The 122274-nt window shown below is 38.5% G+C and overlaps 2 protein-coding genes and 1 long non-coding RNA gene across 4 annotated transcripts; 2 read left to right on the top strand and 1 right to left on the bottom strand.

Annotated features, from left to right (window-relative positions):
• The first annotated feature begins 24135 nt into the window (after positions 1 to 24135).
• Positions 24136 to 41962, top strand: Dusp19 (dual specificity phosphatase 19). Its single transcript, XM_070019572.1, has 4 exons — positions 24136 to 24499; positions 28806 to 28852; positions 35053 to 35205; positions 41399 to 41962. Exons 1-4 carry the CDS (start codon positions 24274 to 24276, stop codon positions 41636 to 41638), a joined length of 666 nt encoding a protein of 221 aa, XP_069875673.1. The 5' UTR covers positions 24136 to 24273; the 3' UTR covers positions 41639 to 41962.
• LOC138825175 (uncharacterized) lies at positions 41368 to 43339 on the bottom strand. Its single transcript, XR_011371365.1, has 2 exons — positions 43170 to 43339; positions 41368 to 41568 (listed from the first exon to the last, which is right to left on the bottom strand). It is a non-coding gene; the product is annotated as an uncharacterized lncRNA (long non-coding RNA).
• A 3796-nt stretch (positions 43340 to 47135) lies between these two features.
• On the top strand, positions 47136 to 80267 carry Nup35 (nucleoporin 35). 2 transcript variants are annotated; one of them, XM_070019567.1, is made up of 9 exons: positions 47136 to 47244; positions 55504 to 55674; positions 57908 to 58035; positions 59509 to 59566; positions 69521 to 69662; positions 74182 to 74251; positions 75707 to 75835; positions 77451 to 77615; positions 79273 to 80267. In XM_070019567.1, the coding sequence occupies exons 2-9, from the start codon at positions 55515 to 55517 to the stop codon at positions 79348 to 79350; spliced, it is 930 nt and encodes a 309-aa protein (XP_069875668.1). In that variant the 5' UTR covers positions 47136 to 47244; positions 55504 to 55514; the 3' UTR covers positions 79351 to 80267. The 2 variants fall into 2 exon arrangements, with proteins under 2 accessions (XP_069875668.1, XP_069875664.1); XM_070019563.1 differs by lacking the exon at positions 47136 to 47244 and adding an exon at positions 50130 to 50233 and having other exon boundaries at positions 79273 to 80266.
• Positions 80268 to 122274: the final 42007 nt, after the last annotated feature.

Genomic DNA, 122274 nt, shown 5'->3' with positions numbered 1-122274 from the left:
TAAGACAAGGGGGCTGGGAAAATGAATTAGTGGTAGAGTGCTTGCCTAGTATTCATAAAGCCCTGAGTTTTTGGTTCTTCAGTACCACATAAGCAGGAAAAGCCAGAAGGGGCATTGTGGCTCAAGTGGTAGAAGGCTAGCCTTGAGCAAAAGAAGCTCAAGGACAGCACCCAGGCCCTGAAGTCAAGCCCCAGGACTGGCAAAAAAAAAAAAAAAAAAAGACAAAGGGTACAACCTTGACAATAAAATTTAAAAAAAAAAGTGAGTCACAAATAAACAAGAGCTGAGGAAATAAAAGAGACAAAGGGTACAGAAACCCAAAACAGTAACAATTAGGGAATAAACCAAAGGGGGGTGGGAGAGGAACTGCAAACAGTATACTAAAAACAAAAAGAAAGCATTTTGTTTCTATTTCTTGGAGTTCATTTTGATAAGCATCATTTTGTATAGCCATATGCACATAGCTATTAAGTAATTGTGATCCTTTGCTAAGAATATCCTGGACATATTCTAATTATTAAAAATGAGGACAACCATGCAGCCTATGTTTGTTGGGTCTGGCTTGCTTCTCTTAATATATTTTTTTTCCAAGCCTTTCTATTTCCTTAAGAATGGGGCAATGGGACTGGGGAGGTGGCTCAGTGGTAGAGCGCTTGTCTTGCATACAAGAGGCCCTGGGTTTGATTCCTCAGCACCACATAAGCAAAAAGAAAAAAGCTGGAAGTGGCGCTGTGGCTCAGGTGGTAGAGCGCTAGCCTTGAGCTGAAGAGCTGAGGGACAGCGTCCCAGGCCCAGAGTTCAGGCCCCATAACTGGACCCCCCCCAAAAAAAGAATGGGGCAATGTCTGATGGAAGCATAGAATTCCATTGTGTATATATAGCACATTTTCTTGATCCATTCATCTTCTGAGAGGAATCTGGGTTGACTCCATATCTTAGCTATGGTAAATAATGCTGCAGTGAACACAGTTGTCCTGCTAGCTTTAGAGTGGCCTTGTTTGTGGTCTTTGTGTAAATGTGCAGAAGTGCGATTGTTGGGTCATATGGAAGCTCTATGTATGGTCTTTTGAGGAACCTTCATACTGCTTTCCAGAGTGGTTGAAGAAGCTTACATAGTTTTCTTGATAATAACTATTCTAACTAGGGTGAGGTGGAATCTCAATGTTGCTTTGATTTGTATTTCTTTTTTGTCCACAGATGTTAAGCATTCATTCATGTGTCTATTGGCTATTCTTATTTTTTCTTCAGAGAAATCTCTAAGTCTTCAACCCACTTATTAATGGGGTTGCTGTTTCTTTAAGTATTTGGTTTTTGCGGGGAATAGGGTTTTAATTTTTTGAGCTCTGAGTATATTTTTGGTATGTTTCTTGTCTGTTGTATAGCTAGTAAAGATCTTTTCCCAATCTGTAGCCTTTCTGTTTATTTTGCTAGCTATGTCCTGTGCCATGCTGAAACTCTGCAGTTTAATGCAATCCCATTTATCCAGCCTTTTATTTGTGTTTTTGGATCTCTTGACTCTTTTTTTGTGTGTGTTCTAGTCCTGGAAATTGAATTCAGGGCCTGGGCACTGTCCCTGAGCTTCTTTTGCTCAAGGATAGAGCCCAATCACTTTCAGCCGTACCTATACTTCCAGATTTTTGGTGGTTAATTGGAGATAAGAGTCTCAGAGACTTTTCTGCTCAGGCTTTGAATGGCAATCCTTAGATCTCAGTCTCCTGAGTAGCTAGGATTACAACTTACGCAACCAGCACCTGGCCCCAGGCATGACTCTTAATGACATTTTCCCCAAAGTTGCATATAAAGACTTGTAATTTGTCTATAAGCCTGAATTCTCTGATTTATGCTATGATTTAAAAAATGGAATAGAAAAAATAGAAATTCTCAGAAGTAACTGAAATTATTCAAAGACAACTACTTTTAGTTTCCTCAGAAAGGTATTATTTTCACAGTTCTCAGTTGTAGTTTTAGCGATCTTTTTGAAAGAGGACACTGTAAGCATAAATATTAAAGTGACACTCCAGGCAGTAGCCAAATTAAGGAGGAAAATTTGATACCATCAGTTAATGACATATCTCTTTATGAAATGGAACTTTAACTAACATGGTCATGGGTCCATGACTCTAAGTAGTGCTTCCTAAATCTGATGCTTGAGAGAAGGCTATCAAGAATGCACTTTGTGCTTTTATGGCTGTGTTACAAGGTACAAAGAGAGGAAGATAAACTGCCTTTTTCTTTTGGGTAATTCCCTCCTCTTTAAGAACTCACTGGTATAAAAACACCAGGCCTTATACAATCTGTCCTGTCTTCAATAATTCTCATCCCTTGTTTGTTCAATACACTTTAATGTCAGACAAAGCCGCATGATAAACTAGAAATTTGATTATATGAAAAACTTTCTGGATGATCTAGAAGTGTGAACAAATAGTATCCAATAATATAATCAAATTATTTCCCTCTTAAGAATAATAAAGGCAATTATTTGTTGCTACTCATACCTATAGCTTTGGAAAAGTTAACTTATTTTATGATAAGCCTACTCCATCTAATTTTCATTTAGTAAATTTTAAGTTAAACCTAAAATTGGGGCTGGGAAGGTGGCTCAGTGGTAGAATGCTTGCCTTGCATGTATGAGGCCCTGGATTCGATTCCTCAGCACCACATAAGCAAAAAGAAAAGAGCCGGAAGTGGCACTGTGGCTCAAGTGGTAGAGCTCTAGCCTTGAGCTGAAGATCTGAGGGACAGCGCCCAGGCCCAGAGTTCAGGCCCTATGACCGGACCCCCCCCCCAAAAAAAACAACACTAAAATCATTGTAAAATGCTACGATAAATAAATATTAACCTTTATAAATTTGTATTGTTTATAAAATCAAATATCTTCTCCTTTCTATAGCACACACATAAAATATCCACATTTTATTTATTTATTTATTTATTTTACAGCATGCAAAGAAAAAGAGGTCCTTAAAATTTAGAATAGCAAGAAATTTTAGAAAACAAGAAATATTAAGATTAGGGCTGGGATACAGCTCAGTGGTAAAACACTTGTCTAACAAGTGCAACGTCCTTGATCGATCCACAACCAAAAAGAAAAGACAAAAAAAGAATACAGTTAAAACAAAACAAAACAGAAATCTTAAATTTAGAAACAATTTGTTCTCTTTGTACAACTATTTAAAGATAATTCTTTAAAGTTTAAGGTACAAATGAATAGAAAAAAACGCTTTGCATAAAAGAGTACTTTGATACGTTGCTGTAACTTGCAGACAGCTATTTAAACATATTCATCAAGAACACTGAAATTATTCTTGCCTTGTAAAAAACAATGCGCACTTATACATTTGAAATTTCACTCCTAGAAATAGTAGGAGGACTTGTCAGCATAAATGAACAGCTATGAGTATGATACTCACAAGTCAAAAAATCATTTGAAAGCAATTTACTAGAACTAGATGAAAGGACTATCTCATCCCTATCTCTGTAAACCCTGGAGCAGAGAGAAGTTCATGACATTGAGAGCTCTGATGTCACTGGCAGCTACCAAAACCAACAAACTAGCTTTATACTTTTCTGGAAAGTGCTGAGTAGAATCAGTAGTGCTTTCCCCATGATACTTTTTTTTTTTTTTCCTGGCCACTCCTAAGGTCACAGTGGCTTTCCTGCTTTATTAGAACCTAAGTAGAGAGATGGAGAGAGTATGTCAGAATGAACAGTTTAAAACCAACAGAAGGGAGTTTTCTACCAGTATGAAAATTCTTCAATCTGTCCTCAATTAGAAAAATTAGGTATTTTAAACTTCATGGAAATGTAATCAACTGTAAGAGAAAAGAATAACAATAGTAAAATATTTGGAATTGACAGGACCACTATTCAGTTGTAATAGTTTTAAAACTCCTTTGTGTCACCTAGAAAGAGTAATGTGTGTATTTTCCTTGACTATTTTCTCATAATAATTAAAGTGAATCGCAAAATCATAAAATATAATTTCAAAGCTAAATAGGGTCTGGAGGATTGTTTTTTCTCTTCATTTTATGGACAGGAAATCCCAGAAAGGATCATGAAATACAAGAAGTTAAAAAGTTGCAAAAATCTAAATAACCATAAAATAAAAATCAGGGCCCACGAAATAAATACTCAGCTTATTGCAGAAATTTTCAATACACTTAGCCTTATTTTCTCTGTAGGGTTGAATATGTTGTTGTTGTCTCTCTCTTGGTTAAGGAATGGATGAAGGTGGTTGTTTTTTTTCCAAAATTGTTCTTTGCTGCCACAATGGAAATCTACCAAAAAAAAAAAAAGGGGGGGGGTAATCAACTATTCTGGGACCATTGTTCTGGAGTGAATTTATCTTAGAACTGGTTACCATGGAGATGAGCACATGTTGTATGACTCTACAGCTGGCAGATTGGAATCTTCTATGCTGCTGAGACACAAATAGCTGTATATACACCCAGATTCACAGGAACCCAGCCATATATGCATGCTGAAGTTATGCCTTTCTCATTTTGTAAAGTAATAATAATAACATTTCATGAAGCACTGACTCCTGCTGGTGGAAGAATCAGCAAAAGGACTGGAAGTTTCAAACAGTAATATTGTACAATGATATCAAAACCACTTGTAAAAACCATCATCAAGTAGTCTGAATCCAGTTAAAAGGTTAATACACTTAACATGTAAAATAAATATTGAGGACACACTTTTAGCTTTCACTTCTCTTTAAAGTGTAAGTATAAAAATAAGAAGATAGGGGCTGGGAACTTAGTTCAGTAATAGAGTGCTTACCTTGCATGCATGAGGCCCTGGGTTTGATTCCTCAGCACCACATAAGCAGAAAGAGCTGGAAGTGGCGTTGTGGCTCAAGTGGGTAGGGTGCTAGCCTTGAGCTGAAGAGCTGAGGGACAGTGGATAGTCCCAGAGTTCAGGCCCCTTGGGTGACAAAAAAATAAATAAACGAATAAATAAATAAGAAGGTAAAGCTACTCAAAATATATTACAAAAAGTTATTTTATTTTCCCCAAAACATTCAATAATGTTACTCATAGCTATTTGCCTATGCCTTCTCACCTATCTCTTTTTCTCCCTCTTTATGTGTAGCTAGCTATGTTTTTGGTTGTTTGTTTGCTTTTAAGATATTTTCTTTTTCTGTTGAGCACTGGTACCTAACACCTGTAATCCTAGGTACATAAGAGGATGAGAATATGAGGATCACAGTTGGAAGCCAGCCTGGGCAGTAAAGTCTGTGAGACTCTTATCTCCAATAAACTACCCTTCCTCCAAAATAAAGCCAGAAGTAGAGCTCTGGCTCAAGTGATAGGATGCTAGCCTTGTGCAAAAGAAGTTCAAGGACAGTGCCTATGCCCTGAATTCACACCCCAGGACTGACAGGGGAAAAAAAATTCCTTTCCTGGAATTGTCTTTTCCTTCAAAAAGTGAAGATTTTTAGTATGTTTAAAATTCCAAGTCATTTTTAGGAGCTCACAGAGGCACGACTGTTTATTATTTTGCCTTTACATTTTCTTTACATAATGATATTTTCAAACAAAAAGAGAAGAAATAGTAAAACTAAACACCTGTTTGTCCATCATCCAATTTCAATATTTGTCAACAGATGATTAATTCTATTTGTCTTTTAAAGATTATTTTTATTTTTTGGCCAGTTCTGGGGCTTGAAGTCTGGGCCTGGACACTGTCCCTTAGCTTCTTTGCCCAAGGACAGCACTCTACCACTTGAGCCACAGCACCACTTCTGTCTTTTTCTGCTTATGTGGTACTGAGGAATTGAACCCAGGGCATTTTGCATGCTAAGCAAGCACTCTACCACTAAGCCACATTCCCATAATTATTTTTATTTTAAGTAGTTGTACAAACAGGTTTCAATTCAACAAGTCTGATTATAGTACAATGAATCTTAAATAATGTTTGTTTGTTTTGTAACTCTCTTTCCCCCCATCATTTTAAGCCAAATGGAAAGCATCATGACAAATATGCATTTGAAAAATTACAGGTAATGAGAAAATGTTTATTTCTTTAAGTTGGAGTTTTTCTTCTTTTCTTGGAATCTTCAAATGTTTTATTAGATACAAAAACTAATTTTATTATATATAAAGTACTAATTTCAGTAGTATAATAATGACTAGAATTCAAAAACTAGTAACTACTTCTTTTTTTTTGCCAGTTGTGGGGCCTGAACTCTGGGCCTGGGCACTGTCCCTCAGCTCTTCAGCTCAAGGCTGGTGCTCTACCACTTGAGCCACAGCACCACTTCTGGCGTTTTCTGCTTATGTGGTGCTGAGGAATTGAACCCAGGGCCTCATGCATGCAAGGCAAGCGCTCTACCACTGACCACCTTCCCAGCCCTACTAGTAACTACTTCTAATGTAGCAATTTAATATTTATTTTTCAAGACTAAAATTTAAAAGAAGACATTCATTTTGAGTTGCTTTATATGAAAATAAGAATTGTACCCATGGAATGTTTTATTTTTGTTGGGTGTGGTGGTCCTTGTACTAGGGCTTCAACTCAGGACCTGGTAATGTCACTTCAGTTTTTTGCTCAAGGCTGGGACTCTTCCACTTGAGCTACCTCACTACTTCTGCCTTTTTAGTGTTAACTGGAAATAAGACTGGGTAGGTTATGGAGGGGGTATGACTGTGATACATTGTATCCATGTATGGGAACTTCACAACCTCCTTCTTGTACAACCAATACTTGCTAATAAAAAGAAAGTTAATTAGAAAAAAAAAAAGAAAATAAGAATTGTACAAGTTTTCACTTTATCTTAACATATTTAGCCAGTAATGAAACACTGTATCTGCTAACGAGTGCACTAACAGTATAACTATAAAAACTATAAAACAGCATATCATTTTTCACAATCTTTTCAGAGAAAAAAATCCTTGGTGTTAGAACTCAGAAGTAAGGGTACTTGCTTAAATATGTGAGGTCTTAGTTTCAATCCCTAGCACTGAACAACAACAATAATGGTATTTAATATTTGTTGCCATTTTCCAACTGAAGCATTTAGAGGTAGAATAAATTCTTCAGTTGAAAATCAACATAATACAAAGGTGAGGAGCTGGGAAGGTGGCTCAACAGTAGAGTGCTTGCCTTGCATTCACGAGGCTGTGGGTTTGATTCCTCAGCACCACATAAACACTGTGGCTCCAAGTGGTAGAGTGCTAGCCTTAACCTAAAGAGCTCAGGGACAGTGCCCAGGCCCAGAGTTCAAGCCCCATGACCAGAAAAAACAAACAAAAAATACACAGGTGATATCAGCACAATGTTGATAACATTTGTTCTTTTTTACTTCAATACTATTGCTATGGTGTTTTCTAGAGTTTTAGATCTGAAAATTTTGTGAAACTTCTATTTTTCTATCCAAACACATTGATCTAATATTCTTTATTCTATGTTATGTATTTTTGTATCAATGCCTTAACAATTTGATCAAAATCTTTAAAAATCCAGTTTTAAATCTTTTGTCAGGAAGTGAAAGATTTTTTTTTCATAGAATTCAAGAAAGACTCCTCAGAGATCGGGAAAAATTTCTTTCATTCTAACTTCTTCACAAAGTAATTAGTAAGAAGTTAAATAGCCATTTTTTGAAAAATGATTTCTCCTCTGTGTTTCACTCTAGTGATGCTAGTTTTTACTACTAATCATCAGACAATTATATCGATAGTGATATTTCCAAAGAAATATACAGTGCTTTCAGAGTATTTCCAAAGGAAAAAAGTTAATAAAACTTAATGGAAAAGGAGAGTATTGAAGATAAAAATAGAATACATGTATATTGCGTTGTACCAACTAGAATGTTAATATGAAAACAGATTTGAAAGTGACATATAGTAATTGTTGAATTTGTCCATCAGAAATGCAAAAATATGGATGGTTTCCTTATTGAACTGGATCAGTTCATGAGTGACCCAAACATCTGCTAAGCTTCTTGATCACTATTCTGCTTTGTGAATACCTGATATGACACCATAGTCAGTTTACTGCCCATATGTCATTTCAATCGACATAAAAATACTTTTAAGTTTCAAGATTGTTTTTAATATCATTTTATTCCTAGATTTTATTTAGTTCACATTATCCATTTCATTCCTCTTGAGCTCTTCAGCTCAAGGCTAGCACTCTACCACTTGAGCCACAGCCACTTCCAATTTCCTGGTGGTTTATTGGAGATAAGAGTTTCTCGGACTTTCTTACCCAAGCTGGCTTTGAACTGTGATCCTCAGAGCTCAGCCTTTTAAGTGTGTAGGATTACATGCATGAGCCACCAGCACCTGGCTCATACCTGATTTTTTTTTTAAAGACTATATTTCTTCTCATCATAATCATTATTTTTTTGTTATTTGAGATGCAATCTTGTTATATAGCCAAAGCTGTGCTCAAATTTGTGATCTTCTTACTTCATCCTCTCAAGTAGCTAAGATTACAGGTGTATTCCACTGTGCTGAGTATTGGTCCTAGTATTTGAAATCTCATATATAGGCTGGGTTCCAGTGGCTCACACCTGTAATCCTAGCTACTCAGGAAGCTGAGATCTGAGGAGAGCAATTCAAAGCTAGCTTAGGCTGGAAAATCTGTGAGACTATCTCCAATTCACTACCTACCAAAAAAAATCTGGAAGTAGAACTGTGGCTCAAGTGGTAGAGGCTACAGCTGAGGGACAGTGACTAGGCCCTGAATTAAAGCAATAGTCTGGCACATAAACACACAAAAAAGTCACATATGCCAGGCACTGGTGGCTCACCCCTGTAATCCTAGCTACTCTTTTTTTTTTGGGTCTGGTCGTGGGGCCTGAACTCTGGGTCTGGGCGCTGTCCCTCAGCTCTTCAGCTCAAGTCTAGTGCTCTACCACTTGAGCCACAGCGCCACTTCCGGCTTTTTTTTCCTGCTTATGTGGTGCTGAGGAATCAAACCCAGGGCCTCATGCATGCAAGGCAAGCACTCTACCACTGAGCCAACTTCCCAGCACAATCGTAGCTACTCTTGAGGATGAGATCTGAGAGTCACAGTTAAAGCCAGTCCAGGCAAGAATATCCTTGAGACTCTTATCTCCAATAAACCACTAGAAAATCGGAAGTTGCTCTGTGGCTCAAGTAGTAGAGGGCTTGCCTTGAGCTGAAGAGTGCAGGGACAGAGCCCAGGCACAGAGTTAAAAAAAAAAAAAAGGCCACATATATATTAAAAAAAAATAGACTTAAAGATGTTAGAAAAGATAAATTCTCCGAAGACTATGAGCATATCATCATCTCTTGAGTATGACACTATGGCAGTGAATTTTCTTTTTCTTTCTTTCTTTCTTTTTTTTTGGGGGGGGGTCCGGTCGTGGGGCCTGAACTCTGGGCCTGGGAGCTGTCCCTCAGCTCTTCAGCTCAAGGCTAGCGCTCTACCACTTGAGCCACAGTGCCACTTCCGGCTTTTTTCTTTTTTCTTTTTTTGCTTATGTGGTGCTGAGGAATCGAACCCAGGGCCTCAGGCATGCAAGGCAAGTGCTCTACCACTGAGTCACCTTCCCAGCCTCTGGCAGTGAATTTTCTATCTTGATAATCGAATGTTTTCTGAACAAGACCTACATCTATCTCTACTTCCAACTGATCAAACCCCTTTAACCTCTCTAATTTCACAGTTATTTGTTCCTACCACACTACTAAAGCTATCCTACTAAAAGTGGTCAATAGAACTCATCATTTCAAGTTATCTTTTCTTAGTATCAGTGGCCTCTCTGAAGCTTTTCACACTATTGGCCAAGTCAGTTAAGAAAAAATTCTAAAGCTGGAAGTGGAGCTGTAGCTCAAGTGGTAGACCACTAGCCTTGAGCAAAAAAAGCTCAGGGGCAGTGTCCAGGCCTTGAGTTCAAACCCAGGACTGGCATGCCTTGTGCGCGCGCACACACACACACACACACACACACACACACACACACACACACACACACACACACACACACACACACACACACACACACACACACACACACACACACACACACACACACACACACACACACACACACACATATACCAAATACTTTGGATTACATGGTCCAGGGTGTCTACTGATTTCTGTAACTTCTTTTCTTTTCTTTTTTTTTGGGTCCGGTCGTGGGGCCTGACTCTGGGCCTGGGTGGTGTCCCTCAACTCTTCAGCTCAAGGCTAGCACTCTACCACTTGAGCCACAGCGCCACTTCCGGCTTTTTTCTTTTTGCTTATGTGGTGCTGAGGAATCGAACCCAGGGCCTCAGGCGTGCAAGGCAAGCGCTCTACCACTGAGCCACCTTCCCAGCCAGATTTCTGTAACTTCTTATCTGGTAAGTATTCATGTTTCAATGTTTTTAGATCTTCTAATTTTGTCACTGTTCTTTGTGAGCTTTGTCCAGACCAGCTCTTTTGAAAAGTTCATGCCATCTAACTCAACTATCACCTTGATAAGAATGGTTTCAACTCAGATGCCCTGGGTTTACTTGTTCATTCATGCACTGATGAAATATTTACTGAATGCTTATTATGGGGTAGCCACTAAATAAATTAGTTGAGCTGCTTCCTAGAACAATACAGCTAATAGCAATTGTAATACTAGTGTCCAAGTTTCCCTAACTAGAAACTGTCATCTTTAATGACTCTCTTTCTCTGACCCCTATATTCATTGTTTTAGTAAGCTTCGTTAATTATTTCAAAAGCACTTTTTGAGTCATCAGTTCTCTTATGGGGTTCAATATAATCCAGTTTACGAAGTCCCTTATACCTAGATTACTATTTAGCTTTCTAGTTGGTCCTCAGATTCATTTCTTCAACTTTCATGATAGTACTTGATCATATCATTGCTAGTGTTTGTAAATGCTATATGTCCAAAATCTCTACCTAGTTTCTTAAAGCTTATATAATTTAGATACACGATATCATGTAATTATTATTCAGTCTATTTATAATTAGGAAGTATCCCCACAAACTTGTGCTCTTTTTGCTTCTTGCATTTGATGTCTTTCTTTATACTGTGATTTCTTTTCTCATTTCTGTATTAATTTTTATGACTCCCAAGCAAAATTATAGGCTCTCAGAGAACAGAATCTATTTTTAATCTAACTTCATCAACTCTGAGATATTTGTACTTTGTATGATTTATTTTAAAATCAGAATGCATTTTAAAATCAGTGTCAAAAATTAATATCTTAAATATTTAACATTATTGGAAATATTTATTTTAGTGTTACTCAAAATAGCAATCAATGCTATTTTTAATTAAATAAAATATCTTTTTATACACTTTCACATCCCTTGGTGAAGTATTAAGCCCATTGCAAATAATCCAGAATTACTTATAGTTGATTGATTTCCTGGCCATACAGTTAAGAAGCATTGTATCTAATCACTATCTAATATATCACTAATTTCAAACGCAAATTTTAAAATGGTTTGTTTTTTGACAGAAATTAGAAAAGATAAAAAGGAATCTGACAGGTATAGAAAACTATTTTTAAAGTATATATAGAATATATATCACAAAGTCTGGAATTCTAATATTCTGAATTATATCTTGGTTTTATGTCTCTAAGCTTTGAAAATGTTATTTATAAGCAATGAAAGCTTTTTAAAAATCACGAGACTTGAAAATAATTAATGCTGCGAAGGAAATCCAGAAGGGTTTGACTTCTGTTCTTGCTGCTTTAGATGGTATCATTATAACATAAGCAAAATCATGCTTGTATAACAAAAACCTGTTGTGTAACCAAAATGCTCAATTAAATTTATATATGAAGCATTGTGTTCATAAAGAAAATTTGTATTCAAATTATGTTTTAATTGAACTATATCTTATGAAAATGTCTTTAAAGAATCACAGGGGAGCAGATGCAACAATAACAAAAGGAATTTTTCCTTTATTTTCGTTTCAAGCTGTGTCTAAATGTTCCTAGTGAATTACATAATTAAGGTTACTAATTCATACCAGAGACTGTAATGCAAAGTAGAAGGTTGTAGGATACAGTATCTATCATCCTTTTTACCCATATTAGTTATATCTAAATTAATAAAGGTTATATATTTCTGTTGCAGATTTTATTATGTAATATGTCAAAGTATGGAATGTTACATAGGTCTCAGAATGTTAAATAGGTCTCAGAATCCAATATACCTGAGATTGAACACACAATCTGCTGCTTACTAGTGCTTTGGATTCTAGTAACAATCTGAAAGTGGTATTTTTTTTAAATGAAGATTAGAAGCAATACTTGGAAAATGTCTAACCTTTTCATTTCTGGCTTGATATTTCATGTGTGTGTACTTGGCACAGACACTCTAAATCTGTTAGGAGGGTGCAAGAACATATTCTCGAGTATATTCATTACATTTTCACCTTCTCCTTAGATGTAGGCCTCTTAGCCTTTTTTTTTTTTTTTTGGGTCCGGTCATGGGGCCTGAAGTCTGGGCCTAGGCGCTGTCCCTCAGCTCTTCAGCTCAAGGCTAGCGCTCTACCACTGAGCCACCTTCCCAGCCCCCCTTAGCCTTTTGAAACAAGTGTCCCTCTTCCTTACCAATCCCTTGCTGATCATGTTTCAGCACAGCCAATGCCTCCCTCATGGGTGCAATGTGAGCCTTGTGCTCTGGTTTGGGTCTCATGATACTTTGCATCTTCTTTCTCTTCTGGCAGCACTCAAGCCTGAGAGAGATTCTTCTAGACTATCTTTTTGAAAAATATTTTTTCCCTTAAAAGTCTTTTCAGTAAGACATATAGTGCAGTAAGCATTGTATACTGAGTCAAAAGACCTGGAATCACAGTGCTGATTCTTGAGGCAGATCAGACTATTTTTCTGGAAGATTCATCTTCTATAAAATGCTGCATTCAATTGAATAGTTTACAAATCAGTGTATTCACACTGAGGGCTACCACAGTCATGTTATTATCATAGCCTTATCATCAGGATCTGTGAGCAAAAATTTCTACACATATTCTGTCGAATGATTGCAAAGACTCTTGAATAAGATACGTGTTCCATCAACCTTATTACTGTGCAATCAAGGGCAAAGTCCTTTTTCTTTCTTTCTCTCTTTCTCTTTTTCTCTCTTCCTTCCTTCCTTCTTTCTTTCTTCCTTCCTTTCTTTCCTTCTTTCTTTCTTTTGTCTTCTTTTTTTTGTCAATCCCATGGCTTGAACTTAGGGCCTGGGCTCTGTCCCTGAGCCTCTTTGTGCTCAAGGATAGTGCTCTACCAGGATCCTCAGACCTCAGCCTCCTGAGTAGATAGGATTACAGGCATGAGCCACTGGCACCCATCTTCCTTCCACTTTTCTGACCATTCCATCCAAATCTCCTTGGCTGAATTGTCCTCATCCTTCCATTCCTGAATAGAACAAACATGGGGCTTCCCTATCAACTCTCACCATCTGATCATCTCATTATTTCATTCAGTTCCACAACTTTAATGACATTTTTAAGCTGATTATTCAAAAATTTACATTTCCAAAAGATACCTTCTTAGGAGTCCAGATAAATACATATTGCTGGTCACTTCATATATGCATTTCATTGAATGTATATTAATATATCTGAAACCACTTTTCTTATATACATTGTTCCTTTCTTGGCAAATGACTAATCTATTCTTTGGCTTCTCAGGCCAATTTTTACAAGTTATTCTAAAAGTCCTTACCCTGATAAATCCTCTTGGCTTGATTTTCATATGAAAGCATATTTTACAACTTTTTTCCCTTTAGGATGGTGAAAAAGTGATTTTCATTAAGTGGAAATACACTATGAATTCCGATCTTCTCCTGGGCTAGTACATGAGTTGCTACATTTTCTAGCAATGCTGGGAAGCAGCAATGAGAGCTGAAAGCTCCCAGTCAGTCACAGCATCATGAGGACAACCAACTCATGCTCTACAGGTGTGTTGCTAAGCTATGATATCTGGTAGGTTAGGTGTATTAAATATTTATTTTCAACTCACAACATTTCATAATGTGATGAACTTATTGGGATAAAATTCTATCCTAAGTTGAGGACCATATGTATCTAGAATATGCCACCATCTCTGCTGCCCAAGTGACTGTCATCTTCCATCCAAAACATGACAATAGTCTCCCTACTTTAATCTGTCCCCTCCCACTCCTTACAAAAGCCAGAAAAATCTTTGTACAGTATAAGCAATACCATATCACTTGTCGCAGATTGGGTTTCCTTGGAAGCAGACTGAGGCAGAGTTTAGCATGCAGTTATTTTTAAAGGAGTGTCTTGGGAAAACCACTTGTGGAAGGGAAGAATGAAGCAGGACTTGGAAGAGAAGAAAAGTCATTAGTTACGGAAAACTGATGACAGATTTAGCCAGTCAGAGCTAGAATTTCCCTTTAGAGTTGTTCCAAATTGGTCTGTGAATGGCCAGGCCTCTATATTTCCTCATCAATCGTTCATGGATGTGGTCTCTACATTGAGGAGCACAACCTCTACAAGTAGCCTTCTGTTGCTGAGGCGATCTTTGATAGGACTGTCAACACTCAGCCATATACCCAGGAGTGGAGAGAACAGGTTTCACCCAAGAGGGACCTGGTTAACACAGGTCTCTATGATATCACAGTGCCTCCAAGTTTTCTCCATTGGCTTTCCATCTCATTCAGAATGCAATCTAAAGTTCTTTTCCATTTCTGTCTTCATCTCCTTCAAGTCTTCTACTACCTCATTTTTCTAAAGCCATATTAGCTACCTCACTATTTCTTGAAGCTTTCTCACTGTCTGCATGCTAACTACCAACAGGTATACCTGTCTCACTTCCCAGTAAAGCATGTAGGCATTAAGTATATCAAATTTAGATACTTCCTTCTTTCCTACTTTCCTACATATATCCACAAGGCTGGCTTCTGCATGTGACTAAAGTCTCTTATCATTATCAGAGAGGATTTCTCTCACAAACCTACAGCAAAGAGCACACTACCTTTTATTCTCTTCCCTTATTTGTTTGACATTTCTTTTTCATTTAAATGATGTTTCAGCATGTTTACACACACACACACACACACACACACACACACACACTCACTCACACACACATTCACCTAAGATTCAAAGTGAGAGCTGGGAATTAATCTGGCATGTAATGCTAGCTGCTCAGGAGGCTGAGATCTGAGGATCACAGTTCTAAGCCAGCCCAGGCATAAAAGTCTGTAAGACTCTCATTTCCAATAAACTACTTAGAAAAAGCCAGATGTGGCTGTATGGATCAAGTGGTAGAGTGCTAGCCTTGAACACAAAGAGGCTCAGGGACAGAGCCCAAGCCCTGAGTTCAAGCCCCGCAACTGGCAAAACAACAACAATAACAATAAGAGATTCTAACTATGAAACTGTGTAGAGATGAAAGAGGGGAGGGGGAAGAGGGAGAGTTAATTTTTGAAATACACTGCAGATGAAATACATTGAGATTCCTTATGCCATCTTCGCATAGTGAAGACGGCATAGGGAGTCTCAAGGAAAACTGCTGATTAGTAGGGAGTTGCAGGGGTGGGAAAACAGCAACAGAGAAGATTTTTCTGAGTAAAATACAAAATATTCATGTCAGGGCTGGGAAGTTGGCTCAGTGGTAGAGTGCTTGCCTCGCATGCCCTGAGTTCAATTCCTCAGCACCACATAAGCAGAGAAAAACCAGAAGTGGTAGGGTGGTAGCCTTGAGCTGAAGAGCTGAGGGACAGTGCCCAGGTGCAGAGTTCAGCCCCCATAACTGAAAAAAAAAATCATGTCAGTAATGCTGTGGTAAAACTCTTGGTATAATATACACTACAAAATAAAATAATAAAACAGGAAAGTTAGACTAGGGACTGGGTACCATACAGGTAGGTGTGGATGAATATAATTGAAATGGTCTATTTACATATTTGGAAATAGAATGATGACGTCTGTTGAAATTGTTTGATGAAGCCATCATAAACCTCATCCCAAAACCAGGCTGGGACTTATCAAAGAAAGAGAACTACAGACCCATTTCTTTGATGAGCATAGATGCAAAACTTCTCAACAAAATTTTGGCCAATCAACTTCAACAATTCATCCAAAGAATCATATACCACGATCAAACAGGATTCATTTCAGGGATGCAAAGCTGGTTCAATATACGCAAATAAATTAATATAATTCATCACATCAACAGGAGCAAGGATAAGAACCACATGGTTATCTCAATAGATGCATAAAAAGCATTTGACAAGATCCAACACCCCTTTATGATGAAGATTCTGGAAAAATTAGGAATCCATGGAACATCCCTCAATATAATAAAGGCTGTATATGACAAACCTACAGCCATCCTTGTACTTACTGGTGACAAACTAAAGCCATTTCCTCTTAACTCAGGAATGAGACAAGGTTTTCCACTGTCTCCACTGCTCTTCAATCTGGTATTAGAATGCGTAGCTACAGCAAAAAGACAAGATGCAGACATAAAGGGGATCCAAATAGGGAAAGAAGAAGTAAAAATCTCCTCTTTGCAAATTACATGATCTTGTATTCCCACAGAATCCCACAGACTCCACTCCCAAATCACTCAAACTGATTCAAAACTTTGGCAAAGTAGCAGGGTATAAAATTAAACCTCAAAAATCAATGGCTGTTCTGTATGCCAACAATGAGAAAAGTGTGGCTGAAATTAGAAAAGCAACTCCATTCATAATAGCCCCACAAAAAATAAAATACCTAGGAATTAACTTAACCAAAGAAGTGAAGGATCTCTATGATGAAAACTTTAAAAACTTGAAAAAGGAAATCAAAACAGAACTTAGAAAGTGGCAAAAACTCCCATAGTCCTGTATTGGAAAGATCAACATCGTGAAAATGGCAATACTTCCCAAGGCTATCTACAAATTTAATGTGATACCTAACAGTATTCTATCCTCATTTTTCAAGGAAATAGAAGAGGCAATCCAAAAATTCATATGGAATAATAAAAGACCCCGAATAGCTAAAACAATCAATCCTTAACAGAAAGAACACTGCTGGGGGCTGGGAAGGTGGCTCAGTGGTAGAGCGCTTGCCCTGCATGCCTGAGGCCCTGGGTTTGATTCCTCAGCACCACATAAGCAAAGAGAAAAAAGCCGGAAGTGGCGCTGTGGCTCAAGTGGTAGAGCGCTAGCCTTGATCTGAAGAGCTGAGGGACAGCACCCAGGCCCAGAGTTCAGGCTCCACGATCGGACCACCCCCCCAAAAAAAAAGAACACTGCTGGAGGAATATAAATACCAAATTTCAAACTCTACTACAAAGTCATAGTAATCAAAACAGCTTGGTACTGGCACAAGAATAGACCTCAGGACCAATGGAATAGAATTGAAAACCCAGAAATGAACCTACAGACCTATAGCCATCTAATCTTCGATAAGGGAGCTAAAACAATAGAATGGAAGAAAGACAGCCTCTTCAGTAAATGGTGCTGGCAAAATTGGCTAACTACTTGCAGACAACTAAAGCTAGATCCTTATATATCACCCTGCACCAGAATCACCTCCAAATGGATCAAAGACCTCGAAGTCAAAGCAGACACCCTGAAAACATTACAGGATGGAACAGGAGAAACCCTAGGACTCCTTGGCACAGCCTGAAATTTTCTTAATAGAGACCCAGAAACACAACAAATCAAAGAAAGGTTGGACAAATGGGATTACATGAAGCTGCAGAGCTTCTGCATGGCAAAGGACATAGCTAGCAAGATCAATAGAAAGCCCACTGATTGGGAGAAGATCTTCACTAGCTATACAACAGACAGGGTCTCATATCTAAAATATACTTGGAACTCAAAAAACTAAATTCCCCCAACAACAAATCTTCAAAGAAACAACTGCCCAATGAATAAGTGGGCTAAAGACTTAAAGAGAAACTTCTCTGAAGAGAAATAAGAATGGCCAATAGACACATAAAGAAATGTTCAACCTCCCTAGCCATAAAAGAAATGCAAATCAAAACAACATTGAGATACCACCTCACTCCAGTTAGAATGGCTATAATCAAGAACTCTAATAACAACAGATGCTGGAGGGGATGTGAACAGAAGGGAACCTTACTGCATTGTTGGTGGGAGTGTAAACTTGTTCAACCACTCTAGAAAGCAGTATGGAGGTTCCTCAAAAGACTCCACATAGAGCTCCCTTATACCCAGCAATCCCACTTTTAGGCATTTACCCAAATGATCACAAACAAGGCCACACTAAAGCTACCAGCACAACTATGTTTATTGCAGCATTATTTACCATAGCTAAGATATGGAACCAATACAGATGCCCCTCAGTAGATGAATGGATCAAGAAAATGTGGTATATATACAGAATGGAATTCTATGCCTCCATCAGAAAGAATGACATTGCCCCATTTGTTAGGAAATGGAAAGACTTGGAGAAAATTATAATAAGTGAAGTAAGCCAGGCCCAAAGAAACTTAGGTCCCATGGTTTCCCTTATTTGCAATAACTAGTATATGTCTGAGTCAAACAGAAATTGTCAGATAAATTGATGTTAGGGAAATGAACCATAAGATATGTATTCAAGTGTTTTTTTCTTTCATGCGATTGTTTCTAACATATTTATAAGATTATTTTTTGGGGGCTGGGAAGGTGGCTCAGTGTGAAAGGTTAAAGTTTGAAGCAGTGACCACCACGTGTTGCTTGTTTCTGTCTTGCAAAGCAACACGTGGTGATAATCAAAACACCTGGTTGATTGTGTGCCTTTATAAGACCTGCAAATTCTTAGCTCGGGGTTCTCCTCCTGGGCTCCGCTGTGTCGGAGTGTAGGACGAGGCCCGAGCTGCAGCCCGTCTAAATAAAACAGCTGTAGAGTCTGACTCTCGTTGGTCTTCTTGTGTGGGGTCCTGCGACCTTGGCATTACATATTAGTGGGGGCTCGTCCGGGATACCCCCCAAAAACCCCGAGATTTCAGACTCCAAAGGTAAAACAGCACTGTCTTTGTTAATTTGTCTTGTCCTGTCCTTTGTCTGTTTTACTTTCATTTTCCCTTGTGAGGATGGAAACTCCGATTCATAAAGGGTTGTCGAAGCAGACGCGCTTGCACGACAACCCTGGAGGAACTGGGAGACATCCCAGATCCTCTTGTAGGGCAGGGGTAACCCTGCTGTGTGGGTCGGGGGTCCTTGGAACCCCGCCGTGTGGGTTGGAGGTCCTTGGAAACCTGCCATGTGGGTCAGGGTCTAGCCCCCTAGGCTTACAAAAAGAAACCGAGAAAGAGGAAAAGAAAAGGTTCCCCCTGCTTTTTCAGGGAGATAACTTGGAAGAAGAAATGTTTCCTCCCCCATACTCCCCTTCCCAGGTTCCTTTTGCAGAACCTGAGAATGATCAAGAGGAGGAGGGAGCTATAGAACCCTTGCACCTGCCCTTAAAGTTTTTGAAGGGCTGTTTTTCCTTTACGCGCTGTAGGTCCTGTGGATGCGAATGGTCAACAACAACTCCAATATCGGCCATTTTCTACCAGTGATCTATACAATTGGTGCACCCAAAATGCCCCCTTTTCTGAGAAACTCCAGGATTTAATTCGTTTGCTTGAAACTATTCTCTTTACTCATCAGCCCACTTGGGATGATTGCAGTCAGCTTTTGCAGGTGCTTTTTATCACCGAAGAGAGAGACCGTATCCGAGAAGTGGCCTGGAAACATATCCCTGGCCCCACAGGAGTGCCCTTCACGGATCCTGCCCTGATCGCTGCCTATTTTCCTGAGATCCGACCAACATGGGACTACCATATGGTTGAAGGTAGGGAGTGACTCCTTGTCTACCGCTAGGCTCTGTTGGCAGGTCTCAAGGCGGCGGCTCGCCGACCTACTAATATGGCCAAAGTTTATGATGTTAGACAGGGAGGAAGTGAAAGTCTGGCAGCATATCTTGAGCGGCTCATGGAAGCTTTTAGTCAATATACCCCATATGATCTTGAGCCCCAGGAGTTGGCTCAGATGTTGCCCATATAAATCAAGCTGCACCAGACATAGAGAAAGTTCCAGGCTCTAGACAGACTTGGTGAAAAGTCTATTAGGGATCTAGTAGCCATGGTGGAAAAGGTTTACAATAAAACAGACAGAGGAGCAAAGACAGGAAAGGAAGGACAGAGAACATGAAATTGAGCGTGAAAAGAGAGACCGGGCCAAGGGAAAGAGGCCAGACTTGTTGGACTCGCCACTATCGCATGCTGAGTATACCTGGTTCACAGATGGCAGCAGTTTCATTCGAGATGGAAAAAGGTATGCAGGTGCAGCAGTCACCACAGACACTGAGATAGTGTGGGCAGAAGCACTCCCCCAGGGAGCATCTGCACAAAGAGCAGAACTAGTGGTACTAACAAAAGCCCTAAAAATGGGAAAAGGAAAGAGACTAAACATTCACACGGACAGTCAGTATGCTTTTGCCACTGTGCATGGAGCCATTTACCAAGAGAGGGGGCTGCTGACAGCTGAGGGAAAGGCTATTAAAAACAAACAAAAAATTTTAAGCCTCATCCGGGCCTTATGGGAACCAGCAAATATTGCCATTATGCACTGCCCTGGCCATCAAAAGGGAACTGATTCTATAACCAAAGGAAATAACTTGGCCCATCAGGCAGCTAAGGAGGCAGCCCTCCAGCCCAGAGCAGAAGTACTGACTCTAGTAGACCCAGGGCCACAAGCTTTGCCTCCTGAGCTTCAGTACTCCCAAGAAGACTTGGAGTGAATAAAGAAAATTCCCATGGCCTATAAACTCCCGGATAGAGAAGGAAACAAAAACTGGTGGAAAACTGATGAGGGAACCCGAAGAATGCAGGACTTGCTCCGACACTCAGAAGTAAAAATTAGGCAAGGAAATCAACTCATTGAGAACATTGTTAAAAATTGTAAAGCATGTCTGCTCACCAGTGCCCCCAATCAACTGGTTACAAAAGGAGCTCGCCTCCGTGGATATAGGCCAAGTGAATATTGGGAAGTAGACTTCACAGAAATTAAAACTGGAAAATTTGGATATAAGTATTTGCTAGTTTTTTTCAGGATGGGTTGAAGCCTACCCAAAAAAGTGTGAGACTGCAAATGTCGTGGCTAAGAAGATCTTGGAAGAAATTCTACCCAGGTATGGCTTCCCATCCACTATTGGGTCGGACAATGGACCAGCCTTCATTTCAAAAGTAAGTCAGGGAATAGCCGTGGCACTGGGGATGGATTGGAAATTGCAATGTGCTTATAGATCCCAGAGTTCAGGGCAGGTAGAAAGAATGAATCGGACTCTAAAAGAGACCTTAACTAAATTGGCCTTGGAGACTGGCGCAGACTGGGTATCGCTCCTTCCTTTTGCCTTGTTTAGAATAAGAAATTCACCCTATTGGCTTGGCTTTACTCCTTTTGAAATAATGTATGGACACCCTCCACCCATTATCCCTAGCCTTCAGACTGAATTGCTTGCTGATTTGGATGATACTGAATTTCTGTGTAAGCTTGACTATTTACAGCTGGTGCATAAGAGTATGTGGCCCCAGCTTAGAGCATTATATGATTCTGCTTCTATTCCTACCCCCCATTTGTTTAAACCAGGGGACTGGGTGTTTGTTTGAAGGAACAACTTGAGATCTCTGGAACCACGGTGGAAGGGACCTTACATGGTGCTACTGGCTACACCCTTAAGGTAGACGGCATTGCTGCTTGGATCCACTGCTCCACGCCAGACCAGCTGACCCCTTTGCCTTGGATGACCGTGGGGAAACATGGGAAGTCTCCAAGCATCCTACCCAACCACTCTGCATATGCCTCAAGAAAAGAAAAATGGACTGATTGTTATTGGTATACCCGTTCAAGATCAAGAACTGTTGGAGTTTAGTTTTGGGCCAGAGCCACAAGATTGTGGCTCAGGACCATAAGTCAAGGGGGGGAATGAAAGGTTAAAGTTTGAGGCAGTGACCACCACGTGCTGCTTGTTTCTGTCTAGCAAAACAACATGTGGTGATAATCAAAACACTTGGTTGATTGTGTGCCTTTATAAGACCTGCAAATCTAAGGATTTGCTCGGGGCTCTCCTCCTGGGCTCCGCTGTGTCGGAGTGTAGGACGAGGCCCGAGCTGCAGCCCGTCTAAATAAAACAGCTGTAGAGTCTGACTCTCGTTGGTCTTCTTGTGGGGGGTCCTGCGACCTTGGCATTACAAGTGGTAGAGTGCTTGCCTGAGGCCCTGGGTTCGATTCCTCAGCACCACATAAGCAAAAAGAAAAAGCTGGAAGTGGCACTGTGGCTCAAGTGGTAGAGCGCTAGCCTTGAGGTGAACAGCTGAGGGACAGTGCTCAGGCCCAGAGTTCAGGCCCCACTACTGGACGCCCCCCCCAAAAAAAGATTATTTCTTTGTTGCTTTGTATGTCCCTCCCCCACGGTATAACTCCTGCTTTCACTGTATTTGAGGTTGGTATAATTTGTGGAGGGGAAGGGAAAAAACAAATCGTTTAAATAGGGATACAGGTGGAACCATTGCAACAATGAGATGTACAAGTCGTTATGTGGAAAAATGAATTTTACAACTTGGGGGGGGGAGGCTGAGAAGTGGAAACAAAGAAGGAGGCTAAAATGCTAGATAAGAAATATACTCATTATCTTGCCCATGTAATTGTAACCCCTCTGTATTTTCACAATTAAAAAAAATTGAGAAGGAAGAGGAAGAGAGTAATAGAGGAGAAGAGTGTGATTAGGGAAATATGTGGAAATGTCACAAGAAACTTCCCTTGTACAACTAATGTAATAAGAGGGCTGGAAATGTGACTCAGTGTAGAGTGCTTGCCTAGAGTGCATGAAGCCCTGGGTTCAATTCCTAAGTACCACATAAAAAAGTACCAGAAAAATCCAGAAGTGGTGCTTTGGCTCAAATGGTAGAGTGCTAGCCTTGTGCAAAAAGAATCTCAGGGACAGTGCTGAGGCCCTGATTTCACAAGCCCCAGGACTGGCAAAACAACAACAATAACAACAAAAATTAATATACTAAGAGTTTTTGTTAACTGCAACTTTTCCACTTTATGCATGTGTTTGCTTAAATTGTGATTTATTTAACAAAGGTTAGGACAATTCCTATTGAAGAAATATGTCTTTTGCAAAGAAAATTCTTTTTTTTTGTAATTAGAATCTGAATTCTATTATATTTATGCTTTGTAAATTTGGCTGTTTGCACACTTAACTTTTCCCCACTCAGTATAGAAAGACTTGCTGTGATATATATATATATATATATATATATATATATATATATGACACTTCCTTAATAATTTATTTCATTAGCTCTACAGTAGTACTTCAGCAGGTAAAAACTCAGAAAATACAAAAACAAAATTAAGACTTGATAATAATCCTTCTATATGTATACAAGCATACTTTTTTTTTTTGTCGGTCATGGGGCTTGAACTCTGTTCCTCAGCTCATCAGCTCAAGGCCAGCGCTCTATCACTGAGCCACAGCAACATGTGCGGTTTCCTGGTGGCTTATTGGTTAAAAGTCTCACAGACTTTTATGCCAGGCTGGCTATGAACCTGGATCTTCAGATTTCAAACTCCTGAGTAGCTAGGGTTACAGGCATGAGTCACTGGCACCTGGCGGCATACATGATTTTTAAAGTTAGTGTATCTTTTTCAGGCTTTATTTAAATTGCTGCCTCACAAAAGTTCTGTCAGTTTGAGCTAGTAAGCGTTGCTCTTGGTGGTAACAGTAGAGGGAAAGCCAAACTTTTCCCACGTTAGACCTAGGGCAGGCCGGCAGGAAGGCAGGACTGGTCGGGAGGCCTCTGGTGGCTCCACTGGCCTCATTCGATCAGGATAACATGGAATCAGGAAGGATAACCAATTATCATTAGCGGTCACTACCATAAAGTGATACCAGTCGAACTTTCCAGAAAACCACTGCCTTTATTAACCTAGGAAAGATCAATCCTCTCGCCAAATTAAATCTTGCATTTTACCGTCCTGTCTGTATAATTAAGGTAGATTGAAACCAGAACATCACTAAACCAAGCAGATTACTGCTGGGCTGGTGTGTAAATGTGTGTTTGTGTGTGTGTGTGTGTGTGTGTGTGTGTGTAAACAGGTTTTACGTCAGAAGGAAGAAGCATCACCCAATCGGCGCTGGCTTCTCAGTGACCAATCAAAGCTCGCCTTACACAGTCGCCCTGGGAAAGACGGAGTTAGGCGTCTGGCTCCCGGCGCAGCGCGGCGGCTGCGGTCACCCGCCGGGTTGTGCGTCCCCGCGGCCGTGCTAATTGCGGGCTCGTTGCCGCACGAGCCGTTCCACCCCTCGCTGTGCTCGCCACCGTTCATGTGATGCACTCTCTTAACCAGGAAATTAAAGCGTTCTCCCGGAATAACCTCAGGAAGCAATGCACCAGGGTGACGACGCTAACTGGAAAGAAAATTATAGAAACGTGGAAAGATGCCCGAATGCAGGTGGTGGAGGAAGTGGAGCCGAGCGGAGGGGGTGGTTGTGGTTACGTGCAGGACCACAGCTTGGACCTGCAGGTTGGCGTTGTTAAGCCTTGGTTGCTTCTAGGTGAGTAAGCCAACTTGCAGCGGTGGTTGAGCTTTTAGCTCGATGGCTGTCTCTCCCCCCTCCGCACACCTCCCCGAAGCGTAACTGCCTGAACCACCAGCCCTCCTGCCGAGAAGTGAAAGGTTTCCTTCTTTGTATGTGAAACCTACAGTAACCAGCTGGAAACTCCCAGTGTACCTCTTAAGATAGGCCTGGAGCCTGAATAGCACCTAGGACTTGAATTTTTCGAATAACTTTTCCCCTACTTTTCTAATGCTGATCTTCTATTTCGTTGCATTAAAAAAAGCTACAGCCTTTTAAAAATTAAAAACTGGTTTTCTCAGGCAAGACAAGTGAAAGTGTTACAAGTGATTGACACACCGATCTAGTGGGTGCCTGCTTGGCTGTTTATTACAAACCACGTGCAGCGCAGGCTCCTATGGTCACTTCTCTGGGTGAGAGTTTCTGGAGTTTTAAGGAGATTTTTCTTTTCCTTTCTGTTGGCTTTAAGGCTTCTATTTTGTAGTTGTGTGTCTGATCGGCTAATCGCGAGTGTGCTTGCGTGTGTGTGTGTGTGTGTGTGTGTGTGTGTGTGTGTGTGTGTGTGTGTGTACTGGGGCTTGGGCTCAGGACCTGGGCCCTGTTCCTTAGCTTTTTTCGCTCAAGGCTAGTGCTCTTTCACTTGAACCACAGCTTCACTTCCTGCTTTTTGGTGGTTAATTGGAGATAAGAGTCTCATGAACTTTCTGCCTGGGCTGACTTCGAACCAAGATCCTTAGGCCTCAGCCTCCTAAGTAGCTAGAATTAAAGGTGTGAGCCACCAGCTCCTTGCTTCCCCTTTAAAATCTTAACATCTTGACTGGGCGCCGGTGGCTCACGCCTGTAATCCTAGCTACTCTGGAGGCTGAGATGGGGATCGCGGTTCAAAACTAGCCCCTGGCAGGAAAGTCTGTGAGACCCTTTATTTCCAATAAACTACTAGAAAACCGGAAATGGTGCTGTGGCTCAAGCGGTAGAGCACTCGTCTTGAGCTGAAGAGCGCAGGGACAGCGCCCAAGCCCAGAGTTCAAGCCCCACGACCGACCAAAAAAAAAAAAAATCTTAACACATAGCTGCAACATACAGCATCCATATAAAATTGCAAATAAGTTTATGTGTGTATCTGGAGCTTAGAACTGACTTGAACTGAATATTTCTAAGTATTATATTTTAACAAGCTGATTTTCTGAGGTCTGTTTTTATTCACCTTTCACTTATTTCCCTATACTGTTAATAGTTATTTAATTTCACTTTGTTCAGAAAAGCAGTAAATACATGTTATATTTTTCTTGACTCAAGAATATTAATTTTATCCACATAATCATATTTTGAAAGTCACTTTGAAAATGTGGTCGCCAGCTCTAATGTATCACTTTTTCTGTTAGGGATTTGTATCTGTGTGTGTGTTTAGTAAAAATTATCAAAGCATCTGATGTTGGTAAATATTTATCATAATGAAAGGGTTGGGTTAAAAAAAGAAAAATGAGGGCTGGGAAGGTGGCTCAGTGGTAGAGTGCTTGCCTTGCATGCTTGAGGCCTGGGTTTGATTCCTCAGCACCACATAAGCCAAAAGAAAAAAGCTGGAAGTGGCGCTGTGGCTCAAGTGGTAGAGCGCTAGCCTTGAGCTGAAGAGCTGAGGGACAGCACCCAGGCCCAGAGTTCAGGCCCCACGACCTGACCCCCCCCAAAAAAGAAAAATTATTCATTTAAGTCATGACTTTGGTTTTTGCTGCTTAAGGAAAGGGAAGAGATCAATCACTTAAGAGATGATGTGTGTGTTAAACTACTGAATTTAAATTAATTTTTTTGATTGAAGAGATTGAAGATTGTATTTATCATTTAAAATTTACAAAAATCACAGAAAACAGTATCACAAACAATTATGTATGCATGATCCAACTTTTAAAAATGAAGTATTTTAATAGGCCCACTTTTAAGTAAAGCTGAATTTAGTCTTAGTTAGCAACCTGCAAACATGGTGTTATTAAGATAATATTGGCTAAACTGCCCTTCCTGGCCTTTAGCTACAATATCATGAAATAAAACTAATGGCTGGGGGCTGGGAATGTAGCTTAGTAGTAGAGTGCTTACCTAGCATTCATGAAGCCATGGGTTTGATTCTTCAGTATCACATACACAGAAAAAGCCAGAAATGATTCTGTGGCTCAGTGGTAGACTGCTAGCCTTGAGCAAAAGAAGCTCAAGGAAAGTGCCCAGGCACTGAATTCAAGCCCCAGGACTGGCAAAACAAAACAAAAAACAAACAAAAAACCCAAAACCGAAAACTAATGGGTGACGTGGCTTACACCTGTAATCTTAGCTATTGAGAAGGCTGCGACCTGAGGACTATAATTTGACTCTAGCCTGGGTAGAAAGTAATAAGTAAATAAGTAAATAAAGCTGGCTCATTTTCTTAGATAAGAAAATGAGAAAAACATTAGGTGAGAAAAATATTATGAGACTGTCACCTAAATTAGGAAAGTAGAATGTTTAAAATCTTGAAATATATTGTCCTATTTTTTGAGTTGTGAACCTTGTGTTATTTAAGCTATTCTCTGAGGTGAGAATATGCTTATTAACTAGAGTTAGTTTTCAAGTGTAGGAGATCTGGAAAGGCAACTTCTACAGAAAAACACTGTAAAAATGGTACATGCAGCGTGGGTAGAATCATCCTGCAGATCTCAAAGCTACTGAGTGTTCCCAAACCAGTTGGTGCTGTCAGATTGTGGGTGTCTGACTTTCTCATTACTCTCTTTTCAGTTATAAAATAAAGAAGTGTCCATTATTAAAAATACAAATGAGAGCCAGGCACCCATGGCTCATGCCATAATCCTAGCTGTAGAGGTTGAGAGCTGAGGATCCCAGTTCAAAGCTATCCAGGTAGGAAAGTCTGTGATCCTTTTTTTTTTTTTTTTTTTGCCAATCCTGGGTCTTGTGAACTCAGGGCCAGGGCACTGTCCCTGAGCTTCTTTTGCACAAAGCTAGTACTCTACCACTTGAGCCACAGCCCACTTGTGGCTTTTTCTGTATATATGGTACTGAGAAATCAAACCCAGGGCTTCATGAATGCTAAGCAAGCATTTTACCACTAAATCACGTTCCTGTGATACTTTTATCTAATTAATCTTGAGGGGAAAAAAGCCCAGTAGTGGAGTTGTGGCTCCAGAGGCAGAGCATTAGACTTGAGCAAACAAACAAATAGTGCCCTAGCCCTAAGTTCAAAGTTATAGACAGACATAGAAACAACAGCAACAACCAGAAAAAAGTAAATTTAAGAAGAAAAAAATTACCTGAGACTCTACACCTTGTGTTCTGTATTCTTCCTGGCCATTCTTGAGGATATACATACTTTGGGCTTTTATAAAAATATAGAATGATGTTTTATAACTGACTTATGACTTAAAATATTAAGAACAAATATCTATACCATAAATATTTTTCTTATTTTTAATGGTTCTGAAGGCTGTATATATTTCATTATGTAATTTTACTGCTTTAAAAAATAACCTTTATTTAACATGTGAATTACAGAAAAATATATAAGCAAAAAGCAAAGTATTAAGCAGTTCAGTTGGACATGACTGTCTAGATCCTCCAGGTACACATACCAATATGTACTGCTTTTTATTTAATTCAGCTTCTACAGTAGGATTTGTGTGTGTGTGTGTGTGTGTGTGTGTGTGAGTGTGTGTGTGTGTGTGTGTGTGTGTGTGTGTGTGTGTGTGTGTGTGTGTGTATCAATCCTGGGACTTGAACTCAGAGCCTGGGTGCTGTCCCTGAGCATCTTTTGCTCAAGGCTAGTACTCTACCACTTGAGGCACAGCTCCACTTCTGGCTTATTTGGTTGTTTAATGCAGAAAAGAGTCTCATAGACTTTCCTGCCTTGGCTGCCTTCAAATCACAGTCCTCAGATCTCAGTCTCCTGAGTAGCTAGAATTAAAGGTATGACCCACTGCCACCCAGCTCTATTGGGGTTTTTAATTCCTTTTTGTTTGTTTTATTTCTGTTTGTTGTGATTCAAACAATAGTATGATGAAATCCCTATAGGTAATTATTACAACATCTCTAAGTTTTAAGATACATTCTTAGATGTGGAAAATCTAAAGCATGTCTGAAGAATATTACTAATACTTTATGAAGAATACTGCCAATCACTACGATGAAATATTCACAAGTTGTTGGATATACATACACACACATATTCAACAGAATTGTTGAATACATTAAATAAAAAGTGAGGTAATGAGATTTATTGATTTGATTTATTGATATGATTTATTTCTTTTAGGGTCACAAGATGCTGCTCATGATCTGGATATACTGAGAAAGTACAAGGTAAAAATCCTTTAAGTCTGGCCCTACCTTTAAGAACTATTTTAATTTTTATATTTACTTAGGGAAGTTCCTTTATATATATAATTATTTTTTTAAAAAAAGCGAGCTGGGCACCGGTGGCTCACACCTGTAATCCTAGTTTCTCAGAGGCTGAGATATGAGGATCGAGGTTTGAAGCCAGCCTGGGCAGAAAAGTCCCCTTGAGACTATTTTCTCCAATTAACCACTCAAAAATTGGAAGTGATGCTGTGGCTCAACTGGTAGAGCACTAGCCTTAAGCAAGCACAAAAAGGCTCAGAGACAGTACCCAGGCCCTGAGTTCAAGCCTCACAACCGACACACACACACACACACACACACACACACAAAGAGAGGAAAATAAAACAAAGAAAAAAAAAGCCATGGTCCATCTTTTAAAATCTGTTACTCTTTTGACTATTAAAAAGTAATTATATCTAATAAACATATGTGGATCTACATTCTTCCCAATCTGTTTGTGTAATCTCATAAATTTACTTGGAAGTGCATTTTTTTGACTCCACTTAAGTAATTCTTCTATGTAAGAGAGACTTTCATCTCTGCTTGCCAAAGATGTATCATGCCTTGAGTACCAATTCATATACCATTTCTTTTCTGATACTATTTCCTCCCATCCTTCTGCACACAGCTGATATGACTTATTCCTTATTTTCAGTATTTACACAAAAAGAAATTTTTGCTATCATTGTGTCAAGAAATATGTCAGGTTATGGAATTGCTATGGCTCGAATAGCATAAGAGAATCTTGTGCTCATAAAGTTTAGCTTCAAATTCAGATTTCTCCTGCCTTAGCCTCCTGTGCGCTAGAATAATAGATGTGGGCCACCACTTGGCTGGTGTTGCTCATTTTAATTTCAGATGCTGTAGACCATCAAAGTAGAGTTTAATGGACTATACTTGCATATAGAGACAGTGCAGGAAGAAGATATTTGTAGTAGTAAATTATAAACAGCAATTGAAATCATTTGGCCAGTGAAATCACTTTCAGAACTGTTTAATGCAAATAGAGAAGGCCTTTGTGGAAGACTATTAGAACTGGTAAATGGTGTGATACTGATCTATAAGGTATGATCAAGGAAGAAGAATCTAAAGGGTAAAAGAAAAGTTATGAAAGGTAATAGAAATGTCAAAACAGATCATGAATGCCAAAAGAGAAAATTTTATTTATTTTTATTTTTTATTTTTTAATTTTACTTTATTTGTGAACATACTGTACAGAGGGGTTACAAGATAATGCATACATGAGAAAATTTTAAGGGAAAGAGTTGTCAGTGTCACATGCTGGGAAGTTTAAGTATAAATAAAATTAAGTTATGTTAGCTTAAGGTTTCAAAAAATTAAGAACTAGAGAGATAACCTTTTGGATGTCTGAATAGCACCATGATGATTGGCAAGAACATTTTACCAAAGTTGACAAAAAGGGAGCTAAGAGGAAAGTAGTTGATCTGTTGTCTGAGAAAGGTTAGTATGATACGAAAACAACAGCATGTTCAATAAAAGGAATCAAGAAACCAGAATTGAATCTGATGCTTCAGGGGTTGACTAAGGTGCAGAATAGAATTTTATGTAGAAATTCAAGCTAATTCCTGAGCACGGCCAGGAAAAAACCTGACTGACTAATGTTCATGGAATAGACCATAACATGACCATGTGTACCACGATCAAAAAATATATGGCAGACTATGATTTAGGCTGAAAAAGAATGAGCTGATAGACATGAATCACCAATCCAAGAAACTATTTAAAATTTAGATCTTTCATCATGTCAAATAAAAGAGTCTTGCTTGTGAAGGAAAAAAAAAAACCTGAGAGAAGCTATAATTGTGGAATATGGGAGCATTTTGAGCATATTTTAAGGTTCATGTACAGGAAAGAATGGAACATAAAAAAGCAAGAATTAAGCTGGGAGCTGGTGGTTCACTCCTATAATCCTAGTTACTCAGGAGGCTGAGATCTGAGGATCTCTGTTCAAAGCCAGCCTGGGCAGGAAAGTTCATGAGACGCTTTAATTAACCACCAGAAAACCGGAAGTGCTGCTGTAGCTCTAGTGGTAAAGCACTCACCTTGAGCTGAAGAGCTTGGGACTTGAGTCCCATGACCGACCAAAAAAAAAAAAAAGCAAGAATTATAAATAGATGGAGATGCCAAGAAAGTAGGACTCAGTGTTATGCAAGCATAGGTACTAGAATGAGTATTTAAAAGGCTGCAGGAGCAGATGATTTCTTGTAATAAGAAGATAAAAAGAAGGAGTGTAGGTGTAGGTAAGTGTAGATTTGATGGGGAGAGGTATAGATTCTTATGTGATGGCTTCTCTTTTTACTATAAAGAAGTCAATTATGAAGAGATGGTAGAGTTGAAAGATTTTAGAAGACTGGGAAAGTTCGAAGGAACTGGCACAGAATGAAGGCCAGAGCCCGCTAGGAAAGATAGAGTTGCTAAGCCCTGATGCAAGTCCAGAGGGGTTTCTCTTATAATTTTTGGTAAGCATGAAATGCAGAACTGTATTGCTTTTCTCTAGCAATGCTTTGTATTCTGGGAATAAAATGAAATTTTGCTAGACAGGTGTAGGGGAAGTGGACTTTGGACTGAAAGAAAAAAAAACTTTAGTTTGTATTGAAGGTAAAATTTTATATAATAAAGAATTATTTTTCTAAGGAAAATAAATAGCCTGTAACCAATGAATTTACTAGTCTGATATATGTTATATATATATATATATATATATATATAACATATATCAGACTATATATATATATATATATGTGTACTTAATTTGTACTAGTCTGATATTTTTACTTGTCAGTTTTCTGATTTGTGTTTAAACTGATTTTGCTACCAACAATTACCACCTGACAATGAGAAATAATGGCCTAAATTAAATAAAGAATAGGAGGGTCACTGATTGCATTTTTTTCTATTGATACTATGATTTGAATTCTGGGTCTCAAGCTCTTGCTTGCTATTTTAGTTCAAGGCTGACAACCACTTGAGCCTCTCTTCCACTTCTGGTTTTTTGGTAGTTAGTTGGAGACAAGAGTCTTATGGACCTACCTGACAAGGCTGGCTTTGAACCTCCATCTTCAGACCTCAGCCTCCTGAACAGCTAGGATAATGGGTATAAGCCATTAACAACCTGCTTACAGTGGATTTCTTAAGAGGGTTCTCAAATACCAATATTTTAACAAAGGTAAAATAAATTTCAAAGTCTTGCTTCTACTAACAAATTAGTATTCCATAGGGTAAAATAACAAATAGAAGTTTTGTATTATCAAGTGGTTTATTTTTGTTTGTTTTTGTTTTTTAATTATCTCACCCTGCAAGGCACTGGTAGCTTACTTCTGTAATCCTAGCTACTTAGGAGACTGAGAGCTAGAGATTTGGCTCCAAGCTAGTCCAGGCAGGAAAACCCAAGAGACTCCTATCTCCAATTAACCACCAGGAAACAGGAAGTGGAGATGTGGATTAAAGTGGTAGAGTTCTAGTCTTAAGCAAAAAAGCTCAGGGACAGTGCCCAGAGCCAAGCTCCACAACCTAAAAAAAAAAAAAAAAAAATCACCTTTTAATGATCCAGTAGTTCAAACTCAGTTCTACCTAGTGATGTGAAACGAGAATGTGCTGTAAGCTCTTGTACACACAACCTTGTTAATCAAAGCTTGAGGAAACAAAACTAAACTGAGTTGCTGAGCAGAGGTTTCTAGAATAATTTAAGGATTCTGCAGAAATGCTGGGGCACATTTTAAAGCAATGCTTTAGAATTTTGATTAAGTATTGTAACTAGTAGGACTTCTCTTGTGGTGGTCTATTTCAGGAATTTAATTTTAACGTTTATAAATGGTAGTAATAGTTGGATTAGAATGAGGTGCTCCATGAGCACCTGGTGTCCACCTAATAAAGCACTTTGGAAAATAGAATACTAAATGTAACATAAAATGTTCAATAGTTGGAGCTGGGAAGGTGACTCAGTGGTAGAGCGCTTGCCTTACATGCATGAGGCCCTGGGTTCGATTCCTCAGCACCACATAAGCAAAAAGAAAAAAGCCGAAAGTGGCGCTGTGGCTCAAGTGGTAGAGCACTAGCCTTGAGCTGAAGAGCTGAGGGACAGCGCCCAGGCCCAGAGTTCAGGCCCCATGACTGGACCCAAAAAAATAAAATTAAAAAAAAATTTCAATATTATACAAAATAGCAAATTATTGAAAATACTCACCTGCCCTTCCATAAAGAACTTACTAAAGAGACAATAGTAAACCCATACTATGGAATACAGGGGGCAGGGTAGCCATGCCAGGGCCTGGGACTAGGGAATAGGAAGGCCATCCAGGAGAGCCCTTCTCTCCCATGTCCCTCACTATTCATCGACTCCATTCATCTCTTTGTGTATCAGGAATTGTTCACTTTCCCTGAGCACTTAATAGAAAAGGACTGTTTCAGAGTCCAAGTTTGTCATCTTAACTTTGACTCCTCTCTCTCTCTCTCTCTCTCTCTCTCTCTCTCTCTCTCTCTCTCTCTCTCTCTCTCTCGTCAGTTATGGGGCTTGAACTCAGCCTGGGCGCTGTCCCTCAGCTCTTCAGCTCAAACTGATAAGAGTTTCACGGTCTTTCCTGCCTTGGCTGGCTTTGAACCGCGATCCTCAGATCTCAGCCTCCTGAGTAGCTAGGATTACAGGCGTGAGCCACCGGTGTCCCGCTTGGCTCTTCTCTTAAATCTCCCAAGTCTAGTCAGCAGTGTAGCAAGGGTGAGAAGTAGATACTTTCAGAGCCTAAATGTGAGGGTAGTGAAGGGAAGAGAGGCAGGGCTAGACAGATATTGTAATATATGAAAATAATGAGAAGTATATGAAATATGGAGACTAGGTTATACCTCAGACTTATGCTAAGAAACAAATAGAATAAATACATTGAGTAATATTTTTATACCTATATTTATGATTTTCTGAACCATTTAGCTTTTGGCACCCTCTTCTCTCCTTTCTTTTCCTTTCCCTCCCTTCTCCCCTTCCTTTCCTTCCTTTTCTCTTCCTTCCCTTCCCCTCCATTCCTCTTTTTTTCCCCTCTCTCTTCCTCTTGAACTTTCAGGGCTTCATTAATGCTAGGTAATCACTGACCACTAAGCTATGCACATAGCACTGATTCTTCTTAATGATTTTGTTTGTTTGCTTTTGAGACAGAGTCTTGCTGTGTAGTCCACAGTCTAGAATGCCTGGGTTCAATTGTCATAACTGTCTCAACCACCCAAGTACCTGGGGCTACAGGTATCTATCTGTCACCCTGCCAGGTTACTTAATAGACTTCCCGTAAGTAACCTTTACAAGATAGGAAAGGAGCTCAAAACAGAGATGAAGTAAAATCTTCTTACCCTCTGCCAACCTCCCTGCTCAGCCAGATAAATTTATCAGAATCTTTGGAGCTGTGGCTCTGTGGCATTAATAGTTTCTAAAAGCTCATCAGATGATTCTTTGTTCAGCCACACTCAAGAACCATTTTACTAGTAAAGAATATGAAGGAGGGCTGGGAAGGTGGCTCAGTGGTAGAGCGCTTGCCTTGCATGCTCGAGGCCCTGGGTTCGATTCCTCAGCACCACATAAGCAAAAAGAAAAAAGCCGGAAGTGGCGCTGTGGCTCATAGTGGTAGAGCGCTAGCCTTGAGCTGAAGAGCTGAGGGACAGCGCCCAGGCCCAGAGTTCAGGCCCCACGACCGGACCCAAAAAAAAAAAAAAAAAAAAAAAAAAAAAAAAAGAATATGAAGGAAAATAGCAGAATAATCATTGTATCTGTCGTATACCACAGATACAAGTTTTTATATGGATATAATGCATAAGTTTTTATATGGATATTCACTGATTTATGTAACATGTATGTAAAGTGCTTTCTGCTTATAAAGTGCTTATAATTGTAACTTCCTGGAGTACCTAGTGAGGGAGACAATGTAAGTGGGAGAAGACTCTGTAAGTTGGGGGAGCAAGCATAGGGGCTATGAATGTACAGAGGGAAGACTGCTGGTAGGCGGCATTGTAGCCTGAGAAAGCTTCCAGGAGAAAATTTCAATCAAGGGAGTCATGTTGGAAATTTCTCCTTCTTTTTACAGATGCCAATATCACAGCTTCTTTTTATATAACCTAACTTAAGGGACTTTGAAAAAAATCATCTTTTTTTTCTTCTCTTTAAGGTGACTCATATTCTCAATGTTGCATATGGAATTGAAAATGCTTTCCTCAGTGAGTTTACATACAAGAACATTTCTATATTGGATTTGCCTGAGACCAATATCCTGTCTTATTTTCCAGAATGCTTTGAATTTATTGAACAAGCAAAAATGAAGGTAAGCTTCATTTTGATCCACAGTTCTTCAAAGGATTTTCTTTTGAAAGGATTGGTCAGCTAGCAATTTTTATTCTTAGTGATGAATTTAAGAAGAACCATTATGAAAATTTTCCTTCAAAAGTGTTCATAACTCCATCAATTCTTTCAGTTCTGTAATTGCTCTTTACTTACTGAGAAATTTACTTTTTTACATTAATTCAGCCTCTATTCTTATGCTTTACTGAAATAGATTAGGAGATAAGATTTCCAACTTGCTGAATTTCCCTATATAAATATGTATTTAGATTTCCTTTGAGGGCATGTAATCATTTTCCCTCTGAATAATTTGTAACATAACTATGGACCAGAGGGTAGAGACTGCTTTTTGTCTTGTCAATACTTTTATGATGATAGGGATTATTTATTAAGGAATTTGAAAATAATTTTTAAATTTGTAAGTCTCTCTGGGGACTAAACATCCATTGCTTTATTTTGATTGTATGAAAATGTTAACCAGAAGCTGTTCATTGGATTTTGTGTTTTAAGAAGACAAACAAAATATTTCAGGCTTGGTGTTGAAGCTATGTCAACACTGATGGGGCTTTTAAGCAGGCTGTTATCAATAATTAGGCTTTGAAATGGCATCATATTTACTTAGTAAATCTTACAAAATGTACATAAAATAGGTGGATGAGGGATGTAAAATCAGTAATAAAGAGAAATAATTCCCCTGGAACACCTAGCAAAGACAGGTTTTGAATCCAGTTTGAATTCTGATTTCATGGGTTAACTTCAACTTCCTTTCTTTCCCTTTTTTTCCTCTTTCTCCCTTTGGCCTAATATTAACCATTCTGTTATTTAATGAAAAATGTGATATGCTATAGTCAGATGTGATGGTGCACACCTCTAAGTCTCTCTCTCTCTATATATATATGTTTATATATCTATATGTTTATATAGATGGCAACATTGCAATGCACCAGAAAGTAGAGTTAGGCTTCTGAGTTAGTTTTTCCTCAAAGGAGATATACAGTATGCCTTAGGTGGTAAATATCATCTATATTCATACTAAAATTAGAAGGGATATACATGCTGCAAGTAAAATTGTATCTAAAAAAGAAGAGTGGGAAATTGAATAATTAATAAGTTTTGGAATTTAAAAATATTATAAATACAAAATTTTCCTTAGTTTGGAGCACTAGAGTAGTTATTAGCTTGGATTTCTTAGAGTGTCAAGGATTATGAACTGATGTTTAATTCAAAAGATCACCATCCCTAGGCAGTGACAGTAGTTAAGACAGCAAACTAAAGTAGGAGTCTCATAGCATTCTGTACATGACTACATCTACATCTACATTACTATATGTCTATGTGTTCATATGTGTTACTATATGCCTGCATATACATATACATCACTATATGTCTTCAGTGAAATGGAAATGGTGATTTGAAGTTTTGAGGCATCATATTTCATCACAGAAATGAACAACAGATTAATTTATTCTCTCATCAAATATTTTTGGAATACTTAATATGTGCCAAGAATTTGACTCAAAGATAGATAAGATACACTTTCTGCCCTCATCTCATTTGGAAAGAATCTTAGTACCAAAGCCAAAGTTAGTGGTACCAGGTTTTTTTTTTTTTTTTTTGATCGGTCGGTCGTGGGGCTTGAACTCTGGGCTTGGGCGCTGTCCTTGGGCTCTTCAGCTCAAGGCAAGCACTCTACGGCTTGAGCCACAGCGCCGTTTCCTGGTACCAGTAAACTCAAAGGTCTTCCAGGCAGAAGACACCAGCAAGCACAAAGGAAAAAGTTGCTTTATAAACTTTTTAAAATCACAATTTTGAGTTTGAGAAAGGGAATATAATGACAATTATTTTCTGGAAATATTTTCCAGAAATATTTTCTAGGAATAATAACATAAAAAATAGGTAAGTCAAAAGTCATAGAAGCCAGGTATAATGATGAATACCTGCAATCTCTCTCTCTCTCTCTCTCTCTTTCTCTTTTTCTCTCTCACCCACACACATGTAGAAACCAGTTGTTATACAAAGCAAGTAGCAAAGGAAAAGAAAATAATATTACAAGTTTCTCTGGAATATATGATTAACTTGTTTTGAGCTAATTGAAGTACATTTATAATTTCTAAGTTTCTATAATAAAAATTTTTCCCTTAAAAAAATTGTTATTATGGGCAGATGTTGGTGGCTCATACCTGTAATCCTAGCTACTCAGGATGCTGAGATCTGAGGATCATGGTTCAAAGCCAGCCTGGGCAGAAAACTCCCTGAGACTCTTATCTCAAATAAATCACTCAGAAAACTGGAAGTGGCACTGTGGCTCAAGTGATAGAGCACTCACCTTGAGCTGAAGAGCTGAGGGACAGTGCTCGAGCCCAGAGTTCAAACCCTACGACCAACAACAACAAAAATAAAAACAAAAAAAATGTTATTATGGGCCAGGTGCTAGTGCTCACACCTGTAATCCTAGCTACTCAGGAGGCTGAGATCTGAGGATCATGGTTCAAAGCCAGCCTGGGCAGGAAAGTCTGTGAGACTCTTATCTCCAATTAACTACCAGAAAACTATAAATGGTGTTGTGGCTCAACTGGTAGAGTGCTCGCCTTGAGCTGAAGAGCTCAGGGATAATGCACAGGCCCAGAATTTAAGCCCAATGTCTGACATAAATAAATAAATGGTTATTCTGAAGGTGAGATACAGAGGAGTTACAGTTACATAAGTCAGGTAATGAGTATATATATATATATATATATATATATATATATATATATATGTATATATATATATATATATTTTTTTTTTTTTTTTTTTGGGTCCGGTCGTGGGGCCTGAACTCTGGGCCTGGGCGCTGCCCCTCAGCTCTTCAGCTCAAGGCTAGCGCTCTACCACTTGAGCCACAGCGCCACTTCTGGCTTTTTTCTTTTTGCTTATGTGGTGCTGAGGAATCAAACCCAGGGCCTCAGGCATGCAAGGCAAGCGCTCTACCACTGAGCCACCTTCCCAGCCCCATGAGTATATTTCTTTTTGGACAATGTCATCCCTTTCATCACTCTCTTCCAATTTTTTCCTTCTGTCTCCACACACAAGTCGTATAGTTCATTTTCAATATAGTGTCTAGTTAGTTCCACTGCTGCATTTGTTCACCCTTTGTCCCTTCCCCCACTCTCCCAAAGACAGAAAAATGAACACATAAAATAAAATAAAAACAGCAACAAAGAAAAATCCCTACTGTTTCAATTTCCTGGATATAATAAAGTTCTTAAACCTCAGGTTTTTAAAATGAGCTGTTGTTGCAAAGTGAGGGAAGTTCAGGATGGATATAGAAACTGCTGTTTTGTTTTCCTTGTGCAGAAAAAGTTTGAAGGTGAATCATAAATATCTATTTGAAATAGTAAGATTTTCTTTTTTGATATAATTTTAATTATTAATTAACTTTGTTGTTAGTCATCTTTGAAAAGAGATACACTTGGCAGTTTGTTACAAGGGATCAAAGAAAAGAATTGTATAAACAGATACATAAATGTGAGAAAACTGCCTTGCAAACAGAAAATAAGCCAATGAATCATTTCAATGATATTGTGTGGTCCCTCCTCTCCTCCTCCTCCTCCTCCTCCTCCTCCTCCTCCTCCTCCTCCTCCTCCTCCTCCTCCTCCTCCTCCTCCTCCTCCTCCTCCTCCTCCCTTCCTCCCTCCCTCCCTCCCTCCCCCCCATTCTTTTCCTTTGTTGTTTGCAAAATGGAGTGAGAGAAATATCTCGTTCTGTGGAGGTGCTCCCAGTTCACCACATTTCATTTAGATCATTAACTTTTCAAAAGCCTGAGGCGGGCCAAGCTGTATCAGTGCCATCCCATCAGATCTGTCACATTCATTATTCATGCAATATTGCCCCATCAGCATTGGTCTGCACTGTGTCCCTTTTCAAGTGGAAAGTATTATTTTCAAGTTACCTGAAACGTTTTTCATTTATTCACCTTGTGCTGGTGTCTGATTACCTTTTCTACTTCATGTTTTCATGAGCTGTTCATGATCTAACCATTTTACTGAGTCATAAACAAATGTTTTTAAGATGCTAGCATCCAGAAAAGTAATCCAATGTGGGGAAAACATTCCTTACTGAGTTGTGTATATATGTATGTGGGTGTGTTGGTGTGGGTATGCCAGTAATAGGGCTTAAACTTGGGGCCTAAGTGCTGTCCCTTTTTCCCTTTTTTTTTTTTTCTCAAGGTCAGCACTACCACTTGAGCCATAGTTCTGCTGTTTTCCTTCCTTCCTTCCTTCCTTCCTTCCTTCCTTCCTTCCTTCCTTCCTTCCTTCCTTCCTTCCTTCCTTCCTTCCTTCCTTCCTTCCTCCCGCCCCTCCCTCTCCTCTCTTTCCTTTCTTCCTTCCTTATTTCTTCCTTCCTTCCTTCCTTCCTCTCTTTCCTTCCTTCCTTCCTTCCTTCCTTCCTTCCTTCCTTCTTTCCTTTTTTCTTTCTTTCTTTCTTTCTTTCTTTCTTTCTTTTCTTCTTTCTTTCTTTCTTTCTTTCTTTCTTTCCTTCCTTCCTTCCTTCCTTCCTTCCTTCCTTCCTTCCTTCCTTCCTTCCTTCCTTCCTTCCTTCCTTCCTTCCTTCCTTCCTTCCTTCCTTCCTTCCTTCCTTCCTTCCTTCCTTCCTTCCTTCCTTCCTTCCTTCCTTCCTTCCTTCCTTCCTTCCTTCCTTCCTTCCTTCCTTCCTTCCTTCCTTTCCTTTCTTTCCTTTCTTTCCTGGTTAATCGGAAAGCAGTCTCACATACTTTACTGCCTGGAATGGTGTTGAACCTTAATCCTCAGATCTCAGGTTTCTGAGTAGGCCAAATTGCAGGTGTTAGTCACCAATACCCAGCTCCTTGCTGATTTTTTTGGGGGGGGGGGCGTAGGGGGGGTTGGTCATTGAGCTCTCCAGCTCAAGGCGAGTGCTCTACTGCTTGAGCCACAGCGCCACTTCCTATTTTCTGGTGGCATATTGGAGATAAGAGTCTCATGGACTTGGGCTGGGAAGGTGGCTCAGTGGTAAAGCCCTTGCCTTGCATGCATGAGGCCCTGGGTTCGATTCTTCAGCACCACATAAGCAAAAAGAAAAAAGCCAGAAGTGGCGCTGTGGCTCAAGTGGTAGAGCGCTAGCCTTGAGCTGAAGAGCTGAGGGACAGTGCCCAGGCCCAGAGTTCAGGCCCCATGACCGGACCCCCGCCCCCCCCCCCCCAAAAAAAGTCTCATGGACTTTCCTGCCTGGGCTGGCTTTGAACCACGATCCTCAGTTCTCAGCCTCCTGAGTAGCTAGGATTACAGGTGTGAGCCACCAGTGCCCGGCTTTGCTGATTTTTATACATAGATGTCCAAGCCAGTGGCATTAATTTCCTCATGAAATTTCTGGCTTTCTGTTGTTTGTGATTATGTCTTATGTTTCCATTTGTATATTCCAGGTGGTTTTTCTCTTACTCATATACATGGGCTGTTGATATGCTTAATAGCAACTACAGTTTTTAAATTTTTTTTTTTTTTTTTTTTTTGGGTCCGGTAGTGGGGCCTGAACTCTGGGCCTGGGCACTGTCCTTCAGCTCTTCAGCTCAATGCTAGCGCTCTACCACTTGAGCCACAGCGCCACTTCCGGCTTTTTTCTTATGTGGTACTGAGGAATCAAACCCAGGGCCTCGACCATGCAAGGCAAGTGCTCTACCACTGAGCCACCTTCCCAGCCCCAGTTTTTATACTTTTATGTACACTTTACTAGATTACTTTTTTAGTTGTTTTGGTTGTGGGTCTTGAACTCTGGACCTGGGCGCTGTCCCTCAGCTCTTCAGCTCAAGGCTATCACTCTACCACTTGAGCCACAGTCACATTCAGCTTTTTCTGTTTATATTGCTGAGGAATCAAACCTAGGGCTTCACGCATGCAAGGCAAGCAATCTACCACCTTCCCAGCCCCATTACTTTTGTTTTATTAATTATACTGTTTTACAATTACAAATACATCGTCATAGCCTTTCAATCCTGAGAGGAAGCAGTGTTGGTTCTATTAATTAAAATTTTAAATTCATTAGTTGCAATTAGTTATATTTTGAAAATAAAGTAAGTCTAGACAAAATACAACATATGCTTCATAATTGTAAGTAGTACAAGATTATGCATAATTGATTTAATAATCTTACATTAATATTTCATAACTTTGCTTTTATTTCAGGATGGTGTGGTTCTTGTTCATTGTAATGCAGGAATTTCCAGGGCTGCCACAATTGTAATAGGCTTTCTGATGCATTCTGAAGAAATGTCCTTTCCTGGTGCATTTTCTTTGGTGAAAAATGCAAGGCCTTCCATCTGTCCAAATTCTGGCTTCATGGAGCAGCTTCGGACCTATCAAGAGGGCAAGGCAAGCAGTTTGTGTGCTGACACACCAGAATTGGGAAAGAGCAATAGCTCATGAGTTTCATTCTAACAGATGATGGACGAATGCAATTTCTGAATTGGTATTGTCAGCCATCTTTCCTCTTTTGGGGAGAGTAAACGAGTAACTTGCTTTTAATAAGTGGAAATGAGGGTCAATTTGTTCTGAATTAGTGTCTGAATACATTTGAAAAATTATACTGCTTTCTTTGTTACTATAATATTTGTGTGTTTCTTTGATGTTTATAGAAGAAAAAGGCTTACATTTCAAGGCTATATTACAGAAAGAATAAATCAGTTAATGAGGCCTTTTATCATTTTCTATCACAGCACCCAACTAAATAAAGCAAAAACCTTAAAGGGCTACTTGACTTCTATTTCTGAAAGAAGTAAATTTTTTGGTAAAGAATTTTAAAGTTAAAATATGAATACCTTCTTACAGGACACTATATTGAAAATGAACTTTACAATGTTGGGGTGGGGGGTCGGGAGGAATTGGGGATGTGGGGAGGAAATATACTTATTACCCTACTCATGTAACCCCTCTGTACAACAATTTTACAATAAAAATAAAAAAAATATGAATATCTTCCAACTCCCAGGAGTGTATCGGAATCTTAAGGTTTATTTAATATGTAGTGGTTACAGTGTTTAGAAAAGTTTTAAATCTTCTTATGAAAACATATGTACATTTTGATTTTTAAAATTGTTTCATTTATTTTTTATTTTGCAATGTTTACATAGAAGCTCTCTCATGTTACTGTGAACTTATTTGTCATATTCCTTTATGTTTTGGGCTTTTGTTCCTTGGGTGCTTAGCATTCTATTGTTGGATTTCATTTTTTTATTTTTTTGGTTTCCATAGGCCTGTGGGAAAATGTTTCATAAGGAAATACCATTTTTTTAGACATAATGATAGGAGTTTGCTATATTTAAAATAAGTCACTGGATGGAATTCAGTTTTTTAAAATTGAGGGCCCTGTGCAAGACAAGGATACAGATACAGTGTGTTTATTGTACTTCCCATGGAGATAACACTGTGGCTTACCTAATCATTTATTTTGTGTGATTTTGTGTGTGTGTGTGTGTGTGTGTGTGTGTGTGTGTGTGTGTGTGTGTGTGTGTGTGTGTGTGTGTGTGTGTGTGTGTGTGTGTGTGTGTGTGTGTGTGTGTGTGTGTGTGTGTGTGTGTGTGTGTGTGTGTGTGTGTGTGTGTGTTACCAGGGACTGAATGAATTCAGTGTCTTACTCTACCTCTTGAGCCATACTTCCAGTCTTTTTTTTTTTTCTCTTTCAGATAGAATCTCTTCCTTTGCCCAGGCTGCCTTTGAACCACTATCTCCTACCTTTTACTTCTGAGTAGCTGAGTTCACAAGTGTGCACCACTATGCCTGCCCTCATTATTTTTAGGAAACAAACATTTTCATTATGATATTTAATTATATATTATAAGTGAAAAACATATATATCACATATGAGTCTGTTCTGAGTGAGGTAAAAATATTTATGTAGTTTTTGTTTTCATCTTTTTGTTTTAAAAATAGATTTTCCATCCAGGCACCACTGACTCACCTCTGTAATCCTAGCTCCTTAGGAATCTTGAAATCTGGACTGTGGTTCAAAGTCATCCTCGGCAGGAAAGTCCATGAGAGTCTTATCTCTAAATAATCAACAAAAAGTTGGAAGTAGAGGTGTGGTGCAAGTGGCAAAGCACTAGCCTTGAGCTAAAAGATAAGGGACAGCTTATAGGCCCTGAGTTCAAGTCCTAGTACTAACACAAAAAGGAATTAAAAATCAATGAATAGATTTTCCTACCAGTTTTTAAAGGAAGAGCACCAGCCTTGAGCAGAAAAACCCAAGCAAAAGTGTGAGTCCCTGAGTTCAAGTAGAAGAACCTGCACACACACACACACACACACACACACACACACACACACACACACGGAAATAAAAAAATTCAACTAATTTTATTGTTATTCTAAAGGTAATGTACGGAGGAGTTACTGTTCCTTAAGGCAGATAATGAGTATATTTGTTTTTGGACAATGTTACCCCTTCCATTGCTGTCTCTGTTTTTTCCCTCCTGTCCCTGCCCACAAGTTGTATAGTTCATTTTCAACTGAGTACCACTGCTGCATTTGTTCATTCTTTGTCCCTCATTTCTGTGCCCTCTTCCCCCTCCCCTTACCAAAGACAGATAAATGAAGAAACAAGGCAAAAAGAGAAAAAGAGAAAAGAAAAACTGTCCCCATTTCCTGGAGTTCATTTCTTTTTTTATTTTTTATTTTTTATTTTTATTTTTGGGTCTGGTCGTGGGGCCTGAACTCTGGGCCTGGGCGCTGTCCCTCAGCTCTTCAGTTCAAGGCTAGCGCTCTACCACTTGAGCCATAGCGCCACTTCCGGCTTTTTTCTTTTTGCTTATGTGGTGCTGAGGAATCGAACCCAGGGCCTCAGGCATGCAAGGCAAGCGCTCTACCACTGAGCCACCTTCCCAGCCCCTGGAGTTCATTTCAATAAATATTATCAGAGGCAACAAGGCATTGTACCTCCTTGAGTATCCTTTAGTCTTTTTTTTTTTTTTTTGGTCAGTTGTGGGGCCTGAACTCTAGGCCTGGGTGCTGTCCCTTAGCTCTTCTGCTCAAGGCTAGCGCTCTACCACTTGAGACACAGTGCCACTTCTGGCATTTTCTGCTTATGTGGTGCTGAGGAATCAAACCAGAGCCTCATGCATGAAAGGCAAGCACTCTACCACTGAGCCACCTTCCCAGCCCCTCCTTTAGTCTTAAAAAGGCTTTCTAATTATGACTTAATATATAGGATTGTAGTTGCATATAATTGGAATTGTAAAACTGAAAACATCTATGTCTTTTGAAAGTATCTAGTTCTAGAAGTTTTTTAAGGACAAAATTTAGATCAGTGTACTAACTCAAGGAAAAGATTTCAGAGGAAATTGTGTTATCAGTATTAAATGCTTTTACTGAAATTATACTTGCCTTCCCTTTCTACAGCCTTGAAGGAGGCATAGAAATGTATGTGCATACACTAAGGAACCTTTGATTCTAATATATAATGTTAATGGTTTAGGGAAACCTGTCACCATGGTTACTAGGAACTTCAGTTGATGAAATGTATATAGAAAGTTCCCCCAAAAATGCCTTTTCTGGAAATATTATTCCATGTCCCATATATAAATAGGATCTTTATATAATGACAACCATTGTGTTAGCTCAGTGAAGAATTGCCTTTATAAAACCACAATACATTTAAACATAAAAATGTAGCATGATGATGCATTTTTACTTTTTCAACATGACTCTCAATTGTTAATTTTCCTGCCTTAGAGATTCTCAAGAGACTTGGACATCCAGTAGTTACATAGCACTGTAAACCAGAAGATTTTGAAGTTTTATGTTCTTGAAGTACATACAATAGCATTTATACTCTGCATGTGTGGTTTGTTTCCATTGCTATGCTTTAAAAAATAACATAGTTAACATTTTCTATTTCAACTATAGCCTTGACCATTGTTTTGTGTATATATTCATAATGTTCTCTTGTTTCTAGGTGTTATATACTTACATATTTCTCCTGTTAATGTATTTTGTTGAGGACAAAATATCTTGTTTATTTGCTATCAAATTCTAAATTAAAAATTAGTTGGGGTGACATTGATTAAGATGTTTTGTACTCATCATCTGACCTGCTGAAATTTTGTACAACTACTTAAAAATGAAATTTAAGTACTTTTAGTAAACAAATTATTGAACTAATGGATTTTCTGTGCATGATTGTTTTAAACTACATGGCACAGTTTGGCACTTAGCACCATACTTGCTTGTTGTTATGTCTTTGACCTGAGGAGGTAGTTTTTTTAATCTGCACTTTTTTTTTTTTGTCAACTGTGAGGCTTGAACTCTGGGCCTTGGTGGTGTCCCTCAGCTCTTCAGCTCAAGATGAGAACTCTACCACTTGAGCCACAGCACCACTTACAGTTTTCTAGTGGTTTATTGGAGATAAGAGTCTTACAGGCTTTCCTGCTCCGGCTGTCTTTGAACCTCAATCTTCAAATCTCAGCCGCCTGAGTAGCTAGGATTATGGGCATGAGCCACCAGCACCTGGCTTTTTTTGTGTGTGTGTGTGAGACAGGGTCTCACTATGTGGCTCGGACTGACCTGGAACTCATAGACTTCTTGCCTCACCTTACCCAGTGCTGGAATTACAGACTTACACAATTATGTACAGCTTGACCACTCCTCAGCTTCACCACATTGGCTTTTTGTTCTATTCCTTGAAAACATAATTGAGACCTCTACTTTACCCCTGCTATACCCTGTGCTTGGATCATTTTCTCCCCAGAAATACTAGATTTGAATCTTATCTACTTAGTAAAGATTTCATGACTATGTTATTTAAAATTGTGTGATCCCTAATACTTTTTATGTCTTATTCCCATTTTTTCTGCAAGAATGAACATAGTTTTTGTATTATGCATACTTTTTTGTTTTTCATCAAAGCTTAGACTTGACATGATTTTTAATATGTTATATAACAGGCATTCAAAAATGTATGAATTCAAAGCAAGCATTCAAAAATTGTGAATATTGACAATGTAACTGGAGGAAGGAGAAACAAGACCCAAGTTAATAAAATTAGACAAGATATTAATGAAATTCATAAGGTCATTAAGGAAAAATTTGAAAACATTCTAATAAACTGGATATCTAGAAAAAAATGGATACATTTCTAGACATACATTACTCAAGAAGACCTCAACCACATAAACATATATAATGAGCAATAAAACTGAAGTAGTAATAATTTCCCAAAAAAGTGTAGCATACACAGGTGCCAATTGCTCACACCTGAAATTTTAGCTACTCAGGTGGCTGAGATCTGAGGATGGAAGTTCAGCCTGAGCACTTATGTCCTTGAGACTCTTATCTTTAATTAACTACTAAAAAAGCCAGAAATGGATCTGTGGCTCAAGTGCTAGAACACCAGCCTTGAGTAAAAGCAGCTCGGAGACAGTGCTCAGGCCTGGATTGCTGCAAAACAAAATACCTTAAAGATACAGCTGAGTGCTGATGACTTACTGGTGTAATCATGGATATTGAGGAGTCTGAGATTTGAAGATCTGGTCTGAAGCCTGCCAGGACAGGAAAGTCAGTGAGACTCATCTCCACCCAAAAATCTGGAAGTAGAGCTGTAGCTTAAGTAGTAAAGCACTAGCCTTGAGTAAAAAAGCTAAGGGACATCACCCAGAATCTCAGTTTAAGCCCCTGTAATGGCACAACAACAACAAAAGGAAAGAAAGGAAAAAAAAAAAAGAAGACATTGGTCCAGTCATTTATAGAGATCAGATAATACAAATAACAAGTAATGGGGCTTGTATTTTCTCAGGATGATCCTTCCATCTCAAACATTATGAAGGCATTTTAGAGATCATTGTGCTTTGGCACTGAGAAGTCAGAGAAGTCAGTTATCTCTAGGGGTTTCAGTATGATGTCACAATCGAAGTGAATAACAGCCCATTCTAAATACTAGCTACCAAATGGAGAGATGAAGACAACATGGATGATAAAAGATTCCCTTTCCTTCATCTTTCTGAAGATGACTGACTCCATCATTTTCTAAAATCTCACTAAAGGTGAATATCTTCTTCCTTCATTTTGATATTTTAAAATTATTGTTTTATAGAACAGATTGAGAAAGGGCTGGGAAGGTGGCTCAGTGATAGAGCCCTTGTCTTGCATGCCTGAGGCCCTGGGTTCGATTCCTCAGCACCACATAAGCAAAAAGAAAAAAGCTGGAAGTGGCGCTGTGGCTCAAGTGGTAGAGCGCTAGCCTTGAACTGAAGAGCTGAGGGACAGCGCCCAGGCCCAGAGTTCAGGCCCCACGACTGGACCCCCCCCCAAAAAAAGAACAGATTGAGAAAGATTTTAAGGGCAACAATTTGATTTTATATTTATAAATACTGCACATTAGAAGACATTTACAAATAAGTCAATGAATATTCACTATATATGACATACACAGGATTGGTTGTGAATGTATCAAAGTTATTCAAATTTTGAGATTATATATTTCTGATTTTTCATAATTTGCTAGAGTTTAGAAGAAATTTGAAATATGTATGCCTAGAATAAAATTTGAGGTTATCCATCTAAGCTTTCTTGTCTTGTTAGAGGACAGATTAGTCAACAGAACCGTGCCTTGATGGGGCTTATCCTGTTCCTATGGGTTTTTTTTTCTTTGTTTTTTTTTTTTTTTTTTTTTTTTGCCAGTCCTGGGGCTTGACCTCAGGGCCTGGGCTCAGTCCCAGGCTTCTTTTGCTCAAGGCTAGCATTTTAACCACTTGAGACACAGTGCTGCTTTTGCCTTTTTCTGTTATGTGGTGCTGAAGAATTGAACCCAGGGCTTCATGCAAGGTAGGCAAGCACTCTCCACTAAGTCACATTCCCAGCCCTGTTCCTAAGTTGTTTTTTTTTTTTTTTTCCTTCAACCAGAGAAGCACTATGCTTTTAAAGGATTTTTCATCTTAAAATCCCAGACTTTCCTTCCCTGGGCTGGTTTTGAACCTTGATCCTCAGATCTCAGCCTTCTGAGTAGCTAGGATTATAAGCATGAGCCATTGGGTACCTGGTTATAACTTGGTTTTGAAGGGAAAGAACCACTTTCTGTTCTCTCAGTTTAGTGGAAATGTTTTCCAATTTTACCTTTTATTTAGAGACCTCTTTATCCCTCCTCCCCAAAATTTACCTATCCTTAATGAACTGATACTATATACACAGATGTTTGTGTTTTTAAGTCACTTAGGTAGGGAATTGTGTTTTTGCCTGCACATTAATCAGATCATAATTTTTTTTTTTTTTTGGTCAGTCTTGGGGCTTGAACTCTGGGCCTGGGCGCTGTCCCTCAGCTCTTCAGCTCAAGGCGAGCGCTCTACCACTTGAGCTACAGCGCCACTTCTGGTTTTCTGGTGGTTTATTGGAGATAGTCTCACGGTCTCTCCTGCCCGGGCTGACTTTGAACCGAGATCCTGAGTAGCTAGGATTACAGGCGTGAGCCACCAGTGCCAGGCTAATCAGATAATAATTATCCTACTATATCTCCTGCATAGCTGAGAACATAGCTGCTCAATAAACAAAGCCTGGCTTATTGGTTGAGATGGGATTTAGTTTAGCTAAATCCCCCTACTACCATTGGCTGGCCTTCAACTGGATTTCTGACTCCAGGTAGCTGAGATTACCAGATTGAGCCACCGTGCCTGGCCTGGATTATTATTTTAATTACTACAACTGGGTACTGAAATAGGGCTGATGTGGCTTATGCCCCTAAGTCTTGTGGTTTATGTTCTTGTTTACAATTAACCTCTAGAAGCTAGAAAAGGCAAGGGTAGATTTTCCCCTCTAATGTCTCTAGAAGACACTAGTGTTAGTGGCATGTAGATTATTAATTCCATAAAACTCACTTCGTTTTTCTGACCTTTAAAGTACATAAAGATAAAAAGTTGTGTTATTTTGCCTTACCAAATTGGTGGTAATCTAGTATGACATTTGAATTTTATTGTATCTACAAGGTCACTATTTCCAAGTAAACTCACATTTGTAGATACAAGAGTAAGCCTTGAACACAACTTTTTGGGTAACAGAATTGGACATACCCAATGAAATTTTTAAAAAGTCAGTTGAAATGGTTTTAAATGATGAATTCTGAGAACCTATTATATAATTCCGGAATTGCTATTGAATTATCTCAGTGACAAAAGTCATTCTAGATTTAGGATTTCTGAAGGCCTCAGAGGAAATAGGACAATTGGCTATTTTTGAAACATGAACTTCATGTTGGGACTACGGAGCATCTCAGAATATGGAATATGCAGCATTTTATAAAGTTTGTAAAAAGTAAAATTAAAAAGTGTAGTTTTTCACACATTACAGATTGTGTGTGACCAATACATGACCAGCCTTAAGGAAAAGCAGCAAAGTGAGAGGAGGAGGAACGTGGCCAGCAAGGCTAGGAGAGCACAGGGGTGCCCTGACTTCTCTTATGAAGGTATACTGTTGTGTGTGTATTAATGTGCACTCCCCTTGAGACTTACACTTTAACGTGAGTGTGCCCAGAGAACACTAACTTTTTTCTTTAAAGAACTAGAATACAGATGAAAATTATGTCTTGACAAGGAAGGGTCCTGTGTTCAGGACAAAATTTGGCCTAGGACATAGCTGACCCATGACAAAGGGAAAGTCAGGTCGATTATGGAAAGTGCAGGATTTGCCTTCATGAAATGAAAGCACCACCACATTGGGAGGCTTGACAGCGTGCCCAAGACATGCCCGGAGGCCGATTCCACACCGGCTCAGCGCTCGGCCTGCCTGCGAAGCCGGACTACTCTCCCTCCCGGACTCCCAGGCAGAGAGGGGATAGAACCGCCCGCTCGACGCCAGGAGTCCCGCCGCCCTCAGGGTGCCTACCACGCACGTCCGGAAGTGACGCAGCAGCGCACGTAGCGCGCCCCCACCCGCGGGCGGGGGTGTTTCCGCCATTTTTGAAAAATTGGAAGGTCCTGGGTTTCACGGTAGTTGCCGCGGTCCAGATGGCATCGTTTGCCGTGGAGCCCCAGGCGCCCGCGCTAGGTGAGTGGCCCGCCGCCTGCCGTCCCGCGCCGGCGCTGTCACCACGCTGCCGGCTGCGAGCGGCTGGGGTGGAAGGGTGCCGCCGCCAGGCAGTGGCCGTTGGCGGGGAGCGTCGTGCTCCGTCCCGGTTCCTCTCGGGCGCCGGCCCCGGCGTGGTCCGCGTGCCCCGGTCGGGCCGGGGCGGGGGAGCGGCCGCGGGGTGCGGGCCGCGCGGGCTCCGCCGGCCCCGCGCCCTCCGGGGTGGCCGCGTCTCCCCTCGCTGCGGGACCTGCCGCGGGGACCGGAGCCCGGGCGAGCGCGCGGGCGAGTGTGCGGAGAGTGGACCTGACCCACGTGGACGGGTGGGCGGGGCCCGCCGCCCCCCACTCCACCCCGGCTCGGTAATGGCCCTGTGCCTCGGTCCCGGTGTCATCCGCCGGGTGCTGGGACCCATCGAGAGGACCGGCCTGTGCAGGAAGTTAGGATTTCGAACGGTGTCGGGGAAGAGGCCTCGCTGGAGGTCTTACCCTCTTGATTATCCTCCATGTGGATTTCTTTTTTGTTGTTGTTTTGTTTTCCATACCTGCTGTGCACTGGAGTCTCACGCCTGGAAGCTTAGCTATTCAGGAGTCTGAGATCTGAGGATCGGGGTTCGAAGCCAGGCCGGGCAAGAAAAAGCTGTGAGACTCATCTCCAGTTAACCACCCAAAAGCCTGAGGTGGAGCTGTGACTCAAGTGGTGGAGTACTACTACCTGGGACAGTGCCCAGGCTCTTGAGTTTAAGCTCCACCCCAGTACAGATAGATATAAACGCACACACACACAAATTCATTCCAGTTATTTCTTTGGGAACTTTGAAGAAAAATAAAACAAAACCAAGTTAATAATTGATCCTCTTGCTCTGGCGGTTTTTTTTTAACTTGTGGGAACCGCTGAAACTTAGGAGAAAAAGCAAAACGAAACATTTATTATCACAGCTTACATTAGTATTAAACTATAATTTTCTGAGTTTGGACAAGAAAGTACAATGTGTATTGAGAATTTTCTTCCCTCCGCCATTCCTCCTTCCCTTCCTTCCTCTTGAACTCAGGGCCCGACCTGCACACTGTTCCTGAACCTCTCAGTGTTCAACACTAGCACTCTACCACTCAAGCGACAGCACCGCTTCCGGCTTTTCCTGTTTATGTGGTACTAAGGAATCGAACCCAGGGCTTCATGCATGCTAGGCAAGCACTCTACCACCAAGCCAAGTTTCTTTAGTTTTGATTTGAAGGGAGTATAATGCTTGCTGTGTTTTGTGTTGCAAACTTTTTTTTGAGGATAAAATAACAGGAATTGTTTTAACATTATAAAAAAACAATAATTTCCATAATGCCAATGAAAACTTGTGTACATATGTTGATCTGGTTATATTTCTTTTAGCTTAGAGACCAAGAAACTTCATTTTTAGTTCTAGTTTTCTCTGTTCCAAACAGATACTGAAGAGTGCATATTGTTGGGGTTACAAATGTGAATAATGCCACTCCTGATGTTGTTCTAGTCCACGTTGCAGATGAACTCTGGTACCTACATTTTTTTCCCCCGAACTTTCTGAGATATTAAGTTAAACGTTTATATCAGCAAGTTTTGCTAAGATAAATTACAATGCTTAATTATTCAAGAGCCCAAACGAAGTTTAAGACAAACAGGGTCCCTTGGTTAAGTTATCTTAAGTAAAATTTAACCCCAAGGAATAATGACATTCTGAAACTGTTGTGCCTTATTCATTCTTAAAAAGAGCAACACTTTCTTAAACTTGCCATTTTATTTTCCTCTTGAGAAGAGTGAGTGAAGGTAGTTTGGATTGTTACCAACAACTTGATATTTTATTGCTATGATTTCCTAATGTTTGTTCAAAATATTTTATTTAGGCTTTTAGTTTCATTTTAGTGTTTAATGTTGTAGTACCAGGTAACATAATAACTAACACTTGTGAAACAATTACAATGTAACTATCATGTGTTACATCCTGTTTTAGTATTAACCTTTTTTTTAAAGAATCGGTTTTCTCCCTCCCTCCCTCCCTCCCTACCTCCCTCCCTCCTTCCCTCCCTCTCTCTCTCCCTCCCCCCTCTCTCTCTCCCTCCCCCCTCTCCTTCCTTCCTTCCTTCCTTCCTTCTTTCTTTCTTTCACTCTTTCTTTCTTTTCTTCCTTTTCCATCATGGGGTTTGAACTCGGCCTGAATGCTGTCCCCCAGCTCTTCAGCTCAAGGCTAGTGCTCTGCCACTTGAGCCACTGTTTTCTGGTGGTTTATTGGAGATTTGAGTCTCACAGAGTTTCCTGCCCGGGCTGGCTTTGAACCACGATCCTTAGATCTCAGCCTCCTGAGTAGCTAGGATTATAGGCGTGAGCCACCGGTGCCCTTTTAACTATAATTTTACTGTTATTAAGGTATGGTACAGAGGGGTTATCATTTCATAAATGAGATAGAGTACAGTTCTTTTTGGGCAGTGTTACCTGTTTGCTTTCCTCCAGTTTCCCACCTCCCATTCCTGCCTACAAGTTGCATAGTTCATTTTCCACATAGTGTATACTGAATACCATAACTGCATTTGTTCACACTTTTCTTTGTTTCTGCCATTCCTTCTTTACCCCTAAAAAGACCCCCCCTCCCCCGGCAAGCAACCTCAAACAAAAATAAGCAGCATCGGGCTGGGAAGGTGGCTTAGTGGTAGAGCACTTGCCTTGCCTGAGGCCCTGGGTTCGATTCTTCAGCACCACAAAACAAAATGGAAAAAAAAAAGCAGGAAGTGGCGCTGTGGCTCAAGCGGTAGAGTGCTAGCCTTGAGTTGAAGTGCTGAGGGACAGCACCCAGGTCCAGAGTTCAGGCCCCACGACTGGACCCCCCCCCCAAAAAAAAAAAAGCAGCACCATCACCACCACCAAAAAATGTTTCTATTTCCTGGAATTCTAAGAAAGAAAATTTTTGTTTTTGGGTCCGGTCGTGGGGCCTGAACTCTGGGCCTGGGCGCTGTCCCTCAGCTCTTCAGCTCAAGACTAGCACTCTACCACTTGAGCCACAGCGCCACTTCCGGCTTTTTTCTTTTTTGCTTATGTGGTGCTGAGGAATCGAACCCAGGGCCTCATGCATGCAAGGCAAGCATTCTACCACTGAGCCACCTTCCCAGCCCTAAGAAATTTTTTAGGCTATTTAGAAGTAAAGAAATAGTTAATAAAAGTCATTTAAATAACATTCTGAACACTTGGCCTTTTTTTTTCCCCTTAATTGTCCATTGTGGGGCTTGAACTTAAGACCTGGGCACTGTCTTTGAGCTTTTGCGCTTAAGGCTGGTGCTTTACCACTTGGAGCCATAGCACTACTTCTGGTTTTCTGGTGGTTAATTGGAGGTAAGAGTCTCTTGGAGTTTTCTGCCTGGGTTGGCTTTCAAACCATGATCCTCAGATCTCAACCTCCTGAGTAGGTAGGATTACAAGTGTGCTATGAATCAAACTCAGGTTTGTCATATAGTGGAAAAATTGAGGTTTCAAATTTACAGTCACACCTTGTTGTAATTCTAATACTGTAAAAGCTATGAGTTTATGGCTACCCTTCTGTTCATTTTTTTTTTTTTTTTTTGGCCATTCCTGGGTCTTGAACTCAGGGCCTGGGCAATGCCCTTGAGCTTCTTTAGCTCAAGACTAGCACTCTACTACTTGAGCCACAGCTTTTTCTGTTCATGTGGTACTGTAGCATCGAACCCAGGGTTTCATGCATGCTAGGCAGGCACTCTTATCATTAAGCCACATTCCCAGCCCTGTTCATTTTGCTTAGAGAACTTGAATCCACATATCTGACTGTTTTGGATCTATTTTACTGTGCTTGTTTATTCTGAATAGCTAGAATAAATTAGTTTCCCATAGGACTAATAACTTACGTAAGTTGTGAAGATTAATTTGAGTTATTAGTCATTATTTGATATTAGGAAATTTCATAATTAATCTAGCAACCTAATAATTATGTAATAGGTAATAGTTATTAATTATATATTTATTTTAATAGGTATATAATAGTATATTAATATTAATTATATAATTGTGTTATATTAATATCGACATTTTATATAATTTGTATATCTGTTACTATAACATGTATATTAATATAATATTGATATAATTATATATAATGATTATAAGTAAATAATTAATAATTAAAGAGATAAAATTTGCAACTCTTTTTAACTATATCTTTTTTTCCCCCAGAGTTGACATCTGAACTTAGGGCCTTATACTTGTTAGACAAGTGCTCTTTCTCTGAGCTAAACCCCCAACTGTACTGTATCTTTTTGCTATAGTTTTTGCTGGATTTTGTTCTGAGGCTTGAACACAGTACCCTTGCATACAACTTGAACCAGACTTATTGTCTAGCTTTTTCCTGGTTAATTGAAGAGAGTCTGTTAGACTTTACTGCCTGGGCTGACATTGTACAGACTTCTTTCAGGTCTCAGCCTCCTGAGTAGTCTGAGCCAGGGTCTGGTCTTCAGTGTACTACACTTCCTGAGTAGCTAGGAATACGAGAGACCTTAAATTTCAGTTTTCTTGTCTTAGTCTCCTGAGTGCTGGGATTACGGGCACCCACCCCTATAACTGGCTAATTATTCTTATTATTTTTAAAATCAGTTACTAGGCACTGGTGGCTCATGCCTCTTATCCTAAGGAAGCTGAGGATCAGAGTTTAAAACAATGGTTATTTCCAATTAACCGCCAAAAAATGAGGTATGCAATAGAGGTATGGCAAAAGTGGTAGAGCGCCAGACTTGAGTGGAAAAAGCCAAGTGAGGCTCTGATTTCAAGCTCCAGTATTGATAGGCACATTCACAGAGAAGCAAGTGTTGATTTTTCCTAAGCCAGTGCAATGTAAACAAAAACAACTGTTGAAGACTAATATTGTGAATAGATGTTTACTTTTGTGTTTCTAGGAATAATATTGGTTTTTTTTTGGGGGGGGGGTCCAGTTGTGGGGCCTGAACTCTGGGCCTGGGCGCTGTCCCTCAGCTCAAGGCTAGCGCTCTACCACTTGAGCCACAGCGCCACTTCTGGCTTTTTTCTTTTTGCTTATGTGGTGCTGAGGAATCGAACCCAGGGCCTCATGCATGCAAGGCAAGTGCTCTTCCACTGAGCCACCTTCCCAGCCCTAATATTGGGTTTTTAATTGTAACTTTTTTTTAAAATAAGAATTTTGGTTAAATTCTCAAACTTATGCTAGATTGCTATATCTTTATGATAGATTTAACTTTATGGTTTCATTGATTTAGGATCTGAACCAATGATGCTGGGTTCACCTACATCTCCAAAGCCAGGAGTTAATGCCCAGTTCTTACCTGGATTTTTAATGGGGGATTTGCCCGCTCCAGTGACTCCACAACCTCGAACAATAAGTGGACCTTCAGTTGGAGTTATGGAAATGAGATCACCTTTACTTGCAGGTAAGTGAATTGCTTAGAGTAGTTTTATTACAGTGTATCAATGCATGTGTAGCCCATATTTATTGTAGGGCTTTTTTTGATTTTTTTTTAGCAAAATTACACTTTAAGAAGTAACTTTCATGTTTTACTTATGTGTAGTAAGAGCTGTTGAAATGGAAGAATTCTGTGAACCTAATACTCTTTTTTTTTTTTTGGTTGGCCCTGGGGCTTGAACTCTGGGCCTGGGCGCTGTCCCTTAGCTCTTCAGCTTAAGGCGGGCCCTCTACCACTTGAGCCACAGTGCCATTTCCGGTTTTCTGGTGGCTAATTGAGATTAGAGTCTCAAGTCATAGACTTGCTTGCCCAGACTGGCTTTGAATTTTACCCTCCTGAGTAGCTAGGATTATAGGCGTGAGCTACTGGTGCCTGGCTTCTTCTTTCTTTAGTTGCTTTTTAAAATACTACTTGGTATAAAGTGGTTTATTACCTTTTTTATTAGCATTGATGAGACAGGCTTTTGTCATATTATATTTGAAATTAATTCATTTTAAAGCATTATATTCAGGACAGATGTTAAAATATCAGAGGTATTATTTTATTGTGGCTTCCATATATTGTTTGTGAGACAGGCTTTATGTTATTTTATAGATTATCTCATGAAAAATACCAATTTTAAAGGGTAGGTGTAAATAGTATCTCTACTTTTCAAAGGGTAGTATCTACTTTCCAAAAGAGAAATATGAGGTTAAATGTATTAAGCAGTTGGCTATGTTCATTTCAGTTGAAGTGGACATAGAAGCCTATATCCATTTTATTCTATAGCCTTTGCTCTAATTAGCTTATGCTGTACTCCAGTCTCTCATCATCTTAAAGAAGGCTGGGCTGCTTCATTATGCAACTTTGTTGGCTCTCTGACTTACAAAAGCATTGTTACGTCACAAAAGTTGATTATTCTATGCATCTTTATTCCTACCTAAATATGCTACTCTGAGAAATATAAATGAAATCTGCTTAATTTTGACAGACAAATTCCACACTTAGAGATAATTCAGGAATACATGGAATGAAGTATTTTTCAGGCGAGGGTGTTTCTGGGACTTGCATTCCTCCTAGCTTGGGCATTGTCCTTAAGCTTCTATGCTCAAGCCTAGGCCACTACACTACCCTTTGAGGCACACCTTCACATCCTGAAGTTGTACTTTCAGATGAGAAACGAACTCATATTTTCTTTTTTTTATTTTGAGATAGTGTCTTTCTTTGTTCTTCACACTTTAACCCATAGGTTCATTATCTTCCCACCTCAACCTCTTTTAAGTGGGCATGTTTCTGCTTCTGAAATTATTTTTGTTGTTGTTCCAGTGCTAGGGCCTGGGCACCAACCCTCAACATTTTTGTTCAAGGCTAGCTAGCTCTTTGCCATTTGAGCCACAACTTGTACTTCTGGCTTTTTGGTGATTAGTTGGATATAAGTTCCATGGACATTTTTGCCTACATTGGCTTTGAATCAGGATCCTTAGATCTCACCCTCCTAAGTAGCCACAAATTACATTTTTTTCCACTGAAGTGTTAAGCACTTAGTAAAGAAAGCAAAAGTTACAAAGTTATGTGTGTGTGTGTGTGTGTGTGTGTGTGTGTGTGTGTGTGTGAGTGTGAGTGTGCGTGTGAAAGAGAAAGAGAATATGCGTGCCACGTAGGTGATCTGGGGGAGACAGGGACTGTCTCTGAGCTCTTTTGATTTAGGCTAGCGCATTACCACTTGAGTCACAGATTCCCTTTGAGAATTTTGTGGTTAATTGGAGATAAGAGTCTCAAGGACATTTCTTGCTTTGGCTGACTTTGAACTGAAATCCTCAGATCTCAGCCTCTTGAACAGTTAGGATTACAGGTACAAGCCATTGGTGCCCAGCAAATCTGAGTTTTAAAAGTTGTAATTTTTATTTACTACTTAACTCAGAAACCTTTTCTTCAAACTACAATCTATGACTCAGCAACAGTGGCATTACGTGGAAGCTTTTTAGCACTTTGTAATTTTAGCCTCCACCCCATACCTTTTGAATCATAATATGAATTTCAACAAGATTCTAATGTTATCTTTCAGGCATATTACAGTATTAAAGTTTGAATAACCCTAGGGGATGAGGGCTATTCTCTGTTTTGTCAATATTTCAAAAACACAAGTTAAAAAAAATAGAAGATAAAAAGATTGTTCTATCACTGGATTGTGGTTTTTTTTTTTTTTTTTGGTATTTTGTAGGTGGATCACCACCACAACCAGTTGTACCAGCTCATAAAGATAAAAGTGGAGCTCCACCTGTTAGAAGTATATATGATGAAATTTCTAGCCCAGGACTTGGATCAACACCTTTAAATTCAAGAAGACAGGTAATGTTCATATCTTCATGGTCCATGATTAATATTCATGTCCTATGATTTATGGTTAATTGATTTATATTTCTAAGTGGCTACACAGTAGGGGTCAGGAGTTAGCTAAATTGTTTCCTAAAGTCTGTTACAGAACAGCTTTGTTGCACAAAATAAGTATTAAATACAATTTATCATAGACTCTACTTAAATTGTGTTTATTATGAAATATACTTAGAAATATAATAGAACTGTAAGTTATCCTTCATGGCACATGCCTTGTAATCATAGTACTCATAAGGCTAAGGGAGAGTTCAAGGCCAACATGCCCACATAATAGGACTCAGTCTCAGAAAAGATAAAAGAAAGTAGATTTTTTTTCTCATGAAGGTGATTCTGCACATTCCTTCCCTCTCCCAGTGCCAGTACTAGGCTAGAAGTCCCATCCTGTACTCTCACTTGGCTATTGTGCTCAAGGCTAGTGCTCCTACGTGAGCCATACCCTCTTCCACTTTCTAGCTTTTTTTCCTGGTTAATTGGAGATAAAAGTCTTATGGACATTTCTGCCTGGGCTGGCATTGAACTGCATTCCTCAGATCTCAGCCACCTGAGTAGTGAGGATTACAGCTGTGAGCTATTGGCACCCAACTCTTGTCAGTTTTTGGTTGGATAGTGTTGTTGTTGTTGTTGTTGTTTTTGGTTTATAGGATGATTTAAAATTACTTTTGATTTTTTTTCATGTTTATAGGACTAGTAATGGTACATTTTCAGCTTTATAACTTTTTTTTTTTGGGGGGGGTTTAGTCGTGGGGCCTGAACTCTGGGCCTGGGCGCTGTCCCTCAGCTCTTCAGCTCAAGGCTAGCACTCTACCACTTGAGCCACAGCGCCACTTCTGGCTTTTTTCTTTTTGCTTATGTGGTGCTGAGGAATCGAACCCAGGGCCTCATGCTTGCAAGGCAAGCGCTCTACCACTGAGCCACCTTCCCAGCCCCCAGCTTTATAACTTTTTGCTGGTAGTTTAGGGTTATGTAGTTTTTCATTGTCCAGGATGATTTTAATTTGTATTTTATAGTTTATATCTGATTAAAATTGTTACTTTTTTTTTTGTATGTGAATTTGGTGATTTGAAGGATCATTATCTTCATTGTTTTAATTATTGTACATTGAGAACTAGATAGCAACTGGGTTAATTATTTCCTGCAGAATACTTTTTACCCAGTGTACATTTTCTTATTTTAAACAACTATGTTATGAATGGTCTAGCGTATGTCTGGTTAATAATGACTGCTAAATAAACATAAACAACAAAAAAGTAAAAAAAGAAGCCTACCCATGGTACTGTGATTTGATTATAGACAACTATAGTACTAATTCTCTCTCATGAATTTTGGATATTTAGTTATTGATTGAAAAATTGTTTTGATAATTACTGTCTTTATCAGTGGTTAGAACTTTGTAGTTTTACCCTAATGCTTTGTTCTGTTTTAATGTAGACAAACATTTCAGTAATGCAGAGTCCTCTTGTTGGAGTTACAACTACTCCTGGAACAGGTAAACAACGCCTTTAACACCAAAGTCTATTCTCTCCTGATCAAAGATAATTAAGACTTTTGTTGCTAACTACTTATGTACTTAGAAATGAAGACTTTTCTCAAATGTCAATAATTTCCTTTAGGAAATACTTTATACATATGGTGATTATTTTGTGAATTTATAGCTATGATATGGTACCCTATTGAAAATATTAATAGTGTTTTAAAAATTATTAATAGTTGAAGTGTCTCCTGGGTTATTAAAAACTAAGATCAGAAGAGCTGTTGCAAATGACATGAAACAAATACTCATACTGAATAATGAATGAGTGTTGAGAATGATTAATGCATAGGTATAATATAAATGACATTGAAGCAGCCACTATATCTAGTTTTTCTTTTAACATTCATCTTTTTTATCACTATAATCATCTGTAGCACACATTTCTTTTTTTGTTGTTGTTGTTGAAACAAGATAGTGAGCTATGTAGCTCAGGCTGCCCAAGAATTTTATTTTCTAAATAACAACCACAGTCCTGGGATTTGAACTTAGGGTTTGGGTACTGTCTTTCGCTTGTTCACTCAAGACTGGCACTCTACCACTTGAGTCACAATTCCATTTCTGGCTTTTCCGTGATTGGTTGGAGATGAGTCTCATGGAATTTTCTGCCCAGGCTGACTTTGAACCATAATCCTCAGAGCTCAGCCTCCTCAGTAACTAGGATAAGCGGCATGAACCACCGGCATGAACCACCGTGCTTGGCTTGTCTCAAATTCTTTTTTTTTTTTTTTTTTGGGTCAGTCAAGGGGCTTGAATTCTAGGCCTGGTCGCTGTCCCTCAGCTCTTCAACTCAAGGCTAGCGCTCTACCACTTGAGCCACAGTGCTACTTCTGGTTTCCTGGTGGTTTATTGGAGATATAAGTGTCTCAGGGACTGTCCTGCCTGGGCTGGCTTTGAACCATGATCCTCAGATCTTAGCCTCCTGAGTAGCTAGGATTACAGGTTTGAGCCACTGACACCTGGCTTTGGTTTCAAATTCTTGATACTGCTGCCTTTGCCTCCTGAATGCTGAGGTTATATATGTGTGTTAGCACACAACTCTTTATATGTTGATATGCTTATGACCACGTTAATCTTAGCAAATGTTTGAGTACCTACCTAGGAAATAGTGAACAAAATATGAAACTACTGACTTTATAGAGTTTAAATTAGTTTATAGGATTTCCATTTTTTCAACAATGTAAGTAAATTAGGTTAGAAGGTAATATATTCTGGAGGGAAAAATTAAAGCAGAATATGTGTATGTTTATATTTATATATGTATATAGGTATATATAATTAATTTTTTTTGCCAGTCCTGGTGCTTGAACTCAGAGCCCAAGCACTGTCCGTGAACTTCTTTTGCTCAAGGCTAGCATTCTACCATGTGAGCTACGGCGCCACTTTGGTTTTTTTCTGTTTATGTGGTACTGAGGAATCAAACTCAGGGCTTCCTATATGTTAGGAAAGCACTCTACTACTAAGCCACATTCCGAACCCCATAATTAAAAAAAATTTAAGCCAGGATCTTGATGTGTAATTGAGTCCTCAAATTTGTGATCCTCTTACTTTAGCTTCTTGAGTGGGAGGGTTAAATTAGGTATATTAAATTTTCTTTTGTGCCTTAATGTTTCTGAAAACTTATAATGGCTTAAGCAATATAAACATATTACTAAACTGTAAAGATTTAGAAATCAGAAGGTTTAAAATAGGTCTGATTGGGCCAAATTAGGGCATTGGAAGGGCTGTATTAATTTATCTGTTTTTCGCTTTTCTATTTTTAGAGGCTACTCACATTTCTTGGCCCATAGTCTCTTTTGTCTTCAAAGCCAACAACTTAGAGTCTCTCTTAACAGTTCTTTTGTGGTCACATCTCTCTTAAGGATGCCTAAGAGGCTGGCTGAGTGGCTCAAGTGGTTAAAGCATTGCCTAGCAAGTGCAAAAGGCCCTGAGTCCAAACCAAAGCAGTAGGAAATAAAATGAGAGGGGTAGTGGGCACAGATTATTTTATCTGTAGGTCATTGTAATACCTGATAATTGCCTAGAAAAGTTGAAAAACAAGTTGAATGAGGATGTTACTGACAATAGTTTGCTGGTGAGTGATTGGGGTGAAAGGAGGCAAATGTGTTTGGAGATGGTAGTAGACAAAAAAGAAGGCAAAGAAGAAGACAGCAAAACAACATAATAGATGGAATGTAACAGCAAGAAAGTGGATTTACAATAAACCAAATGAACAGTTGCACAAAATAAAATATCCTAAACATTCTAGTTAAAATACAGAGCTTGTGAGAATGTTGGATCTTTAACATTCCAGATCCATTCCAGCTTTCTTCAACATGACTTTTGAGCCCTTACTGGCAATATCCTGGAGGGCTAGATTTGCACTGACAGTTTGTTAAAGGCAATATAATCTAATCTCTGTCTGGTTGTTTCTTGCTCTCTCAATCTCTTTCCTGTTAATAAAAATACCTGTTTTGCACTAAATTATGTAGACCTTTTTTTTTGCTGAGAAAACAAAATACCATGAACCTAGTGGCTCTTGTAGCTTATAATAGAAATTTATTTATCTCACAATTTTTGCGGGTAAGACATTGTTGGAGGTTATTTTTTTTTTTCTCTTGGAGCTGAGGTATCAGCATTGTTTTGTGCTTATTTTTGGAGTCTATAGAGATGAATCCAGATGGAAGTTGGTGGAATTCAGTTCCATGTGGTAGTAGCACTTCAGGTTGTCCTTAGGTTTTAGAGGCTTTTCTCATTCCATGGCTTCATCCTCAGTGGCAGCAATGGCAGATCATGTCTTTTTTTTAATATTTCATATTTCTTTTCTTTTTCTTTTTTTTTCCAGGGCTGAGGACCGAACCCAGGGCCTTGCACATGCCAGGCGGGTGCCCTTCCGCTGGGCTAAACCACCAGCCCCATATTTCATATTTCTTTGACTTGACTTTTTTGCTTTTTGTTGTTAGGGCTTAGTGATTTTCTTGGGTAAAATGATATAATCGAGGACAATTTTTTTTTTTTTTTTTTTTTTGTGGTGTTGAGGATCAAACTTTGGGTCTTAGACCTGCTACATCCCTGGTCCAGATAATTCTTCATTTTAAGATCAGCTGATTAGTAATTTTAATTCCATCTACAAAATTCTTTCAAAGAAATACCTAAATTAGTGTTTAACTGAACTAATGGTCAGTCCTACCCAGCGACAGAATATTGGAGAGATCTTTAGTGTGTGTGTGTGTGTGTGTGTGTGTGCGTGTGTGCGTGTGTGTGTGTGTGTGTGTGCGTGTGTGCGTGTGTGTGTCTGTGTGTCTGTGTGTGTGTGTTCCTGAGGATTGAACTCAGGTCTTGAATGGTGTCCCTGAGCTTTTTTTGCTCAATGCTAGTACTCTTGTCATTTGAGCCATAGTTCCAGTGCCACTTTTGGCTTTTTGGTGCTTAATTGGAGATGAGATTCACAGCCTCCGGCTGGGGTTTACTTCAAACCTCAATCCTTAGCTCTCAGCCTCCCCAATAACTAGGGCCTGAGCCACTGACTGACTAGCTCTCTCTCTCTCTCTCTCCCTTTTTAAAGTTTAAATTAAATATTTTTATTATCTTTCAGTGGTAGTTCAGAAGAGTTACCATTCAACAAATCAGTCTAAATACAATGCATCTTGGTCCATGTCACTTCTTTCATCATTCTCCCTCATCCCTCCCAACCCAGGCCCTTCTCTAGAAGTCTTGTTTATTATATGGAGGTGGCCCTGTATATCTGTGTTCACCCAACCACAAGTTGAAAATACAGTATAAGTATTTACATAGCATTTGTTATATTGCATGAAATACAGATGTGATTTGAGAGGGATATCAGAGGGTATGTAGAGACTAATTGTAAATGCTGTACTATTTTATATAAGGGACTTAGGCATTTTGGTATTCTTGGGTATTCTGGAGCTAGTCTCCCATTGGTTCTGAGGGACTCATGGTCAAATGATAATATGCCTTCTCAACTACATAATTGAGGGTCCTAGTAGAATTGGTTCTAGCCTTAACAACCATAACTTGACCAAACTTTTATAACAGGTAATAGCAATGTTACACACACATACTGATTATTTAGTTTTAAGGTCCCAGGGATGTTCAAGATGCAAAAATGTTCTCCGTTTTTCTTTTTTCGGTCATTCGTGGGGCTTGAACTCTGGGCCTGGGTGCTGTCCCTCAGCTCTTCAGCTCAAGGTGAGCACTCTACCACTTGAGCCACAGTGCCACTTCTGGTGGTTTATTGGAGTTTCATGGACTTTCCTGCCCAGGCTGCTTTTGAACTGCAATCCTCAGATTTTATCCTCTTTAGTAGCTAGGATTACAGGTGTGAGCCACTGGTGTCTTGCACGGTCTCCATTTTCTGTTGCTAACAGTACAATATTGGTAAGCTGTGAAGAAAAAGATTTATTTTGGCTCACTAGTCCAGTGTTGCAGGGCCACATACCCTTTTTGCTAACAGTCCTGAGATACTACTGGGCATCACATGATGAAAGGGTTTATGTGTTTGTCTTCTGGTCTCTCCTCTTACAAAGTCACCAGTATTAAGTTATAGGGCCTTCATATTATCAAGTTTTAATAGCGCCAACAGTTCAGCTTCTATATACTATATAGTTTGTTTCTGCTCTCCTAACGGGTATTAACTCTAATGCGATTGTCAGAAGGAACTTACTATATTCAAATCATAGTAGACAAAATTTTTAAGTGGTATACTTTGTCTCAGTTGACAGAAAAAACAGTTTCTTGTCAAGTGGAAGAGCACATAATTAAAGTTTAATATCTTTCTGTTAAACTATAACTTCTCTGAGGTTTTAAAAATTGAAGTAATGGTTTATGAGCATGAGAACTATGGTAGAAAAAAATATGACTGTCATAAATTGGCCACTGGGAGCCACTGCTGCCTCTTCTTTGAGTTTAAGGAATTTATGTGTAGAAAATTTAACAGGACATAAATGAAAAAGAGCAATTTTAAATAGTTGTGACAGGTGTGAGGACTTACACATGGTCAGTAATAAAGAAGGTACAGAATAAAGGAGTTGACTTGAGAAAATTGAGCAGGAAATCCTAGACTTCAGTTACAAGTATTTTAGTTTCTATATTTAGTGTTAAGTGTTACTTTCTTGTGTAATTTGAAAATTTTATTCTTCTGAGATTGACCACTTAAAAATTTGTGTCGTGGAGTATGAGTGAGAGATTAGCATGATGCATAAATTTCTTGTGTTCAATAAGGTTTGCTTGTTTTTCTTACATACCTGCTATTAAGATCATTTTTAGATTTTTGTTTCTGATCTTAGAAAACCTTGGCCCTATCATAAAATAACTTTGAATTAAAGAATATCAGAAATAGTTGTCATTATGGTTTATATTGTCTCTGTTAAAGAAGATTGGAGCCGGTTGCCGGTGGCTTAACACCTGTAATTTAGCTACTGAGGAGGCTGAGATCTGAAACTACAGTGCAAAGCCAGCCTGTGTAGAAAACTCTGTGAGACTTTTATGTTCAGTAAACCACCAGAAAACCAGAAGTGGCACTGTGGCTCAAGTGGTAGCGCACTCGCCTTGAGCTGAAGATCTTAGGGACAGGGCCCAGACCCTGGGGAACTGATGAAAACATTTCAAGTTAGATTCATTGTTCAGTTCTGGGAAATTTTCCTGGGTTATTCGATATTAATACTTTTCTTGGCTTTCTCCTTACTCTCTTTTTGGAGTTCCTTTTGTTTGTGTGCTGAATCACTTCGGAGATATGTGGTTTTGTTTTTTATCTTGTAAGTCGTTTATGTTTTATTTTTTGAGATTTCCTTGGTAATTTTTCTCTTTTGTATTTTAATTTATATGGCTTTTTTGTTATTCTCTGATTGCATTTAGAAATGCAGCATTTTGTTTTCCCTATTGTGTCTTAACAGTGGGTGAATAGTGGTCAGTTACTGTTTGTTCTTTTGTAGTTTATATTTATTTTAAAATCCCCCCTTTTTGTCATTATTGGTGAAAGAATGTTTATTAATTGAAGTATTAATAAAATACTACTTGAAATCCTTTTTGTAGGTGGATGGCATTCACCGTTGGCTGGTTGAGGGCTAGGGGAGAACTGATGGAGAAAAACTGTTTTTTTTGGGGGGATGATCTTTTTTTCTTTTGTTGTTCATTGTGGCACCTGAACTCTGGGGCCTGGGTGCTGTCCTTCAGCTTTTCAGCTCAATGCTAGCTAGCATTCTACTACTTGAGCCACAGCACCACTTCTGACTTTTTCTGCTTATGTGGTGCTGAGCAATCGAACCCAGGGCCTCATGCATGCAAGGCAAGCATTCTACTACTGAGCTACCTTCCCAGCCCTTTGGGATGATACTGTGTTGCTCAAAGCACCAGCCCTTTCAGACCAAACCTTTTTTGGAGTGACTCATTTCTGCTTTGTTAGCATAAATGTATCAGACTCAGTCTCAGGAGTTGACTATAAATAACACAAGTAGTCCTATTGCTGGAAAAATCCTTAGAGTTTAGACGTTAGTTACCAGGAATTTGATGGAGGTCAGATCTTACAATGGATTGAGAACAAATTCTTTAGGCTATGATACTGTGTTTCATGGTAAGAATCTGTTCTAACATAAGACAGGATTTCTTTTTTCAAAATTGCCATTTGCCTGTTTAAAATTTACTACAATTTTTAATCTTTTTTGTTTTCATTGAGATTAGTTTGAAATAATTGAGTCTGCTTTCTAATTAAAGACATTTTCATAAAGGGTAAGAAGGTCTTTTGCCCTTCACTTTTAATCGGATTTTGTGAAGAATGTTTGAATAGTGATTTAACAAGGAAGACAAAAATTACAGTCTAATCTGATGTGGTTTGATAGACACATTTTTATTTACATCTAGTAAAGCATAGCATGTGGGTACCAGAAGTCTGATTTAGAGGAAGTGAAATCAGTGGAGCAATTTGAACATTAACCAGGTGGGGGGCAATTATGCTAAACTTATGTAAATACTTTTAGATTATGTACAAGTAATTATATTTTTAAGATTAGTTGACAAGGCAAAAATTAGATTGCTTATTCATTTGAAACTTAATTTTGATTTGTCTTATTTTTAAAGGTCATAATGGTTGTCTCAATTTGAGCCCTCATTTAATTTCTTGCTGGAAGGTTATTACATGATGTGGCATAACTAAGTTGTATCTTCGTAATGTAATTCAGGTCATACAAAATGAATTGGCTTCAATTTTATGATAAAGTACCTTTTACTATCTTTGGTTTATTAAAGGCATGTGTTTATAGTAAGAACTAAATTTATTTAAGGGATCTTTTATATAAGTATGTGTTTCCCATTGTTTCCAAAAAAGTTGATAAATTAGTTGATAACATTTTTTTTTTTTTAGTCCTATATGGGTCTTGAACTCAGGATCTGGTGCTGTCTCTGAGCTCTTTTGCTCAAGGTTAGCACTCTACCACTTTGAGCCACAGAACCATTTCCAGTCTTTTGAGTAGTTAATTGGAGATAAAGAGTCTCAAGGGGACTTTTCTGCCTGGCTGGCTTTGAGCTATGATTCTGAGATTTCAGCCTCCTGAGTAGCTAGGATTATAGGCATGAGCCATGGTGCCCAGCTAATAAACAGATTATTAAAAAAAATTTATCAAAGTGGAATGATTCATTTAAAACCATTTTTGTTTTTTTTTTTTTAAAGTACAAACTCGGGATTGTGTGTGTGTGTATGTGTATGTGTGTATGTCTGTGTGTCTCTGTGTGTCATTCCTGCAGCTTGAACTCAGCTTGGACACTATCTTTGAGCATTTTTGCCCAAGGATAGGACTAGTGGAGCTATAGCTCCACTACTGGCTTTTTGGTAGTTAGAGGTAAGAGTCTCATGGACTTTCTTGTTCCTGCTGACTTTAAACTGTGACCTCAGTCCTGTCCCTAAACACTTTTCTGAAGCAGTCTTACCATTTCAGCCCCAGCTCTTCTTGGTGGTTAATGAGAGGTAAGCGTGTGTGTGTGTGTGTGTGTGTGTGTGTGTGTGTGTGTGTGTGTGTGTGTGTGTGTGTGTGTGTGTGTGTGTGTGTGTGTGTGTGTGTGTGTGTGTGTGTGTGTGTGTGTGTGTGTGTGTGTGTGTGTGTGTGTGTGTGTCCGTCCCCTGGGGCGAGCCTGGGTACTATCCATGAACTTCTTTTATGCAAGGCTAGCACTGTACCACTTGAGCCATAGTGCCATGAACTTCTTTTATGCAAGGCTAGCACTCTACCACTTGAGCCATAGTGCCACTTCTTAAGTTTTCTGTTTTTGTGGTATTGAGGAATCTATTCAGGGCTTTGTGCATGCTAGATAAGCATTTTACCACTAAGCTATATTCCCAACCTGTTTTTTTTTTATCTTTTTTTTGGGTCTGGTCGTGGGCCCTGAACTCTGGGCCTGGGCGCTGTCCCTCAGCTCTTCAGCTCAAGGCTAGCGCCCTACCACTTGAGCCACAGTGCCACTTCCGGCTTTTTTTCTTTTTGCTTATGTGGTGCTGGGGCATGCAAGGCAAGCGCTCTACCACTGAGCCACCTTCCCAGCCCCTGTTTTAATCTTTTAATAACATGTGTTACTATATATCCTTAATACCAAGAATGATGTCTGATGTGCATTAAGTGCTAAAAATTATTACTTGAATGAGCAAACTATTGCTACTATAAAAATGAAAAAGTCTCTGGTTCTCATAAGTGCAGCTTTAGTTGGATAAAACTAGTAAATATATAGCCAGGCATGAAGATATGTGCCTCTAATTCCTTCACTCTAGAGCATAAGCAGGAGGATTGAGAGGCCAGTAGCTATGTAGTATAACTGGGTGAAAACCAAAGAGCCACCAACAAAAACAAAAAATACATGAAGAGTTTGACATTTTATGTTGGACACTTAGAAAATATTGCATAGGACTTTTTTTTTGGTCGGTCATGGAGCTTGAACTCTGGGTTTGAGCGCTGTCCCTGTGCTCTTCAGGTCAAGGTGAGCGCTCTACCTCTTGAGCCACAGTGCCACTTCTGGTTTTCTAGTAGTTTATTGGAGATAATAGTCTCACAGACTTTCCTGCCCGGGGTGGCTTTGAAGTGTTATCCTTAGATCTCAGCCTCCTGAGCTAGGATTACAGGTGTGAGCCACCAGCGCTCGGAAGAAAATATTACATAGTAGTTATTATATTGAAGGATTAGAAATAATAGATTTAGAGGCTGGGAAGGTGGCTCAGTGGTAGAGCGCTTGCCTTGCATGCATGAGGCCCTGGTTCATTCCTCAACACCACATAAGCAGAAAAAGCTGGAAGTGGCACTGTGGCTCAAGTGGTAGAGGACTAGCCCTGAGCAGAAGAGCTCAGAAGAGGGACAGCACCCAGGTCCCGAGTTCAGGCCCCACGACCAACCATAAAAACAACAACAACAAAAAGAACCATAGATTTAGAAACTCTAAATAGAAGTGACCTAAAGAAGAACAATATTCACATTTTAGAGGGTAAGGTAGGTATTGTTGATCTTTTTCTGTGGGTAATGTTTATTCCTGCCTCAGCTTGCCTTTTGCTGGGAGTCAAGCATGAGCCACCATGCTATGCTCTGAGCACCTTCTTAAATACATTTTAAAGCAGAGGTACTGTGATAAAAGTGATAGGATTTTGGATGATCAGTCCAAAAAGAGGTTCTTGAGATTGACAGATTAACCTTGTTGAAAGGCTCAGCCAGAAATTAAAAACAGAACATTTGAAAAATTTATAATGTGTAATAAAACATAAACTATGCCCAATTATTCATGACTTTTTCTCATTGTGTTAGTTTGAAATTATCCTTTGATTACAACTATTTATATTTTGAACTGTTTATATAATTGCTTATTTTCTTTTGAGACTAAGATGTTTGCTTTAAAAGAAACCAAACTTGTTTATGTTCATAACTAACTTAACCAAGTATCTCAATATAGGGCAAAGTGTGTTTAGCCCAGCAAATATTGGTCAGCCACGAAAGACGACACTATCTCCTGCCCAGTTGGATCCTTTTTATACACAAGGAGATTCTCTGACTTCAGAAGATCACCTTGATGACACTTGGGTGACTGTGTTTGGGTAAGGTTTTTTTTTATTGTTTTGTAAAGGTCATGTGCAGTTACATAAGTTACCATAAACCACAGTTATATAAGTCAGGTAGAGAGTACATTTCTTTTTGCAAATATCACCCCTTCCCTTGCACTGGGTAAGGTTTTTGGACCTTTAACAATCTCTCTCTTTGCAACTTTTGTTAAAATTATTAAACAATACAGAATAGTTGAAAGACTTGGACAGAAAACACATACATCATTACCTAGATTATTTAATTGCTAACAGTTTGCTGAATGGTATCCATCTACTTTTTTAAACAAATTGAATTATTGCTAAGTAGTTGTACAACAGGGTTATAATTATAATTTCATAAGTAAAGTTCTGAGTATAATGCTTCTTGGGTGATACCATTCCTTCCTTTGTTTGCCCCTTTTTGCCCCTCAAATTCATCTATCATTTTTATGGTGTATTTTATAGTAAATTGTAGACAACTATGCATATTATCCTGATCTTTTTTTAAAATTTTGTCGGTCGTGGGGCCTGAACTCTGGCCTGGGTACTGTTCCTAAGCTCTTCAGCTCAAGGCGAGCACTCTACCACTTGAGCCGCAGCGCCACTTCTGTCTTTTTCTGTTTTTGTGGTGCTGAGGAATTGAACCCAGGGCCTCATGCATGCAAGGCAAGCACTCTACCACTGAGCCACCTTCCCAGCCCTACCCAGCCCAATACATACAGACATAAATAATTTAAATTTTTTATTATTTTTTGTGCCATTTCTGGGGCTTGAACTGTTTTGCTCAAGGCTAGTCCTCTACCACTTGAACCACAGCTCTACTTCCAGCTTTTTGGTGATTAATTGGAAATAAGAGTCTTACAGACTATCCTGCTATCCTGTTCAGGCTGGCTTTGAACTGTGATTCTCACATGTCAGTCTTCTGAGTTGTTAGGATTCCAGATGTTATCCATAGGCACTTGGCTTAAAAAAAAAATCTATTTATCTATTTATCTATAGATAAATAGATAGATATATAAAAATATGTATCTATTTATCTATCTATCTATCTATAGATAAATAGATAGATATATAATTTTTTTTTTTTTTGCCAGTCATGGGCTTGAACTCGGCCTGGGCACTGTCCCGGAGTTTCTTTTGCTGAAGGCTAGTACTCCACCACTTGAGCCACAGTGCCACTTCTAGCTTTTGCTGTTTATTTGGTACTGAGGAATAGAACCCAGGGCTTCATGTGTGCTAGGCACATTACCATTAAGCCACATTCCCATTCCTAAAATTTTTTTTTTTAAAGATCATTTAATAAGTTTGCTTCCTCCCGTAACACTTTTCCTTAGGGAGCCACTTTCCAGTGGCTGTGCCTCTGTTTCTGTGGTACATAGTGTTAACTTTCATTAACATGGTGTGTATACTATGCTATATAGAATTTCTACATTTTAGTATTGAAGATTAGAAGTAGAAAGTGACTATCCTAATGCATTTTTTTCTTTTTTTGGTTGGTTTTGGGGCTTGAACTTAGGACCTGAGCGCTGTCCCTGAGCCTCTTTGTGCTCAAGGCTAGTGCTCTACCACTTGAACCACAGTGCCACTTCTGGGTTTTGAGTGGTTAATTGGAGATAAGAGCCTCACAGGGACTTTTCTGCCTGGGCAGGTATGAACCGTGATCATCAGATCTCAGCCTCCTAAGAAGCTAGATTATAGGTATGAGCCACCAGTGCTCAGCTTGAACTCAGGGACTGGGCACTGTCCCTGAGCTTCTCAGGGCTAGCACTCTGACACTTGAGCCACAGCACCACTTCTGGCTTTTTCTGTGTATGTGGTACTGAGGAATCAAATCCAGTACTTTCTTTATGCATGCTAGGCAAGCACTCTACCACTAAGCCACATGCCAGTCATAAGAGTCACTTTTTTTTTTTTGGTTGGTCGATAAGAGTCACTTTTTTTGGGGGGGGGGTCGGTCGTGGGCCTTGAACTGTGGGCCTTTGAGCTGTCCCTCAGTTCTTTAGCTCAAGGCTAGCGCCCTACCACTTGAGCTACAGTGCCACTTCTGGCTTTTTCTGCTTGTGTGGTGCTGAGGAATCGAACCCAGGGCCTCATGCATGCAAGGCAAGCACTCCACCACTGAACCACCTTCCCAGCTTCTCAGTGATCTTTTAAAAAAAAAAATATATTTTTTGTCGGTCGTGGGGCTTGAACTCTGGGCTTGGGTGCTGTCCCTTAGCTCTTCAGCTCAGGGCAAACGCTCTACCGCTTGAGCCACAGCACCACTTCCGGTTTTCTAGTGGTTTATTGGAGATAAGAGTCTCATGGACTTTCCTGCCCGGGCTGGCTTTGAACCTTGATCCTCAGATCTCTGCCTCCTGAGTAGCTAGGATTACAGGCATTAGCCACCAGTGCCCAGCTAAAAGTATTGAAATATTTCTTCCTACTTAAAGTAGACCTTGGGCCCTAGAATTATGTTTTAGTTTTTTAAGTACTACCTTATTTGAAATGTATTTTTCTTTTTCATTTTTGTACTTTGAGGTACCCTCATTTTATGTATTTGTAGGGGTGAGATTTCTCATATCCAGAGAGATATAAGTAAATTAAAATTAAAATTCTAATTTTGATTTCGGTGAATATTTCACTAACATAGATTTTAATATGCTTAGTTTTCATTTATCTTTAGCAGCTCTCTTTTGGGAGGTTCTAGTTGAAGGTACAGATTAATTTATATTAGTAGTTTAAAAAACTTCCAGCTGAGGGCTGGGAAGTTGGCTCAGTGGTAGAGCGCTTGTCTTGCATGCATGAGGCCCTGGGTTCGATTCCTCAGCACCACATAAGCAGATTAAAAAAAAAAGTGGCGCTGTGGCTCAAGTGGTAGAGTGCCAGCCTTGAGCTGAAGAGCTGAGGGACAGTGCCCAAGCCCAGAGTTCAGGCCCCAGGACTGGACCAAAAAAACCCCCAAAAAACAAAAAAAACTTCCAGCTGAGTGCTGGTGTTTCACACCTTTAATCCTAGTTACTCAGGAGGCTGAGAGCTAAGGATCATAATTTGAAGCCAGCCTGCACAGGAATGTCCATAAGACTCTTATCTCCAATTAACTACCAGAAAATTGGAAGTGGAGCTGTAGCTCAAGTGGTAGGGTGCTAGTCTTGAGTGAAAGAGCTCAAGAACAGTGCTCAGGCTCTGAGTTCAAGGCCCATGACTGACAAAAGTAAATAAAAAACTTCCAGATAGTTGCTTACAGATAGCTATCACTATTTAAAAAAAAAAAAAAAAAAAAAAAGCTGGGGGCTGGAAAGGTGGCTTAGTGGTAGAGTGCTTGCCTAGCATGCATGAAGCCCTGGGTTCAATTCTCAGTACCACATAAACAGAAAAGGCTGGAAGTAGTGCTGTGGCTCAAGTGGTAGAGTGCTAGCCTTGAGTAAAAGAAGCTCAGGGACAGTGCCCAGGCCCTGAGTTCAAGCCTAGGACTGGCAAAAAAAAAAAAAAAAAGCCGAGCGCTGGTGGCTCATGCTTATAATCCTAGTTACTCAGGAGGCTAAGATCTCAGAGACCCTTATCTCCAATTAACCACCAGAAACCCAGAAGTGCCACTATGGCTCAAGTGATAGAGCGATCACCTTGAGCTGAAGAGCTGAGGGACAGTGCCCTGACCCAGAGTTCAAGCCCCATGATTGACAAAAAGAAAAAAAAAAAAAGCTGGGCACCAGTAGCTCACACCTGTGATCCTGGCTACTCAGAAGGCTGAGATTTGAGGATTGCAGTTTGAAGCCAGCCCAGGCAGAAAAGTCCCCCTGAGATTCTATTTCCAGTTAACCACTCAAAAACTGGTGCTGTGACTCAAGTGGTAGTGTGCTTGACTTGAGCACAAGGAGGCTTAGGGATAGCACCCGGGCCCATACCCAACAACAACAACAAAAAAATTAAAAAACAAAAACCAAAAAACTTTATTGTTTAAATTTAGGAAAATGATACTATTTTATTGTAAAATATTCAAAACATATTTAACTTAAACTTTTCATATAACATGGCTACTAAAAGTTTGATTGCAATTCTTTAAAAGGATTCTAGTACCATTGTTAATTGGTGCTGAGTTTTATTTTTGCTTGAAGGTTAAATTTCAGAAAATTTACATAGTGCTTCATGTAGAATTAAGAATGGAATGCTATTATAATTTAAATTATTTTACCTTCTAAAAATCATCATAAACCTAAAGAGTGCTTATAAGCACACCTACTATAAAACACATATACAGAAATACAACTTTATAATTGTTTATGAAAAGCTGAGATAATGGCAATGAGAGTGGGAATTTTGAAGATTTTAGAGAGAAAATTACTGAGTCAAAACTAATTCTAAGGTCTGTCTTTGAATGACTGGTATTTCATAGTTAGCCTAGATAGGAGAAAACAGCGTGAATTAGGGTTTTCCTATTATTAATCTTCTAAACTAGAAGTTTGGGTAGCAATTTATCTAGATGTACTTAAAATAATGTGGTTTTCTATTGATAAAGGAAGTTGCTTGCTTAAACTGGATAACTTCTTATTTTCAGGTTTCCACAAGCATCTGCATCTTATATATTGCTACAATTTGCACAATATGGAAATATCTTAAAACATGTGGTAAGGGGTACTTTTTTTTAATTCAAGATTTTGGCTGAGAAAAGAGAAGCTGTGAATTGAAGGAAACTACTTCTGAACTTTGTGTATGCTTTTCTAAATAAAATTTTTCTTTTTCCTTTTTTTTTTTTTTTTTTTTTTAAGTTTTGAAAGAATGGGGCTGGGTGTTTGACTGAAGTGGTAGAATGCTTGCCTAGCAAGGGGGCAGGTTCCTGAGTTCAGAACTAGTGCTCTCTCCATGAAGTTTTGAATCTGCCTGCCTGCCTGTCTGTCTGTCTGTGTATGTATCTGTGTATCTGTCTTTGCCTGCCTGCCTGCCTGCCTGCCTGCCTGCCTGCCTGCCTGCCTACCTACCTACCTACCTACCTACCTACCTACCTACCTACCTACCTACTTACTTACTTACTTTTTTTGTTGTGGGGAGGTAGCAGTCCTAGGACTTGAACTCAGGGCCTGTTCACAGTCTCTGAGCTTTTCTGCTCACTATTTGAGCTACTGCTGCTCATCCAGCTTTTTGGTAGTTAATTGTAGCTAAGAATCTTAATGGCCTTTTCTACCATGGCTGGCTTTGAACACTGATCCTCAGATCTCAGCCTCCTTGGTAGTTAGGATTACAGATGTTATTTATTGTCCAGAAGGCTCAGAACTGCATAGTGCTTGGGAGTTTCAGCATCTATTCCTCCATTGTTCAGTGTCTTTAAAAGATAGATTACTAAAAATAGATGAATTATTATTACTATTATGATTATTATTATTGCTGGTCTTGGGGCTTGAACTTAGAGCCTAGGTCTCTGAGCTTTTTGCCTAAGGCTAGTGCTCTAACTACTTGAGCAATACCTCCACTTCTGGGGGTTTGCTGGTTAATTGGAGATAAGATTCTCAAAGACTCTTGCTCTGGCTGGTTTCAACAGATCTCAGATTGCTGAATAGGTAGGAGAACAGGAGCAAGCCACTGATATCCAGTAAACTATACTATTTTCTAATATGAACTAGCTTTTGGGGAATAAAATAAGAGAAGTTTCATGGTATTACTGCTTTTTCTCTAATTGGGTATTTTAAAAAATCATTTATATCTTGCCCAAGTTGTCCCCTTCCCCTCCCACCCCCCATCAGTATGAACTTAACTCCTATACCAAATTGTATTGAATACAGTTTCTTAAAAATTTCATATCAGGTGTCAATTTGGCTTTTTTTTTTTTTTTTACAGGAAACAAGCTTTTTGAGAATTACTTTTAGAGTATATTAGCCATCTACTTTTTGTTTTAGAGAATTGGAGCTAGGTAGAGATTATTAAAACTTCCATTGGATTTTTGTTGAATTATAATATACAATGTTTTTAGAGAGCATGAAACAAAAGTCAAAGTATGAATTTATTCTCACATTTCTATTTTCTGATAAAATTCATTAGTACAAATTTTACATATTTTATGTCTTAAGAGAAGACTCTATTCTTTGCAGATGTCCAACACAGGAAACTGGATGCATATTCGTTACCAGTCTAAACTGCAGGCCCGGAAAGCTTTAAGCAAAGATGGGAGGATATTTGGAGAGTCCATCATGATTGGTGTAAAACCATGCATCGATAAAGTAAGTTTTTGGTGATAAGATATCATGGCAGTATGCCACCTGCCTTCCCCATATCTCTTTTGCTTAGCTTATAAAAAATGTTATTTAAAGCTGGGTGCTAGTGGCTGCTCATGCCTGTAATCCTAGCTACTTGAGATGCTGAGATCTGAGGATGAGGCTCAAAGTCAGCCTAGGCAGGAAAGTCTGTGAGACTGTTATCTTCATTTACCCACCAGAAAACCAGAAGTGGCACTGTGGCTCCAAGTGGTAGAGCATTAGCCTTGAGCAAAAAGAGCTTAGAGACAGCGCCCAGGCTGGAGATCAAGTCCCATGACTGACAGGAAAAAGTAAGCCAAAAATATTTAACTTTAAGATTTTAGAGATAATACATCCAAATCCCTTCATGTCACATAAAGAAGTCAAGAGAACAAAAATAGCTTGTCCAATATTGAAGTGAGATCTAGACTTTAGATATCTTAACTACTAACCCATTTTGTACTGTACAAAGCAACATCAAATGTTGTTGAGAACTTCAAAGGAATGTTGCTGTTTCATAATGAATTGATAGCATTAAATAATGTGTGTATACTGTGTATATACTGTATATGCAAACTTATACTACCATGTGTTTATTGCTTGGCACATACATGTTAACCAGCAAAACAGACTTGGTTTCTGTACTTAAAATTTGTTGTAGCCATGTGATTATATAATTGTGCTATAATATATTACCAGAGAAGAGAGGACTTTTGGAGCTTTAGACTTTGATTCTCTTTTCCAATACATATTCTCCAAGAATTTGTAATTTTGTCTTTGCTGACTTGCTTTAGAGGATTCTTAATTCTGGGCCTGGGCGCTGTCCCTCAGCTCTTCAGCTCAAGGCTAGCACGCTACCACTTGAGCCACAGTGCCACTTCTGGCTTTTGTTTTTCCTTTTTGCTTATGTGGCGCTGAGGAATCGAACTCAGTGCCTAATGCATGCAAGGCAAGCGCTCTACCACTGAGTACATTCCCAGCCCGAGGATTCTTAATTCTTGTGGCTTATAAAGTTACATTGATGGGAAGGGGAAACAAAAGAGGAGGCTACAATGCTTGATAAGAAATGTACTCATTATCTTGCCCATGTAATTGTAACTCCTCTGCACAGTATTTTCACAATAAAAAAAAAATAAAGTTACATTGAATTTTTTTCCCTTGATGCCAGTATTGGGGCTTGAATCAGGGTTTGGGTGCAGTCCCTGAGCTTTTGTGTTGCAGGCTAGCAGTGTACTACTTGAGTCACAGCTCTATTTCTGGCTTTAATGGTGATTAATTGGAGATAAGAGTCTTATGGACTTACCTGTCTGAGCTGTCTTTGAACCACAATCCTCAGATCTCAGCCTCCCGAATAACTAGGATTATAGGTAAGATACTAGCTCCAGGCATATTAAAGTCTTTGAAGTGATTAAATTGAGATCTCTTGCTCAAATCCTGATCTTAAATGCTATGAATCGTATTGTATTCTCAAACCTAAAATTGTTGGAAGGGTTAATTAGAATCCAGGAAAGCATACCTCCTTTAATACATTTCTTTGGATGTTTATGCAGTACTGTATATATGTGTATGCTTATAAACAAGGAATTGTTTATTTCTTTAGACTGTCATGGAAAACAGTGAGAGATGTTCTTTGTCATCACCATCTCTGGCCTTTACACCACCAATTAAGACCTTAGGTACACCAGCACAACCCGGAAGTACTCCTAGGATTTCTACCATGAGACCTCTTGCTACAGCATACAAAGCTTCTACTAGTGATTATCAGGTATTTAAGTAGAATTGGATAAAAAAAGATCTAATTAAAGGCATTTTGAAAAAGATCCTATTGAATTGGTATAGCTATTATTAAACTTTTCATGCTGGAGTGATTTCCTCATTGAAACCTTTAACTTTTTAAATTTTCTATTTTAAAGTTGGATCTTGGCTAGTTTGAAAGTTGTCTTGTTTTATTTTTGTTTTTTCCTTTGGGCTGGGGATGTAGTTTCGTGGTTGAGTACTTTCCTCACATGCTCAATGTTGGAAAACAAAATTTAAAAAAATTGCCATTTCTTCAGACATTCTGATGTCTTTGAACTTTTCTGAGTTGTATTTGTATACAAAACAAAATGTCTCCTGTACACATTGTTAGAATGAGAAAATATTATAACCCTGTTAAATCAGTGATAAAAGTGATGATGTCACAATTTATAAAACCTTAGGATTGAGCACATTTAGGTATCAAAAGAAGACTTTGGCCTACTATTATTCAGAGTTAAAAGTTTTCATGTCATACATTTTTAAGGAAGTTCATTATATTTATTGGAAGTGATATAAGAATTTTGACTGTAAATTTTCTATATTGTTGTCCACTAGTAATTAGTCAAAAGTATTTAATTTAGGCAGCCAAAGACATAGGTCTTAGATCACAGTACTTGAACACAAAAATGCTTGTATTCTAGTAGGGCAAGTGGTGACAGTGTGTTTTTGATTCCCCTGAAATAGGAAGATCATTGTAAAATTGTTTCTGTCCCTTAGTTTTTTGTTTTTCAACCTGTATTTAAAACTCTCATTTCTTGATGCTCTTTTTAAAATTTGTTCAGTTTTCTAATTTATTTGTTTTGCTAAAGGAAAGAGTATTAGTATTCTTTAAAAAAAATATTGTAAATCTGATATATAGAGGGTTTACAGTTACATTACCTCCTCTCATTTTCTCCCATTCCCTCTACCACTGACTCTCTGGGGGGAGACCCCAGTTGTAAAGTTCATTTCCAACATAGTATCTATTGAGTATCACTGTTGCATTGGTTCACCTTTTGTCCCATCATTTCTGTGATTCTCTTTCCCTACTTCCCCAATTCAGATAAACTTATAAAGAAAACAAAGGGTACAGAAATTAAAAACAGTGACACAGGGAAGGTGGGGAAGAAAAAAGAAAGAAAAAAAGAAATAACTGCAAATAGTACAATTAAAAAAAAACTTCTTGCTTCTATTTCTTGGAGGTTTTTTTTTTTCTTTGCCAGTCTGGATCTTGAACTCAGGGCCTGTGCACTGTCCTTGAGACTCTCTCTGCTCAAGGCTAGCCTTCTATCACTTGTACAACAGGGCTACATCCGGCCTTTTCTGTTTATGTTGTACTGAGGAATTGAACTCAGGGTTTCTTGCATGCTAGGCAGGCACTATACCACTAAGCCACATTCCCAGCCTTGGCATTCATTTTGATAAGCATCATTTTATATGGTTATATTTGAGTTGTTGGTATTCTTAAGAACATAAAGATATTACAAGTCCAAATTATAATCTTCAAAACGTATAAATAATTGTTGGAAATGAATTTTAGTGATTTTAGTATTTCTCTTTTAAATTAGCTATTAATTATAGAAATGACTGTCATAGAAGAAATCATATCTAACAGTTTTTTTTTCCTTTTGTGTGTATTTTATTAGGTTATTTCTGACAGACAAACGCCAAAAAAAGATGAAAGTCTTGTCTCGAAAGCAATGGAGTACATGTTTGGCTGGTAGATAATAAGAGTTAAGAGCTCCGCTATGAAGGAGGAGGTCCTTGCACTAAAACCAGAGTTAGCAAAGTACCGCCAGTTTCCTTTGGTTAGTTGTATAACCATACTTGGCAGTGGTGGGTAGCTATCTCAGATGCTTATTTCTAAAGATTTTTTTTTTTAAGAATACATCCTATTTGTAGCTCGCGCTTTAAAAGATGCTTGAGATACATTTTGAAGAAAACCTAAAAATCACCCTAGATAGGATTTTGTGCTTCATGTGATAGTGCATGCACAAGAAACTCAGCACTGATTATTGTAAACTAAGTAATTGAATTTGGAGAATTATCTCCTCTAGTTTTCATGAGAAGGTGAATTTCATGAAAGCTGCTTGTATTTACCAAGACACAGGATTATAACTAGCAATGTGAATGATGGTCTTTTAATTGAGATAGTATTTAATATTCTAATTACCTTTGTATATGTCCTGTTGTGGCTTATCATCTTTTACTACTATAAAACCCAACCATTCTTTTTTAAAAACCTACTACTAAAGTTTCTTGATAATAAACTTTGTCAATTATGTACTGTATATATTTTGAAGTGGTGATTTATTATTGTTTTATTTGTTCACTGAAGTATAGAAAATATTTTATTAACTTTTGTATACCTATAATCCAGCTTTAATTGCTATTACGTTGTACCATTATTTTTTGTTTATTTATATTTTTAAGTAGTTCAAAGGGGTTTCAATTAAAATGTCCATTTATTGTAAGTGCAGTGTGTCTTGATCTTCCATCATTCCCCTTCCCTCTCCTTTGTGTTTTTGTTTAAAGCACACACGAGATGGATGCAGTTTTAATATAAGTACTTCAGGATATATTAAAAAATAAAAATCATATTTCTGTATGTAATTAAAATGTCCGTATCCCACTTACCAATTAGTAATGGTTACTGTGCAATATTCAGTTCATTAAATGAAATATTTATTATTTATTCAAATCATGATCAAACTTGATTTACACATTATTATTTATCTCTTAACTGTCCTAGTAGTTAGTTCTTTCCCTGGTCCCCATTGTCCAGCATAACACAACCTACTGAAGCTGCCTTGTGAGTTGACTGTAGTCTGAGCTTGCTCACTATTTTTTCTATGTCCTGGAAACTAGATCTAGAGAAGATTAGATTTTGATTTAATTTTTTTTGAAATAATAGTTGGTAGCTTCATGCCACACATAGTAAGACAAAAGATGATGTTTTAACTGATCATGGTGATATGTGCAGAAGCCTGACATATCCTTATTGTAAACTTTACCATAATAATACATAATGTTTTAAAAAGCTATATTATTGATGCTTGTTCGGATCTGTTATTTCATTCAGGACTAAAAAATGACTTTTCTGCCCAATTTTTGTCATTTCTGTTGCATTTAACAAGCTAGGGCTATTTGGTTACTGTGATATATGTTCCTACAGAATGGCAGGATAAATACATAATCCTTTTCCTTTATTACTTTTCAGAGTGATGTTTTGGAACTATGACAACCACCAGTGCTATCCTATGAGCTTAAATATATTTTTTGTGGGCTGGGAAGGTGGCTCAGTGGTAGAGCACTTGCCTTGCATGCATGAGGCCCTGGGTTTGATTCCTTAGCACCACATAAGCAAAAAGAAAAAAGCTGGAAGTGGCGCTGTGGCTCGCATTAGCCTTGAGCTGAAGAGCTTAGAGACAGCACTCAGACCCAGAGTTCAGGCCCCACGACCGGAACCAAAACAAAACAAAAAATTGTGTCATGGTGTTCTTGTGGCCTTAAAAAAAAATCACTGCTTCATTGAGTCATTTAGTTGCTATCACTGTTACTCATCTGTATTATCTCCTTTGGCCAATTTATAAGAACCTAATTAAAGTGGCTCTTGTGAGATAGAGATTTATAATTGAAATAATATTTGACCAATAGTAACTGACATTTGTCCATGTATCTATATAATCTGTACATTTTCCTTTAGTTTTTTTTTTTATTAATCATGGCTTAACAATATATTCTCTGGGAGATTTTATAGGTTTATTTAAAAAACCACAACCGGGGCTGAGAAGGTGGCTCAGTGGTAGAGTGCTTGCTTTGCATGCATGAGGCCCTGGATTCGATTCCTCAGCACCACATAAGCAAAAAGAAAAAAGCCGGAAGTGGCGCTGTGGCTCAAGTGGTAGCGTGCTAGCCTTGAGCTGAAGAGCTGAGGGACAGCACCCAGGCCCAGAGTTCAGGCCCCACGACCGGACTCCCCCCCCCCCCCAAAAAAAAAAAAAAAAAAAGACCGCAGCCAAACTACAATTAAAGTTTAGTTTTTTGAGATGAAGTGATCCTAAGGAAACTTTTTCTGTTTCTGTTTTGCAACAGTCTCTCTCTCTCTCTCTCTCTCCCTCTCTCTCCCTCCCTGTCTCTTTCTTCCAGTCCTGGGGCTTGAACTCAGGGCCTGAGGTCTGTCCTTGAGCTTCTTTTGCTCAAAGCTAGCACTCTACCACTTGAGCCACAGTGCCACTTCTGGCTTTTTCTGTGTATGTGGACTGAGGAATTGAACCAAGAGCCTCATGCAGGCAAGGCCAGCGCTCCACCACTGAGCCACCTTCCCAGCCCGGCAACAGTCTCTTAATGTAGAATTGGCTTCATTGGAACTTGCAGTCCTTTTGCTTTTGTCTCATGAGTGCTAGATTACATGTGTTTTCTACCAAAGCCCTGCTCATCAGAAAACTTTTATACTCAAGTCTTATTCTTCCAACTTGATGCTATTTCATCTCCTGTTTTATTATATGTTTGATTCCACTTTTAAAGATAGAAGTGAGAAGTGGGTACTACGTTGTACTTTTTTAAAAGCTTTGAGTCCATGTAATTTTGTATTTTTATTTTTATTTTAATATATGTAATTTTGTTTAATTTAAAATTTTGGTATTGGTACTGCGGCGTAAACTCAGTCTAGATTTCGTCACTTACCTTCTTTGCTCAAAGTTGGCACTCTATCATTTGAACTACAGCTCCACTTGCGGGTTTTTGATGGTTATTTAGGTTGAAGAGTCACATGTACCTACTACCTGAGCTGGCTTCAAACCACATTCCTCAGATCTCAGTCTCATGAGTGGATAGAATTGCAAGCGTGAGCCACAGATGCCTGGCTTATGTTTTGTTTTATAATAGTGTGTGCTCTTTGCATAGTCCATCATGGTACATGAAGTATCCTTTTTAGCTAAAAAGATGTTTGCTGTATTGCCCTCCTAATATTCTCTGAACTATCTTTGTTGTCACATTTACTAAGTAGTGCCAAGGAAATCTCAAGAAGCAAACTACTACTGTATTTTTCAACATTTTCCCAAAAGAAACAGAGATGAGATTGCTTTGAAGCCATAAAGTCCATTTAACAAAACCTTTTTCTGAAAGTTCAGAAACACTGATCCACACAGAAAGAACAGAAATTTATAGTCATGCCCAGTTATCTAAAACTGAGGGCAAGGAATGAAATAATGAAATCACACCAGAAAAGCATGCCTATACATTTTTTATAAAAGTGTTAAAAGATGCAAAAGAAAAATGATAACAGCATGTAAAAGAATAGGAGAAATCAGAATTTGAATTTTGAGAAAATAGAAAAATTAAACCATATTGAGAATGAACAAAACAACAGAGAATGCTTTAAAGGATATATACGATTAGAAGAGAATGGTGGCTTAAAATGTAGTTCAGTGATAGCATCCATTAAACTCTAGGTTTGATCTCCAATAGTGCCAAATTAAAAATAGAGATCAGAGGAAAGCACAAAGGATTAGTGAGAAATTGGAAGAACACATCGCTTGTGAGAATCTTATAGAAAGCAAGAATAAGGCAGAAGTTTATGGTTTGGCTATCTAGAAAAACAGCAAGTGATTTGTAAAAGCAAGACTTAAAATAGCCTTATGCCAAGAGGAAGGAGAAAACCTAATAAATACATTTAACATATTTATGGAATGAAAATGTGAACAAGGAAGTGGTGCTGTAGCTCAACTGGTAGAGCGCTCACCTTGAGCTGAAGAGCTGAGGGACAGTGCCCAGGCCCAGAGTTCAAGCCCCACTACTGGCCAAAACAAACAGCCCCCCCCCCCGCCCCCCGCTCAAACCAACATTTCATGTATAAAAAAACTGACTTAAGGATAAAAATCAATGCTTGTACATTATCCATATACAAGAATTAGGTGAGCATATTCCCCTTTGATTTTTGCTTCCTGAGAAATGAAATAGAGATGCACCTCAAATAAGCTGAATGAATACATGTTTAACATCTGTGATGAGTGTTTGATACCATAGCACTAGATCAAGGATCTTATGAGATTTAATGCATAAAGCTCAGTAGTTGGAGTAGATTTTCCTCTAGACTTGATTAGCATTTAATACAGAGCACATTTTGGTTTATGAATGTACCAGGCTGACATATCTGAACCAAGCCAGTGTTTTCTCTGGTGTTCAGAAAGAATAGCATAGCGCTACAATTTAAGACTGCCAGAGATTTTATGATAGTTCTAGAATGATAGTCTAGAGTCATGGGACATACCTGGTAATGTGGTCAAGTGTCAAGGTTATTTGTGTTATAGTTTGAAGATATTTCAGAGCTCTATTACTCTGGGTCCCACTAAAATCTTGTAAGTCATCTGAGAAATGGGCTAAAGTTTCTACCCGTCAAGTGCTGTATCTTTTTTTTGTTGTTGTTAGTAATAGGAAGAACAATGATTTATCCTATAGGGAGGAGGTATCTAATATGACCCCGACCAATGGATCCTCATACTTTAGAGTGTGGTAAGCTTCACAATTTTTGTGGTTTTTCTCCTGTTGTCTGGCATGCATGTAACTCACCAAAAGTCTCTGAACTATTTTATTAAAGGCTAGTGCTCTACCACTTGAGCTACAGCTCTACTACTGGCTTTTTTGGTGCTTAATTTGGAGATAAGAATCTGATGGACTTTACTACCTGGGCTGGCTTTGAACCAAAGTCCTCAGATCTTAGCTTCCTGAGTAACTACAAGTACTGGTAGCTACCTGTGCCTGGCTGCAACCACTTTCTTTGGGATTTTCTCTGATGATATACACCTTCAATTCCATCAGGAGGCTGCAGCAGCAGGATCATGGGGTTATGACCTGCCTAGTCAGCCTAGTAGGAACTTGTCTAAAAAAAAAAAAAGTAGATGGGCTGGGAAGGTGGCTCAGTGGTAGAACGCTTGCCTTGCATGCATGAGGCCCTGGGTTCGATCCTCAGCACCACGTAAGCAGAAACAAAAAAGCCAGAAGTGGCGCTGTGACTGAAGTGGTAGAACGCTAGCCTTGAGCTGAAGAGCTGAGGGACAGTGCCCAGGCCCGGAGTTCAGGCCCACGACTGGAACTCCCCCCCGCCCCCCCAAAAAAGTAGATTTTTCCTTTCTAATTTTTTCTTATTTACTTGCTCTTACAAGTAGAACTTTTAGTGTTACGTTACACACAAGACACATTTTCCTTTTTTTTTTTTTTTTTGGACATGGGGCATGAACTCTGGGCCTGAGCACTGTCCCTCAGCTCTTCAGCTCAAGGAAAGCCCTCTACCAGTTGAGCCAGAGAGCCCCTTCCGGCTTTTTCTGCTTATGTGGTGCTGAGGAATTGAACCCAGGGCCTCATGCATGCAAGGCAAGCACTCTACCACTGAGCCACCTTCCCAGCCCCACAATTTTTCCTTTGTTGCCCATCTTCATGCTAAATCTTGTAGATTTTCACCATTGATTATGTTCTCTCTGTTTTTGTCAGTGCCACTGGGGACTGAATCCAGGGAGACATTTCAGGCAAATGCTCTAACATGGAGTTACCGTGAAAAACCCAAGCCCTGCCATTCCTATTCAGTTGACTTTTTATTGTGAAAGCTGTTGAATTTTTTCCCAGTGTTTTTTCTGTGTCAGTTAAAATAATCACATTTTTTCTCACCTTTTATTTTATATGATTATATATTTTTTCAACTGTCCTATTATTCCAGGAGTAAATCCTATGTATTATGACCAGAATATTAGACTGTGGTTTTTGTTGTCTGAGTGACTTGTTTTGATATCAAGGTAACACAGTCTTCTGAATTTGGAGATTTTCCTTGTTAAGGTTTTGGAATAATTTTTTAAAAAATGTTTAAAACTCACCACTGACATCAGGTCTAGGGCTTTTCTTCATCAGATTTTTTTTTTCTTTTTGTAGTCATGGGACTTGAACTCAGGGCCTGGGTGTTGTCTTGGAGCTTCTTTTAGTCAATGCTAGTGCTCTACCACTTTGAGCCACAGTGCCACTTTTCTGTGTATGTGGTACTGAGGAATCGAACCCAGGGCTTTATGCATGCTAGGCAAGCTCTCTACTACTAAGCCCACCCTCCCAGGCATTCATCAAACTTTTGATGGACTTAGTTTCCTAGTTATAGGTCTATTCAAAATTTTTATTTATTATTCAGTTTTGGTATGTTATTGTACCTTTTGTAGAAATTTGTCCATTTGTTATATAGGTCATCCAGTTTATTCATATACAATTGTTCATTATATTCTTTTACAACCATTTTTTCTGAACAATGGTAGCATCTATGATTTTTGAATATTCTGTTGATGTGTCTGTGTCTGTCTAATATCATGTGGCTTGAACTCAGGGCCTTGAGCTATACTATCAGTTGAGCTACACATCCAGTTGGGCATTTGCTGGTTAATTAGAGATGGAGTCTCATGGACTCCTGACTGGATTGTCTTGAGGCTGAGATCTTCCAATCTTAGCCTTCTGAGTAGCTAGGATTACAGATGTGAGCCACCAGCACCTCGCTTGTTTTCAATCCACAGATTCACCTCAAATGCTTTTTCTGTACAGTCACATGCTGCACAGTTAGGTTTGTGTCATTGACGAACTACAGAGATGACAGTGGTTCCATTGCTTAGTGACATATGGCTTAGTCATCTTAGTGTAAGTGAAGTTTATGTTCTTATAATTACACAATCACATATCTCATGTTAGATAACCTGTGGCTGTAGTTTATTATTGAATCACTGTCATTTGAAGTGTATAATTTCTCACTCAGCACTTGTTGATTGCATATTCTGGGCAGTTTTACATGGTCTTCTGTCTGTATTTTGCTAATTAGCAGCTGGACTCAAAGGCTTGACAGTAGATTCTGTTTTGATGTTTTGGCAAGACTAGCTAGCATCTGTTCTTCTATCAAACATCCATTAATTTATAGAATAGGTGATATCCTAATATTTTCATTTAATAAAATTTTTATAAAGTGATAGTTTAAAAAATATTTGTTATTCAATGATATGATTCATAGAGAAATGTCAGATATGTACTTAGCAAGTTTTTAAGCTATTGAACTAGTTCCTTATTCTTTAAATTTGCAATTAATTTCTCAATTTGTGATTAATTTTTCTTTTGGGCATAAGATTTTTATGATGGTTTAGTTCCTTCTAGTAAACTCATTTGAAGTGTAAATCATTTGATCTTTAGATGCATCTTTTTTTTTTTTGGGTCTGGTCGTGGGGCCTGAACTCTGGGGCCTGGGCGCTGTCCCTCAGCTCTTCAGCTCAAGGCTAGCACTCTACCACTTGAGCCACAGCGCCACTTCCGGTTTTTTTCTTTTTGCTTATGTGGTGCTGAGGAATCGAACCCAGGGCCTCAGGCATGCAAGGCAAGTGCTCTACCATTGAGCCAACTTCCCAGCCCTAGAAGCATCTTTTTTTAAGTAAGTTTTTTATTGTAAAAGTACTATACACAGAAGGATTGCAGTTACATGAATAAGATAATGAGTATATTTTCTATCAAGCATTGTTGCCACCTCCTTTGTTTTTCCCCTACCATTCCTTCCCTCCCACCGCTACAACTACCCCTCCCCCCACCTAAATTGTAAAGTTTGTTTTTCAACATAGTGTCTTGTGCATCTCATTGTTACAATGGGCCAACCTGTATCCCTATTTAAATATTTTGTTTTTTCCCTTTCCCTCCCCAAATTAGACAGACATCAAATACAGTGAAAACAGGGGTTATACCATGGGGAGAGTAACATACAAAGAAACAAAAAATCACATGGTACATTATAAATACATTGGAAACAATAGCAAGAGATAAAAAAATACTTGTGTCCCTATCTTGGGGTCATCTTTTTTTTTTTTTGGTCGGTCGTGGACCTTGAACTCTGGGCCTGGGCGTTGTCCCTCAGCTCTTCAGCTCAAGGCTAGCACTCTACCACTTGAGCTACAACGCCCAGACATACATGTCTGGGAAAAGCATCTTTTTGACTGAAGTTGTCAACTGAAACTCCCCCAGCCCGGTCATGAGGCTTAAACTCAAGACCTTAGCACTGTTCCTGAGCTCTTTTTCTCAAAGCTAACACTAAAACTTTGAGCCACAGCTCCACTTGTGGTTTTTGAGTGGTTAATTGGAGATAAGAATCTCATTGGGACTTTTTAGCCCCAGTTGGCTTCAAACTGTTACCCTCATAGCTCAGCCTTCTGAATACAGGTGTGAGTGACCATCTCTCCTGACACTTTTCTTCTTTTTTTTTTTTTATTGTCAAGGTGATGTACAGAGGGTTTATTACATAAGTATGGAAATAAATACATTTTCTGTCAAAACTTATTCTGCCCTCCCTCATTTCTCCTGACACTTTTTAAATTGCTCATGGTAGTTTTTTTTTAATAATCTCTTCAGTATCTGTTACAAAGGATCATTATTACTCTGTGACATGTTGTATGTACCCAAAATATTTACTGTTATCTATTTACTGATTTCTATAGTGGTTGAACTACTTTACAGTCTTACCAACAGTGTATGAAGGTTCCTTTTCCTCCTGTATCCTTGACAGTATTTGTGTTCTTGATGATGGCCATTCTGACTGGAGTGAGATGAAATCTCAAGTCATTTTGATTTGCATTTTCTTTGTCGACATAGATATTGACCATTTCTATGAATATATTGACTATACTTCCAAATAGTTTATATTCATTTGCCCAGTTATTGAGTGTTTATTCTTTGGAAGTTTAGTTTTTGAGCTCCTTGTATATTGTAGCTATTAGCCCATTGTTGGCTAAACCACTGGCAAAGACCTCTCCTTTCATAGGCTATTTGTTCAGTCTAGTGACTCCTTTGCAGTGCAGAAGCTTTTTAGTATGATACAATTCCCTTTGTCAGTCCTTTTATTGCTGAGCTATTGGGGTTCTCTTCAGGAAGTTACTGCCTATACCAGTTGGTCACAGCTTTGTCATTATTACTTCCTGTAGTAGTTTCAAAGTTTCAGGTTATATGTTTAAAGATCTTTGGTGCACTTTGAATTGATGTTACTATAAGGTGAGAGTCAGGAATCTATTTTCAGACTTCTACATGTGGATATCCAGTCTTCCCAGCACCATTTGTTGAAGAGACTAACTTTTCTTCAGTGAATGATTTTGTGTATGGTGTCAAAAATCAAATGATTGATCCCATGTGAATTTATTTCTGGGCATCTATTCATTCATCTTTGTGTACTTATTCCAGTACCATACTGTTTTTGTTACTATGGCTCTGTAGTATAATTTTTTTTTTTGGTCCAGTCGTGGGGCCTGAACTCTGGGCCTGGGTGCTGTCCCTCAGCTCTTCAGCTCAAGGCTAGCGCTCTACCACTTGAGCCACAGCGCCACTTGTGGCTTTTTTCTTTTTGCTTATGTGGTGCTGAGGAATCGAACCCAGGGCCTCAGGCATGCAAGGCAAGCACTCTACCACCGAGCCACCTTCCCAGCCCTCTGTAGTATAATTTGAAGTTTGCTTGAGTGATACGCCTTCCCTCCAACTCAAGATTGTTTTATTTTTGTGCTTTCATATAAATTTTAAGATCTTGATATTTCTGTGAAGAAAGAAATTGGGATTTTTGTGGGGATTGCATTGAATTGTAGCTTGATTTTTTTGTGTGTGTGCCAGTATTGGGGCTTGAACTCAGGGGCTGGACACTCTGCCTGAGTGTCTCTACCACTTGAGCCACAGTGCCACTTCTGGCCTTTTCTGTTTATGTAGTACTGAGGAATTGAACCCAGGCTTCATGCATGCAAGGCAAGCACTCTACCACTAAGCCACATTCCTAACCCATATAGCTTGATTTTGGTAGCATAGCTATTTTCATGTTATTCTACCAGTCTATAAGGATGGGAAGTCTTTCCATTTTCTGTTATATTTTTCAATTTATTTCTTCAACATTTTATAGTTTTCATTGTAGAGGTCTTTCACTTTTGTAACTTGCTGAATTGTCTATCAGATCTAGGAGTTCTGGAATTCTTTTTAAAAATACTTTTTTATTATTATAATAGGTGATATACAGAGGGGTTGCAGGTTAATGAGTACATTTCTTTTTGGACAATTTCACCTTTCCTTTGCTTTCTCAGTTTTTCTCTCCCATCCCCATCCAAAAGTTGTTTTAACGTGGTGTCTACTGAGGACCACTGCTGCATTTGTCCACCCTATGTCCACTATTTTTGTACTTCCTCCACATTTTGGAATCTTAAGGATCTTTTCAGTGTGGGATGATATCATCTGCAAATAGGGATAACAGACTTCTTCCTTTTCTATGTACATCCCTTTTCTTGCTTTATTGTTTAGGCTAGGAATTCTAATATTGTATTTAATGCAAAGAATGGACACATTTTTGTTCCTGACTTTAGAGAAAATGATTTCAAATTTTTCCCTTTCCCCCTTTATGATGACATTGGTTGTAGGTTTGTAGGTTTGTCACATGTATATGCATAATAATATATACACATTTGTATATGTGTAGATAGCCCTCTTTTGTGTGCTGTCCATGACTTTTTTGCTCAACGCTCTTGTTCTACCACTTGAGCCACAGCTCCTCTTTGGGCTTTTAGAAAGTTTATTTGAGAGAAGGTCAACATAAGGTCGACCAGGGCACTGAAATGGACATCTGTTACATTGTTATTTAACTGCTATGTATCCATGTATATCCTTTTTGAATCTTAACTATATGCTTCTGGTTCTTGAGAAGTAAAGGATAGTAAAAGAAACAAACGTTGCCGGGTATCAGTGGCCTATCTACTCAGGAGGCTGAGATCTGAGGAGGTGGGTCAAAGCCAGCCCTGGCGGGAAAATCCATGAGACTCTTATCTCCAGTTAGCCACCAGAAAACCAAAAGTGGCTTACGTGGTAGAGTGCTTGCCTGAGCTGAAGACCTGAGGGATAGTGCCAAGGCCCAGAGTTCAAGCCCCATGATGGACAACCTCCCTCTTCCAAACCCCAACAACTTCACCTATTACTTTCATCACCTATTATAGTAGTACTTGGATTTCATATGGATTTATTACGTATGCTCATGAAATAGGATTCAGGATGTTTCAAGACGTGCTTTCATTGAGTAGGAATCATCGGTTCCAGAAAATTAGAAAATTTAAGTATCTGAAGGCAAGCACCATTAGTTATTTTAATGTTCTTTAGCGTATTTGGAAGAACATGGTAGACTAATGAATGTGAATAATTTTAATTGTCACATGCTTGGTAAATTGATATTTTTCTAAAAGAAAATAAATCACAAAATATTAATAGAAAAATAGTCATACAAACTTCCATCAATTATACTGATATAATGACTATCATTGCTGCACATTTTTTTTTTTTTTTTGGTCGGTCGTGGGGCTTGAACTCTGGGCCTAGGCGCTGTCCCTCAGCTCTTCAGCTCAAGGCGAGTGCTCTACCACTTGAGCCACAGCGCCACTTCCGGTTTTCTGGTGGTTTATTGGAGATAGGAGTCTCACGGTCTCTCCTGTCCGGGCAGGCTTTGAACCACGATCCTCAGATCTCAGCCTCCTGAGTAGCTAGGATTACAGGTGTAAGCCACCAGCACCGGCACGATTGCTGCACATTTATAGCTTGTTTATTCATAGAACATGTTGATTACTATCTTAATATTTTATGTAACCACTAAGTCCACATTCTTGAATCACAGGAACCATTTCCCTGAAATAAATTTACTCTTATCAAACATCCATGTAATTAAGGACTTAAAAAACAACACTGGAGGACAATCATTAACATAAGCATTTTGGATCCATTAGTTATAAAGTCAACTTTCAAGTCTCTTTAGTGAAGCTATACTTTGATACACTTTTCAATGTACTGTTTGGCAGGAAGAAACTTCTCATTGTTGAATGTATAAACTTTGAAAGCCTAACAGCATTGACTTCTAAATCTATTTTTATTAATGTGAATTAATGAGATTTTCTTCTCCCTGGAGGAAAGTAGGTTGTTAATAGGTTACACAATGATGAGCAAAACACAGGCAATGCTAATTTGATAAAGTGTCTTCAATTTAGAGGAATGACCTTTAAAAAGGAATATAAAAATATCCTCAACATAATCAGTTGGTATAGTATTATGGGTTTGCAGTTTAGATAGCAGTAGAACATACTTATTGACTGATTTGATGTTTAAAAATTGTACCCTGTGGAAAATCACGTCAGTGCAGAATTAAAGTAAAAAGGCAGGAATGATAGCAAAACAAAACACACACTAAAGCAAGCATAGAATGAATACTGGCTGGAAAGTACCCTTTTAATATTATACTTGTCATAAGTTGTATTGTCAGTTTATTTCCATATTATACCCAACAAATAGGAAACACTAATATTGTATATTCACTTCTATAATTACAGAGAAGTAATCTGATCTCCCACAAAAATACAACTGTTATACAAGGACAGGTCTCCTTCAATTTTCTTTGTATGTGCCAGTTCTGGGGCTTGCACACAGGGCTTTGGTGCTGTCCCTGAACTTTTTTACTCAAGGCAAGCACAGTTTTCTACTTCTGGCTTTTTGGTGGTTACTTGGAGATAAGAGAGTCACACGAACTTACTTTCCTTGGCTAGCTTCAAACTGTGATCCTCAAATCTCAGCCTCCTGAGTAGCTAGGATTACTGGCCATTACAACTATTTTTGTATCTCTCTGGTCCAGCATTTTTTCCTTGCTACTGATGGTTTTACCAAAAACACATGGTTTTTTATGTTCCCATTGAAAAACCATTCCTTTTAACAAAAGTCTATCATTTGTCCCATAAATAGTTTAAACCATCTTTTATACCTCTCAGCTTTTAAAACTCATTAAAGTTACCTTTTACCATAGACATCCATGGTACTTTTTTTTTTAATGAAGGCAAATGATGATGTTTATATTGTTAACTGCAGTGGCTAATTCTTCACTATTACTTGACTTAACTCATGAGGTGCACTTGGCACAACCACAACTGGTGACTCTTCCTTTACCTCAATGATCGTGTCTTCGGGTCTCTTGTTGGCACTTAAGTCGTCTTTAGCTTCTTAATGTGAGAGATCCTGAGTTTAGTCCTTGAATGCCTTTTCTTTTCTGTCTGTGTTTATTCTCTGATCTTATCCAGTCATGTTTTTGTTTTTATTTTGTTGCCTATGGTGCTTGAACTCAGGGCCTGGGTGCTGTGCTAGAGCTCTTTTGCTCAAGGCTAATGCTCTACCAGTTGGAGCCCCAGTGCCATTTCCAGTTTTCTGGTGGTTCATTGTAAGAGTCTCACAGATTTTCCTGTCTGAGCTGGTTTCTAACCATGATCCTCAGATCTCAGCCTTCTGAGTAGCAGCTAGGATTAGAAGCATGAGCCACGAGTGCCCAGTTTAGTCATAGTTTGTGTGTGTGTGTGTGTGTGTGTGTGTGTGTGTGTGTGTGTGTGTGTGTGTGTGTGTGTGTGTGTGTGTGTGTGTGTGTGTGTGTGTGTGTGTGTGTGGTGTGTGGTGTGGTGTGATTAGAAGTATGAGCCACGAGTGCCCAGTTTAGTCATAGTGTGTGTGTGTGTGTGTGTGTGTGTGTTGTACTCTGGGCCTGGGCGATATCTCTCAGCTCTTCAGCTCAAGGATAACACTCTACCATTTGAGCCATAGAACCACTTTTGGGTTTTCTGGTTGTTAATTGGAGATAAGAGTCTCATGGATGCTTCTGTCCAGGCTGGCTTTGAACCATGATTCTCAGATCTCAGCATCCTGAGTAGCCTGACCCACTAGTGCCCTGCTTAGTCACAGTTTTTAACCCCCCCCCCCATTTTTTTTGGTCAGTTGTTGGGCTTGAAATCACTGTCACTGAGCTCTTTGCATAAGGATAGTGTTCTACTACTTTGAGCCACAGTTCTACTTCTTATTTTCTGGTGATTAATTGGAAATAAGAATCCTTTTTCTTTCTTTCTTTCTTTCTTTTTTTTTTTTTTTTTTTTTTTGTCAGTTGTGGGGCTTGAACTCTGGGCTTGGGCACTGTCCTGTGCTCTTCAGCTCAAGGTGAGTGCTCTACCACTTGAGTCGCAGTGCTACTTCGAGTGGTTTATTGGAGATAAGAGTCTCACGGACTTTCCTGCCCCGCTGGCTTTGAACCGTGATCCTCAGATCTCAGCCTCCTGAGTAGCTAGGATTATTGGTGTGAGCCACCAGCACCTAGCTCTTCCCGTGTTGTTTGTTTGTTTTGGTCGGTTGTGGGGGCTGCACTCTGAGCCTGGGCACTGTCCCTCAGCTCTTCAGATCAAGGCAAGCACTCTACCACTTGAGCCACAGCGCCACTTCCAGCTTTTTTCTGCTTATGTGGGGATGAGGAATTGAACCCAGGGCCTCAGGTATGCGAGGCAAGCACTCTTACCGCTGAGCCAACTTCCCAGTCCCCCTCCCAAGTTTTTAATATCCAGTTTATGACTCTTGTAAACTTCCGACCCTCTTGCCCTCAGGTGATTAAGCATTCTGAAAGTTTTGAAAATGACAAGTAGAGTCTTGATTCCCTCAGCTATTCCTCCATTCCATGACAGTGCTGTTCTCCCTCCACCCTCTTGCATTTAGGAGATGTCTTGGAATGTTTCCCTGGTAGGAGAAAATTGAGGAACTTGTTAAGCATACCTGCCCAACAGCTAGTGAACCTCCTTGTAGTCAGTAGTGGCTCCTGGTACATAAGGGAAATTTATATAGTGAAATCAGCCCTGAAGTGGACAGCTGACCCTTGCCTAATCCTTCCCTTCACCCACATATAGCACCAGTCTCCACACCAGGAGGTATACGAAGTTTTTTCTCTTGAGTGTTTCAGGAGATTGGGCCTGGTACCCTGACTGATGAGTGAAGTTTTGGCTACTGAATTATGACTCCAGTGCGTGTCCAGTGACACCCAAAACCAGCCAAGACCCAGTTCTACATTAAAACAGATTACTTCAATGGAAAAACCTACAGTTTTGGTGAATGATAACTCCTTTGCACAACTAGTTAAAGATAATAAAATATTACAAACCCTACAATCAGTGGCTTTGCATATGTGCAAATACCAATGTAGAAACAAATATGGGAAAAAACCAAGACAATGTGACTCCTGTAAGTTCCACAATAATGAACTTTAATGATAGTGAAGTGCATGAAATTTCACACAATTGAAAGGAAGAATTATAGAATAACCAATGAATTTAGAGAGTACACAGATTCTTGAATTAATTCAAGAAAACAGGTGAATGGAAGAAAAAATATAGGCTATTTTCAATAAATAGGTATAGATACACTGATAAATGAAATTCTGGAAATGAGAACCTCAATAGTAAAACAAACAAAAAACCCAAACCAAAAACCTCCCTAAAAAATCGTCAACTGACTCATCAACAGTCCAGTACAAGTTGAAAACATGATAGATGAAGTAATTGATTAAAACCGTCATGAAAAAAATGTAAGAACAGAACTGAAAATATCTGTGAGGACACTAATAAGATCAAACTTACAAACCTTAAAGGAAAGAGAAGAAATGTAAGCTCAGAGCATTGAAAACATTTACTAAAAAAGCAGAAAGTTTCTCAAATCTTAGGGGGAAATACGCTTGTTTAGGTACTGTTTAGGACTCTATAAACAGACAAGACCTGAAAGAACCTCTCAAAAGCATAGTTAAAATATGTATACAGAACACGAAAAAGATATTGAAAGCTGTAAGGGAAGAAGTACCATAAAAAGTACTCATAAAAAGTAAACCATCAGAACAATAGCTAATGGATTTCTCAACAGAAACAAAGAGTAAGGAGAGTTTGCAATAGAGGTCCCTCTTATGTTTGGTCAATTCCTAGTTATTTTGAGGCAATTACAAATGGGGTTGCTTTCTTGATTTCAGTCTTAATCTTACCATTGTTGGTATACAGAAAAGCTACTGATTTTATACCCTGCTACTTTGCCAAAGTGTAGGATCTGCTCTAGTAACTTGGGGGAGGAATGTACACTTCTTTCCCTATTTGGATCCCTGTTTATGTCTTTCCTTATGTGTTTTTCTCTTGCCTTATTGCTCTTGCTAGGATTCCAGTACTCTGTTGAAGAAGAGTAGAAAGAGTAGACATCCTTGTCTAGTTCTGATTTTGGAGGAAATGGTTTTAGATTTTCACCATTAAGTATAATGCTGGATGTAGGTTTGTCATAGCCTTTATTAAATTGAGAAATGTTCTGTGTATCCCTAGCTTCTCTAGAGCTTTTGTCATATTGGGGTGTTGGATCTTATCAAAAGAGTTTTCTCTACTATTGAGATGATCTTGTGGTTCCTGTCCTTCTGTTGGTGTGTTGTGAACTATACTAGCTTTGCATCCCTGGGATTAATACTATTTGATCATGTTGTATGCTTTTCTTGTTTAGTTGTTGAATTTGACTGGCCAGATTTTTTTTGAGAAGTTTTGCATCATGTTCATCAGAGATGGGTCTATACTTCTCTTTTTTTTGACGGTCTTTATCTAGTTTTGGGATGAGTATAATGCTGGCTTCATAGAATGAGTTTTGTAGTGACTTTTCCTTTTCTATTTCATTGAAGTGTTTGAGGAGTATTAGTGCGAGTTCTTCTTTGAAGGCTTTTATAGAATTTCACTATAAATCCATGGATTCTGGGCTTTTCTTGGATGGGAGGTCTTTTATTGCCAAAAGGGAACTCCATTACACTGTTGGTAGGAACGTAAACTTTTTGAACCACTCTGGAAAGCAGTATGGAGGTTCTTCTAAAACTAAGCATAGAGCTATCGTATGACCCAACAATTCCTCTCCTAGGCATTTATCCAATAGAGCACACTAACGGATCCACCATATTCATTGCAGCATTATTTACCATGGCCAAGATATGCAATCAGTCCCTCAGTGGATGAATGGATCAGGAAAATGTGGTATGTATACACAATGGAATTCTACTCATGCCTTATAAAGAATGATATTGTACCATTTGTAAGGAAATGGAAAGACTTGGAAAAAATGAAGTGAATTAAGCCAGACTCAGAGAAATGTAGGTTGCACAGTTCCCTCATTTGTGGTAGCTAGAATGTGTCTATAAATCAACAAGTAAACCCACTTCATTGTAAGCAAGGGGTTACAGATGAATTAACTGAAGTGAATAGACTCTATGGAGACTGCAAATAGTATAATTCTTAAATTAAAAAAAAAAGACAAAGCCCAACAAAATAAGTACCATGAAATGGGTACTTGAAAGAGGAGGATGGGGCCTAGAGGAGAGGATTAGAAAAGTGGGTGGAGGGGGGGGAAGGGAGAGACAGTCAAGAATTCATTCTATATATGATAAAATTGAGAAGTAAAAGTTACAGGATGGGTTGAAGATGTTGAAGTGATGACTCAGATCAAGATGCATTGTACACATAAACTGCTCTGTTAAAAGGCAAAAAGAATTCAATACATAACCTAAAAGAAGGGAGGTAGTCGGTTACGAGGGTGCGCGAGAATGTTGAAAGAGTGACATTGATCAAGATGCACTGTATTCATAAACTGTTTTGGTGAATGGCAACTCCTTTGCACAACTTCTTAAAGGTAAGATAAAAAACTACTTTTCTGAAGCAAGGAGAGTAGAGAGTGATCTATTTCAAATCCTGTAAGAAAATAACTGTCAATAACATAAAATAACTTATCCAGCAGAGATAATCTTCCATAGTTAAAGGAGAAGCAAAACTATTTCCATAATAATGAAATTAGAAGGTTTCCTGATCAAAAGCCAGAACTGCTGAAAAAATTTGACAGTAGATGTAAGACAAATTTGAAAATAGAGGAAAGTAAAAAATTTCATGAGATGGCAAAATAAGCAATGTGGATTGAGAAAGAATCAAATATTACAAAATAAAATAATAGAAATTACTAATACCTTTAGTAACTGTGAATGTTAACAGTCTCTTTTCTCTAACCAAAAGACACAGACTAGATGATTGAATTAAAAAACCAAAACCCATCCATTTTTTGTCTACAAGAAACAAACCTCATTGGCAAAGACAAACACAAACTTAAATGGTGGAAAATGATATTCTAAGAAAATGGAGGACAAGAGTTAGCAGCAGTAGCTATATTTGTATCTGACAAAGCAGACTTTAAATCAATTTAGTCAGACAAAAAAAGAGTCACTTCATATTGATAAAGGGAACAGTATGTTGAGGGGCTATAACAATTGTGAACATTATACGTACTAAACATCAGTGCGTCTGATTTCATAAAACAAACACTATTAAACATAAAAGAGAATAAATACACAGAAATAATACTCTACTATTGCCAGTAGCTAGATTATACAGATAAAAGAATCATCAAAAGCATCAGTATTAATTGCCAATATAGATTAAATGAACCAAATAAACAGAATATTCTACACACAGCCACAGTATATACATTTTGTTTAGTAGCCCATGGAACTTTTACAAAAAAGGTCATATTTTAGGGCATATAAGAAAACTGAAATAGCTTTTTGTATTTTATCAGAACACATGGAATAAGACTAGATATCAACAGCAAGAGAATCTACATAAATTATAATAAGCTATAATGACAGTATTGTACCAGCTTAAAAATAAGCATGTAAGTCAAAAGGATATGCTGGAAAAACCAGAAACTAATATATAATGTGTATATTAGAAACATCAGAAATAAACTCATATGACCAATAAATTCATACATGAGCTTATGTTAATTTTGATAGCAACCTAAAAGTTATACACCTAAAATATATCCAATAGGTTTTTAAAAGATACGTTTATTGTTACTATTAATGTGTCAGGTAATGAGTACCTTACATTTTTTGGACAATGTCACTCCTTCCTTTGCTTTCCAACAGTTTCTGCCTCTCATCTCTGCCCACAAGTTACATAGTTCATTTTCCACATAATATATAATGAATACCATAACTTGATTTGTTCCATTCACTCTTCCTCCCTGTCTGCATCTCCCCACAAAAAAACAACTAAAAGCAAAAACCACCACCACCGACCAACAAAGTATAACAACAAAAAACCCCATGTATCCATTTCCTGGAGTCCGTTTGTTAAATAGTATTTAAGTTTTCAGAAAAGTTACACCTTTGGGTTCTTCCCCTAAGGATGTCCTCCTTCAGTCTGTTTGTGTATGAATGCCTAGAGTCCCGCAGAGGTTATCATATCTACTTATATTTTAGATCTAGCTTCCACATATCAGAGAAAACTGTCTCTCTGAGCTTGGCTTACCTCACTTAGCATGGTTTGTTGAGATTCATCTATTTCCCTGCAAGTGACATCATCTTATTCTTTCTACTGGATAAGGAAAATTGCATTTTGTATAGGTACCACTCATCTATTGATTTGTATTGATTTGTATTGATCCACTCATCTATTGTAGGGCATCTGGGCTGTTACCATAATTTGGCTATTGTGAATAGGTCAGCAATGAACATGGATGTGCAAATGTCTTTATCATATCCTGACTTGTAATGATGTGTGTAGATGCCCAAGAGTAATAAGGCAGGGTTATAGGGAAGTTCTATGTTTAGTTTTCTGCGATACCTTTAGACTATCTTCCTGAGTGGCTGTACTAGCTTAATATCCACTGCCACATACCTGCCAGCATTATTTGTTGTTCGAACTGACAATGTTGACCAATCTAACTGGGGTGAGATGGAATCTCAAAGTTGTTTTGATTTTTACTTTCTTTCCATGGATGTTGAACATTTCCTCATATGTCTAATTTACCATACTTCTTCTTTTGGGAAGTGTCTCTTAAGCTCCTTTGCCCATTTATTGATTGGCTTTTTAGCTTGGGGTATTAATTTTTTGAGGTTGTATATTTGGATATTAATGTTTTATTCGATGTATTATTGCTGGTAAAGAATTCCTCCCAGTCTGTTGGCTGTCATTCTAGTTTAGTAACAGTGTCCTTGGCTGTGCAGAAACATTTTATTTTGATTTAATCACATTTTTCATGTCTCTCTCCTATTTACTGTGCTGTGTGACTCTTTTACAAAAGTTCCTGCCTGCCGGGCGCTGATGGCTCACGCCTGTAATCCTAGCTACTCAGGAGGCTGAGATCTGAGGATCAAGGTTCAAAGCCAGCTCGGGCAGGAGAGACCGTGAGACTCCTATCTCCAATAAACCACCAGAAAACCAGAAGTGGCGCTTTAGCTCAAGTGGTAGAGCTGCAAGAGCTGAGGGACAGCGCCCAGGCCCAGAGTTCAAGCCCCACCACGACTGACCGACCAAAAAAAAAACAACAAAAGTTCCTGCCTATGCATAAAAGTTTTAATATTTCTTTTACTCCGTCTCACAGTAGTTTCAAAGTTTCAGGTCTGATATTTAGGTCTTTTATCTCCTTTTATATTGGTTTATGGTGACAAACACATCCAATTTTATTTTTTTTCAAATGACATGATCCTGTATTTATTTTTATTTATTTTTTATTATCTTAAGTAGTTGTACAAAGAAGTTCCCATTCTACAAAATAGTATATGAGTACAAAGTGTCTGACAACATTGTCACTCATCTCTCTTAACCCATCCAATTTTAATTTTCTACATATGGGTGTCCAGTTTTCCCAACACTAATTAGTCAAATATCAGATAACCGTAAGTGTACAGCTTTATTTCTGGGTCTTCTATCCTATTTCATTGATCTTTGGGCCTAATTTGTGCCAGTACCAAGCTGTTTTTGTTATTATATCTCTGTAGTAGAGCTTGAGGTCTGTGAATGTAATATCAGCATAGCTTTTCTTTTTCCTATAATTGCTTTGGCTATTCTATGTCTTTTTGTTGTGGAATTTGAATCTTAAAAATTTTTTCTCCATCTCAGTGAAAAACATCATTGGGATTTTGATGGGGATTGCATTAAATTTGTAGATCACAATCTTTTGTAGGCACAGTCTTAGGATATTTTTATTCTCCATATGCTAGTTACATTTACTGGAAATTTAAGTTTATTGTCCTATTTCAGGAGTACATGAGGGACCATAGTAGTTCTATATTCCATCTATTGTTGATAGCATACATTATTAGGCCAGGGCATGGGTGGCAATGAGAATTACACCTGGGACTTTCCAATCCACAGAAATTGTCACAATTTAGGGTGGATATATGAATCACATGGAATAGGCTAATGGGGTAAGGGAAGCTTGTTAAAAAATGTACATCTGTTGAATTTAACACAGGAGGTTTCAGATTCAGGGTGCTCCTCTAGTGATCCTGACACAGATAATTCCTCTCCACTCTTCCATAAAATACTTCCCCAATAATTATTGTCAAATTGAGTCACATGAAAGAAGTCTGGAAAGAATTTTCAGAATTTCATATTTTGGTAGAATATTGAAGAATTTAGGGGTCCAATTATGTTCCAGTTTCTGATTTCTGCTTCTGTTGATTATTTCCTGTGGGGATTGAATTCAAAGCCTCAAACATGTTAGGTACTTGCCACATTTTAAAACTGAAAATGATGATGACTTGCTGATACCAGGGTTTGAACTAATTTTTTTGCTCACAGCTGGTGCTATAACACTTGAACCTGTTTTTTGTTTGTTATTTTTGAGATGGAGTTTTGTGGACTATTTTTCTTCCAGGAGTAGCTTCAGTCTACCAGATCTATACCTCCTAATGAGCTATGATTGTAGATCTGAGCCACTGGCTCCTGGCTGAAGGTTTATCTGTTTACAAGAAAAAAAAATCAAGTCACTGGAAATGATGTCAGAAACATATTTTCTATTAGTCTTGTTTATGAAATCAAAATGGTAAGGATCTAGTAAGGGATTAAATTTAGTGTGCAATAATAAAACCAAAAGAATGTGATGAATTGGAAACTAATACCTAGTCAAAGTGAATATTGAGAAAAACAGACATTTCTGAGTACATGGTAAAAGTGGATGTTAAAAGTGGATTTGAGAAAATGAAGCAGTATAAAAGAGGATTTATGAAAGCATTATGTCTTTCTTTCTTTCTTTCTTTCTTTCTTTCTTTCTTTCTTTCTTTCTTTCTTTCTTTCTTTCTTTCTTTCATTTGTCTGGTTGTGGGGCCTGAACTCTGGGCCTGGGTGCTGTCCCTCAGCTCTTCAGCTCAAGGTTAGCACTCTACTACTTGAGCCACAGCGCCACTTCTGGTTTTTTTCTTTTTTGCTTATGTGGTGCTCAGGAATTGAACCCACGGCCTCATGCATGCAAGGCAAGCGCTCTACCACTGAGCCACCTTCCCAGCTATGTTTTTCTTTTATTTGAACTATTTGCAGTGAACAAAATAATTTTTTGAGTAAACAAATAAATAGATAATTAAGGAAGTTGTCTCTGGCTTTTTTTATGTATCTGTAGCCATTTAAAGATCATTGGATTCAGTGTTTATTTGATTTCAGTGTAAATTTGATTTGTAAACCAAATATTTTGTTATTGATATTTTACAATATTAATAAACTCTTTACTTCAGTCTTTATTATCTACTTAACTGTTATATTGCTTTATTCTTGGAGCTGATAGGGATAGAACCCAGGATTTTGCATGTGATAGGTAAGTAATCGATCCTTGAACTATGTCCTCAGTCCTATTAACTTGCATTTGAGTCTAATCTGATCTCATCTTTGATCCTAATTGAAGGACAAGTAACATGATTTTTAAAATTTCCTCTTAAATTGAGTTGATTTGTTCAAATTATAATAGTAAAAGTAACATCACTTTTTGTATTAGCTTTTAAACGGAAACCTTTTATTTTAGATTTACCTATAATTTTAGATTTACAGAAATATTGTAGATAGTATTTGATTTCTGTTTTCCTTGTTTTTTATTGATGGAGTACAATGTGATATGTTGTATGTATTTACATACATATATAATTATCTAGTTTTCTCTTTTTTTCTGTTCACATTATATTTTTTGTGTTTTTTTTCTTTTTTAGTATAATTTATTGTTGTTAAGGTGTGGTTACCATAAGTCAGGTTATGAGTATATTTCTTTTTTTTTTCTTTTATTGTCAAGGTGATGTACAGAGGGGTCTCAGTTACATAAGTAAGGTAACGAGTACATTTTCTGTAAACCTTGTTACCCCTTTCTTGAATTTTCTCCTACTTTCCCTCTCCCCCAACGCCCCCCACCCCAATTTGTACAGATCGTTTCCAACATATTGTCCTGTGTATATTGCTGTTGTGCTGGTTCCCCTTGTTCTTTGTTTCACCATTCCGTTGTTCCCTTTCCCTTCCCTAATTCAAATAAATGTGTATACAATATCAGGGTACCAAAATCAAATACAGTAACAACGGAGAATCTATCACAGGGGGAAGAACATACAAAAGAAACAAAAAAAATCACAAAGTATATTAAAACAACAACAACAACAAAGAAAAACCTCTTGTGTCCATGTCTTGGAGATCATTTCTCTTATCTTATATGGTCATAGGTACATAGCTATTGAGCTATTCTGCTCATCTGCTGAGATTATCCTAGACATGTACTAATTATTGCAAATACTTAATATGATTTTTTCCTTACAAATGGGGCAGTGTCATTCTTTCTGATGGAAGCATAGAATTCCATTGTGTATATATACCACATTATCTTTAAAAAATATATTTTTATTGTAAAGATACTGCACAAAGGGGTTACAGTTACATGAGTAAGTTAATGAGTACATTTCCTATCGAGCATTGTTACCCTCTCCTTTGTTTTTCCCCTACCATCCCTTCCCTCCCCACCTCTCAACCTCTCCCCTCCCTTCCCCCACAAGCCGTAAAGTTCATTTTCAACATAGTGTTTTGTACATCTCATTGCTACAATGGGTCAACCTGTATCCTTGTTTCAGCATTTTATTATTTCCCTTCCCCTCCCCAAATTAGAAAAATGTATATACAATATGCAGGGCACTGGAATCAAATACAGTGAAAACAGGGGTTATACCATGGAGGAAGAACATGCAAAAGAAACAAAAAAAATCATACAGTACATTATAAGTACATTAAAAACAATAGCAACAAAAATAAAACCTCTTGTGTAGATACATCATCTTATATGTTCGTATGTATATAGCCTTTGACTTTTTCTGCTTGTCCTAGATATATACTAGTTACTGCAAATAAAGGAGACCTACTTTAATTTGGGCCTGGCTTACTTCACTTAATATGATTTTTTCAGTCTTTCCATTTCCTAACAAATGGGGCAGTGTCATTCTTTCTGATGGAGGCATAGAATTCTATTATGTTTGTATATGCCACATTTTCTTGATCTGTTCATCTACTGAGGGGCATCTGGGTTGGTTCCATATCTTAGCTATGGTGAATAATGTGGCAATAAACAGTTGTGCTGATAGCTTTAGTATGACCTTGTTTTTGATCGATTGGGTAAATTCCCAAAAGTGGGATTGCTGGGTCATAGGGGAGCTCTATGTGGAGTCTTTTGAGGAACCCCCATACTGTTTTCCAGAATGGTTGAACCGTTTACACTCCCACCAACAATGCAGTAGGGTTCCCTTTTGGCCCCATCCCCTCCAGCATCTGTTGTTATTAGAGTTCTTGATGATAGCCATTCTTTTTTTTTTTTTTTTGTGCCAGTCGTGGGGCCTGAACTCTGGGCCTGGGCACTGTCCCTCAGCTCAGCAGCTCAAGGCTAATGCTCTACCACTAATGCTCTACCACTTGAGCCACAGTGCCACTTCTGGCTTTTTCTGCTTATGTTGTGCTGAGGAATTGAACCCAGGGCCTCAGGCATGCAAGGCAAGCACTCTACCACTGAGCTATCTTCTCAGCCCTGATGATAGCCATTCTAACTGGGGTGAGGTGGAATCTCAATGTTGTTTTGATTTTCATTTCTTTTCTGGCTAGAGAAGTTGAGCATTTCTTCATGGGTCTATTGACCACTACCACCTATAAAACTAAACCTTTTGAAATTGAAATATTTATCTTTAATCTCCAACACAGAGACCTAGCTCATTACTGTCTTTTTCCAGTCAAATTTAAAAGTAAGTTTGTTAAAATGAGTTTTGGATATAAAAATTATAACTTTACTTTTAAGGAGAATATATATTATATCAAAATAATTATTTTGCTTCAGGCTACTAGCTTTTTCATTTTGAATTTTCTATTACGTTTCTGAGTACTATTCTGTTCTATCCTTTATATCCCAATAAAATTAAAGTAAATGTAGGTCACTTTGCATGTAGGAGTGAATAAGCAAATGAACATTCCATAGCCACATATTTTAGTAGATTAAACTGAGCTGAAATGGTCTCATACTGGCACTGTAATAGGCTATTGATCTCCGATTACATTTCTGTTTCTTTATAATTGAATTTTGTTCCCAAATAAAAGAGCATGTTCTTTTTCAGGTTATATTTAGCAAAATAAAAATTGCTTATGGGATAACTTTTATTATGTGCTCAATGGAGGATAAAGCCTTCATAAAATTATTATGGGATGTTGTGACTATATTTTTTTTAAAAGAGGAAATGCATAAACTTCTTTGGGAGATCTTTTCCCCCAAAGTGCTAAATTTCAGACCTAACCTGATATAAAATTTCTGCCTTGCTATATCAATTAATCAGAATATATACAATATTATACAATATTCCTCTGTTCATAACAACTAATAGAAAATATGCATAAAATCTACATAAATTAACAAATTTGTAGCAGCTAAAAGAAATTAAGATTAAAAAGTTCAGAGGTCTTAAAAAGAACTTTTAATGGAAATAGTCTTCTAGAAGCAGTGATTATTTTCCTGATTCTAGACCTTCCTTTGATTCTTTTCCTTGCAGTGAGAAAAACATCACTCAAGTATTTTGCCTGCTCTTTAGCCCTATCTTAATACAATTATCTACCTTGATTAATCAGATACAAAACACATTGCAGTTAGCCTAGTATCTGCAAGTGACAGGCTTTAACTGTCTAGAAAGTCTTGGGTTCTATGCTCCAGTAACTCTTTGGTGAATGGAAACAGATAAAAGGGTTTGGTTTTCATTCCATAGCCTATATTGGGACACCTGGGGTACAAGAATCATTTTGAGACAAAGCAGGTTTTGTATGTTTCCTTTTCTTACTCTCCTTGGATAGAGAACAGGAAGACAAAAGTGCTTTAGTGAGATTCAATTACAACACATTGACTCATCTAACTCATTTTGTAGACCCAGAGAAAATTTCCCTAAATTTCTTGTCCCAAGTAATTAAAACAACATACAGCTTCATTCATATGCTGCATTCATATTAGAAAAGGATGAGACTGCTTTAAAGTATGGAGAAAAGGAGACCTTGGAAACACTTAGGTAAGAGGAAAGATAAATTAACTTTCCAAATCCTTCCAGTCAGATGGCATGAATACAATAGTCCCTACAATGTCTTTTTCTTTCCTTGTTTCACTTTTTTTTATGGGTTAGTCAGAGTTTTCCTCACAGTGACAGATACCTGAGAGAAACAATTTAAAAGGAGGACATACTTTTTTTTGGGGGGGGGTCCAGTCGTGGGGCCTGAACTCTGGGCCTGGGCGCTGTCCCTCAGCTCTTCAGCTCAAGGCTAGCGCTCTACCACTTGAGCCACAGCGCCACTTCTGGCTTTTTTCTTATGTGGTGCTGAGGAATTGAACCCAGGGCCTCAGGCATGCAAGGCAAGCGCTCTACCACTGAGCCACCTTCCCAGCCCGACATACTTATTTTTGCTCATGCTTTTAGGTGTTTCAGACCATAGTTTGCTGAGTCCATTGTTTCTGGACTATAGTGAGACAAAGCTTCATGGTGGTGGGTAGAGAGCATAGAGGTGGCCAAGAAGTAAAGAACATGTTACTTCCTAGGAACTCTGATGTGAGTTTCTCTCAAAATAGAAGCACCAGCTGGGAACCAAGCCTTCAATGCATGAAAGTTTTGGGTATAGGACACTTCATATCCAAAATGTAGCCATATCCAACATGTATTTATTTTATTTTGTCGGCCATGGGGCTTGAACTCTGGGTTTCAGTGCTGTCACTAAGCTCTTCAGTTCAAGGCGAGCGCTCTACCGCTTGAGCTACAGCACCACTTCAGGTTTTCTAGTGGTTTATTGGAGTTAAGAGTCTCACGGACTTTCCTGCCTGAGCTGGCTTTGAACCGTGATCCTCAGATCTCAGCCTCCTGAGTAGCTACATTACAGATGTGAACCACTGGCGCCTGGCTTTATATTTATATAATATTCATTATGTACACCATTGTGGATGGGCATTGCAATTTAATGTTATAAATGATTTTATCTAAAGTCTTTAATAATATTAACTTCTTTTTTATTTTTATTTTTTGCCAGTCCTGGGGCTTGAACGTAGGGGCCTGGGCACTGTCCCTGAGCTTCTTTTACTCAAGGCTTTCACTCTACCATTTGAGTCACAGTGCCATTTCTGGCTTTTTCTGGTGATGTGGTACTAAGGAATTGAACGCAGGGCTTCATGCATGCTAGACAAGTACTCTCCCACTAAGCCACATTCCCAGCCATTATTAACTTTAAATTAAAAAAAAACTTCTAAAGAAAAATTATAGTAATTAAAGTTATCTATAAACACAAAAACTAAATAAAGTTGACTTTAAATTATTTTCATTTAAAAGTAGATTCTGGGGCTGGGAAGGTGGCTCAGTGGTAGAGTGTTTGCCTTGCATGCATGACATGAGGCTCTGGGTTCAATTCCTCAGCACCACATAAGCAGAAAAAGCCAGAAGTGGCGCTGTGGCTCAAGTGGTGGAGTGCTTGCCTTGAGCTGAAGAGCTGAGGGACAGCGCCCAGGCCCAGAGTTCAGTTCCCATAACTGACAAAAATAAACAAACCACCCCCTCACCCCCAAAACCCATTCATACTGTGCTTTTCAGCTTTTAGGGATAGAGTTTTAGTTCAAAGAGAAAATGGAACTACAGGCATTCCTTATCTATGGACAGGGATGCATTCTGAAAAAAGTGTGTCATTAGGTGATTTTGTTACCCTGTGAGCCTCTCATAAACCAGTAGGTCCTAAAAAATCTCTTGAGGACTGCAATATAATTTTCAACTATTTATTTTGTTGAGTAACAAAAGAAGAGTAGTTATCACATACTTTCATAAAGGAATGGGATTTTAGCATCCAATTAGTAGGAGGGACAAAACCCAGAGTAAAGGATAGAATATTAAGATGCCAAAGAATAAAATGCCAAAGAAAAATAGAAAATAAAGACAATGCTGTAACTTTTCCCCTTTCCTTCCCCCTCCTGTTTCCTCCCCTCCCCTTTCTCTTTCCCTCCTTCTCTCCCCTCTTACATATATCACAGTAGGATTTATGTAGTCCAGGCTAGTCTCAAACTTAGGATTCTCTTGCCTCAGCCTCTTGAGTATTGAGATTCTAATGGTTACTACAACACCCTGTCTATATGTTGTAGTTAGTAGTCAATATTGAACATATAAATAATGTTGCCTTAACAGACTACAGCATGTCATGTTCATGTCTTGCTGCCTTTATTATCAGAACCAGAAACCAGAAATGCAGTTGCCAAATACATGACAATGATGTTTTCAATGGTGACTGATGGATATTTCCTCTTCTAAAGCAAGAGTAATCCATCAAATAGTCATGTCAAACTGAAATAATAGATTTTTTTTCACCAAAATATTCTTAGAATTTGTTCTGGACTCTTGACAATTGCCATTTTACAATTACAGGGTTTTACTGTTGTAGGTGTAAGCCCAGATTTGGTTTTTCCTTTATGTTTCATTGGAATGATTTAAATAAAGATGTGGAAGCTCTTATATGTACAAACACCTTTGTGGCTTTGGGAGTTATATTTCAAGGTTATATGCTGAGAAGATGATGACTTTGTTTCAAAGATATATAAAATTAGTAAATAGCAAATGTATTGGCTGCAGGATATTAATCCATAGCATCAATATAAGATGTTTTAATATGTTATCAGAGTTCTAAATGTCAAACTGAAGAAAGGATAATCTGGCTCACCCCCTCTGCTAGGTAACATCTAGTGTGCTGCAGGGCATTTAAAATATTTTGAGGTTTATTTAAAAAAGTTGCCAGTTCACTTACTATACAATAGCTTGGAATGTGAATGTCTGCAAAATGGAAAATTCAATAAAGGACTGTGGAATTATTTGGTAGAATTCACAACATAATAAAACAAAGGTTTTCAGCTTTGAACACAAAGGAAATGATTCAGTATCTTTTAAAAGTCTATGTGCATTTAAATGAGTCAAGCAACTGTTAAAAGCAAGTTGTAAGAAATAAATGGAATTTATGCAAAAAGGAGACTATGTTCAAACTACTAATGCATTTAAATTGCCACAAGAGCAAATTTGAGTGCAGAATACAGATTAGGATTTATTAACAATTGGGAAGTTTTCATTCTCTTAATCTCTTAGAAATAACTATCACTTAACTATTTTAACAAAAAAATAGAAGTATTAATGTTGATTCCTATTAGCATGTGTAACTGAAAATTAAATATATGATAAATAATTGTGGTTCTAATAACTATTTGATTTAAATCTTAGGTACTAAAATGTAATAAAATACTCGGTGTTCATACTAACTGGAAGAATGTGTGAATTATGCTTCAAACACAACTATATCCTTTTTTTGTTTTTCCAAATTATGTTTCAAAATGCAAAGACCCTTTTCCATCTTTTCAGTGGCAATTATTTTATTAACTATAGCCTTTTAAAGAAGCTCTACCTGGAGAATAACCTAAAAGATAAATATCAGGCTACCACACTGTTTTACCTAGAGTTATTGCATTATTAAGAGTAAATATCTTATTAAACTCAATAGGGAGCCACAAAATGAATATACAAGAATTCTAAAGGAGGCAACTGATGTATATAAAATAATTAATGACATACAAGTTAATAAAATGGGGTAGCTAAGTCACATAAGCCAATAAAATTTGGAAAGATATAAATATTGACTCCAATTTTTCTAGGTTTCCATAATGAAGTACTATTACATGAAGATAAACATGAGGATAATGGACATTTTACTGAATTGAAATAATTTTTTTTTTTCTGTTGGTTGTGGGGCTTGAACTCTGTGCCTGGGCGCTGTCCCCAAGCTCTTTTCTTTTTTGGTCGGTCGTGGGGCTTGAACTCTGGGCCTGGGCTCTGTCCCTCAGCTCTTCAGCTCAAGGTGAGCGCTCTACCACTTGAGCTACAGCGCCACTTCCGGTTTTCTGGTGGTTTATTGGAGATAAGAGTCTCACAGTCTTTCCTGCCCGGGCTGGCTTTGAACCACGATCCTCAGATCTCAGCCTCCTGAGTAGCTAGGATTACAGGCGTGAGCCACCAACCAGCGCCCGGCTCTGTCCCTAAGCTCTTCAGCTCAAGGCAAGTGCTCTACCACTTGAGCCACAGCACCACTTCTGGTTTTCTGATGGTTAATTGGAGATAAGAGTCTCACGGACTTTCCTGCCTGGGCTGGCTTTGAACCACAATCTTCAGATTCAGCCTCCTGAGTCAGTAGGATTACAGGCATGAGCCACTGGTGCCTGGCTTAAATAATCTTTGTATGTGTTCGGAACCAGCTACAAATAATTGAGATACTATTCAAACTGAAAATATTTATTTATTTATTTATTTTTAATTTAATTTAATTTTATTTGTGAACATACTGTACAGAGGAGTTACAATTACATGGGCAGGATAATGCGTACATTTCTTACCAAGCATTGCAGCCTCCTCTGAAAATATTAATTCTCTCAAATAGTAAGGTGGAAACTCCTCATTTCTTAACAATGCATAGATGAGAAAACTCAGGCAAATACAACTCAGTGCTTTACATGGACAAATAGTGCTTGGAGGCTGTGGGTCTGAGACCTGGCACCATTTGAGAGTTGTATTTCATGGTTCCTTCTTATCTCCTGTAGTCCTCCAGTCATTATGTACCATGATTCCATTGTATGTGTCTCTCTTCTCTTTCTTTGGGATCTCTCATTTTGTCCAAATGAGTACATATACCATATTCTTATTTTAGTGAATCTCAGGCATCAGTGTGAAATCTGAGCTAATTTATGTTAACTTTCAACATCTGCCTCTCCTCTCCCTCTCCTTCTCCCTCTTCTTCCAGTTCAGCTCCACTTCTGACTTTTTGGTGGTTAACTGGCAATAGGAGTTTCACAGACTTTCCTGCCCAGGGCTGGTTTCGAACTACTATCTTCAGATCTTAGCCTTCTAAGTGACTAGGATTACAAAAGTGAGCTATTGGAGCCTGGCTTAACATCTGTTCTTAACCTATTGATTTAGTTCTGTTTCAAAGAATGGTTTATGTACAGAGCCTTATTTATAGACTGCTGTGGAATCCATTGTCTGCAGCCATTCACTAACCCTTACAGAACCACTTACTAATTTTCTGAATGGTTTTCCCTGAATCCATTCTTGTTTCTTCCATTTTATTCTCTCTACATCAGCCAGAACTTCTATTTTAGAATGTAAATTGGATAATGTTGCTTCCTTTCCAAAATTCTTTGAAGCTTTCTTCTGTACTTGGAATAAAATCTAACTCCTACTTAGGTCTGCAAAACCAAAAATAAACTCATTCCTATCTACTTTTTGGCCTTCTTCTTTTGTATGCCTGTTCTCTTGTTCGCTCAAATGCACAGTTATTCTTCTTTTCTCTTTTTCATGATTAACTGCTTAGCTCCTTTGCAGACTTTGTTTCATTTCTCCTGACGCATTCCAGCAAGGCTAACATAGATCCTCCTGCTATTCTCTCATGCTTTCAATTCTTTTCCTTTTTTAGTCTCATCTCACTTGTGATTCTATACATATCATTTGTTAACTTTTTAAAAAAATGTCTTTATTATCTATGAAACTGTAAACTTGTCCAGGGACTCTGTCTCCATTGTTTACCAAAGTACTTTCATCACATAGTACAGAATTCTGTATGCAGTGGACTCACAGTATTTATGGAATAGGGCTATCTTCTTAGGTATTTTCATGTGTTTCAATGAGGGGAGCTGAAATATGAACCTAAATGAAAATGTTCAAAGTCTAAATTTGCAGCAGTTTAGTCAGAGAATACACAGTCTCAAAAATGGTGAAGATGAGACTGTCTTTTAAAGGCTGAACTTCCTATTTCTCTCCGATTGTATTCCTATACAAATACTTTCAAAGAACAGATTGCAGAGAACATGAACATCAAAAACAAATTTACTTGCTACATAGAAACCACAGTGATAGTCAATAGGGTAAAAAAATCTATCATCCCAAATATGCCACTTTGGTTTCAGGGTTGTTTGGAGCTAACAATTAAGAAATTGTGAATACAGCAAGAGCTGTATGCCCTCCCCCTTTATGCTTCAAGCAGGACTCCTCCTGGCTAAATTTCTCCTATACTAGGAAGAGGAAATATCCATTTCTCTATAAATTTATTGCCTTTGTTAAATTGGTATAGATCCTTGAATCTTTTTTTTGGCCATTCCTGGAGCTTGAACTCTGGGCCTGGTAACTGTCCCTGAGCTTCTTTTACTCAAGGCTAATACTCTATCACTTGAGCCACAACGCTACTTCCAGATTTTTCCATACTGAGGAATCGAACCCAGGGCTTCTTCATGCATGCTAGGCAAGCACTCTACCACTAAACCACATTTCCACCCTGGAATTATTTCTTTTGCAGAACTCTTAAAGGAAAACCATAGTTGAGATTAGAGTAGAGGAGTAGAGATTAGCACAGAGGAGTTACAATTACATGAGCAAGGTAATGAGTACATTTCTTTCTCTTTTTTTTGGGGGGGGGGTGTCTGATCATGGGCCTGAACTCTGGGCCTGGACGCCGTCCCTCAGCTCTTCAGCTCAAGGCTAGCGCTCTACCACAGAGCCACTTCCGGCTTTTTTTCTCCTTCTGCTTATGTGGTGCTGAGGAATCGAACCCAGGGCCTCATGCATGCAAGGTGAGCTCTCTACCACTGAGCTAACTTCCCAGCCCCAATGAGTACATTTCTTATCAAACATTGTTGCCTTCTCCTTTGTTTCCCCTTACCATCCCTCCCTCCCAATCCCTCCTCTTCCCCCCCCCACCAAAGTTGGAAAGTTCGTTTTTCTTTTCTTTTCTTTTCTTTTCTTTCTTTCTTTCTTTCTTTCTTTCTTTCTTTCTTTCTTTCTTTCTTTCTTTCTTTCTTTCTTTCTTTCTTTCTTTTCTTTTCTTTTTTTTTATTGTGAAAATACCATAGAGAGGGGTTACAATTGGATGGGCAAGGTAATGAGTACATTTCTTATCAAGCATTGTTGCCTCCTCCTTTGTTTCCCCTTCTCATCCCTTACCATCCCTGCGCTCTCATCCTACCCCCCCCCCCCACCCAGTTCCCAGCTAAAGTTGTAAAGTTCGTTTTTCAACATAACTTCTTGTACATCTCATTGCTGCAATGGGTCCACCTGTATCCCTATTTAAATAATTTGTTTTTTCCTTTCCCCTCTCCAAATTATACCAACATCAAATACAGTGAAAACAGGGGTGATACCGTGGTGGAGGGATATACAAAGCAACAAAAAAATCATCTTATAAATATGTTAGAAACAATAGCAAGAAAGAAAAACCATTTGAGTTCTTATCTTGAGGTTCATTTCGCCAAACATCAACTTATCAAATTGTTTCTGCTTGTCTCAGACATATACTAGTTATTGCAAAAAGGGAAACCATGGGACCTATGTTTTTTGGGCCTGGTCTACTTCACTTAATATAATTTTTTCCAAGTCTTTCCATTTCCTAACAAATGGGGCAATGTCATTCTTTCTGATGGAGGCATAGAATTCCATTGTGTATAAATACCACATGTTCTTGATCCATTCATCTACTGAGGAGCATCTGGGTTGGTTCCATATCTTAGCTATGGCAAATAATGCTGCAATAAACATCTGCCCAATAAATAAGTGGGCTAAAGACTTACAAAGAAACTTCTCTGAAAAGGAAAGAAAGATGGCCAATAGCCACACGAAGAACTGTTCAACCTCTCTAGCCATAAAAGAAATGAAAATCAAAACACCACTGAGATACCACCTCACCCCAGTTAGAATGAATTCTAGTTCATTAGAACTCTAATACCAACAGAAGCTGGAGGGGATGTGGACAGAAGGGAACCCTATTGCATTGTTGGTGGGAGTGTAAAGTTGTTCAGCCACTTTGGAAAGTAGTATGGAGGTTCCTCAAAAGACTCCACATAGAGCTTCCCTATGACCCAGCAATCCCACTTTTGGGCATTTACCCAAATGATCACAAACAAGACCATACTAAAGACATTTCCCTTACTAACACCCCAATAAAAGATAAGCTAGGTAGTTAAGCAATGGTAAGGTTAAATAACATGAGCAGTCCAATTTGCTTAAACTAAGCTTTTAAAAATTCTTTTTGAGGGGCTGGGAAGGTGGCTCAGTGGTAGACTTGCCTTGCATGCCTGAGGCCCTGGGTTGGATTCCTCAGCACCACATAAGCAAAAAGAAAAAAGCCGGAAGTGGCGCTGTGGCTCAAGTGGTAGAGCGCTAGCTTTGAGCTGAAGAACTGAGGGACAGCGCCCAGGCCCAGAGTTCAGGCCCCACGACCAGACCAAAAAAAAAAAAAATTCTTTTTGAGTAGACAATTATTTCCTCCTTGTAACTTTTCAGACTTTCTCCTATAATGTTTAAGGGAATGCGATTTTGCTATAATAACCCTTGCAAAACGTTTCCATTTTGGACAATGATTTTTTTTTAATATAACAATCTACCAAAATGTGTATTCTAAAATATCTTTTTTTTTTGTCAGTCGTGGGGCTTGAACTCAGGGCCTGAGCTCTGTCCCTGAGCTTCTTTGTGCTCAAGCCTAGCACCCTTAACAAGCAAGGGCTAAGTGTACTTGAAAACAACACTTTGATTGGGACACATAATGATTACTAAGCCTTGTGTAAAAGATCCTGCAGTTGGGAAGTTTGATGGTGATAATCTGATATCTTTCCTCAAAGATTTACTATTAACTTATTACCTAATAAATCTTATCCGCTGATAATTACTGCTTGAATGGTTGAGTTGAAAAATAATGATACTGTAATACTTTTCCTCAATATTTGTAAGCTTGTACTTTTAAAAGAAACCCTTTTATGACTGAAGAGAACTTTCAAAAATATTTCAATCCAATGTAGAGGAAAGTAATGCATGATATTGTATTTTTTGAACCTGATTATGTTTATACTGTGATCTGACATTTAGACTCATGATGATTTTATTGCAGATTTACTTGATAATGGATCCAAGTGCACACTAATATTTAATACACTTATAGAGAATCCAGACTTGCCATGTAGGATATTTATTTTTCTCTGACTCCATTTGTAGAATTCTGCAAATCCATCACATTTTTTCCCCACTTAGACACAAGGTGAAAAGCAATCATCCTTAGCTTATTGCCATGATGCTTACTTATATGGAGGGAGATGGCTGCCAGATTAATTGGTTATATTAGCGTCTTTCATTTTTTTTTGTTTTGCCTACCAGCTGTCTCTTCATGGAGAGAAATATCCAACATCTTTGCACCACTGCTCCTAAAGCAGCTCTGCTGGCAGATGGTGACTTGAAGGAATCCCATAGTTCATCATTAAATGTGGATGTCAGATTATCTGAATATGTTGGAAGAAATCGTTTAATTGTTTTTGTTCTTTGGAGCTAATGCAGTTAAAAGAGATAGTTCTATATGTTCACATTGAGAGCATTTTAGAGAAAGAAGTATGAAAAATATGCCAGATCTCTGTTGAAGAAGCTAAATTCTATGGTCCCAGTCAGCATTGTTATTTGTCCATTTTCTTAAGTCAAACTTGGGAGAAACTCTAATATTCCTTGATAACTTCCTCATCCTTGAAAAACAGGTGGATTATTTTTTGTTTGAAATTGTTCCAATATTTGAATGGATAAATGATATTTTGAGATAGAACAATGTTCTACAAAACATTTTAGCAAAGAGCTGTAAATTGCCAAAAGTCACATGGCTGTCTTTTAAAGAAGTTAAATGACACCATATGAGTAAAATGCTTTAAAATGAAAGAACAAATGTTTAACTGAATGTTTAACTTATTTTTATGGCAATGTTTTACTCTTTCTAATTCAGGTGGGCTTCAGACATACTAGTCACTTGTGCATCTTTGAATATATCAGGTGTTTTATCAAAACTTATGCATTTTCCCTATCTTACTATGATTTGTTTCCAAAGAATGGGTTTTTCTCATGTTACTTGGGTTAAATCTGCTGTGGGTGGCATGTGGAGGGCAACTTGATTGTTCCTTGTGTGGAATCAGTATTTGGGAAATTTCCCTAGGCATGTATTATCTGTCTCCCATTCCTTATCCTCCCTTTCCTTATTGTTCTTCACGACAACTGAAAGTTTTAACTTGTTGCTGGATGTAGTGGCTCAACACTGTAATCCTAGTTATTTAAGAGAGAGAGAGATCGGGAGATCAAGGCTTGAAAAATTCTCTAGACTCCATCACAACCAATGGTTGGGATTAGTGGTGCATGCTTATTATTCCCAATGACAAAACACAGGAAAGCAGAAATAGGAGATTATATAATCAACTAGCCCTGCATATAAAGTGATAGATTACCTTGATAATTACCTTCAACTATAGGACATTGATTAATATATTACAAGTATAAGTGTCAGGGTGAGAGGTCTCAAAACTTTATATCTGTACTACCTGCTTGTGCATTACTTCTTTCTCACAAATTTTGACTTATGGATATAAGATTGCCTTTTCTTTTCTAAAAATAGAATCAATCTGGTCCTTGGCCCAGTGTAGTTTTATTTTAATTCTATTTGTTATGATTATTAAGTAATTAATTAATTTATTTATTTTTTGTCGGTCGTGGGACTTGAACTCTGGGCTTGGGCGCTGTCCCTGCGCTCTTCAGCTCAAGGGGAGCGCTCTACCACTTGAGCCACAGCACCACTTCTGGTTTTCTAGTAGTTTATCGGAGATAAGAGTCTCACCAAGTTTCTTGCCCAGGCTGGCTTTGAACTGAGATCCTCACTTCTCAGCCTCCTGAGTAGCTAGGATTATAGGCGTGAGCCACTGGCACCCAGCTCTATTTGTTATCATTAGGTATTTGTACAAAGGAGTTGCCATTTAGCAAAGCAGTTTGTGAATAGTGTATCTTGATCAACGTCACCACTTTCAGCATTCTCACCCATCCCTCCCCTACCACCCTTTCCCTCACCCTTCTTAATTTTTAAGATACACACTAGATCTTAACCGCATTTTCTCTTCTCTTCATTCTACCCATTTCCCCTTGATTCCACCCCACTTCTTTTGAGAACCCTAGTGTTTTATTTTGCTGAACTTTGATTTTGTTTTTCTTTTTATTTAATTTTATTGTAAAGGTGATGTACAGAGGAGTTACAGTTATGAGTCAGGTAATGAGTCCTTTTGAACAGTGTCATCTTCCTCCCTCATTCTCTTCCAATTTTTCTCTTCCTGACTTCCCTCCTCCTAAAGTTTTGTAGATTTACAATATAGTGTCTAATTAGTTTCACTACTAAATTGGTTTACCTTTTTCCCACTGTTTCTGTCTTCCCTTCCCCTCCCCAAATCAGATAAATGTATACAAGACAAGGGACACAGAAATCAAAAACAAAAAAAAGAACCACAACAGCATAATTTAAAAAACCCTCTTATTTCCATTTCTTGGGGTTGATTTCAATGAGCATCATTTTATATGATCTTATGCATATAACTATGGAACCCTTGTGATCGTTTTATAAGAATATCTTTTGTTCTCACTATGTGAATGTTTAGATTGCTGTTTAATTAATCTTGTCCAGGTGTAATTATTTGTCTCTTATTATACATTGGGTTTACTTGTAGATTTATAGGCACATTCTAGCTATTACATATGAGGGAAACTATGCAACCTATTTTTTTTGGGTCTGGCTTACTTCACTTAGTATGATTTTTTCCCCCCACGTCTTTCCATTTTTTTTCACAAATGGAACAAAGTCTTTCTTTCTGATGGAAGCATACAATTCCATTGTGTATATATACATTTTTTGATCCATTTGTCCACTTAGGGGCATCTGGGTTGATTCCATATCCTCGTTATTGTAAACAGTGCTGCAAGGAACATGATTGTGCTTGTGGTTTTAGTGTAGCCTGGTTTGTGGTTGGTTGGATAGATGCCCAGAAGTGGGATTGCTGGATCATAGGAAAGCTCTGTGTTTAGTCTTTTGAGGAATCTCCACACTGCTTTCCAGAGTGGATGAACAAGTTTATATTCCCACTAACAGTGTAGTAGCATTCCCTTTTGGCCATATCCTTGCCAGCATCTGTTCTTGTTAGTTTTCTTTCTTTCTTTCTTTCTTTTTTAAAAAATGACCTTCAGGTCTTTATTCTAGAACATGAAGGGCCATGTTGTATCCACCCACCCCCAAATTTTATCCTCTACAATCTCTTTCATGACATGGGGCTTTTGAAAACAGGTCAAACTCAGAATGTTCTTAAATTTGTTCCCCTCCCCTTTACACTGATAATACTATTTACAGAACTTACTCTTAACAATAGTGGTGGAAGACCTTAGCACTAAACCCACTCTTCACTGTATCTTCAATTTTTTAAAATAGTTCTAACTGAGGTGAAGTGGAATCTCACCCTAGTTAGTTTGTTTTGATTTGTATTTCTTTTATGGCCCAAAATAAAATACTTAGGAATTAACCAAACATGTGAAGGACATCTATGATGAAAACTTAAAAATCTGAAAAAGGAAATTAAAGTAGACTTAAGGAAGTGGAAAAACCTCGTATGCTTCTGAATTAGAAGGATTAACATTGTGAAAATGGCAATCCTACCCCTAAACTTCAAATTCAATGCAGTACCCATCAAAATCCCAACAACATTATTTAAGTGATATAGAAGAGCAATCCAGAAATTCATATGGAATAATAGAAGACACAAACAGTCCTTAGCAGGAAGAACTATACTGGAGAAATATCAATACCATGCTTTAAACTCTGTTACAAACTTTTAGTGACAAAAACAGTTTGGTACTGGCACAAGAATAGGCCTGAGGACCAATGGAATAGAATAGAAAACACAGAAATGAACCCACAGACCTATAGCCACCTAATATTTCATAAGGGAACCAAAAACACAGGATGGAAGAGAGACAGCCTTTTCAACAAATGGCGCTGGCAGAATTGGCTATACATGTGTAGAAGTTAGATCCTTATATATCACCCTATATCAGAATCAACTCCAAATGGTTCAAAGACTCAATGTAAGACCAGATACCAAATATTATAGGAAGGAGCAGGGGAAACAGTAAGGTTCCTTAGCACAGGTCAAAATTTCCCACATAAAGATTCAAAATTACAACAAATCAAAGAAAGCCTGGATAAATTGGATTGCATCAAACTGAAGAGTTTCTGCATGGCAAAAGACTTAACTAGCAAGAAAAACAGAAATCCCACAGAATGGGAGAAGGACACTCAGAGCTAAAAAAATTAAACCTCCCCAAAACAAATCCTCAAAGAAACAACAATCCAATTTTAATAAGTGGGCTAAAGACTTCAAGAGAGACTTTTTCCAAAGAAGAAGAAAGAATGGCCAATAGACACATGATTTTGCCTTTCTAAGGCACTATTTTAGATCTCCCTTGAATCTACTGTATTTCAGTTTGTTTTAAAAGCAGTACTGGGATTTCATCTCAGGGATTTGTGATTGCTTGGTAGATACTGTACAGCTTGAGTCATTCATCTAGTTCCCTTGTTATAGTTGTTTTGAAATAGGATCTTGCCTACCATGATCTTTGTATTTATGCTTCCATTATTGCTGGGAGTAGCTAGAATTACAAGTGTGAGCCATTGGTGTTTGACTCTTGACTGTGCCTTTCTCAGGAATTATGCTATTTGAATTCTTCCTTGAATCCACAGTATTTCAATTAACACTTTTGTGTGAACTTGCATACCACCCAACATACTTACTTTCAAATTTATAAACTAAATTTAGCTTCCACAAATAAGGGAAGATATGCATCCTTAGTCTCTCTAGGACTGATGTCACTTTAGCATAATTTTTCCAGGTCTTTCCACGTCTTCACAAAGGGTACAATATCATTCTAATAGATAAGTAAAATTCCATTGTGTATATATTCCATATTTTCTTGATCCATTTGTTCATTGAGGAAGATCTGGGTTGATTCCATACCTTGGCTATGGTGAATAGTGCTACAATAAACATGGTTGTGCTGGTGGCTTTATTGTATCCTGCGTTGTAATCTACAAACTGCCATCCAGAAGTGTTGGTACTAGTTTAATTCTCACCAACAGTGTACTAAGGTTCCTATTTCTCTAGCATTTGTTATTGTTGGAATTCTTAATGCTGGACAATCTTACTGGGGAGAGATGGAATCTCAGTATAGTTTTGATTTACATTTCCTTTATGGACAGGGATGATGAGCATTTCTTCAGGTGTTTATTGGTCATCCTTTTTTTTCCTGAAATGTCTCTGTTTAGTTCCTTCACCCATTTATTATTCAGGTTATTAGTTTGGGGGTGATGGTTCATTTTTTGAGCTCCTTATATATTTTGGACATGAAGCCCTTGTTGGATGTATATGTGGTAAATAACTTCTCCCAGCCTACTGGCTGTCTTCTTGGTTTAGTAATTATGTCTTTTGTTATACAGAAATTTTAGTTTGATGAAATCCCATTTGTCAAGTCTTTCTTATCTGCTGTGCCTCTGGAATCTCTTCAGAAAGTTCCTGCTTATGCTGAAAAGTTCTAATATTCTCCTACTTCATCTTGCAGTACTTTCATCCATTTTGAGTTGATATTGATGTAAGTTGACAAACAGGGATCCAGTTTTAGTTTTCTGCATATTGATATCCATTTTTCCCAACACCAATTATTGACAAAGGTTGGGTCTTTTTCTACAACATATATTTTTGGCTTTGTTGTCAAATATCAGATGACTGTAAGTATATAGATTTATCTCTGGGTCTTCTTGTCTATTCCATTGATCCTTGGGTCAATTTTTATGCCAGTACCAAGCTGTTTTGTATTATAACTCTGAACCCTACTATTCTTTACAAAACAATATTCAGATTGGTCTGATACTTACCCTTTTTAGCCTCTCAACTAAAATTGAATTTTTATTTCCATGTTCCTTATATACTTATTTTCAAGATGGATAAAAATACTTCAATATATTTTCAGTCTTTTAAAAAGAACAAATGGGTTGAATGGTTTGAATTATGAAACTTTATGAGCCTAATATAAAACTGTAGTCCATCATTAGTTTTATATGGTTCATTAGTTCCAGTGCTTAGCAGTTGAATGCCACTTGGTTAAGGATGCATTTGATTATTTTCTGTGGGTATGTCTATCTTGATATAGTGCTGACTCTGTTATTCTTGTACCTAATGTATTCAACTTGGCATAGAAGTGAAAGACATAATTCTCATTACATGTGCTAAGCCAGGCAGCAAGGGAAACAAGCCTGACTAAATGCTTGGATTTCACCCAATGGTGCAGCAAACTAATGTTGTTTCTGAAAATGAAAACTGTGTCTGTATTTGTCAGCTGGAAATGTCCAGGGCTTTGGGAAAAGCATGCAATAAATGGAGGACACTGTTCACCAAGTTAACCCTTTTCATTCAAAAGTACTGAGAAGTAGCCTCTCTATGAATAATAACTGTGCTTGTTAATAACACAGAACGCTTTGGTGTCTTTATGCTGAAGGACACATTGTAGAACATTTTTATTTTAACTTAATGCATTCCTTGGCAGCCTCAGCTAATAAAATTAGATTTTTAAAAAAAGTGCCAGAAACTGTTCAAATAGCTCTGGTAGTCCAATCATATCATCTATAGTTAAAAACTTGACATAAAAATTTTAGTTGGGCTGGGAAGGTGGCTCAGTGGTAGAGTGCTTGCCTTGTATGCATGAGGCCCTGGGTTCAATTCCCCAGCACCACCTAAGCAAAAAAGAAAAAAAGCTGGAAGTGGCGCTGTGGCTCAAGTGGTAGAGCACTAGCCTTGAGTTGAAGAGCTGAGGGACAGCGTCCAGGCTCAGAGTTCAGGCCCCACAACTGGATCCCCCCCCCACAAAAAAAAGAATTTTAGTTGTCTTTTCTTATTCACTATTAATTTTGAACTTGATCCATTAAAAAATTTATTGTAAAAATACTGAACAGAGGAGTTATAGTTACATGAGTAAGGTAATGAGTACATGTCCTGTCAAGCATTGTTACCCTCCTTTGTTTTTTCCCTACTATCCCTTCCCTCCCCACTTCCCCAACACCTCCCTCAGCCCTCCCACGCAGCTTTAAAGTTAGTTTTCAACATAATGTCTTTTTTTTTTTTTTTTTTTTTTGGGTCCGGTCATGGGGCCTGAACTCTGGGCCTGGGCACTGTCCCTCAGCTCTTCAGCTCAAGGCTAGCACTCTACCACTTGAGCCACAGCACCATTTCCGCCTTTCTTCTTTTTGCTTATGTGGTGCTGAGGAATCAAACCCAGGGCCTCATGCATGCAAGGCAAGCACTCTACCACTGAGCCACCTTCCCAGCCCCTCAACATAATGTCTTGTACATCTCATTGTTACAATGGGTCAACTTGTATCCTAATTTCAGCTTTTGATTTCCTTTTCCCTCCTCAAATTAGAAAAATGGATATACAATATACAGGGCACCAGAATCAAATACAATGATAACAGGGGTTATACTATGGGGGAAGAACATACAAAAGAAACAAAAAAAATCACATAATACAT

This window comes from Dipodomys merriami, unplaced genomic scaffold (genome assembly GCF_024711535.1).
Source record: "Dipodomys merriami isolate MVZ:Mamm:240054 unplaced genomic scaffold, mDipMer1.0.p SCAF_1, whole genome shotgun sequence".
In the NCBI taxonomy this organism is placed as follows: Eukaryota; Metazoa; Chordata; class Mammalia; order Rodentia; family Heteromyidae; genus Dipodomys; species Dipodomys merriami.
Note: the sequence above shows the minus strand (reverse complement) of the source record. Positions and strands in the feature narration are given on the sequence as shown.

Coding starts and splice junctions, on each gene's coding strand:
- Nup35 (XM_070019563.1), top strand. CDS start 50,194: ATGGCATCGTTTGCCGTGGAGCCCCAGGCGCCCGCGCTAG. Junction 58,036..59,508: donor CTTTAAATTCAAGAAGACAG/GTAATGTTCATA, acceptor GTTTTAATGTAG/ACAAACATTTCAGTAATGCA. Junction 59,567..69,520: donor TACAACTACTCCTGGAACAG/GTAAACAACGCC, acceptor ATCTCAATATAG/GGCAAAGTGTGTTTAGCCCA.
- Dusp19 (XM_070019572.1), top strand. CDS start 24,274: ATGCACTCTCTTAACCAGGAAATTAAAGCGTTCTCCCGGAATAACCTC. Junction 24,500..28,805: donor TAAGCCTTGGTTGCTTCTAG/GTGAGTAAGCCA, acceptor TATTTCTTTTAG/GGTCACAAGATGCTGCTCAT. Junction 35,206..41,398: donor TTGAACAAGCAAAAATGAAG/GTAAGCTTCATT, acceptor CTTTTATTTCAG/GATGGTGTGGTTCTTGTTCA.